This window comes from Equus przewalskii, chromosome 2, assembly GCF_037783145.1.
Source record: "Equus przewalskii isolate Varuska chromosome 2, EquPr2, whole genome shotgun sequence".
In the NCBI taxonomy this organism is placed as follows: Eukaryota; Metazoa; Chordata; class Mammalia; order Perissodactyla; family Equidae; genus Equus; species Equus przewalskii.
Genome location: NC_091832.1, coordinates 53008350 through 53152528, shown reverse-complemented (window position 1 = coordinate 53152528; position 144179 = coordinate 53008350). Strand labels below are relative to the sequence as shown.

General features: G+C 37.6%; 2 long non-coding RNA genes across 3 annotated transcripts; both read right to left on the bottom strand.

The window, feature by feature from the left end:
• Positions 1 to 30046: 30046 nt before the first annotated feature.
• LOC139082030 (uncharacterized) lies at positions 30047 to 33724 on the bottom strand. The gene is made up of 3 exons (XR_011537685.1): positions 33595 to 33724; positions 33005 to 33056; positions 30047 to 31356 (listed from the first exon to the last, which is right to left on the bottom strand). It is a non-coding gene; the product is annotated as an uncharacterized lncRNA (long non-coding RNA).
• Positions 33725 to 52995: 19271 nt separating this feature from the next.
• LOC139082029 (uncharacterized) lies at positions 52996 to 128029 on the bottom strand. 2 transcript variants are annotated; one of them, XR_011537684.1, is made up of 3 exons: positions 127824 to 128023; positions 71395 to 71522; positions 52996 to 53063 (listed from the first exon to the last, which is right to left on the bottom strand). It is a non-coding gene; the product is annotated as an uncharacterized lncRNA (long non-coding RNA). The 2 variants fall into 2 exon arrangements; XR_011537683.1 differs by lacking the exon at positions 52996 to 53063 and having other exon boundaries at positions 70810 to 71522; positions 127824 to 128029.
• Between the last annotated feature and the right edge of the window lie 16150 nt (positions 128030 to 144179).

Sequence of the window (144179 nt, the reverse complement as noted above, 5' to 3'; positions counted from 1 at the left end):
GTGCCAGATGCAGTAACTTATTCTTCACCTTAGAAGGAGGATATCTCAACATGCCCCACACCAATGGACCCCTAGAAATTACACTAAAGTAAAAGGTCCATGAATTTTAGTCCAATTTATTTCCTATTCTTTGACAAGCAAATATCTTACCAATAAGTCTCAGGTAGTTGCTACTTCTTGCTCAGTAGGTCCAATCAGCACGATGTCATCAATGTTTTGGACCGTAGAAGGGAAAGGTGATCAAGACCCATGCAAACTGAATTCTGACGTAGATCTGGAGACTTGATATATTCCTGAGGTAGAACAATGAAGGTGTATTGCTGGTATTTCCACATGAAATAAAACTGCTTCTGGGGTGGGGGGGCTTATGGACAGGTATGGAGAAAAAGACATTTGCCAGATAAATAGCTGCATACTAGATACCAGAGGATGTGTTAACTTGCTGAAGAAATAAAAACACATCTGGTACAGCATCTGCAATTGGAGTCACCACCTGGTGAAGCTCACGATAATCCACTTTTATTCTCCAAGATACATCTGTCTTCCACACAGGCCAAATAGGAGAGTTGAACGGGGATGTGGTGGAAATCATTTCCCTTGCATCTTTCAAGTCCTTGATGGTGGCACTAATCTCTGCAGTCCTTCCAGGGATGCAGAATTGCTTTTGATTTACTATTTTCCTAGATGGTATAGACTACTACACTCCTAGGCTAAAAGGTACTAATCTCACTGGACCACCATCGTATATGCGGTCCATCATTGACCAAAACCTCATTAGGCAGTGCATGACTGTATACATAAAATTTACTCTATTGGTGTACATATATATTTACACACACATACAGTGGACCCTTCATATTTATGGGTTTTGCATCCACAGATTCAACCAACTGTAGATGAAAATTTCGAATCTTCAGTTAGTTGAATCCACAGATACAAAACCCATGGATACAGAGGGCTTACTATATTCATTGTTCTACGCCATTTTATATAAGGGTGATAAACAAGTGGAAAGCAATAGGATATATTAGCCATTGAGCATGCATTGTATATCTACTTTAAGTATTCACTGTGTCCCAAAGATAAGAACAAATAGCCTCAAGATAAAGATGCAACTTTCCCCGCACTGGCATTTCCTTAAGGATAAACATCTCTACCTAAGAAGGAATTGATTGCTGCGCCCAACCTGCTGTGTCCACCAAGACAGCAGACCTACTCCCTGCTGTGTGAATAGCTGTGCTGTGCCAGCTGGCAATCTCATGACTATTGTAAAAACGGACATTCCTATCACATGTGATGTGTGCTCTTTGTTCCAAGACGGTGTATAACCACTCTGTATATCCCACTTCTTTGGTGCCCTTCCTTCCATAGGGAAGGAAGGCCCCGGGCGAGGCTAGCCCTCAGATCTGGCTCATAATAAACTCATCCCAATTTTGATGTATAGGTTGGTTATGGATTATTTGTGTTGAGAAGCAACTTGGGCATCTGTGGATTTTGGTATTCTCAAGTGTTCCTGGAACCAATCCCCTGTAGATACTGAAGGATGACATATGTATATGCATATATATATGTATTTTACAGGAATTGACTCACACAATTATAAAAGCCAAGAAGTCCCACAATCTGACATCTGCAAGCTGGAGAACCAGAAAAGCCAGTGGTGTGATTCAGTCTAAATTCAAAGGCTTGAGAATCATGGGAGTCTATGGTGTAAGTTTCAGTGGGTGTTCAAAGGCCTGAGAACTAGGAGTGTTGATCTCTGAGGCCAGAGAGATGGATGTTTAGGCTCCATCAAGCAGAGAAAGCAAATTCTCCCTTTCTTGGCCTTTTTGTTCTATTCAGGCTCTCAACAGATTGGATGACACCCTCCACATTGGTGAGGGTGATTTTTACTCGGACTACTGATTCAGATGCTAATCTTGTCCAGAAACACCCTCAAAGACAAACCCAGAGATAATGTTTTATCAGCTAACTGGGCATCCCTTAGCCCAGTCAAGTTGATACGTAAAATTAAATATCACGGGGGTAAACAATTTTGAAGAAAAGTGATCATTTCAACCAAGACTTTGTGACAATGGAAGAAAAAATTCTAAAGAGAATGAAAAAAGGAGATATTAAAGAAAACAATGAGGTGGTATGGCGACATCAATAGAAAGCTGAGATTTTCAAAAGGACACAGGAGAGAGATGAAAGACATGCTGAAGATATTTTTCTGTCTACCTTAATCTGGAGAAGGAGTTGAGGACCCCCTGCCACTAGAAGGGCAGAAGGGGAGTGAGGCCACTCTTTCAGGATTCTTTAGTGCAAGAAAGAACCAAGATGATGAATACTGCCCTAGAAAACGTCGAAACCATCAAAACCACCCCATGACATCAGATGAAAGAGACCAAGTTCAGGGACAGCTCTCAACCATTAATATGCTGCCAGTGATAAGGAAAATATTCCCCCTAATTGGCGTCTATAATGCTGGCCAACAGGATAAAGGAGAAACTTGAGAATCTATAATCAGAGGAGCTTAATTTTGAAGCTGCAAAGTGTGAAACACAATTAAGAGAAAATCCAGTCTCTAGACAACAGAAACAAATTGCGGCTCACTCGGAACAGCAGATTTCACTAACACCGGGTCACGCTAGGTTAAGGTTAGTGCCAGAAAGCAACAGGTTACAGTTCAGGTGGGGGAGGGCAAGATATCCAAGGAAACCTCTGATAACAACTGCTTAAAATGCTGTACATAATCAGTTTCCCTTTCTTAATCGCCAGTAGAATTATGAATGCATGTTTCTAAAAGGTATTTTGTATTTAGATGCAATATAAAGAGAATTTGACTAAGCAGTCTTAGGATTCCAAATTTACAACGTGTAAGTGAATAATTGATATTTTAAGTTTCAAAATATTATGAAATTAATATACAATTATAAGTTCAGAGATCTTTAGAGAAAAATTAATTTATTAGATTATAAAATCTACTTAAGAATTTGGGAAGGTTTGTCAGAAAATCAAAGTACTTGAAATATATTAAAATCATAAATGTACGTCCACATAGTTTTTAAAACTTTAATGAACTAAGTTTATATGAGTTGCCAAATATTAATCAAATGCTTCTTAAATAATGATTTTCTAAACTCCTAAACAGCAAAAGAAGGGGTGAGGTCAGCTAGATAGTGGTACAGAGAGCCCCAGATCCTCCTTCCCCAGTGGAGACACCAATTGAACAACAGTACATGGACTAACTCCTTTGTGAGAAATTCAAAAACCAGTTAAGAGGCAATTGCACCCTAGGTGAGTGTGAAACCAGTCACATCAAAGCTGGTAGGAAAATTCATGGAATTCACTCACCACAGTCCCTCCCACCAGCACAGTGCAGTGGAGTTGAGAGGAAACTCCCAGCTCCCAGCTTCTTCCTGAGGAGGAAACAAGAACAGTGGACTGTACATCCAATGTTCAGACATTTTGAGGGGCTGCGGGAGGAACTGACTTCTGCCTTCCCTGAATCTCAGTGATGAACAGAAAGGGTTCCAAGCTGGGGGCCAGTGAGAATGAAAGTGACATTCTGCACTAGCATGAACTTACTCGCCATAGTCCCTCCTCTTGGCTCAACCTGGAACAAGCGGGAGAAAACCCCTAACTCCCAGCTTCTCCCTGTGGTGGGAAAGAGTTGGAGCATGTGTCCAACATTCTGGCTCTTCAGCACGCTGCCTGAGGGACCAGTCTCTTTCTCAGAAGTCTGAAGCATTGCTGGGACCTGGCATAGTCTAGAAACCTGGGGATCACTGAGAACAAGAGAGAGGTGGGAGACTTGCGGCAGCTCCAGACAACCTGCAGTACCATAGACCGACATGAGGGGGAGCAAGAGATTACAAGTTCCTGAAAGAAGGAATCAGCAAACGCCTCAAATTGGGAATTTACACACATAAGTTCAGAGAACACACATCCGCAGAAAAGGCTCACGACGCCCCTATAATCTCTAGGCAAGCTGATTGGTGAAGGTCTTTCCTGGTATTGAAACCAGTCCATACAGATTGTGAGAGGTGGCTTTTTTTTCAAATACGCAGATCCCGAAACAAAGTTATAATGCACATGAACACATAAGAAAATATGTCCCTTTAAAGGAACAAAATAAACCTCCAAAAACTAACTCTAAAGAAATGAGGGTATATGAATTATCTGACAAGTAATTCAAAATAACCTTCATAAAAATGCTCAAAAAGCTCAGGAAAACAATGCATGAACAAAAATGAGAATGTAAACAAAGAGAGAGAAAATATAAACAAGAGCCAACCAGAAATTTGGAGCTGAAGAGCATAATAACTGAACTTAGAAATTCACTAGAGAGGTTTAATATCAGACTTGGTCAAACAGAAGAAAGAATCAGTGGACTTGAAGCCAGATTACTGGAAATTATCCAGTTGTAGAAGCAAAAGGAATGACAAAGAGTGAAGAAAGCCTAATGGACTTAAGAGACACCATTAAATAGAACAATACAGTATCCCCCTGTATCCGTGGTTTCACTTCCTGTGGTTTCAGTTACCCATAGTCAACTGTGATCTGAAAATATTAAATGGAAAATTCCAGAAATAAACAATTCATAAGTTTTAAGTTGCACACCATTCTGAGTAGCATGATAAAATCTTCTGCCATCCGCTTTGTCCTGCCCAGGACATAAATCATCCCTTTGTCCAGCATCTCCATGATGCATATGTTACCCACCTGTTAGTCACTTAGTAGTCATCTCAGTTATCAGATTGACTGTGTGGTTGCAGTGCTTGTGTTCAAGTAACCCTTATTTTACTTAATAATGGCCCCAAAGTGCCATTAATCTTTTACTATGTCTAATTTATAAATTAAACTTTATCATAGGTATGTATGTATAGGAAAAGAACATGGTATATACAGGGTTCAGTACTATCCATGGTTTCAGGTGTCCACTGGGAGTCTTGGAATATATCCTCTGTGGATAACGGGGGACTATTATATATATATTATGGGCGTCCAGAAGAAGAAGAGAGAGAAAAAGAGGCAGAAAGCATATTTAAAGAAATAGTGGCCAAAAACATCCTTAAAGTTAAGGAAGGAAATGTACATCCAGTTTCAAGATGTCCAGTGGATTCCAAGGATGAACCAGGAGTCCACATCCAGACACATTATAATCAAATTGTCAAAGACAAAGAGATAATTTTGAAAGCAGCAAAAAGAAAGCCACTTGACAAATACCAGGGAGTCTCCATAAGATTATCAAAGGGTTTCTCAACAGGAGCCTTGCAGGCCAGAAGGGAGTAGGATGATATATTCAAAGTGCTGGAAGAAAAAAACTGCCAACCAAGAATAAAATACCTGGCAAAACTATCCTTCAAAAATGAAGGAGAAATAAAGACTTTTACAGATAAACAAAAGCTGAGGAAGTGCATCACCACTACACCTGCCTTAAAATAAATGCTAAAGAGGGGCCTTCAAGATAAAATAAGAGGATGGTAGATAGCAACATGAAAGCATATGGAGCTATAAAGCTTCCTGGTAAAGGTAAACATATAAACAAATACAGAATACAGTATTATAGCAATGGTGGGGCATAAATCACTTTTAATTCTGGTACAGGTTAAAACTACTAAAAAATAACTATAATGATAAAAGTATATTAATAGATATACAATATAAAAAGATAGAAATTGTGGGGCCAGCCCAGTGGCATAGTCATTAAGTTCACACACTCTACTTCAGTAGCCTGGGGTTCACAGGTTCGGATCCTGGGCGTGGACCTAGCACTGTTCATCAAGCCATGCTGTGGCAGCATCCCACATAAAACAGAGAAAGATTGTCACAGATGTTAGCTCAGCAAAAATCTTCCTCAAGCGAAAAGAGGAGGATTGGCAACAGATGTTAGCTCAGGGCCAATCTTCCTCACACACACATAAATATACATATGTATATAAATTGTGATATCAATTAAATAAAGTGTGGTGGGAGGAGGGAAAGTAAAAGAGTAGTTTTTGTATGTAATTAAGCTGTTATCAGCTTAAAATAAATTGTTATAACTATAAGATATTTCATATAAGCACAATGGTAACCATGAAGAAAATATTTATAGAAGATATAAAAAGAAAAGAAAAAGGAATCAAAAAATATCACTACAAAGAAATCAACACAAACACAAAGAAGACAGCTAGAGAGGAAAAGAGGGACAAAAAAGCTACAAAAACAGACATAAAACAGTTAAGAAAATGGCAATAGTAAGTCCTTCTCTATCAGTAATTACCCTAAAGGGAAATAGATTAAACCCTTCAATCAAAAGACATAAAGTGGCTGAAAGGATTTAAAAAAAATGAGATACAACTATATACTGTCTACACGAGACTCACTTAAGATTAAAGGACACACACAGGCTGAGAGTGAAAAGATGGAAAAGGATATTTCATGTGGATGGTAACAAAAGAGAGCAGGAGTGGCCATACTTATATCAGACAAAATAGACTTTAAGTCAAAAACTGTCAGAAGAGACCAAGAAAGACACTTTATAATATAATTCACCAAGAAAATAAAATAATTATAAATATATAGGCACCTAACATCAGGGCACCCAAAAATATAAAGCAAACATTGACAGAACTGAAGTGAGAAATTCACAGTAATATTACTAGGAGATTTCAATAACCCACTTTTAGCAGTGGGGAGAACATCCAGACAGAAAGAAAATCAATGAGGAAACTGAAGACTTGAATACCACCACAGACCACCTGGACCTAACAGACATTACAGAACATTCTATCCAGCAGCAGCAGAATGTAAGTTCTTCTTTAGCACACACAGAATACTCGTAATGATAAATCACATGCTAGCTCATAAAACAAGTCTTAACAAACTTAGGAAGATTGAAATCTTACCAAATATCTTTTCTGACCACAATAGAATGAAATTGAAAATCAATAGCAGAAGATAAACTGGAAAATTCACAAATATATATGGAAATTGAACAACACACACCTGAACAACCAAAGAGTCAAAGAAGAAATCAAAGGGGAAATTAGAAAATATCTTGAGACAAATGAAAACGAAAACACAACATACCAAAACTTATGGGATGCAGCAAAAGCAGCACTAAGAGGGACGTTTATAGTGGTAAAAACCTTCATTAAAAAGGGAGAGAGATCTCAACAACATAACTTCAAGGAGCTAGAAAATAAAAAAGAACAAACTAAGTCCAAAGTTAACAGAAGGAAGGAAATAATAAAGATTAGATATAAACAAAATAGAGAATAGGAAAACAATTTAAAAAATCAATGGAACTAAGAGTTGAGTTTTTAAAAGAGAAATACAATTCACAGATCTTTAACTAGGCTAATAAAGGAAAAATAGAAAAAGAATAAATAATAAGGAAATGCAAAAGGAGACACTGAATGTTTGTGTCCCCCCAGAATTCATTATGTTAAATTGAAATGCTCAACGTGATGGTATTTAGAAGTGGGGCCTCTGGGAGGTGATTAGGTCATGAGGGCTCCACCCTCAAAATGAGATTTGTGCCCTTATAAAAGAAACCTCAGTGAGCTCCCTGATCCCTTACACCATGTGACGACACAGCAAAAAAACAGCCTTCCAAGAACCAGGAAGTAGGCTCTCACCAGACGTCATATCTGCTGGCACCTCAATCTTGGGCTTCCCAGACTCCAGAACTGTGAAAAATAAATTTCTGTCATTTATAAGCCACCCAGTCTCTGGTATTTTTGTTATAGCAGCCATGACAGACTAAGACACATTACAACTGATGCCACAGAAATAAAAAGGATCATAAGAGATTACTATGGACAATTATATGCCAACAAATTGGATACTCCAAAAATAATGGATTAAATCTTAGAAATAAACAACCTACCAAGACTAAGCTAAGGAGAGAGAGAAAATGTAAACAAACCTATAACCAGTAAGGGTATTAAATCAGTATGCAAAAACTTCCCAACAAAGAAAGTCCAGGACCAAATGACTTCACTGGAGAATTCTACTAAGCATTTAATGAATAATTAATACCAGGTCTTCTCAAACCTATCTAAAAACATGAAGAGGAGGGGACACTTCCTAATTCATTTTATGAGGCCAGCATTACCTTGATGCCATAGCCAGACAAAGACACTACAAGAAAAGAAAACTACAAGCCAATATTACTGATAAGTATAGATGCAAAAATTCTCAACAAAATGCTAACAATCAGGATTCAACAGTACATTAAGCGATCATACACTATTACCAAGTGGGATACATCCCTAGGCTACAAAGATGATTCAACATACGAAAAAAAAAATAACAGAAAAAAGGATTAAAATCTCATAATCATCTCATAGATACAGAAAAACCATTTGACAACATTCAACACACTTTCATGATAAAAATTTCAATGAACTAAGAATAGAAGAAAATTACCTCAATATAATAAATCTGTATTTAAAAAGCACAGAGCTATCATTATACTCAGCAGGGAAAAGCTGAAAGCTTTTCCTCTAAGATCGAGAACAAGGCAAAAATGTCCACCCTCACCACTTCTATTCAACGTAGTACTGGAAGTCCTAGCCAGAGCAATTAAGCAAGAAAAAGAGAAGTAAAAAGTATCCAAATTGGAAAGGAAGAAGTAAAATTATGTCTGTTTCCAGATTACATATCTTATATGTAGAAAACTCTAAAGACCCCCAAAATAACTGTTAAACTTACAAATGAATTCAATAAAGTCGTGAGATACAGAATCAGCATACAAAAATCAGTTGCATTTCTAAACACTAACAATATAATATCTGGAAATAAAATTAAGAAAAAAATTTACAATAGCATTAAAAAAAAATAACAGAGAGTAAAAACTTAACTAAGCAAGTAAAAGATTTGTACACTGAAAACTGCAAAACACTAATGAAAGAAATTAAAGATGATACAAACAAATGGAAAGACATCCATGTTCATGGGTTGGAAGATTTGATATTGTCAAAATGCCCATAGTATCCAAAACAGTATAAAGACTTAATGCAATTCCTATCAAAATCCCAATAGCATTTTTGAAGACTAGAAAAAACAATCCTAAAATTCATATGGATCCATAAAGGAAAAATGACCCCAAACAGTCAAAACAATCTTGAGAAAGAAGAACAAACCTAGAGGCATCACACTTCCTGACTTCAAAACATGGTACAAGTCTACAGTAATCAAAACAGTATGACACTGGCATAAAGACAGTCATATAGACCCATGGAACAGAATAGAGAGCCCAGAAATAAACCATACATATATGGTCAAATCATCTTCTACAAAGATGCCAAGTCTACACGAAGAGAAAGGGATAATCTCTTCCAAAAATGGTGTTGGAGAAACTGGATAGGTTAGGCTATTTTCTACAACATCCTTTCTCACTTTACACAGGCTCTTGGAGAATACCATCCTTGTCCATGGGGAAATCTCACCTTTGACCATGGTTTTATCATATATATGAAATTGCCTTTCAAATATATAGCTCCCAATTTACTGTTTTTCTGAATTCCAGACCTTTCAGTTCCCGCTGGTTTTCTTCATTCTCATTCATGTTCTACAATAAAGCTTAAACTTCAAATATCCCAAACTCAACTCATTGTACTCTCAGAAACATGATCCTCTTTCCTAGCTAATATAACAATATCAACATCTCCACATATGCTCAAAGGAGAAACTTGAAAACCAACCATGGCTACATCTTTTCCTTGCTCACAAAACCCACCCTATCACCAAATCTCTGGTTACTTTCTAAATTTTTCTTTAATTTCTCTATTTGCTCTTTCCTCAACTTTTTTACTACAAAATTAATTATTTTGGATTCAGATGTTCTATAAATCTCCTGAAATTCTACATAAAATATGTTTAAATCTGTATGCTTTCTCTCTTTTTATTTTATTCTGTTGTATTTCAAACATATAAAAATGTGCGATATGTGCAATATTTGGCAAAGGATCCAGAGATGCTACCAGATTGTAAAATGGCTCAATGATCTCAAAAAGGTAAGAGCCACCTACTTAGGGCAATCCAATGTCCAAACTTTATTTTCACACAACTCTCAATAAAATAATTTGAGTATACACACAAATATATATTTATTCATAAAGTATGCATAAAGTTCATCTCATCTGTACATTCAATATTACAAAAGCTTAAGTTCTTAATTTAAAAATAAAACATTAATAAAAACATCAGTTCTAATATGTTCTTTTCTTATGCTAGGAGACCAGGGTTAGTATCTTGGAGATCCCGACCTAGATAAAACATTCAAATCTAACTATCCCACTTTTTTCAGAGTTATCTTTTTACTCCCTTCAATGTTTGCTTAAATTGTTAATGTCTACAAGACAAATTAATACTCCTTATTGTCGCATATAAAACTGCCCTGAGATCTCTAAACCAGCTTCCTAGCTTTATCCCTTTCCCATTTTCCCTTTGCACTTTCTCTTTTACTCACCTGTGCTCTAAATACACTGAGAATTCTCACCCAGCTGTGATTTTGTACATGCTACTCTGGCTGCTTAAAAATATCCCTCTTGGGGACAGCCCATGGCTGAGTGGTTAAAGTTCCACGTGTTCCACTTTGGTGGCCCAGGGTTTGCAGGTTCAAATCCTGGGTGTGGACATACTCCACTTATCAGCCATGCTGTGGAGGTGTCCCATATATAAAATAGAGGAAGACTGGCACAGATGTTAGATTAGGGATAATCTTCCTCAAGCAAAAAAAGAAGAATGTTGGCAACAGATGTTCACTCAAGGCAAATCTTCCTCACCAAAAAAAAAAAAAAAAAATTAAAAAATTTTACTCTTGCCCTCAAAGGGTGCCGTATATTAAAGTGTTCAAGCACACAGGCTCTGGGAACAGACCACAGAAATTCCAACTCAGCTTTACCAGTTGCTAGCTAGTGATGGGCTAGTTTCTAACCTCTCATTGCCTCATCTATAAAATGGGGATAGAAACAGTACTTTAGTTAGTAGAATTAATTAGAACTGTGCTTGGAATAGAGTCATTAGAATACTAGAATATTCTAACACTAGAATTTGTACACTATAACTATGTACATTAGTTAGCAGTCCTTCTCTTTAAGGCCCAGTTAAATGTGCTTTCTTCTGTGAAGACTTTCTTGACTGTTCTAGCTGAATTAGCATCCCTCAGGCTCCCTAACCTTTCATGGGACTGTTTTCACCTATGCCTTCTCTTAGGCTACGCTCAACTTAGTGGTTATTTTGTTTATTTCCTTCACTAATATGTAAGTTTCTTGAGGGCAGAAACCATGTGTTGCTTATTATTTTTGTGTTTTGGCTCCTTCGCAGTGGACAGCAGAGAATGTTTATCACCTGCGTGTCCTCACCAGCTGAGACTGCCGTCCTGAGGGACATAATGGACACATCCCTCACCAACCCCATCACTCTACCTGTGGTTATGTGCATTTTCTGAGATGTGATATGACAACTCAAGGAGACATATCAGAATTCTCCTGAGTGAAAGTGATGTTATTTAAAGACAACCCTGAAGTCATTTCAACCGATCAGAAGATATTAATGCTTCATCAACTGTCCAAGGAAGGAAGGAAGGGAGGGAGGGAAGGGAGTGGGAGGGAGGAAAGGAGGGAGTAGAGAGAAAGAGAAAAGCAGGAAGGCAGAAAGAGAGAGAGAGAAAGGAAAAGAGAGAGGGAGGAAGGGAGGAGGGAGAGAGGAAAAAGGAAAGGAGAGGAGAGAGAAGGAGAAGCAGGAAGGCAGGAAGGAAGGAAAGAAAAAAAGAAAAAAGAGAAAGAAATAAAGCAAGAAAAGACAAAAAAGCAAGAAAGAGAGAGAGAGAAAGAAAAAAGAAAGAAAAAGAAAGAAAGAAAGAAAAAGTTATTTGCATTAGAAGAAACTGAGATTCAAAAAAATGATTTGTTCAAGTTTATGGAGAGCTAGAAAAAAGTAGTCTGGATTCAAACAAAGATCTGACTCCTAAGCTAGTGTTCTTGCCACACCACTCTGCCTCAGAAGTAAAGACCTCTAGTGATGTATCTTAGGGCCTGTTGCCTTTCAATAAGTTCTTGCCTAAAAAAGGAAAAAAAATATCATTCATGTTTCAGTCATTTGTATACGTACCTCAAATCCTCACAACAATGTTATAAATGAGATGATCTTCATTTAAGAAAAGAGGAGGCTGTGGCTTGCAGCAGTCAAGCTGGTCTAAAGTTATACACTGGAAAGTGCAAGGCCGGGTTTGGGGTCTTCTGAGTCTGGTCCTCACTCCCCTGCACTCCTGAGGCCTCTGGCCCTTCCTATTTAGTTGTTTGGCCTGTTTGACAGTGTTGCCTGCTGTCTTAGTCTACTCTGTCTGCCATAATAAAATACCATAGACTGAGCAGCTTAAACAACACACACTGATTTCTCACAGTTCTGGAGCCTGGGAAGACCAAGATCAAGGTGCTGACAGATTCGGGGGGGGGGAGGGCACGGGGTGGGGGCCTGCTTCCTAGCTTGTGGATAGCTGCCTTCTTGCCATATGCTCACATGGCCTTTCCTCAGCCTGCGAGTGGAGAGAGGGAGGTTTGTTGTCTCTTCCTCTTCTCATAAGGGCACTAATCCCATCATGAAGGTCCCACTCCCATGACCTCATCTAAACCTAATTCCCTCCCAAAGGCCCCACCTCCAAATACCATCACACTGAGGGTTAGGGCTTCAATGTATGAATTGAGGGGGAGGGGACACAAACCTTCAGTCCCTAACACCTGCTCTCTATATCAACTTGTCAGATCTTGGTCAAAGATTCTAACCATCTCCAAGTTCCCAGCTTCTCCTCAAAGCTAGAAAGCAGGAGTGGTGCTGATCATCAGCCCATACAAACTCTCTATCCATCTCATGCCCCTTTGACTAAACCAAGTGTAATGATGATTTTATAGATTTCTTTCCATTTCTATGTGCTAGTACATTTTATTAATACACATATCCAATAGATTCTTAGACTGTTAGTGCTGGAGGTGAGCTTAAAGAACGGAGAAATCAACACCTTCATTTTTACAATGAGGAGACTGGAGCTCAGGGAGATCCAAGAACTTACTTGACTAGTTTATTTAGTTGGTTTATTTCTCCCATAGCATGTATTATCAAATGAAATCATATCATTTCTGCATGTTTTCTATTACTTATCAAGCTCATAAAATAGCCTCAATGAAGGCAAAATTTTTCCTCTCTTGTCTTCTCTCCTGAGAAGATTATCTCCATGAGAACACGGACTTTTGTCACTGTTATGCCCTCCAAACTGACATCAAATATTTGTTTTTATTTTTTCAAATGTACCCTCAACTTAAATAACAAGGTTTTTTGGAGAGAAGAAAAACTGTATTAAGTATAGACATATATTTGAGACCAGCAATAGCAAACATGCGTTCATATAAATAAATATAAACTGCTTTTTCTCATGTCCAAAAGCTTGTGTCTAAATGTTTTTCACATTCAGAGATTAAAGTCTCTTGAATATTTTTGCCTTTCAGTGGGCATGTGGATCATCAGACCTATAATCATGACTTTGATCTCTTAATTACTCTTGATCAACAATGTAATTTCATGATGTACAAAGAATTCTGGAATTTTCCCCTATTTTCTATTTGGTTATTTTTTTTCTTTTGTATCTCCCAAAATTCATTCAGAAACACCTGACAGAAAGCTTGTTGCTATTTTGAATCTCATATCATCACCTCCTTGTTTTGTTTGTTTGCATTTTTTGCGTATTCCATGGGTCTAATCTAAGAGACTTCGCGGTTTCTACATGACTTTTCTGTATTCATAATAACTTGCTTTAAGATACTGCCACATAAGTCTATCTTTTCATAAATATTTCTTTAGCGGGTGAATAAAGGCAAGAAGAATTGAACTGTAATTCCTAATTCAACTTCTATCCCCACCAGATAATGCTGAAGTGCATCTGAGAGCATAAGCTCATATAGCAGTGATGGGTCTTATTAAATTGCTTTGTGTTCTGTGCTTTATATGTCATAATACCTCAGATAAGATTATAATAAAGATTTTATTAATATTAATAAAGAAACCTAAGGGGTAAGCTTGTTGCTAAAGCCCTAAGGAATCTTAATGCCAATCAATGACAAGATGGGAAACTCACAAACTCCCAACAAGTTTATTTATCTTAATTCTTTCATTCTGAGGACTCATACTAAAGTAATGGCATATCTCAGATTCTACTGACCATTGGTAACCTCCCCAGCCAAAAAACATTGTGGAATCAATAAATGTTTAAGGAAAGAAAGAAGAGGTAAAGAAAGGAAGTTGGGAAAGCAAATTTCAGCAAAGAAATGTGTTTATTAAACATTCATGTTTATTTTATTGAAATTTATCATTGCCTATAATTGATTACTTTTAAGGTTTCTAGCATTTGTACCATATCCAAATCATAAGCTTAACCCAAAACCCACACATTCCAGTATAGTATGAATAAAGAATATAAGCACAGTGGGAGGCAGAGACAGACACGTGAGAGGGCAGGAAACCAGGAAAATGTGATGATGGACACATGTGTCACACCAGTACCCACGCCATCTCTCAAAAAGTTTGGCTTAAATCAAGTTGTTTTAGGAAAGCATTCCTTAGAGATATTTGTCTTCAGTTATTAATTGCCTCACATGGGCACTGTCAGGCCATCAGTAACTCCCAAATCTAATTTCAGATGAGTAGGCAAAGGGAAAGTATTTCAATGTCATCCAATTTCGAAATGAAAGGTGGTTTCCTGGGTCTTGACTACAAACACAAGTGTGCCTTTTGTGAACTGCTATCACACAAGGGACATCAAAAGATTCAAGATGCTGCAAAACATAGATTTTATGAGCAGAGACTTTGACTTCTTGTAAGTGCACATTATTAAAGCTCTGTTTCACTTTCTGAGAGGATTTAAAGTGCCATGGTATACTTCTTCCCTTTACATCATTTTGGGGAAAAAATCACCTCTGTCCAGGTAACCAGCTAGTTTGCTGAAGGATGGAAGTAAACAATACCTAACATTCAAAAGTAAAAATATATTGACTATTGTCAGTTAAGTGGAGAGAAGCTATTAGAAAGGAACTGAGGGGGCTGCAGCCAGGCTGTGACAGAGGAAGGCAAATACACCAGCCTGTCATTTTGACATCAATTGACTAATTTGCTCCAGGTTTTCTTGAGGTTTCTTTTAGTGTATTTATAACCACAAAAGCATTTATTTTGGTCCCAAGATAAAAAGCCTTTTATGCAATGCCGCATATTTCTAAGGTAACAATGTTTCCATTGTCAAAACTGCCATCAGAAGGGGGGCAGGCAGGGAATACTGCCTACCTCATTTATTTTGTTGGCATCAGCTTTACCAAAGCACTGGTTTGGAACTTAACCTAATTTTTACTGCACAGTTTCTAGTTGAAAGAGGGGAAAAATGCTTTTCAAGTGATTTCATCTTTTCTGATATCATGAAGAAGGAAAATATCTTAGACACCAATGTCCTAGGACATTCTATTCTCTAACCTGGTACCCAGAACTTGTGCATGCTGGATTAGACACAAGGGAAGAGGCAGATGTCCAAAAGATAAATGAATCCAGATGTTTTTCCTGCTCTTTATTAATGCTGTGCTCCAGCTGTTCCATCTTTACACTGGTAAAGTCTCAATCAGCACAAAGGTGAAATAGCCGAAGGTAGAGGTGTTCTGGAACACTACAGGGCCAAAATAATATTTTCTACAAAATTTAAGATATATCAAAACTGGGGCCAGAAATGTCTACATACTGACAGTTTTCAAAAGAAGCAGTTGCTGAGACTTAGCCTCCCATTGGAAAACAACACAACAGTCTCATGACTCTACTGGCCAATGGGCAAATCCCCAATTGTCCTCAATTAAGACTGTCCCTAAGAAAATACCAGAAGAGAGATAGAGTGCAAATATGTGGGGTTTTTTTAAGCCTTTCTCTCTCACACACAAATGAAGTAGACCACAAGAATGAACAAAGTTTAACAATAGCAAAACAAATTAAAAGTAGTACCAGCCTTCAGTTTGCTGGAAGCTACATGCAGCTCAATGATGACAAGTAAGATGTTCATTCTTAGTCTAAAAAATGTTTTCCTGGGAAGCTGGAGGGCATGGCTCAGTGGTCTGAACATCTGGTTTGATGTACCTAGACTCCTTGGAGCCATGGGCTGGCGTCCTGGTGGGATTTACTTACTTAACTCTTTATCTTTAGCAGAACCAAACAGAATTCCCAACTCTTTAATGTGTGGTTCTCAGGAAGTTTTGGGAAAGATGTACCCACCCTGCCTCAGCTTGAAGACAAAGGAATTCAAAGGATTAAACTTGACACTTCAGCCCCAAGTTACTTTCTTTCTCTTGTTTACTGCCACTGGAATACCATATTTTTTGTTTATGTAGGGTCTTTCATTTAAAGATTTCAAAGTACTCACTGACATGGTCTGATGGCAGAAAAGAGTAATGTTCATGTTTTAAGGATGAGAAAAATGAGACTCCAGTATCCCACAGTAAGTCAAAGAAAAGGCAATAATGAAATCTGTTCCTTACATTGGAATGGACAGTCATTTTATATGAGAGAGTTTTCTGGGCAGAGGGCAAAGGTCAGATCAATGTGCATCTTAGATCATAAATAAAGAATTCAGTACAAGTGATATCCCCTGTAAGGACACTGATCAATCTGAAACGAAAGAAATTTAATAGCTTCTTTGAGCCTTAGTTATTTAATCTTCAAACTGACAGAAATAATGCCCACCTATCCAGGTCCATGTAAGAATAAAATGAGATAACATCTGAGAATGTGCTTAACACCTGATGGGTGATGCAGATATGTCACTCTCTCTTTCATTCTGACCCACAAGGATGGCATTATAAAGAAAGCCTTTAACAACTTTCTATCCCCACAAGAGGTATGGAAGAGAGTACTCTTTAAAAGTCTTAATGTCTGAACCAAATAATCTGGAAATGGCAAGCCAGCAGAACTTCCTTCGCTGGTGTTGTTCTCTTTAATGCAGTATCCCACCCATTCACTTCCCCACTCCTTTACACATTCACTGTACATTGAGGTGCTTGTTATGTGGTAGGCACTGGGGACACCAAAAGCAATGAGTCAGACCCACACAAGTTGTCTAAGAGTCTAGTGGAGAAAGACAGACGTGTACACAAATAGTTAAGATGCAGAAAGATGAATGACACAACAAACCATCTCAACAACTATTTAAAGACAGCCAGTGTGTGATATAATTCCTTTTATTTCCCAGGATATTCTGCAAATATCAACTGTTCAGGAATATTTTTTTCTGTACTCAGGTATCACTAATACTGACTATTAGCATATAATCTCCCCTACCTGCTACACAATTGTTATCCTCATCCATCGCAGAGTGTTGCTGAAAGAATTGTTATTTTATATAAACCACTCAGCACAGTGCCTGAACATCTAAAGCACTCACTAATGCTCTTATTATTATTATTATAATTATCATAGTAATATCATAGTCAGATCATTACTAGAATGCCATCATCAAGGATAGGAAAATGGCATCTCCCAACAATCCTAAAAATGGGGCAAGGTCACTGGTGATGAGGATGCAGGCAAAGTTCAGTCTCATGTATACGATCAAAAGGAGTCCTCAGATAACCCATAGATGCTTGATTTACTCAATCTCCCTTCCAGCCCCAAGGAACAAGAGTCTGAAATAGAGCTGTAGTAAAAGGTAAATTAAATAAACAGTCACCTTAAAAGCATTTCAAAGGACCTCCTAACAAATACCTCCTATTATACCTATTACAGGTTCTTGAAATTCCTTTAGCAGGAAACTCAGCTTGCCTATCCTTGGAGAAATCATACATTTCTCTAAAGCACTGGTCTTCAACCAGAAGGATATTTTCTCCTTCCCCCTCAGGAGGTATTTGCAGTATCTGGAGACATCTTTGATTGTCACAACAGGGTAAGAAGGAGTGGCGAGAATAGGAGTGCTGCTGGTATCTAACAGGTAAAGGCTAGAGCTGCTTCTAAACATCCTACTATGCACAGGATAAACCCCACAACAGAATTATCTGGTCCAAAATATCAGTAGTGCCAAAGTTGAGAAATCTTGACGTCAAGGAACGTATTGTTATTTAGACTGCCTTAGCAAGGCATCCCATTCATTATCCTTTTCACCTCATTTCAAACTATGATGTAAATGATTGAGCTACACCTTCCTTAAACAAAGCGATGATGGCTGAAGAAAGAGTAATGAGAAACGAGGCATTTACTCTGTAAGGAAGAGGAAGAAAAGAATCTAACAGATGTAAGATTTTCCTATTCTATATTTTATTCAAGGGCAGTCTCAATGCCTTTCCTTGCTACAAACATTTTTTTAAAAAACGATGTGGAAGATACTCATATGAGGTGCTCCATAAATTGCCGATGTATGATTAATTTCAATTGTAAATCTGGCTTGCATTCTCTCATGACCCTGAGGAAGATCAAACCAGACTTTTGAAGATTCAAGAGTTTAGCAAACGATTTAACAAAATATTTTGAGCACCTGTTATATGTCAGACAACGTTCTGGATACTTGAAATACATCAGTGAATGGAACAAAGATACCCATCCTTGAGGGGCTCACATTTAACCAAATTTTGAGTAACGTTCAAGAAATACTTCAACTGGAATGTGTCTACATGTGGCAATATATTTTTCCTACCTATTTATCTCTCTCAATTAAAAAAGAAAAATTAGTTTTAAGAGAGCTTTTATCTACATTAGAAATGAATAGATTTCCAAGGCAACAAAGCAAAATAGATTGTAGTAGCAAGCCAGTCTTTAGCAGATTGTTGTTTAAGAAATTAAGGCTTATCGTGTGTAAGAAACCAATACAAGGAAGACATCCAAGCCTGGATACGTTTCTCTGGTCCAGGTGAAAATGGAGATGGAAGACTGAAAGATCAGTTCTATGACTTGCCCTGTTTAGGAGGAAGGCTTCCGCAAGAAGACACTGATCGCTTTTGGAATACCCGCCATGATTGTGTTCATAACCAGGTGTTTAGGCATTTAGTTTGGGTCTGCATTACACTTCGAAGCACAGGGCTGTTTACCCTGAATTCTCCCTGATAAGCTTTAGTGATAGCACTTAATCACTCCTCCACTAGTCCCAGTCTTAGAAGACTAATGACAGCTTGAATTTGTCCTATTTCTGCACTCTTAAAGCCTAGAAAATATGCAGACAGATAAACGTTACCAGCTCGACAGCTCTGCTAAAGGTCTGTCCCCTCAGAGGTAGCAACAGCTCTGGGAGGTTTTGCTGGGTCCTCCTTCCCCTGTATTTTTCTTACAGGTTTTTGTTCATCCAAATATTGCTACTTTGAATAACAGAGTTATTTTCATGTCTCCCAGCCTCCCCATGACTTGTAGGAAGAGACTGTGTTCAAAACATCTTTCCTAGGCAGCACCTAGAATAATATCAGGTTTCCAAAAGTGTTAGGCGAGTAAAGTGAATGGATGGATTCATGAGTACTTGGATGGAGTGTGGGGATGGCAGTTCAGGAACTCTCACAAACCCTAGGAAAGTAGAAACAAAGTATTACAGAGCTTTTTGAACATTTACTTCAGGCGGAAATCTAAAGAAAGCACCTCTCGCCTCACACCCCTCACCTTCCTTATCCTGTTAAACATTAACTGGAATTAAGACCCTTTTCTTTCTTCTGCTTCTAAAAGCTAGATCCTTAATATATTTACAAATAAATATTTATTTGTTGAACTCATAAGGTGCGTGGAATTCCATGAGGAGAAGCAAAAAGGATTTGTATTAGAACCTGAAAATAAGACCCTCACCACTGAGGCATATGGCACCTCTGCTTCTGTTTGATGACTTCCCACAGAGATGTCACAGATCAGTAGCCCCAGGGACACCTGGAGCCACCAGCGACAACAAGCCTTTAAATTCCTTTTGGTTCTGGAACTTGGTCTGGGAGGCAAGTTCAGCAAAGCATGCCACATGTGTATACTAACATTTATGCAGGCCGATTTCTGCCTTACAGTTCACCTTTGTATTTAATTATTATATTCACTTTGCAAACTAAAGAAACAGAATGATGAGGCCAATGTTAAAGGCTGCTTATAAATCGTTAAAAAAAAAAAGAAAAGAGATGAGGTGACATCTTGGACCTTCTGCCTCACAATAAGCTTCATGGTACAATTTGTGAATTCTAAGGCTAATACCCAGGAGCTCTAGATACCTCTGTGACTATGTAAAATAGCTTCAAGAGGCCATCACTCAAGCCATGGAAGTTGCTGGCTTCTGTCCCATTTTGCAGCGTTCCTACCCATGCAGAACATCCATCAGGCATCTTCAAGTTTGAATTCCACAATATCTTCAAGCAAGGATTCAGAGTGTGCTATGCACTTTAAGACCCCGACATGAGGAATCCATGAAGTTAAAACAAACCAAATGCTCTACATTTTATTATGATTTAATATTTGGCTCTGAGAGGTCAAGTCCAAATTGTAGCCTTTCTTTAGGGGAGTCCAGGATTTAACTTCTACCAAATATACCCATGATGGTGAAAGTCTTCAGTGAACAGAATAGGCTGAAGGAAAATTGGATTGAGCAGTTAGATCTTGAAATTAGGAGTATCAGTGAGAGGTCAGAGAAAGTCGGAGAAATAATTTAAAGTATTGAGTGAAGGCAGTGGTTAAACATTCTTTTTTTTCACTTTTGTGGTTTGGGTAGTGGTTTTTGGATGGCAGATCACTATATAAGTGATCATGAATCAATTCAGTGGTGCACCAGCATTTCTCTAATGAAACAGACAACTTTGAAAAATGGTTCGCATGTGTGTGGTTATGGGTCACAATATAAAATGCATTTCTAGGGCCAGCCCTGGTGGTCTAGTGGTTGAGTTCGATGAGCTCCGCTTTGGCAGCCTGAATTTGGTTCCTGGGTGTGGACCTACACTACTCTGTTAGTGGCCATGCTGTGCTGGTCCACATACTAAAAGAATAAATAGAGGAAGATTGGCACAGATGTTAGCTCAGGGTGAATCTGCCTCAGGTAAAAAAAAAAGTGTTTCTATAAAATGTTTGAAGCCCAATGACCTAGAGGAATGCTTACTGTGTCATTATAAGGTGGCAGAGGCTTTTTAAACTTTGCTTGAATTTTTTTCAAACGAGCAAACATTATCATCACCTGGTCTAGATTAGTTCAGCACCTCCCTCCAAAGGAGTCAACTAGTTCAATGACTAGGTCTCTATTCTGCAGGACTGGGCAGTTGCCATATGAGTGTTTGCCATATGCCAAAGAGTGTTGCCATATGGCGTTAGCAAGTATCTTAAACTTCCTGAGCCTCAGTTTCCTCATCTATAAAATTGGGAATACTATTACCCACTTCACGGAGTGCTAAAGTAATAACTAATGACAAATAAAAGCATTTGATACAGTTCCTGATATGGAGTAAGACATAAATGTTTCCTTTCCTTCCAGCTTTCATTCAGGGAAAAAGACACCTTCTTTCACTCCCTGTTCTCCTGTAAAGAGACGGGGTCACCTCTCACACGCTGCCCAGAGTTGGGACGCTGTGACATTGTCAAGAGATTTTCTGCTGTCAAGTTAATGAAGGATTACGCCCGCCCCCTCTCCCTGGTCAGCACAGCTTGCTTGGAAAAATCAGAAAATTTCTAAGAGCACTAAGCGAGAATCAGCTCTGTATAAAAGCAATTTTCTTCAGTTTTATGAGTGAGGGCAGCTGTAAATCACTCAACCCATTTGCATTTATACTGCTTTAAAAAGGGGGTGGTAATGGGGAGACGGGAGAGGTATTTACCCAATAAGAAATGTTACCTTGAAAAACAAGAGACGATGTTTCCAAAATCACCCCCCTGTTTGGCCAATGATGGGCTGTTTGTGCCAGGAGAGTAGGAGTGAGGGGTAAGAAGAGGTTACATCAAACTCTGTTTCATGGAGTAAACCTCAAAATTGGAATACCTGTTCTTAGAATTAATATCTAATCATTAGCTTTACTTGATTTTTCTTTGCAAACGGAGAAAAAAAAGTTTATTTACGATAGCTTAATTGTTTTGTAATGCCTGACACATAAAACCAAATGGAACACTCACAGTGTTACTGATGGACCTCTTGGCTTTTACCATCTCAATGACATTTACTTTATCCCTGAGCAATTTTAGATAAGCTAAGCCAGCAGCTGGGGAGACCCCAGCTGTAACTAAGCCTGATGTCCTTGCTTCATCTAAGAGAAAGCCCAAGGGGCCGCATGCAAGCATCCAAATAGAAAGAAAATATTTTCTGCTACCAAGGACAGATAATCTGAGCTATGTTAAACCCAGTCTCTGTGGAATTCCTGCTTGAACATTCCTTGCTTGGAGGTAAACCGAGGTCGCTCGGAGAATGTCACAGGAAATTGATTGAGAAGAGTCTTCCATTTTCAGCAATTATTTTACCCCAGAAATAAATGCATGCAGTCAGTAAAGAGAGCGCAAGAGGCCTAGGAGGGCAGGCTTGGCCTGTGCCGGTGGTCGGTGCTGTGATATGACCACAATTGGTGCCCCATCAGGATTGCTTCTCCAATAGTAGAATGTTTCCTCTTCTTCGGAAACGTGGGGAATCATCAGATACATCAAAAATGAAAACATATTTTAAGTTTAGGTGAAGGGAGGGAACGATTGTTTGGAAAAGTAGATAGAGTCCAACACCAGACCTCCTTATCTTTCCAGACTCATCTTCTGTACATTGAGGGAACACGACAATCACAGCCATTTCACCACTTGTGTATGAATGTTAATTTTCAACTATAAGTTTAGACTTCTCTTTGCTTTAAAACAAGTTCCTCAAATAAACATTTTATAGTTTTAATATTCACTGTCTTTTTTGAGCCACCCATTAATTCTTGCTAGTCAAATTCAGTTCTACCTATCCACCTCTCCACCTCTCCACCTATCTATCTATCTGTCTGTCTGTCTGTCTATCTATTCATCTATCTGTCTGTTTATCTATCATCTATCATCTTTATAAGTCTGAATCTTTCCCACTCTCTCTTTGATCTCTTGAACTCCCTTTTGCACTTCTCTTTGATCTTGGCTTCTTATTTATATAATATTAACTTGTTACTGCATGATCTTACCACTTCTACCACGTTATTCAACTGTAAAATGATGTCATAAAACATTACACTTCTGGTTTTTCTTCTACTCCCCAAACCATTCCATTTGTTTTCTTCCTTAACTACCTCCTTGTTTTCAGTATATCCCTTTTCTTCATCCTTCATATCCAAAGCTAAATCTAATGAAAATTAATGTCCTAAAATTTTTCCAAATGCCATTCCTTCTGTCTGGAATGTCCCCTTCTTCCTCTAAAGACTTGGAGACTAGAATTCAAACTTGTTCCTTAAGATTCAGTTCAAGGATTGTGACATTTAAAAACTATAAACAGTTAAATTTGATTCTTTTGTCATGTGAGGGGTAAAATAATGATATTTTTAGGTATATACTACCTAAATACATTTCTGGGGAAAATCCTTGAATACGTGTCCCAAAGAAGCAAAACTGAATCTGATCCACACTTCAGGAAGGGCAAGGATGTGCTATGGCAGCAACAACAGGAAGTTGCAAAGGGGTAAAATTGAGCGTAAATCTAAACAATTGCTGACGATGGCTGTGAAATTAACTGCTATTATTAGAAAAAAGTTATTCAAATAGAAGTGGGAAGTATAAAACACGGGTAATAACAACAATAGCAACCTGAAGCTAAAATTTCAGATTATTTCTGCAAAAACATATATATTTTGAGAAAAGAAGGGGAGAAAAGCAAAGGAAATTAAAAGAGACTAAAATCTTATGTTCGAAAAGGGAAGGCTATTAATACTATAATTCTTCATTTTGATAGATAATTCAAATAGGTCTGTCAAAATTTGAAGTGTAACTATTACTAGAATATACATGAGATGTATAGTTTCCAAACAACTTAAGGAACAGAGAAGAAACAAAATGTATTTAACTTACTAGTAAGGAAAGGGGGAGTGGGAGAGGACATTAAATTTTAGAAGCACAACATACAAAGTAAAACGAAATAATATCCCCTGAAAAGAACCAAGCAGATCAGAAGTTATAATGAATGTGACTAAGTACAACTTACCTACTAAAAATCAAGAACATTCTATTAGGTAAAAAAAATAGCTTGTCATTATTTCCCAAGAAAATATATAAAACAGAATGACATAGAAAGGTTAAAAATGAAATCTGGAAAAAGCGTATCAGTAATATGAAATAAAAAGAAATTAAAAAATGGTAATATTAACACTAGCTCAATATCCAGCTCAAAGAACACTTCAATCCACATATAAAAAAACACAAATGGCCAAGAAATTTGAAAATATTCTCAACCTCCCATGTTTTAAGAAATTCAAAAGAAAGTGGTGAAGACATGCAACTTTTCATATATCAGATTGGTGAAGGTGTGTTTGAGAATGTTCAGTGTTTGCCAATAAGGAAACAGGCCCACTCAAACATTGTTTTAGTGACTATAAACTGAAACAGAGTTTGCAATTTGGCAGTAGCTTCAACATTTTTTACAGGTATACTTGGACCCAGCAGTTGTGCTTCTAGGAATTCACCTTACAGATAAAATTACACAACAGTGCAAAGGTCTATTTGCAAGGATATCCTCTGCCACATTTTTATAGGAGCAAAAACCTAGAAAGAATGTATATGTTCATCAAGAGGGGGCGAAATAGGCACATTTTTGTATCTCCCTACAATAAAATCTTAGAAAACACTTTAAAAGAGTGGATTATATCTGTATGTACTGATATACAAAAAGTTAAAGATATATATGGGGTGAGAACAGTTAAATTTTGTAACAATTTATAATGAAATTCCATTTGCAATTTTAAGGGGAAAATACAGATTTTTATCTATTGTGACTATCTTTCTTGATTAGGGAAACATATATAGTCATATCTGATTTATTTTTTCAATCATCAAACCTCAAATGTCCTACAAGGTGAAAATCCAGTATCTTCCTGAAAGTCTTTTCACTTTCCTAACTTTAAATTCTATAACAAAATCTGGGAAGTCTTTCTCAAGCCCACTTCAAATACCAGGCTGAGTAAGGGGACTGGAAAGTCTGAACGACTGATCAGCGCCATGACTTTTGTCCCTGCCAAAGGGTCTTGCTCTTAAACATCGACCTCTACCCAGTCTGATGATTGTTTTTCCACTGCTGCATTTGTGCCCTGGCTGGTTCAGATGTCTCCAAGTATAGAGTGGCAGCTGCCTTGTCTTTCAAGGTTGCCTGCCAGTTTGTGTGCACTCACATGATCAGCTCTTACCTCCAAATCAGAACACTTCCCCTGCACAGTGTTTCAAGAGGGTTCCAGACTCAGCCACAGGTGGTATGAGAAAGCGCTCCCCATCCCTTCTGTCAATCCAGGCTGTGCTGTGGAGTGCTGGTCACCAATCCAGAGGACCCCACACGCTGGCCACCTCCTTGCCAGTGAGCAGCCTCGAAAGTTCTTGGTGTCCTGTGATTCCAACAAATCTGAGTGGGACCATCTCAAGTTATCTGAGACGTTATAACAACATTGGGCTACAAAAAGGAAGGGGTTAGAAGTCTGGCCTTTCCTTCCATATATTAATTTAACAATATTCCGACCAGCACCTTTGCACACCCTTCCACCAGGGCAATGGGTCACTTACATTTATGTAACTAATGTAGCCCACCTGAGTGATATTTCCTGTAAATAAAAAAAAAGGTCTCCCAAGTGTCACATTGTCCTTATCACCACATATAGAAGAGGCTAGCACACATACACACATACACGTGCACCTTTATCATAAATGTGAGTCTATTTCTTGACTCTCTTTAGTTCTGTCACAGTTTATTACTGTGATGATTCCACATTGCTTTAATTATTACAGCTTTATGATATGCTGACATAAGGTACATTCATTCATATTTTGATGTTGTTTTCACATACACTTGCCTTCTTTGTCCATTTTATCTTTTTTGTAGAACTTTAAAAACCTGCTTATTGAGCTTAATGAAATATCCTCCTAGGGACTTTAACTTCATGTTGCATTGAGTTTTTAAAATAATTTTGCAAGAATTGGCATCTTTACAATATTGAGTCATTCTGTCCAAGAACTTGGTGCCTCTCTCAGTCTTTACGTTGCCCTGCAGTACAGTTTTACTGTAGTCTTCGTATACAGCTTGTACATTTCCTGTTCAGGATTTTGTAGTTCTGTTACTATTATGAATGGGACTGTTTATGCCATTATTTTTTCTACTTGATTGTAAATATTGATTAGGAAAGCTGTTGATCTTTGTACATAGATATTCTAACCAGCTACTTTACTATTCTCTTTTACTCTAATAGTAGTTAAATTTGACTTTCTTGAATTTTCTAGGCAGACATGTTGCCTGTTTATGATGAAAATTTGTCTTATTGCCGTTGCCTATAGTTTTTATTTGATTGCTCTCATCTTGCTACATTGGCTATGAGCTCCAATACACTAAACAATATTGGATATAGTGGTCATTCTTGTCTTATTTTTGACTGTTTCAGTTACAAATGTGTTCAGCCAAGAATAATTCAACTAAAGTTTCCCTCCCCATGAATAGTTAGGAGTTCACAGGCTGCTGGTATGGTACACCTTCTCAAGAAACGTGCCACAGTGAGGGACGCTCTTTATCTTTCCTGCATCTTCCTTAGCCTGTTGGGTTTTCCTTAGCCTCACTATTTATGGGTCGCAAATTGGTTCCTTCCCATGAGCAAGGCAAAATGAGGAGGGGCGATTAGGCACAGTCTGGTACCTCCTTCTATAAAGAAAGCAAAAGAAGCTTTCTCAGATTGCACAGAGGGCTTCCACATACCCCTGAGTGGACTGAACTCTGCTGTACGACCACCTCCATAAGCAAGAGAGGCTTAGAAAATGAATATTTAACTGGGCATGTGGGTCCCCAGAAAAGGCACCCATGTTTTGTCAGCAAGGAAGAAGGGAGGAATGGATAATGGGGAGAAAACCAACAGTGTCTGCCATACTCACTTTCTAAAGGATGTGTCTGACGTTTCAGAAATTATTAGGATGTGTGTTGTAATTTTCTGATAGAGAGTTTTATCAGCCTCAGGAAGCTGTTTTCTACTCTTAGCTTGATGAGGTCTTTTAAAATCAGGAAAGAATGTTAAATGTTATCAAAACTCTTGTGGCATCTGTTGAAAAGATAATATAATGTGTTTGTTTTTTCAATTAATATGTTAATTTAGAGTAATAGACTCCAATTGTTGAATCATTCTTGCAATCCTGAGATAAACAACGCTTGAAATGTGGTTATTCTGTTAAAACAATACTGTATTTAATTTGAAAATACCATACACATATTTTTTGCATTAATGCTTACAAGTGAAATTGATCTATAGTTGTCTTTATGCTATCCTTGTCCACTTATTTTCTTGAGGATTCTGTAACTGCATACAAGGAGTTAGAGAACTTCTTGTCTTTTTCAGTTTGAAGAGTTCAAATAGAATTAGTCATCCCTTCAAGACTGGGTAGGATTCTTTTCAACAATATAGGCTTGTCGCTTTATTAAGGCAACATCTATAATTATGTATTCTGTTTTCCCTTGACTATTAATATCTTCAGGTTTTCTGTTCTTATTGAAACAGTGGTTAATTTTCTAGCTTGTTGAGTGATACATGCTATCTTCAATATTTTGTTAAAACTTGTTATTTTGTTATATTTTGTTATGTATATTTTGGTAAACATGTATATTTTGTTAAAAATATACAGTTTAAAATATACAGTTAAAAACTTGACTGTCAGTATTACTTTAGCAGTTTCGATGTTTTGCTCACATTTTCATTCCTTCACAAACAGATTGTCATTTCAACATTGATTTCTTCTTTAATTTGAGTTATTTAAAAGAATTTTTTAGAAAATATTCATGTGAATAGTAGGGGACATTTTTAATTTATTTTTGTTGTTGTTCTTGTTATCCCAATAGTGGATGCTTGCTGCTTTGTGCTACCCAGCATTCAGCCACCCCTCTAATGTTGAGGTAAACCTGTGTTGGCTGAGTCTCCGTGGAGACTCCAGAGAGGAGAGTGGCAGCAAGATTCCGGTGTCAGATGATACAAGGGCACGAGATGACAGGGGACTGGACCTTTGCTGTGATTTCTGATGTTGGGCCTGGCCTTCCTGCATCTTGCTTGGTTCTCCTGTCTACAGTCAATTCTGTAGGCTCCCTACAACCCTTTCAATACCTTTTGTTGTTGCTTAAAAGAGCCATAGTTAGTTCTGTTGCTTGCAACCAAGAAGAACTGTTACTGGTAATTTATGCTTTCTTACTTTAGAGCTAAAAAATGTTGTGCATAAAAGTTCTGTTTTATGGAAATTTATGGATATTTTTTCTTTGATACCTAATACACAAATTTTGCTAATAGTCCATTTTTGCTAATTCCCAGTTTATTAGATACAACATTTTATGTATCAAAGTTGTTTCTTACATAATTCAAGTCTTTTTTTTTTTTTTTTATTTGGTTCATTAGCTTCTGAGATAAGTGGGTTTAAGTTTTAAATTGTTGTTATAAATCTGGTCAGGTCACAACCATTTTATTGGTAGACTCCCAAATGTTGGTATCTGTAGGTGTTTCTCTTGGGTCAGATTCTCCAGAGAAGACTTTTCCAATCCTTTGCCAAGAGAGAGATAAGCCCGGCTGCCAACATACTAGCTGAAGAGTATCAAAAGATGGCCAAGAACATCCCCACCAAATGTGTATTTTCTCTTGAAGTACACTCTTCTCAACTGCTTTGTATACAATGCTTAACCTCTGGCCTAAGACACGGTGTTCCAACCTCTCCATAGAAACAAGCCTCTGTCTTCTGAATTGTTGCGGAAGGTGGGCAAGTAGTTGTTCGGGGCAGTGGGAGGGGTGCTAGGGTTTAACTAATCCTTACACAGACTTCCAACACCCAGATTTCAGTTAAGTCCCTTGCTCCTTCCTGCCCAGGTAACCTATTACCTTTCTAGGGTTCTGTGATTCCTGACTTTGCTTCTCATTTGCATTTCTTCTATAAGCCCTTAGCTTTCAGCTTTCAAAAATATGCTAAACAGGTCCCACTCATCCAGCCGCTTTTCTTTGTTCCAAATTTGCTGATATCTCTGGTCCACAGTCTCCTTCTCAGCTCTCTTTTTCCATGTAGAGATTATATAGATATTCATAATATATTTATATTCTTGTGTATCTATATATAATTGATTTTTTAAAGTAAGTTTTTATTAGAGAATAAAGATATTCCTTTGATTTCTTTCCCTCTCCTTTTTATCTTATTTTGTAGTGATAGAGGTAGTATTATTTTCTCTTTCTATCTTTTTCTCTTTTCTAATTTATATAGCTTTTTCCCTGAAGGTCAGGCAGGTCTGGGAATGAGATGAGGAAGCGAGGTGCCCCTGGCACAAAATATAAGGAGGTACTTGCTTCCAAGTACCGACCCTGCATTTTCATGACCCAGGTAGTGAATGCCTTCTCTAATACTGTATCCCAGATGCCTCACTTTCCTTACCCTAGTGCTGACTCTGCTGAAGGCATTCCCTTGTTTGCACTGCATTCAAAGATAGAACTCAAACAGAAAGTCACAGCATTCTTGGCCTCAGGAGTCAACAGATAGAATTTGGGGATGCCAGATGGCTGGAAATTAATAGAGGAAGTTCCAGAATGAAAGGAGTCACAGAAGGGGACTTAGGAAATTTGTGTATAAACTTCTCTCTAGTTATTTGCTGATCCCTGAACTCCAGTGCATGAGACTCCAAGGAGCCTAGTACAAGTCTCAGCATCCATCAGAGGGTGATAACAGAATCCAAATTCTCTAGAAGTGTTCTACAATATGGAATCTAACATAGTCTATAATCTTTAGGTAAAGTATTTTTAGATTCACAAAGAAACTTTAAAACATGACCTATGATGAAGAAAAAAATAGTTATTAAGAACGAAAGTACAAATGTCCCAGATACCCCAGATTGAGTTAACAAATAAGGACTTTAAAGTAACAATGACAAATATATTAAAGAATATTATCCAAAAAAAAGGATTTAATGGCAAAAAGGTGGAGAATTTCAAAAGAGATACAGAAAGAATTTCATATATTGAAACTATATTTCTTATATTGAAACTATCAGTAAAAACCAATGAATATCCTAAAACCAAAAAATACAATAACTGAAATGAAACATTTGTTGGCTGATGATGGTAACATCAAACTGGACACAACAGGAGAGAAGACCAGTGAACTGGAAAATAAGTCAATAGGAAATTTACAAATTAAAGCACGGTAAAAATTTTTTTTTGAAAAAGAATGAAGAGTATTTCAATGACAAGTGGACAGAGTTAAGTTGTCTAATACAGTCGAGCATCACTTAACAACAAGGAGACATTCTGAGAAATGCATTGTTAGGAGATGTCACCATTGTGTGAACAGTGTAGAGTATATATATACAAACCTAGACGGTATAGCCTACTACACACCTAGGCTACATGGTACTGATCTTATGGAGCCGCCATTGTATATGCAGTCCATTGTTGACCAAAACATTGTTATGCGGTGCATGACTGTACACGTGTAATAGTAATCTCAGACGGAGAGGGGAAAGGTAATGGGGAATAAGAAATACTTGAAGAAATAAATGTTGGTTGAAATTTTTCCAAAATTCATCAAAAACAGAATCTTACAGATACAAGAAGTTCAAGCAGGATAATCACATCTACACAAAAACCCATACTTAGGTATGCTGTACTTGAACTACTAAAAACCAACAATAAAGGGAAAATCTTAAAAGAGTCTGAGGAACGAAGCACATTACATTTAGAAAAACAATGATGGCAAAAGCCGGCTTCTCGGAAATGATGGAGGCCAAAAGACAATGAAAAAATATTTTTAAAGTCCGGAAAGAAGAGAACTGTCAACCTAGGATTCTATATCCAAGAGAAAAATACCTCAAAAATGAAGGCAAAATAAAGTTATTTTCAGATAAACAAAGCTTAGAGAATTTGTCTTTCACAGCTCTACACTACAATGTGCTAAAGCGAGTTTTTCAGACAAAGGTGAAATGATGGGGCCGTCTGGTGGCGCAGCAGTTAAGTGCACACATTCCCCTTCTTGGCAGCCTGGGGTTCGCCGGTTCAGATCCCGGGTGCGGACATGGCACCACTTGGCACGCCATGCTGTGGTAGGTGTCCCACATATAAAGTAGAGGAAGATGGGCACGGATGTGAGCTCAGGGCCGGGCTTCCTCAGCAAAAAGAGGAGGACTGGTGGTAGTTAGCTCAGGGCTAATCTTCCTCAGAAAAAAAAAAAGGTGAAATGATAGCAGATGGAAGTTTAAATCTATAGGAAGAAATAAAGAGCAGTTAAAATGGTAAATATGTGAAAAAACATAAAAGACTCACTTTCTTTCCTTTCTTAAATTCTTTAAAAGTCAATTGACTTTTTGAAGCAAAAAATAATGGCAACATATTATAGGGTTTATAACAGATAGCAGTAAAATGTATGACAATAATAGCGCAAAAGATGGGAGGGGTATAAATGGAAACACACTCTTGTAAAACTCTTACATTATAAGTGAAATAATGCTGTATTGATTCAAGGTAGACAGTGGTAAATTAGGATGCATTTTATAATCTCTAGAGTAAATACCAAAAAACACAAAATTTACATAGAGGTCCTAGGGAAATCAGAAAATCACCCTGGAACCCAAGGTGTCAGCCAGCAATGCTCTTAACAGCAGTGTTGTCCTCCCAAGCCACTAGCCCAGGACTCTCCCATCCAAATAATAGGCACTGACCTAAGCTTTTCTCCCATGTTAGAGAGGCTACAGAAAAAAGCATGTATAAGTAAAGAGGTAGAGATATATGAAGCACGTAACCATCTTATTTCAGTCATTCTGTGAATGATATCTAGCTCATGTTCTGATGGCCCTCTGTGATCTGCATAATTGTGTTACCCTGTGGTGGGTATGTAATTTCTGGAGGCAACTGGGAGAATCAAAGAAGTTTTGGACACTGCTGCAGTGGTGTATGTGGACCATTCAGGTCTACCCAGAGTAAGTTTGCTCTGCTGGGCCAGCTTGCATGTCTTGGTGATTAACCAGTTATATTCAACCTCATACAAGGCAGTAGTATCTAGGCACCTTCTGCACATATGCTTTGTGCAGCAATACATAGAAGGTATCACGGTAAACTTCTAATGTGCCTTAACCAACTGGCTCCCAGATAGAAAGGACCAGGGAAGCTAGTGAACACAGTTTTTAGTTTAGGGATTCTTATGCACCCAGAGAGAGGTTACAATGAAAGCTATGGTCTAGAAAAGAGTGCTCTTTGTTGTAGAATGGAGTGGCACTGAAATTAGTTACAGCTACCTTAAGTTAACCTTAGGAACCATTACAGATGCATGGTCTGTCAAAGATCAATGAATTAAGGAGTCTAACTATTGCAGGTTCTATATAGGTCCATAATTAAGATTGTATGTGTGAATTTTAACATATGTGGATTAAAACATGAAAATATGGGTCAAGGAGGGGAAAGAAATGAACATTTTATCTATTTCAAATTATACCCATGGTGACTAAAGCCAGAAAAGGAAAGTGAAATTCTCTTTTCCTCCTCTCTCCCTCCCACCTAGAAAGCATTGTCTGACCCCTACTCCCAAGACAAAGCACTCCTGCTTGCCCATTATGGAACAGAGTAAATATTCGGATGCTGGTCATTTGTAGCTGTCATTGGCAGTTATCAACCGTAAAAAATAAATCAGTTCCCAAACTGCATTCCCTAACTGGGGGCTTTTGATTTTGGCCTTCTCAGGAATAGTAACCAGAACCCTAACCTGAATTTATATGTCATCTTCCTTGAGAAAAATTTTATAAAACTTCCTTTTATATGTGATATTGGAGTCAGCAGTATATCTTAGAAAGAGCACTAAAGGAAATGAAAAACAAAGTCTGAAAATATGGATTACAGCTCCATACCTCTGCCTTTACCTGTGTGAGTTTGGGCTATTCCCTCCATTTTCCTGAACATCCATTTTCTTATCTGTAAAATGAGAGATTTTCATTTAAGCAGAGACTGTTAAGTCCTTTTATTACATATATTCCTTGGAAACTTTCATAAAATTGATAGATTAACCTCCTCAACAGAATAATGCACAAAGCTGAACAAACGTTTCTCCTCTCACATTTTTCCATTTTCCATTTTGGCACCTTCCAGGACCCAGCTAACAATAAGATTTTTTTTTTTTTTTATAATTTAATCCCCCGGCTGATAAGGAAACTTGTGTCTGATTGTTTTGAGATACTTCATCCGGAGACCAGGCCTCCTATGTCTTTCCTTTCATACTCCTCTACACACAGGACCTGAAGATCCCCCTGTCCTCTCCAGCAGGTGAAATCCCAAAGCACACAAGGAGGCAAGACCTTTGAAGAAAGGGAAGAGGTCAAAAGACCAAGTGACTGTGTGGAAGGAGAAATAGGAAGCAAGTAAGGAGATCACTATTGAAGAGATACGTCCATACGGGGTGCCCCAGATATCTGAAGAGAGAGCCCTTCCCTTTGTGGATAAGGAACAGACTCACCAATTTCTGCCCACTCTTTGGACTCCATATGAGTTGAACTACATCATTTGAACATGAATGAAAGACTTAGTCTGACATGAATCTGCTCTTCTGCTCTCCAGGAGATCCCTAGATTCCTGTGAGGAAGATGGAGATTCAAAGAGAGTTCCTCATGAGACAAGCCACCTCCTCGCCCCACATGGCATACATTGGCAAAATTTATATTTAATTTCAGAGGTTCACAAACCCCTAATATCCATCCACAGCTCCTGGGATAAGAACGTTTAAATTAGATAAGAACTAAGTTCCTTCCTTTGCTGATATCTGGAGTCTATACCTATCTTTGCATATACCTTTTTGAAGTAGAGAAGTTATGTTTTATATTGGAGAAAATAAAAACACAGAGACAAGGGGCCTGGCCTCATGGCATAGTGGTTAAGTTTGGTGTACTCTGCTTTGGTGGCCCGAGTTCACAGGTTCAGATCCCAGACATGGGCCTACACCATGCTGCGTGTGGCCACGCTGTGGTGGTGACCCACATACAAAATAAAGGAAGATTGGCACAGATGTTAGCTCAGGGCTAATCTTCCTCAGCAAAAAAAAACAAAAAACAAAAAAACCCACAGAGACAAAATAACTCTGCTTAATTGCACAGATTATCAGTGAAGAACCATTCCTAGTGGTAGGTCTCTCTCGTCCTCACTCCTGGAAATAAGTCTGACACTTCTGGAAGAGAATGAAGAAAATAAATGGGGATTCATATTGGACAGAATTTACCCAACTAGAATTCAACCAAAGAAGCAATGAATTGATTATTCAGTAAAAGTTCCAGATGATAGTCAAGGTTTTTTCCAAGTAGATCAACAACTCCAGGCACCAGAAACTTCACTAAGGTGCCTAACCTCTCTCCCTGCATGACCCTGCACATTTTATCAATGCCCATGTGTTCCAAGGTCAATATTCTCCTCATGAATTAACTAAATTTCATGCTGAAGGATTTCAAATGCAACAAAAGTTGATCCGCTGAAAAGATGAAAGAGTTGCTTAACAGCTGTGATAAAGGAAATTAAAACAATTGAATACTCTCTCTGTTGGGAATTAAACTATTTTCACTAAGACCCACACATACCAGTGCACTGGAAGAGCTGACAACAAACAAATTGAAATGAATGATGACAAAGCAAAACCACTCTTACATTTGGAACTTATAAAAATGGCAAAATACCTTCAGAAAGAAGCTAATTTTCATTTTTAAAAGTCTTACTTCTCTCTTGAAGCAAATCTATCACTCTAAAAATACCTATAAAACTCCTCAGCAGACTTTTTGGCATAGAAACACAATAATTTTGTAATGTCAATAGTATTAATTTGTATAGGTTTACTGGAAACTTTTCATAAAATATAGTCAAAAGTCAAAATAAAACTTGTGGAATAACTGATTAGTCATCATGGCTCATTGGATTGGACATATGTATCAGGCAGGGTCCTAGTTCACCAAAAATGCTAATTGAGGAGAGTTTAAAAAAGGAGTTATTTACAACGTAAATTAGTAGTGTTCTCCAGAGAAATAGAATCAATCAGGTGTGTACAGAGAGAGAGAGAAGGAGAGAGATTCATTATAAGGAATTGGCTCATGCAATTCTGGAGGCTGAGAAGTCTCAAGATCTGTAGTCAGCAAACTGGAGACCCAGTATAACCAACATGTAGTTCCAGTCCTAGTCCAAAGTCCTGAGAACCAGGAGGGCCAATGGTATAACTTCCAATCTGAAAGCCAGAAGGAATCTAAGAGGTGATGTTTCAGTATAAGTCTGAAGACTGCAAAGGACTGATGTCCTAGCTCAAGCTATCAGGCAGGAGGAGTCTTATTCAGCCTTTTTGCTCTATTCAGGTCTTCAATTGATTGGATAAGGCCCCCCACATTAGGGAGGGCACTCTGCTTTACTCAGTCTACTGGCTCAAATGTTAATCTCATCCAGAAACATCCTCACAGACATACCCAGTATAATGTTTGACCAAGTGTCTGGGAACTCCATAGTCCAGTCAAGTTGACTCATAAAATTAACCATTAAGAAAGATATTGACTGAGTTTAAGAAAACGATGTCCCTAAGGCTAGAAACAGTATCCCTATCCTGGGCTGGCAAGAGCCAAGAGCCACTACAACCTTTACGCCTGGAAGAGAGAGTCCTTAGCACATCCCGGAGAGTGTAGAGGTTGCCCAAAGATGGAAACCATTGGTAGGAGGAAGTAGTGGAATAAATAGCCTAGAGATCAGCTTCCCCCATTATAGAACAGAACAGAAAAGAGTGGATACTGAACATGGATGAGCAAAAGAAAAACATCCAGGATAATATTATCTTTAAAATCAGGGAAAACAATGAAAAGTATAAAATCATGGCCTACAGCTATAGTCATGCATGCATGCTAGAATCCACTTGGTAGCTTGTGTGGTCTGTGAATTGTATCAATATAGCTGCCATCAAACAAAATACAAATACTGAGGTGCCACCTACACCTATCAAATAAGAACCTCTAAGGCTTGCTCTCAGGCGTGAATATATTTTTAAGTTTCTCCAAGTAATTCTTTCCCATACAACCAACTTAAGATACTTCCTTGAAGGATGTTTGTTTACATCTTTCATCTAGTTATTTTGAAATCATATTCCTGTTTCCAAAATAACCTGTAAGAATTATTTTTTTCAAAGATAAAGTGTTTATAAGATGCTTAAAACTCATCTGACTTTTATTTTCACTGAGGTGGCTACACTGATGATTGATGATCCTGTATGTACAGACAGTCCTAGTTATACCAGCCTAAAATACATGATGGTAGATATAGTGCATCTACATACTTTCTCCATTGTAACGATACTTCCAGTACAGCAGGAAAGAACTTCCCTAGAGTAGGAAACCAGATCAGAAATCAGTGGTCACATTCAGGGAAAGTTTCTCAATCCCATCATTTACCTTAGAGTCTTTTACCCTAAAATGACATCTCCTGTTAATTCCTTCCTGGATCTTGTCTTTTTTATTAAATCTTTTTGGAGGCTGCAATTTCATCTTAGAGCTTCTAAGAAGTGAGACATTTTGAGAATGTGCTCTGCGCACACGTGACGATAAGAGTTATAATGAGAGGATAAACAGAAGAGTACATTTAATATACAGAGAGATGGGTGCTTTATATGTACTATCCCATTAAATCCTTACAACTATCCTATATTATAGGCATCATTATGTTACTTTTAAGATGATAGATTTGTGAGATTAAGTGACTTGCCAGGGATCACATAGTTATTAATTGGCCAAAACCAGGTTTTAATTATTCCAGAGACTGTAGTCTTTTGGCTACCTTATACCTCTGTCCATTAAGTCAGAAGCTGCAGAGAAGGCTGCATCAGCCACTGACACAATCTTTAGGATCTGGGAACCATTTTTCAACATCTCCACACCGATTAGACTTGTTTACAAAATCTGTAAGGAGTGACAGGCAGGAAAGTTTTGTGTTTGGGGCACAATTGATTTTAAAATGGGTTTCATGAATTACTCACACTGGGGAACACGGCATCAAGGCACAGAAAACTCCATCTACTGGGGTTATGGCTCGGCACATATCCCCCAGCTGAAAAGGTCGAGGAGATCTTAAGTGTCAGGAGGAATGGCAAATCCATGCAACATGGTGGGGTCAACAGGTGACAAGAAAAACAATGAAAGGGGAAATTAGCATAAAGTGCATCATCTCAGTGCAGGTAAGTAAACATTTACAGAATACTAATAATCCTTTCAAGTGCATGGTCATTTGACATTTTTATCATTATTGAGAAGTGACCATTTTGAAGAACACATTGATCATTGCCTCTTTGAAATCCTGCAGCACATGCAGTTATAATACAAATATAAGTTTGTAATATTTATCTTGAGGAATAGTCAATGATACAAGAAAGATAAGGACTCTAAAAATAGATAAATTTGCTCTGAGTCATGGGGCTTCCATGTCTTTGCTGTGTGACCTTCAAAAAATTACTTGATCTTTCTAAGTTTTTTCATCTGAAAGATAGTTATAGTTAAAAAACAACACTTACATACTGTGTATTATGTGCCAGGAGCTCTTTTAGGTGCTTTGCATGGATTAATTCATGCAATGTTCATAATAACCTTATAAGGTAGATCCCATTATTACTCTTACAAGTAACAGAGTCAGGGTTGAAATATAGGCAATCTCCTCCAAAGCCCAGCTCTTCACTGCTCTCCGACACTGGCTACCTAAATGCCTATACTATTTGGTTTGTGTAATTGTTAAGTAAGATAATATGCTTTAAATGACTAATGATGATCCACAATGATCAACAAAGGTGAGTTCCTTTGGCAAAAGTTTGGTTGTTTTCCCTGCCCCATGCCCACCTCATCCCACACGGAAAGAGAAGTAGTGTTGCTGTGGATTAATTAATTTCAAGGACAATCATTGGAGTTTATTTTCTAAAATAAGACCACTGTGGAGGGTATATAAGTAAGTCCATTTTAGGGGGAAATCATACTTTTTCTTGCTGGTTGACATAGTATGGGGTAGCCTTTTTTTATCGTTGAAGAAGTTGACCGAATAAAATAGCTTTGAGTCTGCCTGTCTCTACATTGTACTATGTTTCATAGCACATCAAACGACCAAAACAAAACCGAAAGAATCTGCCAACTTCTAGTTCAAAATGGCATCTCTTTAGTAAGCCCTGGTAAGACTTCTAATTCTTCACACTAATAGCAGAAAGATAAAAATAGATTAAAAATCACTGCAACAACAAAAGAGAAAGCTGATAATGCTCACTGGAGGCAGTAAAAAAGCAGATTTAATGCTGTAGAAAAATTGAAGCAATGATGTGGAGTCAAATTTATGAAATTCTGAAAGGAAATTGAGAGATCAAAAGGTAAAAGAAAGTGAGGGAAATGGTAGAAAAAAAGACATATTCAGTGGTCGAAAATATCAGTGCTGCTGGATGATATGCAGTCAGTTCTCCTTATTTGTGGTAGCTGTTTTCTATAAAGTCGCTCCAAACACTGAACTAGTGAATATTGAACTATTGCTCCCAGGAGAAACACAGGGTTATGCTCCTGTGAGCCTCTGTCACAACATTTCATCAACCAATCAACACATAACCTTTTTTTATGTGTATTTCTGTTTAAAGACACCCTTTTAATATATATATATACATATATATATATATAGTTGATTAATTAACCTTGAACTGAAAGCCAACAGCACTATAATTCACAACTGAAGGAAGCTTACCTAATACACATTTTCTCTACAAGGCACATCACAGTCTTCTTGCATTTAGGAACGCTAAGCAGCACTTTCAGCACTGTGCTTGGGAGCCATTTTAAACATGGAAGTCACCAACAAAAAGAACAAAAATGTAAAAACACGTGGCACTAAATGCAGTGTGAAAAGGACATTCCTTTACAGTATGAGAGTAGACAAGAAGGCAGAGTTCTCAGCTGAGAACTTACATGTCATGGGGAACTGAAATTTTTTCATGCTTTGTGCATGTGGATGTCCGTAAATGACTGCAGGGGTGTCACGAGTATTGACTTCCGGGTTAAAAATAAGTGTTAGCAAGTAGGCAAATGCCCAAATACAGAATCTGTGAATCATGAGGACTGACTCTATAAGAATGTGTGGATCTTAAGTAACAATGAAAGACATAATAGAGTGAAACTTACTCAAGCAAAGCATTACTGTGTGAAATTGAGAAAACTTACTACATTCCACATGAAATCAAAGAAGACACTGTGCAACACATTCTGGCAAAATATATGAGCTATAGTCATGTAAGAAGCATCCAAAACAGAAATAAAGATAGATTGGCATGAATACACAAAATGCTAAGAAAAAGTACCCCCAACAAGATAATGGGCAGATTGCATCAATAGTGTTCACAAGAAGAAAAATAGGTCATCAAGAAGCACAAGGTGATTCAAACTCAATAGTAATCAGGGAAGGCAAATTTGGTGCTCACAAAATTATCAGTTTCGAATTAATATCAAACGTCAGCAAGGCTCTGGAGAAATAAGCATTCCAATAATTTTTTGGTTGGAGGGTCAATAAGAACAATAGTTTTGGTGGGTAATTTAAGGATATGAATTAAAAAACACAAAACCTTTTGAGCTAACAACATTTTTTACAGATTCCTACCATGAATGAGCATATATCTACAAAGATATTCATCAAATTGTTGTTTACAATGAAAAAGTAGAAATTGTGTAAATGCCCAACATTGAATTAGAATACCAAATAGAATTAGAAATAGAATCATAAGATAAAATGTTACATAACCATGGAAATGATATTGTACAGCATTCATATATAAATATATCCTAAATGAAAATATACTGAAATTACACCCAGCAAAACTGTGAACATATGTATGTGCACTGCATACTGATCTATAGGTATACCAATATAAACCAGAATACCAGTATAAACAAATATGCACAAAAACATTGCTTCCTAGAGTGGATACATACCGTGAATACACATATCAAAATGTTAACAGTGATTATTTCTCAAATGTGGGTAACAAATGATTATTTTCTTCTTAATGTAATTTCTGTATTTTCCAAATGTCCTGAAGTAAATGTGTGCTACTTTTTAAATCAAGAGGAGATGTGTTTTAAAAGAGGGTCAGTCATACAGAAAAATCATTCGGATTTTTCAAGAAAAAATTGGACTGAGGTGATGCGGCTCAAACTTCAGCCTCCTGTGTAAAATTATCACTTTTGTTTTTAGGTCTTCCTTCAACTTCCCTGTGTGCTGTTAAGAACAGCACCAAGCCAAACTCTCCCAAGACAAAGTTCAAATGTTGAACCATTCTCAAATCAGTCAGATCTGCCCATGTGCCACAGAAAATGGTGCTACCAGAGCTACAAATGTGCTCATACCTTCTCAGGTCTCCTGCCATTCTTAGCTGATTTTAAGACTCCAAACACATTGTTTGTTGGGATGTTGTAATTGATGTGGAACAAGGCACAGCCTGTAGCATCTACAAATACTGTCAAATCCAAATTGAGCAGCTTATGTTCAAGTCTTTGTGGGGCTAGGGGCCCGAAGGTGTATCTTTGGGAGTAAATGGGAGGAGTTGCATTAGGGAAAGGAAGAGGGTGTGCAAAGTTATCCTTGGTAGGAAGATTAGATTCATGCTCATCAGATTTACATGCACATGTATACAGGCACATTGTTATATGTGACAGATCAAGAAAATGGAAGCTTTGAGTAACAGGTAATTATCGCTTCAAAGAAAGTTGCTCAAAAAACCGAAAAAATTGAATTTGAATGTCGATCTGCAACCTTAGGCAACAAGGACTTAAAAGTGTGCATGTGTGTGTATTAAACCTTAATTTTCCTAGAGTGGAGCAATATAGACTCTGAGAAACGGCTGGGCACTTGTTTCTAGGAAGTCACAAAGAGGCGAAGAGCAGTCCTGTTTCTGCTGGAACAGTAAAGAAGGAAGGGGCTAATAGCCAGGGAAATAGGCCAGACTGTGGATATCAAACCCAAAAAAAGCACAAACACATGTCACCCTGAAAATAGTACTGGCTGGACAAATAGTGGACTGGACCAGCCTGTTGAGAAAGAAATTGCTGACAACATTTTAATCCTCTTCAACTATGTGACTTCTGCCATGATTGTAAAACCCACAACAAAGGGAAAGAGGCTTACTCCCCGTGGGAGAGAGGCTGTGCAAAGAAGTTCACCCCGGAGAAATTTGTGCTACTGGACGGACATTATCATCTATTATTCTTCTATAGGCCTAAGAAGTTACCCCTCCCATCTAACTAGAATTCAAGATTTTCATAATAGAAAGGCCCCTTGGATTGTTCAGTTGTGAACAGAAATAGATGCCCCTGTCTGGTCCAAGGAGCCTGATGACTAGTCCCACTTTTAACTCTGTGCCCGTTTAATTCGGCACGATGCTATCACCCTTCCCCAGAGGAGGTAAGCTACTCTACTGCAGGCTAATTACTTGTGACTCAGAAAACTTGAAATCCACAGGCTCTGCTAGAAAAGGGAAGACAAGGTGAGCCCCAAACCCTATAGAGGGATGTCCTTGGCCAGATGATTCCTGACAAGTGTTTATCAATAATCTCTAACGTAAGGAGGAAGGAGATGCACATTTTACAGCAGCTTTGTATTAAAGTGCTTATCGAGAAGACATGAAGCTTTTAATTCAAAGTGGATGAAAACTCATCTCTACAACAATAGAGAATGAGAGATTAATAAAATGCAAACTTCCTGGATCACCCTAAGCTTTTGGCCTATTCTTTTCATTCAGACATTCCTATAGCAACTTCTCCACCAAATCGCATTTTCACTTGGGCAGAAGTAGAATAGATAGGGAAGTGTTCCTATTTAGGAGGGAAAATTCATTTTAAGTAATCATATAGCATTACAAAGATGAGTAACGCATTCATCAGAAGGAGATAAGCCCATCACAGGGAACAAAGTAGAACTAGCCATCTACTTGGGATTATTCAGAGCATCTGTCATGCCTGTGTGACCCAGAGCGTGGGGTGCCACCTGAATGCATGTTATATCCATTATGGAACCCGGCAGGGAGGTTTCCTTTCTTTCTTCTATTCACTCTTCTAGCAGTCATGATAGTAGGCTGCAATTTAGCCTTCTGCGACTCTTTATTACATTTACAGGTATTATGTACTCACAAGGGAAGTTGGATTAGGTAGTTGACGTTCAAATCGATAAAAAGCCACTTTTGCATTTTTTATGGACGCAACATATACAAGAAAAGAGTTTGGCATTCTCAACACTGCTTCCAATTGCCAGGTTAATTGTTTTTCAATGTCATGGCTGCTATACTGTCCCAAATTTTTAAAAATCATCATGTATTACATACTTTTCAGAATATTGATTTTTCCAACCAACTTTGAGGAAAATATATGTCTTCAGATTCTTGCCTTATCCTTACCCGTATATGCCCTTATTGGGGTAGTTTTCAGTCTCAAGATTAACTCACAGCAACAGATCTCTCTCTGGTTTCAGTCTTTCTCTTTCCCAGCCAGAATTATCCTGACTGCCCTGAAGAGAGGCACCGTGACAAAAGCATGGGTACACGGCTGTGTTGGAGGGCAGCGTAAATCTTTCCACGGGTTTCCATGGCTGATTCACGGATAGCCACGATTCACTGGTTAACATGCTCCCCAAAATTACAATTTTGAAATATGTAGGGAACTAGGGATTGAGAAGGGAGCATTGGAAAGTGGGAAAAGACTGTATACTTTCTTTCTCTTATATTATCATTGAGCTCACTTGATAATTTCTTTATAACAATTTTATTCATGTGGATTTCTAAACAACAGCCTATGGTATTTCTAACATTAAATCCAAACCCTTAAAAGTTAGCCTCAGAACCTACTAACTCCCACCGCTTTTTAATTTGTTTTGAAAATATAACTATAATGTAGCAGGGGAAAAGCAGTTTTTGGCCATCATTCACAATCTGATCTTCTCAACTAAATTATTTTACTTTTTCATATTTTCTTCCAGACTCACACCAACTTATGCCATATATATACATACACATATACATGCACACACACATACACACACATAGAATATTCTAACAATAAATCAAATGATTCATATGCTTTTATATAACTGCATAATTCATATGAAAATATTATATGTACATTATGGACATCCACATATGTAATTTATATTTCTTCATTATTACAAATATGAACATTACCCATGTGTTCATTTAGTGTTTGATACATGGCTATTTATCTATCAATTATTTCTCTCATTACTATGATCACAATTGCCACTCATTTTGGCTTAATCACCCAAACTTTCTAAACCTCAATTTCTTCCCCGAGAAAAAAAATCTGAATAATAACCTGCTTCACTGGAATATCAGGAACCCTTTAGAGACTCAATGTGAAAATGCACTGTGAAGAGATAAACCCTTTGAAATGCAAGGTGCTGTGGTCATGGCCATTATGTCTGTCTTGTACCACTCCTCCTCAGTGAGACCTTTCCTCTCCAGGTGAGGTATTTCTGCCATGTCCTCACCGTCCATCAAGCTGTATTTCTTACCTCAAGACCCAGCTGACAATTCAGACTCCACCAGAGGCTTTTGAAATGCATTCTACTCCACACTGTCTAAAATTTCAGACTATATCTTCTGAATGCCTGTGTGTTTGCGGGAAAAATTTGATGAAAAAGGGCTAAATTCTCATCTTTTCTAGTGAAAAGCCAAAATACAATGCCTAAAACTAAAAAACAAAAATAAAAATCCTTAATTAACATTATAAACATCTTATTCAAGACATATACATTGGTACAAAGTGAAAAAGCTAAAAGAATTGAAAGCAGTTGCCTATGAGGAGTGGGAGGTGGAAGGAGGTAGGGCAGAGGAAACCTTTGCTTTTGTAATCTTTGTAGAACTATTTGACTCCTTAACCCATATGCATATGTAATTTTTATAAAAATGCAAACTTTAAAAAAAAGGTTACGTTGGAAAAAGGTTTATAAAATATCTTGCAGAATGCCTGCTACATGGCTCATGCTTAATCAAAATTTTATCATGTTTCATACGAGAGACAGAGCTGTATTTAAAGAAGAAACCAAAACTAAAAACAGGAGCATTTGCTCTGACTCCTAATTGCTCTCCTTGCTTAATGATCGATTTGCCCTTCTTGATCATGGCCTGTGTCCCAGTAACCTGACCCCGTCAACTAATCCTAACACATTAGCTCAGAAGGAAGTGCCTGTTCAAACTTCTTTTAGCGACAATGCTCTGGAATCCCATCATTCCATGGCTTTCAAGCCTATCCATACTCTGATGAATGGCCTAATTTATAACTCCAACCTCGAACCCTGCTCAAAGCCCCAGATGTATGTAACCTGCACTCTAGGGCTCCACTTGGAGGTCTTGGAAGCTCAAATTCAATGTTATTCAGGCTGAGCTATGGTTCAAACACACCTGCTTCAGTGTAACTGAGTTGGTAAATGGCTTCACCACAAACCCAGCTGCTGTTCAAGCTGGAAAGCTGAGACTCAACCTTGACTACTCCCTCTCCATCATTTCTCACACCCAATTCAGAACCCAAGCCATGTGGATCCTGACTTCAAATATATCTCAAAACTGTACACTGCTCTCCATCACTCTGTCACCAAATTAGTCTACCTCAGTTACAGGAGCTTTCTAGGTCTCCTTGCTTGGATAGTTTGCTCTTCTTGAACACATTTCCACACAGCAGGCAAAGTGATCTTTGTAAACATAATCTGATCAGTTTATTCCCTTGATTAAACTCTTCCATGGGTCCCCACTTTGCTTGGGTCCATGAGGGCTCCGTAACCAAGAACTGACTGCTTCTCTTCATCAGTACCATTCTCCCTCATATTCATTGTGTGCTGCCATACTGGCCTCATTTCAGCTTCTCAGATGCACCAAGTTGTTTCCCCACTTTAGGGACTTTGCACACGAGACTACCATTGACTAAAACACTCATCTATGTTCTACAGCTAGACAACTCCTACTTACTCTTTAGGTTCCAGTTCAAATGTCCTTCCTTAAAAAGTCTTCCTCCGATGCACTAATATAAACTAACATTTATCACACTTTTTACTTTCATATTGATCGTATATTTGTATAATATATATATATATAGTGTGAACATTTGTTGATTGACTCTTCTTCTAAACTATGTCTGGGAAGTCAGGGACCATGTCAATTTTGCCATTCACTTTACCCCAGGGCTGGCACATGGTAGGTGCCCAAGCACTATTTTAAAGCATCTTCTATAAAAGGTCAATTCATTAAAGAATTATAAAGTTAAATAGACTGCAAGGAACTAGCCCATGGACAATCTGTGGGGCTCTCACTGAAAAAAGCCCTTGGAAAGTGGTTCTTCCCACCCAACCTTCCAAACTCCACAGGTTGAGGGCACAGCAGGATTCTTGACAACTTATGCAAACTCAGCTCGGGAACGCCAGACCTGCTTCTTCCTTTGGCTCCACTCTCAAATAATATGAACATTTTCTTATTAAAAAGGAAAAGAGCATCTAAGGTATTTTATTCTGAATATTTGTTCAGTGAAGAGAAGTTTACACAGCTTGTGGAGAATTATTCAGCAGGAAATTAAACCTCCGTAATTCTGAATTTTCACTTTGCTTTCAATTGGCAAAGCTTCCTGGCAAACCACACTCCCCTTTAGAACATTCGTAATACCACATCCGCCACCAAAATGTGCTTTCTGGGGCAAATCACAAAACGGGTTAGACAGGACAACTCTCTGGAGGTCTGAGACATAGACAGGCTATGAGCACACAAGGGCATTCAGATGTGTCAGTAGTTAATACCTAAGTTTTGCATAGTAATTTGAAGTTTGCAAAGGACTTATATAAAATAATGGATTATCAGAGAAAGCTCTCTTGTGTTATCTATGTGAATATACTCTCTAATTTGAGCCTCCCAACAATTTTATGAGACTGATCTTATAACTCTATTTTACTGATCAGACAACTGAGCAGCTTGGAGAGGTTTAAACGACTTGCCTAAAGTCACACAACTAGTGCCCTAAATGCAGAACTCAAAATTAGAGCTTTCAACAAATATTTTTTATTATCCTGTGGTGCTTCTCTTCAGCAGGAATCTGATTACTTGGCTGTTTCATTTAGAGAAGAGAATTGACTTCACCTAAAAACACACAGCTGTAATAGAGAGTGGGTTTGTATGTTAAACAAACAAACAAACAAATAAATAACTTAATCCTTTCTATACTGAGGACAGCCAAATGGATATTTGTTTTTTTAATTTGCTCCACTTAACAAAGAAAAGGTAACTTTTTTTTTTTAATCTCGACTAGACTAGAAGATTTTAGAGGCTTTTGTATAGGGAATAATTGGATAATTATTTGCCTCATTTCATTATGTGTAAGACTCCATAGATTGTTTCACTCATCATTATTTTTATGCCCTTAGAAAGAAAAAAATACCATGCCGATTAAAGTAGGATACACCAACTGTAAAATGAACCCCAATTTCAAAAATGTTTTTAAAAATTCTAAATGTGCATTTAGAATCTATGAAATATATAAGATAATTTAGATCAGTATGGTAGGGAAATTATTGTCCCTTAGATATCTCTTTAGAAATTTATTTCTTTTTTGTTTCTTCTACTAAAATCTTAATTTAAGCCTTCATCATTGTAGGGGAGGAGGACATTTCCTCTACCTTCTCTGAGTTCTTCTGGCCAGGGAACGAATTAAATTCACATGAGACAGAACAGCAGGAGAAAATTAAACAAAGCTTTATAACATGTATACATGGGAGAGGCTCAGGCAAACTGAGCAACTCACCAAAATGGCTGAAGCCCCCACCTTAAATACCCTATTCAGCTAAAGACAAAGGAGGATGTTGGGGGTGGGGGGAGTCAGTTACAGGAGGTTACCAGACAAGCACAATAAACAAATGCAGATTTAAGTCCTTGCCTTCCCCATTGATTAAGAGTTTCTAGAGATAAAGTCATCCCCCCTTCTTCCTGGTACAGAGAGGGAGACAACTTTACAGATGGAGATTTCCTTTATAATGTAAATGTTTCCCAACAAAGGGCAAGCAAACTCTGCTCCTCAGAGTTGCTGTTATTAAAAGTAACCAGTCCCAAACAATCCTCATGCTGAAGAGACATATCTTGGGGTGGCCAATTCCAGGCCCCCACATCATCTTTTGCCTGGACTATTAATATGCAAAACCTATTGTTTTTACCACCCCACTTCTCCTCCTTCCAATCCATCCTCAGTAATGCTGTCAGAATAATTTTTTAAAAATACAGCTCTGGGGGGCTGGCCCCATGGCTGAGTGGTTAAGTTCGCGTGCTCTGCTGCAGGCGGCCCAGTGTTTCGTTGGTTCGAATCCTGGGCGCGGACATGGCACTGCTCATCAGACCACGCTGAGGCAGCGTCCCACATGCCACAACTAGAAGAACCCACAACGAAGAATACACAACCATGTACCGGGGGGCTTTGGGGAGAAAAAGGAAAAAATAAAATCTTTAAAAAAAAAGAAATACAGCTCTGGCAATGACTTCCACAAATTAAAGACTTTCACTGATTTCCTACATACAAGATTAAATCCAAACTCCTTGAATGAGCATAAGGTACTTTACAACTGGTCCCAAACTACCTCTGTAGCTTCATCTCTCTTCACATTTTAATATGTACTTTACCCACACACTTAGCTTCTCACCAGTCTCCATTCACACCAAATCTATAGAAGTGAACATTCTGTTTTCTCTCTCAGTAACACCATTAATCTCCTTCTTTGTTGGTAAACTATTGTGCCTACTTCAAGACTCAGATCAAGTGGAATATCCTTTATAAAGCATTCTCTACCCACTTTCAGGCAGCTAGAAGAGCTGTACCCAGGAACTGGTAATCATTTAGCCCAAGTCAGTCCTTTTACAGATGAGGAAAAAGAGGCTCAAGCAGGTAAAGTATTTTGCGCAGTATTATACAGCAAGTTAATGACAATATTAGCACAGGAATTCACGGTTTCTCACTCCCAGTTCACTTTTTCCTGTACTTACATGGACATAAATGAAAGAATAAAGGAAAGTAAAACCTAAGACCATGCTGGGTCAGCAGATCTCCATAGTTCCTCTCCTGCAAGCCTATCTGGAACTACCTACACCACCAGGAGGAAAAATGATGTTCTGAGAAGTCAATCGCAAGTAGATTCCAATCTCTGTGCCCTTCCTTGGGTTACTTTACCCCTCAGAATAATAATACCTACCTAACAAAACATTGAGAGGATTAAATGAAATTTGTGTATTTCAAAGGCCTATCACAGCACCTAGCACAATTAAGGCTCAATCAATGTTATCTCCTTTACCAATTTCCTACTAGATGAGGCCTAAAGATGGTTGTTTGTAGGTTAAATCCATTGTTAAACCACCAATGTAGTTAAGGAATATTTTATTTACTACATCTTAAAAAACACACAGCTTTGGTATAAATTCCCCAGTGAGGGTAACGCCACCCTGTTTATATAATACACACATGTGCCCACTTTAAGAATGGAGTGAGTGGCACTGCCACCAAATGTCAGAGCTTTTGGTTATTGACCCCCAGCTGAACATGGATCAATTGGGCAAATAAAAGGAACCAAACAAGTCGACAATTACAAATATCAACACACACACCCAGAAATAAAGAGAGAGATCAAAGGCAGACCATAGCTACCCAGGAGAGACACCAAGAAGATTCGCATTGGGGTAGCAAGATCAAGGCCCCCAGAAGACCTTTTCAGGACTTCCAGCCATATCTGGAGAGAAATCAAAGGCTGAATCCTTGGCTATTGCGTTTCAAAATAAATAAAGACTCCTCTACTTCCTTCGCAAAAGATCAGCCAAGCTAAATTTATGTTCTAGAATATTACCCTGGGAGCGGTCCCTGGACGAAATCATTTTAACCCTAATACTGCTCTTTGTTTTGCATCCAAGTATTCTGCCTTTGCCCACACAGCCATTAGCAGACAAATTAGAAAAGCATCCAATCAAAAGATATTTATAGAGCAAAATGATGCAAAGTGCTGTACTAGGGGAAGTGCCAGTCTCCAGAAATTATTGAAGCATCTCTCTTAAAGTATTCTAAACTTCCTCTAATATTAGTTCCTTCTTTAGGGTTAAGCACTACCTTCTTTCTTTTGAAGGTCTCCCTTTAAGTGTCAAAATTCTTGGTGTGAGGCTAAAATATTAGATTGACAAAATCTTTCCAGAGGGGAAGAATGACTGACATATGAGAGCATAAGACTGGGAAGAAGTCAGGAAACATTAAAACAGAAGAGGAAAGAAAGGTAGAAGGAGAACCAAGAAGTCTTCCTACTTCAGTGTAGTTATATATTGTGTGATATAGAGCCAATTAAAAATAGATTTTATCTGTATGCTAACTTCTTTTAATTCATAATGGCTCTTTGGAGCTCTGTGCTGAGGATTGTGAGCCCATTTCTGGACAAGGGAGGAGAGTAGGACTGGTGGTTCACGTAATGGGTATTTTCTACCCTTGAGCACAGCATTGGAGCTCAAGTATCTAGATCTGAATCCAGGCTCTGCCACTTACAAGTTCTGTGATCCTGTGCACATCACCGGCATTCAAGTTCTTTATCTATGAAACAAAAGTTGAAACAATAATTACCCTATAATTGACTAGGGTACAGTTGCAAAATATTTAGCCTGTGGCTAAATTAAGTAGAAATAATTTGTTATCAGGTATTAAATGGCTTACAAAATCATAGGAAATCTGGAAGAGCCAACTCTAGGATGGCTTCCTGGAATACTTCCCAGTGCCCAGCATCACACTGCCTCTGCCATGTTGGCAGAAGAGCTGTCACCAAGAGTGCAAGACGGTGCCACATTAGTAAACTGCTGACTGAAAAGCCACCATGCCTGTGCCACAGCCCAATCAAGCAAAATGAATGTCTACTCATTGCTCTTTCCTCTACTTAACTCAGTTCTGAATCAGTCTCCCAGGAGTACCTCTGATTGTGAGAATCAAAATCACATGCAGCTCTCTAGCTGCAAGGGAGTGTAAGACCCTGAGGTTTTGGGCTTCCAGCATGTCTAGTTTAGGAGGGCCCCTTCAGGACTCTGCCACCTTACACCAGCTGCTGAGATTACTGGTGGCTGGCATCTTTCTGCTAAGTCTTTCTCTGGGAATTGCCGTCAATTGAAGAGAGCTACCGCATGCAAGATCAGGCTCACTCCCAGGGGCACACTGCATGTAATTACTGATCCACTTGAGGGTATGAGGAACCAGACCCTTTGCCTCAAGGCAGGATATCTTTGAAGGTCATCCCAGCTCCAGAGATCTTCATGGAATTGATGGAGTCCTTTGTTGTGACTGCCTTAGAGTTCAACTCCTTTCTCCGCTCAATCCTATGCTGTTTATTTCCCACAGCTATTGGTCTGGTGGTCATTCCCTGATATAAACTTCCTACGTACAAGTATTCACCTCAGAATCTGTTTCCTGAGGAATCTGACCTGAGACAGACACATTAGAAGTAGGTGGAACATTGAGGTTGAGCAAGCCAACCCTCAATATTCACCACAGCTTTTATGAGTAATGAAACTATATAATTTATATGAAAAAAATCCCTAGGATCTCACACAGTGCCTGAGCCAGGGTGAGCCCATAGATGTCTGCTTAATGATCATATGATATAGCTAGCATTTATCGAGCACTTCCTACACTTCCAGATACTATTCTAAGTTCTTTGTATGAACTTATTTAATCCTCATAATAAGCTTGTGAAGTAGGTACTATCATTATTTATTTTACAAGTGAGGTAAATAAGATACAAAGAGGTTAATTTCAATGTTAAACAAATTGCACGTGGCAGAGGTAGGATCTTAACGCACATAGTCTAATTCTAGAGTTTTTAGTCTTGACCACTTTTCTGTCTCAATGTTAAATTTGCAGCCAATGAAATCTTTCACCCACACACAAAAGTCTCTGCTTTGATACTTCAAAAATGTGGTGGGATTAGGACAAGGGGACTAAGAGCTTTTTGCTGGGGCCTGTGGTAGGCTAAATAATACCCCCCTTAAAATGCTTATGTGTGAATCCCTAGAACCTGTGATTATGTTACATTACATGGCAAGGGGACTTTGCAGATGGGATCAAGTGGAGCATGTCGAGATGAGGAAGTTATCCCGGATTACCCAGGTGAGCCTTAAATGTAATCACACGTGTCCTTGAAGGGGAGAGGCAGAGGGAGATCCCCTACATAGGAGAAAGTAATGTAATGGGAGAAGCAGAGATTGGAAGGACACAGCCACAGGGCAAGGAAGGATGGCAGCGACCGGAAGCTGGAAGAAACAAAGAAAGGATTTTCTCCTGGAGCCTTGGGAAGGAAGCAACTTGCTGACATCTTGACTTTCACTCTGTAAGACTCACTTCAGACTCCTGGTCTCCAGAAATGTAAGAGAATAAACAGATTTGTTTTAAGCCAGTAGATTTGTGTTAATTTGTTTCAATAGCAGCAAGAAAATAGTACAGAGACATACAAAATTATATTGTATAGTACGGTATTTGGATAGTACGTATTTGCAGTATTATGTGGAAGCACCCACTGGAGGATCAGGAGTTCGATCTGCCTAGCCGGTATAGGTTCACAGGTAGAATCTAACGAACTCTGAAATACTGGCCTTGGACTTGGACTCTTCCACCATGTACTTCAACTACGTGGGACAGTCGCCAGGTGGGGAGTGAGATTCAGAGATATAATAAATGTGTACTTTGTCATCAGTATTAATAGGTAAAGCTTCTCTTCCCAAAATTTAATTTCTGGAAGTTATAAATTGCACAAAGACCAGGTCAACTAGTAAATAATACATAATAAGGCTCATACTTAATTTTCAGAGCAGCTTTTTGTGTGTTCCATTGACAAGTGGCCTTACACATAGTCAAAACGAGAAGCAGAGTTGAGACTCACGGACCCAAACATGAGAGAGACAAGACCAGCTCCCATCTGCTAATCATTTGTCAGAGGGTAAGAGAAGGGGAAGGAGGCCCCCCATCCAAAGGCCATTAGAACGTTTCTTTGAAAACAGAAAATGCATTCCAAATTTAGAGAGCCTTGCTTCATCTCAGCATTCTTAGCCCCTGAGCCAGCCTCCTTAAATCCTTTCTGGAACAAAGTGGATATGCAGAAATAAATATAAGAAATAGCTCCCTTAACCTCACTGTCTGGTTATAAACAGGCTTGGCAACAGCTATGGTGTGAGTCAGGAAGCTGCAAGACTGGTCAGTTTCTGAGTAATCCTAAATCACCATCTCAAGGAAAACTGTAAGAAGAGACGACTATGAACAAGGTGATCTCGGCAGTGCTTCTCAAACTGCCTGTGGTGAGAGAACAGGTTTTTAAAATTTCCAATCCATCATGGTCTAACCCCCTTGTAAAATATAATCAAAATGAATTACTAGAAAAGTGAAATGGAGAAAAGACACAAAATGCAAGCCAAATTTATTTTACTTATCACATACAAGAAACATAAAATTGCTTTTTCAAAATGTTATCAAAGTTTCTGAAAGATTACTCAGTTTCTGTACTTATTCTGTCACCAACCAGTAACAAACAGTTCTAGGCTGGGCATCGGTCCACAGAACACACTTTGAGAAGTGCTGGACTATACCACCACTCTCTAGGTTGAAAATTTAAGTTGAGTTATTGCTGGACTAAATGTGCAAGATGCCATTCTCTAGTGTCAGTTACACTTCCAGGGAACTTCAGTCAAGTGTGTCTGACTTGAACTTATTCTGCTAGTTCTCAGCAGTCTCGCATACAGCATTTTTCTTAATAATTGGAACATTTCCATACATTGTAAATAAAGACGTTTACTATTTCTAGAATTTTAAATTACCTTGCCTTCATTCTTGCATTCATTCTTAACTTCATCTTGAACTCCTGGAATATGGAAACTGTGGAAAACTGAAATAATAATGATTGAAACAATTTAGAATTGTAGGGTAATAAGGCAATTTTGTGAAAAGCAAGTGGAACTAACTTTCTCAAAGACCTTTGCACCAAGAAAATTCCATTCCCCAATTGTTCCACAAAAGATAGCATGAAGACTGAGATTCACCTGCAGGCTTGCTTGAAAGGCATATGCAGGGACACCACCACAACGCCGCTGATTCAGAAGCATTTTAGTGAAACCTAAGAATTCACATTTTAAATGAAGCAACCCATCTAATTTTTAATGATTAAGAACTAATACATTAGTTAACAAAAGTACATTTGCAGCACAAAATTATTCTCTTACTTCTAATAAAAGGCCATTAAAAATTCTCTTTTTTCATTTTTACATTCTTTTAGAGCATCATAACTACTTAGTTAAGTTATTAGATAACATCGTGTTATCTGTGTACTTAGTATGTACTTCAATCGGATGTCTTACATCTTGTCTTCTTTCAATTAAGGTAGCTTGAAATATTTTGAAAATAAACACTTTTTCATTTTTTTGTAATCTCTTTTACAGAAATTGGCAGGAAAAATGTGAGATACACATCAGGAGAAGAGGTGTAACGACTGGTTTAAGGAAAATGACACTTGTCCTAGAATAGCCAGAAATCACTTGGGATTCGTTTAGTTCTGGCTTAGTGGGAGAACTGATCAAATGAATCTAGAAACTGAGTTATCAGCACTGAGTTGGTTCTGAAAATTCAGTGTGATGGGAGCATTAAGTCACAGTACAATTTCATCCTACCTTGCTGAGATCCTGTGATCAAAAGGGCATGTCTTTATGTTGACATAGCAGACTCTGAATTCATTTGACTCTATTGGGAAATACTGAGGTTTGTTTTTGTTTTTGTTGTACCCTTTCCTTGCTTCAGAACAAAATGATTACATAAGAATTACATCTTTGAGATCAAGATGGCATGAACCAGGACCAAAAAAGAGAATACTTAAAGCCTCCATTTTTTGAATGACTGTTATGTATCAAATATTTTATGTACATTATTTTGTTTAATCTTCACAACTCTGCAAAGAGGGTGTTAGGATCTCCATTTTATAAACAGAGAAATGGAAGATCAATGAGGGTAAGGAGCAAATCTGAAATTCCACAGCAAGTCAGAGACAGAGTCAGAATTGAAACCAGCTCTACTTTACTCCAAAGTCTGTGCTGGGTCCATAACATAGTGAGGACTCCTAAGCGAGATGGGTTTTACTAGTATTCCTTTGCCTCAGCAGTGCTTACTCATACATAGATTTAGGAGCCTACTGATTATTACCTATGCTCTATCCAGAATTATACTGCCTAGATATAAAAGAGCTTAGATACAATCACAAGAGCTGGGGTACCAGGGAAATCAACATAGCGTATTTGTACAAGAGCTCAACCAACCATCTGTTTAGGCACCAGAGAGCCCAATAAACATATCTGACATTCAGCTACTTAGCCTGATTCCATAATGGCGGTTCCCTATAGTTCTCACTAATTGAAAGAGACCTGGTAGAAAGAAGGCTTTCTAAGTCAATGAGATTGTTTCTGGATTTTCACCAGTAGAATCATCTATTTCATGAGGCCAGAAAAATCCTGAGATATAGGTCAGTGGCACTATCTCAAAGCATAGAGCTGTGCAGTTGGGCAAAAAAGAATCATCTAATACTTCTTATTTTTTCCTTGACTAAATTCAAAGGCAAGCTTCAGGACACGAATTGAGTGAGTTCCTTGAGTATCAAATGCATTAATAAGACAGTGCTCACATATGCAAAACCTAAACTGCCCTTAAAACTTTATTCTGCCTTAGACTTTTGCATTGCCTACCCTACAAAGATATGCCTCTTGTCTCTCAGGGGTCAAGCAAGAGAAATGGAATGGACCGGCACAACTTGACTTCCTTTAGACAAGACTTGGCAATGAATACTTCTTTAGGCCACAGGTAATCCTAAACATTTTACTACCAAATATCTCTTTTCTTGTTTTCCCCCCAGAATGCGAAAGTCCATCAAACTGCATTTAATAAACCAGTTTTCAATTCCTTATGAATAAGATAGGACAGCCAATCAGAGTTTAGTCAGAGTAAAGAACTGTTGCCTTAGATAGCCCGCATGCAAGGAAATAAACATTTTTCCACTGGGCTCCTTGGAAAAGTGGAGTGGCTCTCTGTCCCCAACTCTCCCATCATCATCTATTACCTGCCTCAGCATGCAAGGGAAACAGCATCAGACGATAAGTCATTATGTTCCATATCATCTTTCCCTCTTTTTCTTGGCCAATAGAAAGCCCAGAAAAAGCCCATGTTGTGCTCAAATGCTATAGTTTTCCTCAATTAGGAGATTTTATGGTATTATTTTTCAATTAGTTTTGGAGGCTTTTCCTCTTTAGGAAAGCAATACATTAAATGCAATGTGATATTCTGGCTTAGATCCTGAGATAGAATATTAGTTAATAAACTGGTGAAATCCAAATAGAATCTGTAGCTTAGTTAATAGTAATGTATACGCATGTTAATATTTTAGTTTTAACAAATGTAGCACCGCTATATAATATGTTAATATTAAGAGAAACTAGGTGAAGGGTATATGGGAACTCTACTTTCTTTGCAAATTTTCTGTAATTCTAAAGTTATTCCAAACTAAAAAGTTTATTTAAAAAATGCATAATTACTTTAGAAAATACAGATAAGTAGAAACGTGAAGAAGTAATAGCTCAAAGATGACCTGCCAAAATTTTGGCACTTCCAGATATTTTTATATGAAGAGATATCTTTAATTCATGTTCCACATATTATCTTCAACTATGTTTTTTACTTAATAGTATGTGGTGAGTATACTTGCATGTCAAATATTAATGTAGAACATTTATCCTTTCAACGTTCAATCATATTAACTGCGTATTTCCTACAAAATATCTACATGGTGTTGCATTGCTCAGATCTATCTTAATTTTTTGGAACATTTGTAGAATTGAAATTTGAAACAATTGTAGAATTTTTATATCGTTATTTTTAATTACTTAAAAATATGCCATGGGAGGACAAATTTCTGTTTACAGTTATAATTTTATTATCTTAAAAATTCCCATGAAATTATGCTTTGGGTTAACAGGTATGCCCATTTTGCAAAGAAGTATGAGAACGCCAATTTTTCTATATCCTTTCCCACATCAAGTATAATTATTTTATATGAGATAATTTAAAAATATTTTTCAATTCAACAGGCAAAAAATGGTATATCATGCTTTTAACTCAGTTTTCTTGACAATATACTGAGGTTAGACATATGTTAGTATGTTTACTATCCATTTGTACATCTTCTTCTGAATTTGCTGGCTTAACTTTTTCCACTTGTATTACTGGGGTGTTTACCATTTTGATTATTGACTTGTAAGATGTATATGTATATATATATCATGTTAGCCCTTTGTCTAACACATATGTGACAAATATTTCCCACAAAATTTTATTTGCAAATTTATTTTCTCCTTTACGCTTTCTGCCCTTACCATGCGTAAAAAAAATCCTAACCCACATCAAAAATACATTTACACATATTCACGCAAAGGCACAATTTTTTTTTCTGATCGTATTTTGTGGGAATTTTTTACATATATGTCTTTAATTCTTCCATCTGGAACCTATCCAAATGAATAAGGAGCAGGGACATCCCAAAGGGATAAACCAGCATTAATTTGAAATGTCACCTTTGATAACATTAAATTCTTATATATACTTATGTGTGTTTCTTAACTTTCCATTGTGTCTCCACTGATACATTTGTTGCAATAATTATTGTAGGTGGATAGAAGGTTTTAATACCTTCTAGCAGTACTTTCTGTACTTCATTCTTTATCAAAGTGCAAGGCCCTATTTTCATAACTTTGAAGTCTCTAGATGAGGGTTAGAAGCGTTTTATCAAGTTTCAACAAATCTTATGGAATTCTGCTGAGAATTGACGAATGAATACATCAATAAGAACAGGCTGGACATCTTTACAATTTGAATCTTCCTGTCTAAGATGAGAATATGAATCTCACTCCATTTTTTCCCAAATCTCTATTAACGTCCTCAGTAAAGCTACATATTTTGCTTTATATGATTCCTAACCCATTTTAAAATCTTTTCTTATTGGTGTGAATTGGACCTTTATCCATTCTATTGACAACTATTTCTACTCTTGTCCTCATGCGGTCTTCTGTCACCACAGCAGCAGCAAGAGTGATCTTTCTGTAAAAGAAATTCAAATCATGTCGCTTGAAGCAGCTGTACTCAACCCTCACTGTACGTTAGAGCCACGAGGAGCATTTAAAAATCCGCATGCTCAGGCCTTACTCTGAACCAACTAAATCAGAATCTCTGGGTGTGGGAGTAAGACACCATTCTTTTAAAAGCCCCCCACATTCTACCAATGTGCAGCCAACCTTTGTCCCCCGAGTAAAAGCCAAAGTCTTATCTGGAACAGTGCTGTGTAAACTTTAATGTCTGAGAATTGTCTGGGGACCTTGTTAAAGTGCAGATTGTGATTCAATAGGTCAAGGTAAGACCTGAGATCGTGCATTTCTCACATGCGATCGTGGAGGCTGATGCTGCTGGTCCTCACATTGCACCTGAGTAGCACAAGGCCCCCTGTGTTCTGGTTCCCTGCTATTTGTCTAACTTCCCCTACTGCTCTACCACTTATGCACTCTACTTCCGCACTTCTTACCATTCCACATGCAAGCCAGCCACACACACACTCCTCTCCATTCTCAGCATTTGCACTGGTTGTTCTCCCCACCAAAAAATTCCCTTTCTCCAGGGCCAGCTGGGTGGTGGAGGGGCTAAGTTCACGTGCTGTGCTTCAGTGGCCTGGTTTCACTGGTTCAGATCCCAGGCACGGACCTACGCACTGCTCATCAAGCTATGCTGTGGCAGGCATCCCACATATAAAGTAGAGGAAGATGGGCACGGATGTTAGCTTAGGGCCAGTCTTCCTCAGCAAAAAGAGGAGGATTGACAGTGGACGTTAACTCAGGGCTAATCTTCCTCAAAAAAAAAAAATTCCTTTACTCCAGCTGCTGCTGGTTACCAAGCACCACTGAGGAGGTGAATGGATCCCAGGCCCTTTCCATCTCTTACCATCAGGAATCTGTGCACCAGTTAATTGTGGTGCTTACTATTCAAAATTGACTATATATTCATTAGTGAATTTCATCTGTCTTTCTCTTCGTCATTCTTACCTCTGCCAAAATAGTGTCTGTATTATAATGATTTGGTAAAATAAACAGATTAAGTACACGGACATTGTGTCTTCCTTAATGTTTTGAAAAAATTATAAAATTTTCTGGACTCAACACCATTCTGGAACAAATTAAATTTCTTCTATAAATTAAAGGTCTTTTCCTCATCTGCTGGTGTAATGGATGGCCCTCTCTCTCAGATCTAACAGTGGGAGTGTAGATTGACTGACCAAGTCGCTAAGCCCATCCTCAGTATCTAGCAAGCTTATACACTGTGCACTTCTGCTTCTTGATAAGCTTATATGTCACTTTAGTTTTCAAAAATTGGAGCTGGAATTTCTCACTACCCTGTCCTTTTACACATCTCACTCTCTACGACCTCTTCTCTCTGTTAAGACTTCCCTTAACATTTGTGTTTACCTAATATTTCGCGCCTACAATAGTTGGGGTGAAAAAAAGAAAATATTGGGGTTTCCTGAGGGTTCCGCACCCCGGTAAGGCATTGTCCTATTTAGTAGCATCTGCTTAATAGACTTGGCTAAAATGCATATCTCGAATGCCTATTAGGATTTAAACAATGGTGTTGGGAAAACAAAGAATCAACAGGGGTCAGTAAACTTGCTTTCCAGTTAAAAAGTACATTTTAGGTAAAATGACCAATGATCTCATCTGTGAATTTTAATCATAAGCATAAATGCCTGTGGTTGCTAAATACCCTTGAACATAGAGAAAACAATTAACTGTCACTTGAGCCTAATAAGGAAAGCTAAAATCACCAACAGGTTTCTGGAATGCTCAGCTCTGCTCGTCTCTCTAACGTGACTGAGAGGTCTGTGTCTCACGCGCCACACGTCGGGGCTGTGAGCAACAAAGCTTCAGAGACAGAATCCGTGTAAGTTTAAGCATAGCGATTCTCCCTAGAAGCTCATGGCATGAAAGAATTTAGAAATTCTCTTTTTCCTGTCCCAAGGTCCACACTGCCCCCAACCCTCTCCTCTGTGCCAACAGACCAGGCATATTCTTTCTCCACCAAAAGATTTGTAAACATTGAGTCATCTGTATGGATAACTTTCCTTACATGTCGTTTTATTTTTTTAACCAGAAAAAAGTAAAACCACAATTTAAACTAGTAGCAGCAGCCCAAAATTAATGAAAAACTGAAGAAGAAAAACTAGAATTTGAGAAAATCTGCGGTGACAAATCACCCCACACAGAGTGGAGATGAAGGGGAGAGGATGTTATGAGGAATTACAAACAGAGGTAAGAACTATTTTTAAGAGAACCTTATGAAACACCTTATAATTCATTTCAATTGCCTCTAATTTTAGATAAGAAGTCAATATGAGATCCATGGCACTTTGGTCAGAAAATTGTGTGGGAATTAGGTCCAGTGAATCTGGACATGTTCCGTCCTTAATTTAGGAAATAATTAAAGATGTGGACACCCACACACACACATTTGATCATATAACTGCCATCATAATAGAACATCATAGCCAAAATAATGAAAGCATTTATTCTGGTCTACTGGGTGTTTGGAGAATAAATATACACAATAGCTGTGCAGGGCCCTGTGGCTCAGGGGAAACAGAAAGTAGTAAAGAAAGCATTTCCGCCTACTGGCAGTAAGAGAGATCAGTGTCTGATTTGCAACCCACGTCCCCAACAACATCCTGAGATGGAGAATTACTCTACCCCTTTCCATTCCGCAAGGCCTTCTCAGAATGAATGCATTAGGTTGCATCCATTAAATTGTTTTCAATTTCACTAACAACAACAAAACTTTTCCATGAAGGGCAAGATAGCAAATAATTTAGGCTTTATGGGCCACATGGTCTCCATTGCGACTGCTCTGCTCTGGATTGTAACTGGACAGAAGCCAGGAAGAATGTGTAAATGAATGAGGATGGCTGTGTTCCAATAAACTTTATAGACACTGAATTTAAATTTCATATAATGTTTTGTGTCACAAAATATGCTTCTCCCTTTTTTTAACCATTTGAAAATGTAGGAGTTGTTCTTAGCTCATGTGTCCATACAAAAATAGGTGGCAGGCAGGATTTGGCTCATAGGACCATAATATGCTGACCCATTCTCTAGCAATACTCAAAATTTATCACATTAACAACTGCCAAGCCACTTAGCAAAATGCAATTCCTCCTTATCATTTTTCAGTGTCATTAAAGCAAAGAGGGGATGAGGGAAGAAGAAGAGAGAAAGAAAAAGAAGAGAGAGAGAGAAAGAAAGAGACATAAAAAGAAGGAAGGAAGAATAAGGGAGAGAAGAGAGGAAGAGAGAGGAAGGGAAGGGAAGGGAAGAGAAGAAAGAGCAGGAGAGAGGAAGGGGGAAAACTCCAGAGAGCAGGAAAGTTGCTCATATTTCTCCTCAGCCAAGAAACCTAAAGTCTTAATCTTGGTCATGGGAACGTGTCCTGGTTTTGATCACTGGTTGTACTTCTCTTATATGCTGGTAGATGAATGTAATCTACTCTTCTTTGTGGTCTTGGTATTAAAAAATTGCACTTATATTTGCCATTCCAATTGAAATGCTCACTGCCTCCTGAAAGCTACTGGCCTTCTGCAGAGTGAAATGATCTGAGATAACTGGCATGGCGTGACAACTTGGTTCATATGTCAGTTCTGCTGACTACTAGCTGGATTATCCTGAGTAAGGTAGTTAATCTCTAGATAGTTTTCTCATCTTTAAAATGAGATAGTGATGCTCAAAACAATCCATCTAGCCATACTGGGGTGGAGCTGCTGAATCGTGGCCCTGTTAATGCTCTAACTTAAAAAATTGTAGGAAAATTTAAATGAGAGTTACATAAGTAAAATTTCTAGAAGAGCAGAGTTGCTTAATAAATTAGGACCATCGTTATTGTCCTTTTAAAGGTACATGTAAAAATCTGACATTTTACAAGCAAGAGTACAATAGAAGTATGATTCCTGTAACCAGAAAGTTAGAGACTGAATACTGTTCAGATCAAGTGTTGCTAAGCTAATAGACAAGTAGGTGAAACTCCTATTTCTTAAAACAGTGTTAATGTTATTAATGGTGCTTCCAGAGATGGGGAAGTAAATTACATGGAGCCATATTGGTGGGTCATTTTCATGAGACATGCAGAGGAGGGAGGAAATATCAATGCCTGCCAATTGCTTTGGATTTATATCAAAATTGGCATGAAAGTCTTATTTGAAAAGAAAAAAGAAATAATATCAAATAAATTTGTGGTTTTAAGAGAGAATAAGAGCAAAGACAATCTTGTTCGTTTTCCTGGAAGCTTAATAACTAATTTGGCTCTTGGTTTGTATTAGAAAAAAAGCACTAGTTAAACACAAGGTAGTTCGTATCTGTGAGTCATAGGAAGTTCTGTAGTACAGGAAAATTATATCATGTAATTTTATGATCTACTGGGCAGTAATTCACTTAATAAAGACACAGATGTATACTTTGCCACATAGAAAAAAGTTTCAAGTGTTCCCATCATAACTTAGAAAGTTTTTAGATTTTAGTTCTTCTGGACTGTTTCTCCTTTATTCCTACAGCAAATTTAACTTTTATAGGATAAAAAAATAAACTTTATGGAAAAACCACTTTACTTAGTTACCAAAATCTGTAGCCACTTCCTAGAGCTATAATCCAAGCCAGAGAAGCATATCAAGAGGGGGATAAAGGTTTTTAACAACTTGGAAAACATCTTGGATATAAGTATTTCAGTTCAAATAAAGGTAACATCTAAGTGTACCATTTGGGAAGAAAAGTAGTGTCATTTTTTACTAAAAATCATAAACCAAACTAAAACATCTAGTAAAAAATATTAAAGATACTGTATGGTAACTCTAATTCCTTAGGATAGATAATATATTCCTCAGGGAATAAAAACACATTTACTCAGCATTACTTTGTAATATCAATAACGATAAAAATGTGGGCAATTAAACCTACATGGCCACAACTTGCATATTCACCTATGGCATGTAAAGAGCTTGGAAATTGTCACTCTCATCTTTACAACAATTAAAAGGTGAACAAACTGAAAATCAATGTTTTTTTTGGATGCACAAGACAACTTTTATGGCAAACTGCCACCATGAAATCTGACGAGACAGGCAACTGCAGACAACTACAGCGGGTATCTGCTTACGCTGAGCAGAAGTCTCCGGAGCCATGAACTGGTAGGAGCACTTAAATGACAACTTTGATGAATTCCTGGAAGCTAAATGTAGACTAGCACGAATGAAAGAAACTCCTGGAAGCCACAGTCTCATGGGAGTGCTGCACTTTCCTGGGCTTTTTTTTTCTTTCTTTCTTTCCAGAAAACACACAAGGCTGTCACTGTGAACATCCAAAGAAGATGGCTCTGTCAGGGGTCAGGAAAGAATAAACGTTGCAAAATACACCCAGGGCCTTCTCCATAACAAGGTCTACCCTCCAGAAGAAAAGACTTTACCAGAGCCTTATCCCATGTGAAGTAAGGCCATTTCTCTGACTCAAGCCCTCCGAAGCCCCCTGTCTAACCTAAAGAGGGGAAAGCTAAGACATTTTTGAAGGTCATTGCCCAAGGAGACAAGCCCATTAAAAGACTGAGTTTTAATCAAAAGACTGTGGAATGCTTGACCTCCTCCATATCTTACAGAATACCAACAGGTCTCTAATGTAATACAGTGGAGCACAGCTCAAAGAGCACTAAGAGATGGTCTGTAACTCAGAAAGAGTTCTTAGGGAGGCCCAAACAAAAGAAGGGAGATATAATCAAGGACACTACAGGAATTTGAAACCTCTGGCAGCTACAGCTATAGAAAATATCAAACACAATGCAGCCCCTACCCAGATTAACATACGAGAACACAATAGAGGCCTATTTACCTCAATTTCTATTACTCAATAAATTGTTGGTTTTCAACAAAAATTTAGAAGGCATGCTAAAAAGCAAGAAAAAAAACCAGTCTGAAGAGACAACCCATGCATCAAAATCAGATTCAGATAAGACTCAGATCTTGGAATTATAAGACAGGGAATTTAAGATACCTCTGATAAAAACAGACAGCCTGTGAGAATTGACAAATAACAGAGAAAGAAACTCTAAGAAGAATAAGAGGAAATACTAGATATCACAAAAACTCTACCTAAATGAAGAATGCCTTTGATGAGCTTATTGGTAGACTGGACACAGCAGAAGAAAGAATCAATGAGCTTAAAGATAGGTCAATAAAAGCTTCCCAAAAACAAATGTAAAGAGAAAAAAAATGAATAAAAAAAAGAAAAGAATATCCAAGATCTAAATAAATGGAGAAATATTCCATGTTCATAGACTAATAGACTCTATTATTAAGATGTCAATTTTTCTCAACTTGATCTATAGATTCCACACAATCTCAATCCTAGAAAACTATATTTTAGATATCAAAAAATTTATTTTAGGGGCCGGTCCCCTGGCCAAGTGGTTAAGTTCATGCACTCCGCTTTCAGCAGCCCAGGGTTTCGCTGGTTCGGATCCTGGGCGCAGACATGGCACTGCTCATCAGGCCACGTTGAGGTGGTGTCCCACATGCCACAACGAGAAGAACCCACAACTAAAAATACACAACTATGTGCTTCGGGGGATTGGGGGAGAAAAAAAAAAGCAAGGAAAATAAAAGAAGACTGGCAACAGTTGTTAGCTCAGGTGCCAATCTTTAAAAGAAAAATTTCATTTTAAAGTTTATATGAAAGGCAAAATGTGTAGAATAACCAACACAATTCTGAAAAAGAACAGAATTGAAGGATACACGCTATACTATTTCAATGGTTACTATAAAGCTACAATAATAAAGGCAGTGTGGTATTGGCAGAAGAAGAGACAGATAATCAAAGAAACAGAATAGAAAGAGAAGAAACAAGCCCACACAAATATAGTTAAGTAATCTTTGACAAAGCTGCAATGGCAATTCAACGGAGAAAAGATGACCTTTCAATGAAGGCTGCTGGAACAATTGAATATCCATATACAAAATTGTTTTAAAAAAGAAACATAGATAAGGACCTTACGCGTTTCACAGAAATTAACTCAAATGGATCATAGGCTAAATGCAAAACTCAAAACCATAAAACTTCTAGAAAAAAACTAAGTGGCCCTGAGTTTGGTGATTGTTAAGGTACAAAGCAAGAAGCATGATCCAAGAAAGAAGAAATTGATAGGTTGGACTTTATTAAAATTAGAACATCTGCTCTGTGAAATACAATGTTAAGAGAATAAAAATACAAACCACCAACTGGGACAAAAAATATTTTCAAAACACATATCTGATTAAATACTTGTAGCCAAAATATGCAAAGAACTGTTAAATTTAACAATAAGAAAATAAACAACCCAATTAAAAAATGGACAAAAGATCTGAACAGGCATCTTAACAAAGAAAATATACAGATGGCAAGTAAGTATGTTAAAGATGCTGAATGTCATTTTTCATTAGGAAGTGCAAATTAAAACAGCATATCTCTTAGAATGGTTAAATTTTAAAAATACCAATTTCCGGCAAAGTGTGGAGCACAGGGAATCTCATTCATTGCTGGTGGAAATGCAGAACGGTACAGCCAATTTGGAAGTCAGTTTAGTAGTTTCTTACAGAGGAAACCATAGTCTTATCAAATAACCCAGCAATTGCACTAAAATATATTTACCCAACTGATTTAAAAACTTATACTTACCTGAAAACCTCCACATGCATGTTTACAGCAGCTTTATTCATAATTGCCCCAAAGGAGAAGCAGCTAATCCATTCTTCAGTAAGTGGATAAATAAACAAACTGTAGTGAATCTATATAATGGAATATTATTCAGTAATCAAATGTAGGTTTTATTAGTATTCAAGTATGGCAAGGCCAACAGATTAGCAGATGACTGCCATCGGAAAGATAGCTTGTTATACAGATCTCAAGAGGAAGGGTCATGGCACACCACTCAGGGCCAGGTGGGGAAGCAGCAGGGTCAGTCAGGAGGCAGAGGAAGTGAGGGGCAAATGTGAGCAAGAGCCTTTATTGTGGTTTTTGAAGGAAGGATGAGCAAGCCAGGGTAAGTAGATTAAATAGTTGGAGGATAAGCTAATTTGAATATTTTCAGCAGGCTCTGGGGTGTAAGCCTGTCCCTTGTTGTCTGGGACCTGGTCCTGGTACCAGGTTAGGGCAAGGAGATAGTGGCCTGAATGTGAGAGCCCAACAAGGAAGGTGGTTGAGGGTATGGGTTCTGGATTGGTTAGTTTGCATATGAAATGCATGCTCATAGGCGATTTGTTTTCTATCTCTAGGAAATAGCTAACCCTTGGAGGGGCACTCCCGCCAGAATCAGCAAGCTTCCAAGATGCCAAAGTATCACATATGGAAACTAGGAAACATGGCTATTAAAATATGAAGCCATGCAAAATCATGGATGACTCTTAAATACACATCGCTAAGTCAAAGGAATCAGCCTGAGAAAGCTGTATGATTAAATGACACGACATTCTGGACAAGGCAAACTATAGAGATGGTTAACAGATAAGTGGTTATCAAAAGTCTCTGAATAAGTGAAACAAGGGATTTTTTCGTGACAGTGAAACTATTCTGTCTGATGCTGTAACTGTGGAGACATGACACTAGGCACCCAAATTTATTGAAATTTACAGCACAAAGAATAAACCTTAATGTATATAAAAATTTTAAAATTATTCAACATGTTGAGGAATCCTAGGGTGGAAAGCAGACTATGACAAAAGAATCTAAATTTTCACAATGTATGAAATAATTCCATCCTTCATTGAAGAGAGTAAGGAGGAAAAATGCTCACCTAAGTAATTGTAAGACTAAAGCAAAAGAAAGTGTACATAAGCACTGCACTAAAGTTGATAGCATTGTGTACCACAGAAATACGGGTTAGCAATCCTGAAACCACTATACATATGTTAGTTTACTCAAGCTTCCATAACAAAATCCTACAGACTGGGTGGCCTAAACAACAGAAAGTCATTCCTCGTGGTTTTGGAGGCTACAAGTCCAAGACCAAGGTGCTGTCAGGGTTGGTTTCTATTAAAGCCTCTCTTGGAGCCATCTCATTGTATCCTCATGTGGCTTCTTCTCTGTCTGTGTCATGGAGAAAGAGATCTCTGATGTCTCTCCCTCTTCTTATAAGGACCTATCCTATTAGATTAGGGCCCACCTGTATCACTTCTTTTAACCTGGATTATCTCCTTAAAGGCCCTATTCCCAAATACAGTCACATTGGGGGTTAGAGTTTCCACATGTGAGTTTTGGGGGGACAAAAACATTCAGTCCATAACCCATATATGGTGGAATAGAATAATTGGGTAAATGTATGACACATGGTGCAAGTAAGGTTTCTTTTATTTGGAGTGGGAGCTAGGGAAGAAAGCTAAAATGATCTATGTGGTAATGGTTTCAGAATTCATTAATATGAACTCATATGTGGGTTGATACAGATGTAGATGGTTACATATAGAAATATTTATGAATATGTGTATAGACACAGTTTAGTTAACACACACATATTTTCTTGCTCTGTCAGCTGGGAGGGCCTAGAGACAATGACACTACAGAACCATTGAGGACACCTAACACCCAGATCTTGACTTCTAATACCATTCTCCAATAAAAGGAACCAAAGCCTTGGAGAAATGCCTGATTCTAGGAGTAAGGCAGGAAACATGCAAGATGAGCCAAGAGCTCTCGCGGTGAGGAAGTACTCAAAAAACCCACAGTGATTGTCGTACGTCAAAGGAACCTAGAGGTCAACTGAAAGAGCTCCTAAGGGCCAAAGATGGAACAATTTGAACAACAAAATATAGTATTGTATTATAACCCAAAGTACAAAGTAAAGAATCATGAACACATAGTTATCCCAATGAAATACTGAAGGAATAAATAAACAAATGGGGAGAAGAGAGAAATCTCTCATGCAGACAGAATTCCAAATAATTATGTAGATCCTCCACCTTCAGGAGGGGAGCATAACTCCACACTCTGTGTGTGCTCTGCATAGTGACTTCCTTCCCAAGAGTGCAGTATGGAAAGAGGGTAAAAGAGTAACTTTACAGTGGAGAAACCTGACAAACACGACCTCAGCCAGATGATCAAGGTTAACGTTGACAGTGATAAGTCAAGCTGATGGATGTACTCTTGAGAAGATGTGATGAGGACGGCATTTTACCCCTATGGTCTTCCTCCCAAGAGCACATCGTCCCAACCTACTTATGAGAAAGATACCAGACAAATTCCAGTTGGAGGACATTTTACCAAATACCTGAGCAGCATACCTCAGAACTTTCAAGGTCATCAAAAACAAACTCTGAAATACTGTCACAGCCAACAGGAGCCTAGGAAACATGACAACTAAATGTAATGTGGTATCCTGGATGAGATCCTGGAATAGAAAAAGGATATTAGGTAGAAAACTAAGGAAACATAAAAAAAATGGACATTAGTTAAGAATAATGTATCAATGTTGGTTCACTAATTTTGACAAATGTACCATACTAATGGAAGATATTAATAATAGAGGAAACTATATGTGGGGTATACGAGAATTCTCTGTACTGTCTTTTCTGCAAATCTAAAACTATTCTAAAAATGAAGTTTATTTGAAATATATATAAATGGCTAGTCACACGCATTCTGTATAATGGATACAAATTACAATTTAAAGAAAAACTGAATAATTTCTTTGGGTACCTAAGGGTATCAGGGTTTATTTATATAAACTATGTTCTATATTTAATCCATATCTTCTACCTATTCATAAAATATGAGCATTTGTCTCATTTATTGGCTCATTCTTTGTTCAAGGATTAATTCAACAAATTTATCAGACTGACAACATGCCCAAGGTTTAGGAGGACTATACAGATTCAACTGCTCTCTTTGTTGTTAGTCTTCATCTTAAAAAATGCTCTAAGGTTTTTTAGTTGCTAGAAAATGCAAACATCATTGAAAATAATAAAAGAATAACTCTCAAAATGATCAGAAAAAGTAACATGAGTATGTCATGGGCAAGTTAAAAGCTGACTAGCTATTTTTCTTAAGGCTTCATAGGTATCCATAACCTGCTGAATTTTTAAAAATCCAGTTTTGTCCAGCAGCCTAAGCTCAGAAGATTTTTTATTTGCCGGCATGCTGAGTGGGGCACAGAATAAGAAAAGGCTGTACAGCATGCCCCGGCTGTCAAGCAAACTGCTCTGTCAGTCAGGCTGTATCATCCAGCAGATATGATGGTACTTGAAATGTCTGAGTAGATGGGCATGCTGCGAAGAGACTCTGACAGGAATCTCTAAGTGAATCATAGTGCAGATCTGTAGGATTTGGGAGTAACGATATGCAATCCTCTATTAATAATTTTTTTTTTGAGAAACAGTTTCTGGCTTACTACTGGACCCTGGTAGAGACTGAATGCTTAATCATGGGCCATTAAGTTACCACATGCCTTGAGCTCCCCATCGTTTATTGGGGCTGTCTGGCCTACGAAGCCAAAAAGTTAACTCTGAACAGTAGCATTCTATAATCAGATGAAAGTGATGTAAAAGAAGAAATTTAAGCATATCTTGAAAGCGTAAGGAGAGATGGCCAGAGATACCTGATTTACAGTTTAGCTGGATAATCAGGAACTTTGAGAGAACAAGATTGGAAAATCGGCCATAGGATATCTTGGGAACAGGTGTGTGGAGAGAATATCCCAAGTGGGCAGAGTATAGAGACATTTGTTTTCCATATGAAGGGTCACCAAAGAATGCCCTCAACAGAGGAGGACCTTAATAAGCAGGTGGATAAAACTATCCTCTTTTATGGACATTGATCCAACCACTACTTTCCTTGCCTAGTAGGCTGATAAACAAAGTGGTTATGGCAGCATCATGTAGATTATTCATGTACTTAGCAAAGTGGATTTCCACTCACTGTGAGGGTTAATTTTATGTGTCAACTTGACTATCACAGGGTGCTCAGACATTTGGCTGAATGTTATTTCTGGGTGTGTCTGTGAAGACACATCTGGATGAAATTAGCATTTGAATTGGTGAACTGAGTAAAGCAGATAGCTCTCCCTAGTATGAGTGTGCATCATTCAATTCATTCAGGGCATAAATAGAACAAAAAGGTGGAAGAAGGAAGAATTTGGCCCCTCCTACCTGATTGTACTACTTGGGACATCAACCTTCTCCTGTCCTCTTTGCTCCTGGTTCTCAGGCCATTAGACTCAGACAATTACACTATGTATTGCCCTGGATCCCTGGCTTGCAGACAGCAGATAGTAAGACTTCTCAGTCTCCGCAATTGCATGACAAATTCCTTATAATAAATCCCTTAGTATACAGATATCCTATTAGTTCTGTTTCTCTGGAGAATTCTAACTAATACACTCACCAAGGCTCATCTAGGGACAGTGCCCAATTTGCCAACAGCAGAGACCAACAATATCCTCCAATATTGCATTCCCAGAGAGGATTAGCTGGCTACTTGGGAGCCAGCTACCAGGCTGATTACATTGGACCAATTCCATCACAGAAGAGCAGCGCTTTGTTCTCACTAGAAGGTAGACACTTACTCTGAACATAGATTTGCCTTCCTTCCTGCAGCACTTTTGCCAAAACTACCATCCATGAACTTATAAAACACCGTATTCACTTATAAACACTATACTCTTGATAGCATAGCTACTGAGCAAAGAGATAATTTTATAATAAGTGAAGTGTGGCAATGGACCCATACACGTGACATTCACTGGACTTACAATGTTTCCATCACTCTGAAAGTCTGATAGAAGAGTAGAATAGCCTTTTGAAGACTCAGTTCACAGTGCCAGCTGGGTGACAACATCTTATAGGAATGGGATAATGCCACTAAAATGTGATCTATGCTCTAAATCACTGGCCAATTCGTGGTGCTATTTTGGTGCTATTTCTCCTATTGCCAAGATCCATGGATATGGGAATCAACAGGTGGAAAGGAGAAACTACTACTTCAAAGATCTACCCATGAACAAAATATATGCTTCCCATTCTAATGATTTTGAGTTTTTCTAGATGAGAGGTCTTCATTACCAAAGAAGGAGTGATTCCATCAGGAGACACAGCAACAGTTCTGTTAAACAGAAAGTTGAAACTAGCACCTGGACACTTTGGACTCTTCATTCCAGCGAGTAAACAGGCAAAGAAGGAGGTTACTATCCTGGTCGAAGTCATTGATTTTAACTCAAGGGGAAGTTGAGTGCTACAACATAACAGGAATACTGAGGAGTATCTTCTGTAAAACATCCCCTTGATAGTACTTCCATATGCTATGATTAAAATCAATGGAAACTATAGCAATCCAATAGAGGCAAGACTGATGGCCCTGACACTTCAGCAATAAAGACTAAAGTCCCCCACCAGTAAGGAACTACAGCCAACTGAGTTTCTTGCTGAGGGCAAAATGGTTAGCGGAAAAAGAAAGTTATAAATACCAGTTATAACTACATGATCCATTACAGAAATGAGAACTGCAATAATTGTGATATTTCTTTTTTATTTTAATGTGAATATAGTTGTGTATATATTAACCAATTCTTTTTTCTTCCTCTCCTCTATTTTCTCAACATCTAATATATGTAAATAGTAGTTAGTTTAAACATAAGAAATAAAACTATTTGATATCAAATAAAGGAATAGAATTCAGAAAAGAGATGAACATAAAGGTGGATAAAAGAATTTTGCATCCTTTCTTGGGGACAAGGTTAGTGTGTTTTCAGTTATATAGGAGATAGTTGCATCATGTTACATGAAAGCATAATTTTTCTGTTGTCTTTATTTTACAGTTAAATATGGTTAAAATAAGTGTGTATGGGTACCAATTTGACAAATGGTAGCTTTGTAATGTATCAAATTAGCTTAACTAGACCTGTATTTCTCAGAATTCCATCCGTATATGGCTCTGGGTAAGGAGTGGCCAATATTTACACAGGATTTGGAAAGTAGAAGTGAAGCCACAGTCATTTTGTTACACTCTGAAGGTTGGCCGTGAGAGGTCTGATGCTGCTACAGCTCATATACACTGTCAGTGATAGACATTGTCATGGATCGCCTTATTGGTATGGGGCAGCACCTGAATCCACAGCTACTCTTGATCCTGATAGATCTTCTGTTGCTCCAAGTCCTGCAACAAGAACATGCACAGCCCAAGGCAACAGGTGCCAGCTTCTTCTGTAGGTCATCCATGAGAACAGCACCAAGCTATGAGAGACAGACACAGGTTTCAGTTTGTTCTTATGGTCCTCTCTGGTTCCAGTTTTCCTTGCTCTTCTGCATGTACAGCTCTTCTTCCCACCTCTCAGTCTGGTTGACCCACAGTGGTTCCAAGACCAACCCAGACTCAGAGATGCCAGCATTGCATAGACTCCTCCACCAGCTCTCACCATTGCATAAGGTCTAAACCTTATAATAAGTCTCTTACCCTTTATCACTCATAGTTCTACTTCTCTGAATAAACCCTAACATTACATCTTACTCTTCAGTCTGAAAAGAGGAAGGTAATAATCAAATACCAAAAAAAATTTTAAAAATATATGTATAGAATGAATGTGAATTTAACTATTATAAAATGACATGTTCATCCTCCCTTTTTCATAGCTTAGAAATAAAATTTTAATCACTTTTTTCTTAATACGGCTCTTGTTAAAACCACATGACATGCTGGACACTTCCAGCCAAAAGGAGAGAGCAAGCTGGAACTAGTTTTAGGTGAAACTAGGACACTTTACTAGGAAAGAAGGATTGTCCCCATCCAGGAAAAGATCATCAGTCCAAATTAACCAAACATGAATCTTATCTGGAATAAGCATCTGTTGGGCTCATTGAAGGGATTGGTCCATGATTGGGCAACAAAGGTTGCTGGTAATCTGGCAACATCAATAACACATCAGCAGATGCTTTAATTGTAAATTAAGGAGGCCCATCTTGTCTAGATATGGAGAAGAATCAACCTCTTTTGTGCCTATTAGTTGCAAGACTTCAAAAATGGCCATATCTTATTTATCTTTGTATTCTAGAGCCTAGTTCTGTGCCAACAATGTAGTAGGTACTTAGTTATATTGTTGAATGAAAACAGTAAATGAATGGTCTCCACCAGCCAGGATAGGGAAGGCAGGAATTGACAATGTTAAAGGTTATTGGTATAAATACCTGCTATCAAGCAGGGTGACTTAAAATGTTTCTTTTTTCTTTTTGGTGAGGAAGATTGGCCCTGAGCTACATGTGTTGCCAATCTTCCTCTTTTTGCTTGAGGAATATTATCCCTGAGCTAACATCCATGCCAGTCTTCCTCTATTTTGTATGTGGGACTCCACCACAGCATGGCTTGATGAGCAATGTGTATGTCCATGCCCAGGATCTGAACCTGCAAACCCGGGGCCACCATAGCAGAGTGAGTGAACTTAATCACTAGGCCACCAGGCTGGCTGCAAAATGTGTTTCTTAGATAATGTAAGTGATATCATTCTCTCTCAATATATATTTTTCCATAATATAGATATTTGCATATAAATATATGGATAACTTTTATATTTATGAAACTTTTATGCTTATGAAACTTAAAGATGTCAGTAAGATCTCTTCTAGCTCTAGATATCTAGATATCTAGCTTTCTCTCCCTCTCTCTTTCTTTATACACACACATACACATTCATGTCTATCTCTATCTCTCTTTATGTATATATACATACATATAGATAGTATGACTATCTCTCTATATATATATTTATGTGGACATAGATGTATATATATAGAAAGAGAGAAAGAGAAGATCTCAGAGAATAGGTGTTTAAAGCTACATAAGATCTTATTAATATTTATTAATTCAACCCTTCTATAAGATAGATGAAAGTCTTAACTTTTCACAGGAAATTGTTACCATCAAAACACAATTTAAGCCAAAAATACAAAATATAAAGATATAAAAGGAATAAAGACAATAATTATGAGGAAAATTAGATATTCAGGTAGCACTCTCTTTTTTCTTTTGGCGTGAGCACTCAGAGTCAACTTCTGGCTGCCTCACCTCCTCATCTGCAGGCCTGGTTCTGGTTAGTTTCTAAGCCAACCTCAAACTGGAAAGAGACTGCATCAGCAATAGCCACTGAAAGTGGTCTCACTCTCATAAAATGGTATCTAACATGCCTGGGGAGTTTTGTTCATATACTCGCATTCTTCCCTTCCCTCAGTCCCATTGTATCTACATGACTAGCCTTTCCCTAACCATAGCCCCATGGAGCTAGTCCAATCTTGTATATTTTGCTTTAGGCTTCCTGACTCCAGCTTACTCACTCTTGACACCCTTCCTCCCCATACCTCCAGTTGCTGACCATCTGACTTCAGATGTCCCAGGGGAGATATGGACTCCAGTGCTAGTCCCACCCTGCCAGATTAAGCCATCTCAAATATCAAGGCCTGCTGATACTGTGCAGTTTGCCTGTCCGCTTAGCATTGGTTTTCCTAATTGCACCTGTAGTGCCAGCAGCATGGCTTGGTCTGTTTCTTCTCTCTTCAATCTGATGATACACTCCCCAGCATGCATCCCATCTGAGTGTGATGTGAGGAATGACATCTACCGGATACATTTCAGGAGGTTATTAAGGAAGAAAAGTCAAAATGGATGAATGCTAAATCTGATTCACAATAGTGATTTACGTGTTTTTTTGATGGAAAGACTCCATCTCTCAAAGTGGACTTTAATTCAGATGTTGCTGCCCCACAGCCCCCAGCAACCAGTCTGGAAGAACTTGGCTTATCCTTGTACCCCTAAATTTATACTGCGCCAGAGTTTCAAAGACATATGCGAACTTAAACATCTTGATGTGTTCTCCATGAGAAACTATTCTCAAATGTCCTAATATCCTCATATAAATTCTGTCATAAGCCTAATGCAATTGGCTTTCTCATTACTATGCCTCAGGAGGAGGCAGGCTAACTTAATCTAATGTGCCCAAAAGAAGAAAAATAAGTAAGGGGGGAAAGCGGGAAAAGGGAGCACAGTAGTTCATAATCTGACAACAGAAAAAATTATCTGAAACCAGTCCTGCAATTATTGGGCGATCCCTTCCTACTAAGTCAACATCTGCCTGTTTTAGATGACTAGTAATTAAATAAGAACAAATCTCTCGCATGCCACGAGGGCACTAAAAATGATAATTAGTCCTCTCGGGGTAAGTATAATTGAAAATATTTTTTCCAAAGACCCAAAAAGTAGAATATTAAAATTTATATTTAAAAAGTGCTACTTCCAAAACACATTTAGATGAGTCAAGTAAAGTAAAATAATGATTTGCTCCATAATATCAAGAAAGGAAGAAGAAAATTGGTAGCTAAGGAAGAAAATAGCATCATGTCCTTTTCTGTCAGTAAATTGCAAATAATGAGTAATCAGTCAAAATAGAAATATCCTGGTACATTGTGTGACAAAGGCTTCCAGTATTAGAACTAATGTATTCACTAGGAAGTCATTACAGGGCTTGCTAATTGCTCTATTTGGCTCCTGAACATTTCACCTATATCCCTGATACCAGAGATAATAAGTACAGTTAATTATTTACATGTCTGTATTCCCAACCAGAAATTAACACTGACAAAGACAGAAGACACGTAATAATCATCCCCGTATGCTCAGTACTTAGTGCAGTGTCTACCAAGTAACAAGCACTCAATACATGTTGATTGACTCAGTAAAGTGCTTAGCTGATACAACGGCTGAAATGTCTCAGAATATGTAACCCCAGAAGGTTTTGAACTTGCTCAGAATCGCTGGTTCTATATTCTCCTTGAGGTGTGGACACTCCCCATCCACTTCCTTCCAAGTCATGTCTAGGCTGAAAAAACAAAGGGATGCAAAAATGAGGGCCAAGAGAATCAGAACTATAAATAACAGAAGAGGGTAATCCACATTTACAAGTATCAAAAAATCTTACCACATATAGTACAAATGGGATCAAACTGAAAGCAAGAGCCCCATCACAGCTTTGTTCTGTCATCCAGCTAAGGACATCCTGCTCTTTGTCTGCCCAGACCGTCTAACTTCCTGCATCCCTGTGTGTGCAACCCCATATTGCAATGTCAACCCGACTTGTCTTCTTGTCTCTCTCTTAGTTTTCTTCCCCTTGCCACTCTTTTATTTTAATTTGGAAATATTATAAGTTCTGAGCTGTGCCAAAACCCTCTCAGCCTCTCTCTTCAGCCTAAAATTAGGATCTGACAAGAAAATACTCCTTTAGAAAATCAGGGAGAATATAATGAGATACGTTTCTTAATCAAAATTCTTTAATATGACTAGAAAATGTAAGCATCAAGAGTACTTTCAGCAGAATAAGTTTCAAGATGGGCTTGTGGGAAAAGGTGAGAGGTGAAAGCAAAGCAGACAACTTTCCACTTAACGTTTAGAAGTTTTTATAAGCTCAGAGGAAATATTGTTAAAGATTTATAAACTTTAAAAGTATAAACTTTAGTTTAACTTTAGTTTAACAAATGCCATAGTGAATAATGACTTCCAAAGTCTCGACTTGTAAGTAAAATATACATGAAGGAACTCAGATGAGTAAAATCTATTTTTTAAAGGTTAGAATCCATTCCCTTGTCATCCTGGTAGACAGAGAATATGGATATCATTGAGACTTTGTAATTAAAAAGTACTTAAGGAAGTGACTTCTGTTCCCAGGTATGATGGAGTAACAGGGACCAGATTCATAGACCAGCCTTTAAAAACAGACAAAATTTAGGACATAGCAGTTTACAGATATTGGACAACAGGTGAAATCATGACAATGATTCCCTAAGAGTCCAACTGCTAAACCAAACTAAAAGGGTCGTTTGATAACCGCATCTTACTGCCTGGAGAGAGTCTGCAGCACCATGTGGATGAACCCAAGCAGCCGCCTAAGTTGAAGAAGCAGAAGTCAGGTTTCAAGGATGCTCTTCTCAAATTCATGAGGCAGGCTAGTAGAGAGGAGAGAGTGAGCATCAGAGATCATCAGAGGGTTTCCCTCGAGACGTTTTTACTGAGTACTGATCTTTCAGGCATGTAAAATAACTACTAGGGCTTGGGAAGAAAGCAATAGAATGGAGCAGGGAGAATGATCTGTAGAATTCCCAAAAGGATGGGAGTAGTTCATGTTCCCAACAGCCATAATGGAAAGATCTCCTGACACATAGTATTGTGTAGAACAGGAGCCAGCAAAATGAAGCCATGGGCCAAATGTGGCCTGCTACCTGTTTTTTTGTAAATCAAATGTTATTAGAACACAGCCATGCTAACTTATTTACATATTGTCTATGGCTGCCTTTGTGTTACAATGGTAGAATTAAATAGTTGAAACATACACCATTTGGTCCACAAAGTATAAAATATTTACCCTCTGGCCCTTGAGAAAAAAATATTTGCCAACTTTTGGAGTAGAGTCCTCAGAAGTGTATTGCCTCAGTAGTCAGGCCGAGTAAGATCTAAACTAAAAGCTATTCTTGATCAGCATAACAAAGCTTAAAAACAAACATCTAAGTCCCAGAACCATGTCCCAGAACATAGATCAAAAATATCCAAAGAAATAAAAGAAAATTTAGAATCCAAAGACTTAAAATTCACAATCCCTGGAATACAATTACACTTTACCAACCATGAAAACCAGCAGAAAAATACGGCGAATAACAAGGAAAAAAGTCAATCAGTGGGGACAGATCCAGAAAGAACACAAACAATAGAATTAGAGGATGTCAAAATAGCTGTTTTAAATATAACTCAATATGTTCAAGAAGGTGTAGGAAAGCATGAGCATGATAAAAAGATTAATGGAAGATTTAAAAAGACACAAATTGAACTTCTACAAATGAAAATATAAAGTCTGACATGCAAAGCACTCAAATAATAAATTAGAAATTGCAGAAGAAAAAAATTATGAACTTAGAGACAGCAAGAGAAGCTATCTAAAATGAAACACAGAGATAAAAAGACTGAAAAATAAAGAGAGAACTGTGAGCTATGGGCAATATCAAGCAGTGTAACAAATATGTAATTGGCATCCTAGAAGAAAAGGATAGAAAAAATTTTTTGAAGAAATAATTGCTGAAATTTTCCAAATTTGAAGGCAACTATAACCCCACAGAACCAAGAAGCTCAAAAAAACCCCAACCTGGGGCCAACTCAGTGGCATAGTGGTTAAGTTCACATGCTCCGCTTCAGTGGCCTGGGGTTTGCTGGTTCAGATCCCAGGCATGAACCTACACACTGCATATCAAGCCATGTGGTGGCAGGCATCCTATATATAAAGTAGAGGAAGATGGGTACCCATGTTAGCTCAGGACAGACCTTCCTCAGCAAAAAGAGGAGGATTTGTGGTAGATGTTAGCTCAGGGCTAATCTTCCTCAAAAAACAAAACCCCAAACAGAAAAAAACATGAAGAAACCACAAGAACGCACATCATAACCCAGTTGTTGCCAAACAATGATAGAGAGAAAAATCTCAAAAGCAGTGATGGAAAAAAGGCATTATATGTAAAACAACCAGGGTAAGAATGCTGGCAGACTCCTAAGCAGAAACAACACAAGCCAGAAGACAGTGAAGCAACGTGGCTAAGGTGCTAGAAAACAAATTCAACCTAGAATGCTTTATCCAGAAAAGTATTTTACTATCTTATAATATGCATGGAGAGGTATACCATTATTAAAATAAGACCATTGTAAGTTAAAGATTATATGTATTTGTAAACCCTAGACGAAAAAAAAGCAATAAGGGGAAAAAAAATAAAGTCCTGAAAAAATATTCAATTGATGCAAAAGAAAGCAGAAAAGGAAAATGAAAAAGGACTAAAGAACAGATGGGACAAATACAAATAGCAAGATGGTAGATTTAAAGCCAGCATATAAACAATCCCATTAAATGCAAATGATGTAAACATACCAATAAAAATGCAGAGTTAGACAAAGTAGATGAAAAAGGATGACAAAACTATATTCTATCTATAAGAAACTGACATTAAATATAAAGACACATACAAGTTGAAATATAAAAATGTATATCATGCATATACACACACGTGCACACACACACACGTACACACAAACAGGAGTAGCTACATTAATATCTGGAAAAGAATGTTCAGAGCAAAAAAAAAAAAAAAATTACCAAGGACAAATATATTGTTGTGTAATGATAAAGGGACCATTCAGTTAATCAAGAAAAGATAAGTATCCTAAAAATTTTTCACTTACTGACATGGCTTCAAAATACATCAACAAAACCTGAAAGTACTAAAAGAAAGAAGTATTGTTTTAATCCACAACTACTGCTGGGGATTTCAAATTCCCTCTGTCAATAATTGATAGAAAGAAATATGGGAAAGGTCAGGAAATTTATAGAAAGCTTGAACAGTACTATGAAGCAACTTGGCTTAATTGATGTTTACGGAACATTCCGCCTTCCAAAGCCAGAAGAACGCACATTCTTTAAAAGAGCACCTGGAATATTTTCCAAGATAGACCATATTCTGGGTCATAAAGCAAGTCTTGATAAATGCAAAATTTTGTTATTATAATTTTACAAATATAATTGAACATCATAGAATTAAATTAGAATCCACAACAAAAAGAAATCTGAAAAATATTCATATATTTGGAAACTTAATGCTCTACTTCTAAATAAAACATGGGTCAAAGAAATTACCACAAGGGAAATTAGAAAATATTGTAAACTGAACAAAAAGAAACACACAACATCAAAATCTGTCAGATCAACATAAAGCAACGTTTAGAGAGAAATTTGTAAACATTAAATACTTATGTTAGAAAACTTGAATAGATTAAAACCAATGACCTAGGTTTTCATGTAATAAATTGGAATAAGAATAGCAAATTAACCCAATGCAAACAGAAGGAAGAAAATAATAAAGATTAAGCAGAAATCAATAAAATTGCAAAGGTAAAACAACAGAGAAAACTCATGAAACTAAAAGCTGAGTTTTTTCAAAGATCCAAAAAATATCAACCTCTAGTCAGATTGACCAAAAAAAAAAAGGCATGAATTACTAATATCAGAAATAAAAAAGTAACTCACTACTGATCTCACAGACGTTATAAGGATAATAAGGGCATTCTACACACAACTTTATGACCATAAACTCTCCAACTTAAACGAAATGGACCAATTCCTTGAAAGAAAAACTACCAAATCTCCTTCTAGAAGAAATAATTAAATTAAATAGTCCATAAATCTATTAAGTTAGTCTATAAACCTATTAAAACCATTGAATGCGTAGTTTACAACATTCCACAAAAGAAAACTACAGAGTCAAATATCTTCACTGACAAACTCTACCTAATCATTAAAAGAGCTATAATGCCAATTCTATACTTACATTTCTATGCCCTTTTATCTTTAGGTAAAGTAAGGACAACTTAAGTAATATATTAAGGGAGTTATTACAAATGACCAAGAGATTGCAGACATCAGCAAGATGGCAAAATAGGTGGTTCCCGACTGCAGTCCCCCACACAGGAGGAGCAACTAGCAATTAACCATAGACACAATGCCTTTGTGAGGATCCTAAAACCCAGAGGTGAGGCAGAAGAATGCCCTGGAATGCAAAACCAAGAAAACAAAATAAGAAGGGTAAGAGAAACAGTTTCACTTTGACTGCATCACCCCTCCCCCCAGGCAAGTATAGCACCACACCAACTGGGTCTCATTGGGCCTACAATTTCTCTAGTGAGAAAAGGAAAACAAAGGTGAACATCTAGCTTCTCCAGAATTCTGAGATGTTTCCCAGGAGGCCCCATTAGATATTGCATCCTGGGAGTCAGTGGGGGAATCAGCTAAAGGTGGAAAGGGCAAGGGGCTCACAGCAACCAGCACATAGACCTCTGCAGATTGTGTTCCTGCTAGCAGTAGTGCCTGAGTCGAGATCTCAACCAGCAGCTTTGCTCATCTGCAGAGCTGAGTCAGTGGACCCATCTGGCTGAAGAGCTTGATTGACAGTACAGCTTGATTTGGGTCTCCAGATGGCAGGACATCCTCACCATGGAGCCTATTCTAGAACCCCACCTGGACAGGGAAGCAAATCACTGCTTCCACCCAATGCTAAGCATATCCTCCAGCCTGCCAAATCAAGAAGCCTAGCTATGGACATCAGCAAGCTGCAGAGCACATCCTACCACCTACCAGCAAAGGGAAGCAAGTCAGCAGCCCCACACAACTGCTGAGAAAGGTTGAAAGAAAAAACCACTTCCTCAAGTGAGCAGGTACTAACAATACAAGGATCACAAAGAATTGGGTAAATGTGACACCACCAAAGGAAGCTAATAAAAGTCCAATAACAAACCCTAAAGAAATGGAGATCTATGAACTATCTAACAAAGAATTCAGAATAATCCTCTTAAAGAAATTCAGTGAACTACATTAGACACAGATTGACAATGAAACAAAATTAGGAAAACAATGCATGAAAAATGTGAGCTCAACAAAGAAATGCAAGCCATTAAAAAAACAACAACAACAAAACAGAAATCCCAGAGCTAAAGAACACAATTACAGAGCTAAAGAAGTCAATAGAAAGCTTCAACATCAGACTCAACCAAACAGAAGAAAGAATCGGTGAATTCAAAGATAAGTCATTTACAATTATCCAGTCAGAGGAGAACAAAGAAAAAGGAATGAAAAAGAGTAAAGAAAGCCCCTATAAATTATGAATACATTAAAAGAAACAATCATACATTATTGGAGTCCCAGAAGGAAAAGAGAGGGAGTAATGGAAAAAAATGCATTTAGGTATACAATGGCTGAGAACTTCCCCAAACTGGGAAAGGGTCTGGATATCCAAGATCATGACTCTCAGATGCCCAAAAAGTTTCAACCTTGAAAGATCTTCTCCACGTCACCTTATAATAAAACTGTCTAAAATCAAAGACAGAGAGAGAATTTTGAAAGCAGTAAGAGAAAAAAAGTTATCCCATTAAAATAGACTATTATAACTATAACATGTTTTATGTAGGTCTCATGACATCTCAAAGCAAAAATCCATAGTAGATTCATGAATGTAAAGAGAAAAACCTCAAACCATACCATTGGGAAAAATGATCAATTTACTAAGGAAGACAACAAGAGAGGAAGAAAGGAAGACAGAAACTACAAAACAGTCAGAAAACAATCAATAACATGGCATTATTAAGTCCTGTCGGGGGTTGGAATTGGCCACCCCAAAATGTGTCTCTTTGGCAAAAGGATTATTTTGGGCTGGTTACTTTTAAAAACTGCAGACATGAGAGAAGCCCTGAAAAGTAGAATTTAATCCTTTGTAAGAGATACTTACATTTGTAAGGGAAATCTCCATCTGTAAAGGTATCTCCCTTTCTGTACCAGGAAGAAGGGGGGATGACCTTATCTCTAGAAACTCTTATCAGTTTGGAAGACAAGGACTTAAATCTACATAATAACCCTACTCTTATTTACTGTGCTTTTCTGCTAATCTCCCGTAAATGACTTCCCCCACCTCAACATCCTCCTTTGTTTGTAGCTGAAGATGGTGTTTAAGGTGAAAGCCTCCACCATTTTGATGAGTTGTTGCTCAGTTTGCCTGAGTCTCTTCCATGTATACATGTTGTAAAGCTTTGTTTGATTTTCTCCTGTTATTCTGTCTCGTCAAGTTAATTCACAGTTCAACCAGAAGGACCTAGAGTGGGTAGAGTGAATGTCTTCCTCCTCTACAGTCCTTACCTATCAATAATTACTTTAAATATGAATGGATTAAGTTTTCCAATCAAAAGATATAGAGTGGCTGAATGGATTTTTTAAAAAAAGACATAACTGTATGCTGCCCACAAGAGACTCACTTTGGCTTTAGGACACACATAGTCTGCATGTGTGCAAAGTGAAGGGATGGGAAAAGATATTTCATGAAAATGGAACAAAAAAAGAGAGAAGGGGTAACTATACTTATATTAAACAAATGAGATTTTAAGTCAAAAGGTCATTATGTAATGATAAAGTGGTCAATTCATGATGAAGATGTAACAAATGTAAATATATAAATATTTAGCATCAGAGCCACTAAATATATTAAGCAAATACTAACAGATTTGAAGGAAGAAATACACAACAATACAATAATAGTAGGGGACTTCAAAAGCCCCCTTTTAACAATGGATAGATTATCCAGAACATCAATGTGAAAATGTAGGACTTGACTTTAGACCAAATGGACCTAACAGACATATACAGAACATTCCATTCAATGGCAGAATACACACTCTTCTCAGGAAAGCACAGAACATTCTCCAGGACAGATCATATGTTAGGTCATGAAACAAGTCTTAATAAATTTAGGAAGACTGAAATTACACCAAGTATCTTTTTCAACCACAATGGTATGAAAGTAGAAATCAATAACAGGAGGAAAGTTGGAAAATTCACAAATATGTGGAAATTAACCATCATACTCCTGAACAACCAATGAGTCAAAAAAAAAAAAATCAAAGGGAAAAATTTAAAATATCATGAAACAAACTAAAATGATACACTATTTACCAAAATGTAAGTAGTTGGATGCAGGAAAAGCACTTCTAAGAGGGATGTTGATAGCGATAAATGCCTACATTAATAAAAAAGAAAAATATCAAATAAACAACCTAATATTATACCTCAAGAAACTGGAAAAAGAAGCAAAAATTGAGCGCAAAGATAGCAGAAGGAAGGAAATAACAAAGATCAGAGCAGAAATTAATGAATTAGAGACCAGAAAAACAACAGAAAAGATGGAAAAAATTAAGAGCCAGCTTTTTAGAAAAAAAGTACACCAATGTTTCGCTGGACCAACTAAAGGAAATAATGAGAGAGGAGTTAAATAAAATCATAAATGAAAAAGGAGACATCTTAACTGATACCACTGAAAGACAAAAGTTCATAGAAGACTGCTATGAACAATTTTATGCCAACAAATTGGATGATCCAGAAGGAATGGATAAACTTCTAGAAACATACAACCCACCAACACTAAATCAGGAAGAAATAGAATATTTGAACAGACCAATAATTAGTAAGGATATTGAATCAGTAATTAAAAATCTCCCAACAAAGAAAAGCCCAGGATCAGATGGTTTCCTTGGTGAATTCTAGCAAACATTTAAAGAATTAACTCCAATTCGTCTCAAATTTTCCGAAAAATTGAAGACGAAAGAACATTCACAAACTCATTTTATGAGTCCATCATTACCCTGATACCAAAGCCAGATAAGGACACTATAAGGAAAGAAAACTACAGGCCAATATCTCTGATGAATATACATACAAAAATTCTCAACAAAATAGTAGCAAACTGAATTCAACAGTACATTGAAAGGATTATACACTGTGATCAAACCAGATTTATCATGGAACACAACGATGATTCAACATACACAAATCAAAAATCTGGCACATCATATTAACAGAATAAAAGATAAAAATCATATGATCATCTCAATAGATATCCAAAATAATTTGACAAAATACAACATCCTTTCAAGATAAAAACTCTCAACAAATTGAGAATAGAAGGAATGTACCTCAACATAATGAAGGCCATATATGACACACCTCAGCTAACATCATACTCGATGGTGAAAGGTTGAAAGCTTTTCCTCTAAGATCAAGAACAAGATAAGAGTGCCCACTCTCACCACTCCTATTCAAAAATAGTACTGGAATTCCTAGCCAGAGCAATTAGTCAAGAAAAAGAATAAAAAGGCATCCAAATCAAAAAGGAAGAAGTAAAACTGTCTTTGTGTGCAAATAATATGATTGTATATAGAAAAAATCCTAAAAACTCTACGAAAAAACTAAAAATTGTTAGAATTACAACAAATTTAATAAAGTGGCAGTATTCAAAATCTGCATGCAAAATTAGAAATAAGCTCCATTTCTATACACTAAAAATGAACTATCTGAAAAAGAGATAAAGAAAACAATCCCATTAAAATTAACATTGAAAACAATAAAATACTTAGGAATAAATTTAACCAAGGAGATGAAAGATGTGTACCTGGAAACTGTAAGACTTTGATGAAAGAAATTGAAGAAGACACAAATAAATGAAAAGGTATCTCATGCTCAGGAATGGATCAGGAAAATTAACATGTTTTAAATGTCCGTGCCACCTAAAGCCATTTATAGATTCAATGCAATCCTTATCAAAGTTCCAATGGTATTTTTCACAGAAATAGAGAAACAATCCTAAAATTTGTATAGAACCACGAAAGATCCTGAATAGCCAAAGCAATTCTAAGAAAGAAGAACAAAGCCAGAGGCATCATACTTCCTGATTTCAAACTATACTACAAAGCTATAGTGATCAAAACAGTATTATACTGGCATAAAAAAAAGAAACTTAGACAAAGTAACATAATCAAGAGCCCAGAAATAAACCCTCATGTATACAGCAAACTAATATTTGATAAAAGAGCCAAGAACACTCAATGTTGAAATGATAATCTCTTCAACAGATGGTTTTGGGAAAACTGGATAATCAAATGCAGAAAAAAGAAATTGAACCCTTATCTTACACCACTCACAAAATTAACTCAAAACGGATTGAAAACTTAAACACAAGACCTAAAACTGCTAAACTCATAGAAGAAAACATAGGGAAGAAGCTCCTTGACACTGGTCTTGGCAATGATTTTTGGATGCAACACCAAAAGCACAGTCAACAAAAGCAAAAATATAGTAGGATTACATCAAATAAAAAGCTTCTGTACAGCATAGAAAAAATCAACAAAATGAAAAGGCAACTGACAGAATGAGAGAAAATATTTGGAAACCATATATCAGATTATCCAGAATACATAAGGAAGTCATACAACTCAACAGCAAAAAAACACAAAATTCAATTAAAAAATAAACAGAGGACAAGAATAGATATTTTTCCAAAGAAGATATGCAGATGACCAATAGATACATGAAAAGGTGCTCAACAACTCTGGTCATCAGGGAAAAGCAAATCAAAACCACAAGGAGATAGCACCTCACACTCATTAGAATAGCTATTATCAAAAAGACAAGACGTAACAAGTGCTGCTGTGGATGTGGAGAAAACGGGACCCTTGTGCACTGTTGGTGGGAATGCAAACTGATGCAGCTACTGTGGAAAACAATATGAAGGTTCCCCAAAAATTAAAAATAGAACTACCATATGATCCAGAAATCCCACTTCTGGGTATATATTCGAAGGAAATGAAATCCCCATCTCAAAGAGATCTGCATCACTATATTCACTGCAGCATTAGTCACAATAGCCAAGAAACAGAAACAACTTAAGTGTCCATTGATGGGTGAATGGGTGAATGGATAAAGATAATGTGAGATAATGTATACATGTGCATATGTATATTTATGTGTGTGTATGTGTATATACACACAATGGAATACACAATGGAATATTACTCAGCCTTGAGAAAGAAGGAAATCCTGCCTTTTGCAACAACATGGATGAATAGAGGACATTACGCTAAATGAAATAAATCAGAGAAATATATGTATATATATAGTGTGATCTCACTTATACGTAGAATCTAAAAAACTCAAACTCATAACACAGAGTAGACTAGTGGTTGCCAGGGGCTGGGGGGTGGCAAAAAAGGGAAGATGTTGGTCAAAGGATACAAACTTCCAGCTATAAGATGAATAAATTCTAGGGATCTAATGTACAGCATGCAATATAGTTAACAATATTGTTTTGTATACTTGAAAGTTGCTAAGAGAGTAGCTCTGAAGTATTCGCAACATAAAAATGAAATGGTAATTATGGGAGGCGATGGACGTGTTCACTAACTTAATTGTCATAATCATTTCACAGTATATACATGTATCAAATCATCACAGTGTACACCTTAAACTTTCACAATGTTATATGTCCATCGTATCTAAATAAAGCCAAAGAAAGAAGAATGGCCAAAAGTGGAATGCATAAAATAAAATTAAAGTTTTAAGAGAGTTTACTGAAAAATCTAAATCTCTATTCTATGCTGTCTGGATGACACAAAAATCTCCACTGGGCATGTGCACAGGCAGATATATGAAACTCCTGCCTAAAGAGCTCCACATCACGGCTATCATTCAATTCTTCCTTCCTTTAGAAAGTGGGAATAGAAGGTGGTGGGAGACAGTGGTATGGAACCTCCAAGAAGAAAGTTTGAAAAACACTCTTTTTAAGTCCTAAAACCTTTCACAAACAAGCCTCCTCTCAGGTCCAGGAGTATTTTAGAAACTTCAGCCTCAGCTACAAGAGAAATCTAAGACTTTGTCATGCTCCTAATATACGGAATAGCTGCCATAGTCAGTGGAAGATTTTTCTTCACTAGATTTCCACTTTAGAGTCCCTACCTGTCACTGAAGATCCCTGTTGGGCCTTGAGATCTGTCTTCATTTCCAGCTGGGTTGAATATTGCTTAGACTCCCTACCAAGCTGTCTTATCAGTGCCTTTCTCCAGAAGCTGTTTTTAACTTCTCCCTGATGCTGCTCCCAGCATTCTAAGTACCTGGAAACAAATGCTGCCATCTATGCAATTAAAAGTATTGCTAATACCATAAGTGTCTCATTGTCATATATCCCACGTTAGATATAAAAGCAAGAATAAAAAAAAAAAAATTCGTCATGATTTGTTGTTGACTCTCTTGGACAAAGAGACATAACATTTGAAGGCCAGTCTTATATCTTTATAAATGTTTCTACCCCTTCTCTACCTAATCATTCTTTTCTTCTCCTCCCATTGACCAATATTAAGCTTCTATAATAGTTTAAGGTTAAGATTATTTATATGTGGAGTGCTCTGTTGACCTCTCCTTTCTCTGATCCCAGATAGTCACCAACTGCCTTCTGACCTGATTATAGTTTTACAAGTATGATTGTGGTGGAGAAAATGTTTCTCTGACTATAAAGTAGTCATTTAGCTTCCTGGTCTAAAATAAATCCATCCAGAAGGGTCTGGATAACATAACATGTTGAACATAATGGTTCTAGAGTTTAGAAATCATAAAACCAAGTCTTGCAGTACAGAGACCATTTCTAAAGAGCTAGCCTACGCTGTGACCTTTTACATTACCAGTTCTGGCTCATTATGCTAATCTTGAAGGGACCATTTTCCTAAGCAGAGGAAAATGCAGTCCAAGGATAAAGGCACATTAGCGTACCGATCAAATTCCTTTGCTGCTCACTATGAGATACCCCAAATTACTGCCCGGAGGCAAAAGATTTCTGATAGAGCTTGAGAACAGAGCCACTAGTGTTGAAATTTTCCATTGAGTTCTTCCCTTATTATATGGGTAACTTTACACATTGCACTACAGTTTGTTGCACAGAAGTGTGTATTGTAATCTAGGGACTTTTATTTGTCAACACAATGCTAGGCATCCTGCCAAAAATGATTCTCTGCTCAAAGAAAGCCTCCTGGCTGATCACTAACAGGGAGAAAAAAATCTATGCAGAAAAATAAGTATTTTGATATTTGTGACACTCAGTCCCGTGATAATATGATGTGACTATATGAAGAAGTAGGTAAATGGATGGGCTAACCTCAAGATTGCCATTATCTCTCTGTCCTCCAAATGTTGTGATTTTGCTACGCGAGTTTTGACAATTCAATAAGGGATAAGACTACATAGATATTGGCCGAGAATAACCAATAACTCTGCTCACTACTTAATTTTATTCTAAGGACAACCCAGATTCATCTCTCAATAGTTAATTTTCAGGGTGGGCATAGAATATAAAGGAGAGCTCTGAATTCTAGACCTCTTCCCCAGCCCATGTTAACCTTAACCATGGTCAGTCAGAGGACCCTGTCATTGACTTCAAATGCTAGCTTTCACTAAACCAAACATTTGAGGAGATGGGCACTGTCCCAGGGCCAACACATGTAAAGTGTTTGATCCTGGGACTAAGGCTAGCATAACAACAGCTCACAGAGCAAAAATGTTCTCTGGCATAATGTTAAGGAAAAACTACTTCCAGGCATCAGATAGTGGCTAGAATGGATTTTGCTGTTGTTGTTGTCCTAAGAATTCTGGCTACTTAAGAAATCTCAAAAAGATGGTGACAGTGTTCATATCTAAAGTGATCACAGTAAAAAGCAAAAGCATTGTTTCACCATATTTTCTCATATTACTGTAACATAGCACATTCTGGCTGAAACGAAGAATAATGTTGCAAATTGTGCTTTTCTCATCTGAAAAATGGGAGCAATAACATCACCTATGGTTGTTCTGAGGATCCTGTGAAGAAAATATGCATAAACGCAGCTGCCACTCCATCTAGCATCTACTATAAGCTCTTTTTCCTTTCAAATTAGGAGAGACACAGTTCATTTCAATGAATGTTGTATTTTTGCCTTATTTCACTCTCTGCTGTTACCCTAGTTTCTCAAGCTCCGTTTTCTGACCTTCCACCAGAAAGCTTAGCCTCTCCCAAGTTCCCAGAGCATCCTCATGTCCCCTCAGGTACGCCATCACTGCAGGCTCCAGTTCATTGAATTAGGGTTTAGTCTTAGCCTCCATGGCAAGTTCCTATTCTAAGCTACTGGAATATAATAAATAATAATGTCTATTCATTCCTTTCCTATTTGAGAACCACAGTCCTTTCTGGTTCCTATCAGCATCTGCCCCTATCACCTTGTGTACTCGAGTTCTCCCTCACTCTCAATACCAGCTTGGTGTCTAAGCCCCAGCTATCCAAGGGCTTATACCTTCTCCTTCTGTCCATTTTAAATTGTTTTCATAAAAGTCAAAGAGGAGAAAAGAGACACCTTAAAGAGTTTTGATACTTGATCCTGGCCCCAGACCAAGGAGGATAACTTTTCTTCATACCCTTATTCAGCCTCATTGATCTGAAGTCCACACCAGATAACTGAGGCGTGAGGCCAAGGAGAAAAGAGGCTGGATTTAGGACTTGGTGGGGATGGTGAAAGAGGGGAGCACATGGCTGAAGAGACTGGGGTCCATGGAGGAAGGGAATTCCACAGATGAGAGGCTTCGTCTCTGGAGAGAAGGTGACCTGTTGATGAGGAGTAGATGGGATAGAACACAGCAATTCCCCACCCAAAGTGTACTCTGTATGGATTGCCAAAGGCAAATTGAGCCAGGAAAAAAGAATGGTTTGCATTACCCTTCTGGATAGCATGTAGAGATGGATTTACCTTGAAGCTGATGAAAATAAGCTCCACTTACACCGTCCTTTCTAAGCCTTGCTTTCTTTTATTCCATGGAGATGGGGAGGAAGTAGCAGTCACAGCTTGTCACCAGAGGCAGCTGGGTCACCCTCTGTGCCCTGATAGTGTTCCTGGCCACCAGTACCAGCTCCACGTCCTCTCTACTTCCACCAACAAGCTGTCTCTGATGGACTTCAGCAAGTGACCAGACCTTATATTTTACCCCTCAGAGGAATTGCTGGACAGAGTTGCTGCTCTGTTCCCTGCCAGGAAACACTAAATTGCAGCTTCACACCATCTTGACCCACAGAACAGACTCTGAGCAGGTGGGGGAGAGGGAAAAGGATTAGAGTGGAAACTGACCAGTGTGAACCAGCTTCTGTGGCAAGAATCATGCTCAGGGATGTAAACAGGCTGAAGTGCTCCCAGGGTTTGTCTCTGAGTAAGAAACTTGGATGAAAGTTGCAGAGGTTGTTTGGCCAATAATAAACTATAAAGCTGAAATAAACTTTTCTAACCTATCAATTAGAAAAAATGAATTCTGACCAATCACGCTAGAGAAAACACTAAATTATCTTTCTATCTTCCTGTAGAAAAGATACATTACAAAACCCATTTTCTAATGGTCAATGGTATTCACAGATATGGCTACAAAGGCATATAGTTGAGTACAATAGTGCTGAAGAAATAACTCTACAGTCCCTGTAGGAATTAACAAATTCTAAACCAGTGTCATTTTACAGTTCTTGTAGTTTTTCTTAAAAAGTACCAAAAGAGTAAAGAGGGAGACAAAGACAGAGACAGAGAGAGATGGAGACAGAGACAGAGAGAAGGAAACATCATTGGCATGGATTGAAGGTTAATAATCTAAGTCCTAGTTTCCCTACAAGCTATGTGAACTACAGCAAGTCTTTCGACCCCTCTGAGCCTCCATTTTAACAATTTCGAAATCAGATAACAATCATCTTACCTATAACTTGTCATCCAAATACAGCCATTATCATTCTTTGAAACAGCCCATGTGAAACTATAACAAAACAATCTTTTTCCCGTTTTGCTAGCTCACATGACGTGTGTACAAGGCCAGCTGTGTCTAAAAAGGGAAGCTTAGACATGGATTTTGTACCTGGCATGCTGCTCCCCCCAACAAAACTCTGAGCGTTATTAGTAAAGATAAAGGGAGGATTGATGTCAGGTTAGGACCTAGCAGCCTCTGTCTCATGTACACACTGAGGGAAATAAAAGATAAATAAATCAGGGGCCGGCCCGGTGGCACAGCAGTTAAGTGTGCACGTTCCTCATCAGTGGCCCGGGGTTCACCAGTTCGGATACCGGCTGCAGACATGGCACTGCTTGACAAGCCATGCTGTGGCAGGCATCCCACATATAAAATAGAGGAAGATGGGTGTGGATGTTAGCTCAGGGCCAGTATTCCTCAGCAAAAAGAGGAGGATTGGCAGTAGTTAGCTCAGGGCTAATCTTCCTCAAAAAAAAAAAAAAAGATAAATCAGTTTTGTTGTTTTATTGAAGCGAAAAGGAAAATGTTCATGAAGCTAGTGTTTCTCATTCTAGTTCTTATGTCCATTAAACTGTATGTAAGCAAATTTACATAAGCAGACAAGTAAGTAACATAATATAGTGGAAACAATAAGTTTGTCCAGGAAAGGGAATATCCAGAATATTTGTCAATTGCTGTGTGATTTTGGACAAGTCAGCTAACTTCTGACCTACAGTTTTCTTAACTGTAAGATATGAGTAGAACCATCAATCATACTAATTTTACAAAGCTATTATTACATGAAATTAGGTATGTGAAAGTGATTTATAAACTGTGCAGTTTGATAGACATGTTAAAGAACGTCACAGGCATTCAGTATAAGGAGATATTGCTGTTAGCTAGAACCACCAGGAAGAGCAGAGGGTTGTAGAGTTGAGCTTAGAAATGACGGCATTGAGGAAAGCTGTATTACACAGTGCTTAAGAGCAGTTTTAGGGATCTCCGAGACCTGAGTTTCAATTCCAGCTTTGCCATTTATTGGCTGTGTAATAGTGAGCAAGCTGCTTAATCAATCTAATTTGCCATTTCTTTATCTATACATTACATAAAACATAGACTATCTCATATTATTGTCTAAATTGAGTGAATTAAGATGGATAAAACTCTTAGCAAGAGACTGGCATATTGCAGGGCTCAGAAAATGAGAGCCGCCGTGATGATGATAATGATGACGATGACGATGATGATGATGATGATGATGGTGAGGCACATACATGTAAATTCATGCAGAAAAGAAAAGGAGCACATTTTCCATCCTCCAACTCCAAGAGAAATAAGTTCTCAAGGGCAAAATATTAATATTGAGTGCCATGGACAGAAGTATATATGATTTTACTCTGCTCAACCAAAAATCTTGGTCATTCTACTCTATATAGGAAAGGACAGGTAAATTGTTAGAATATCGATTTGCTCCTAGTATCTTCGCTCTTAGTTAGAAAGTAGAACGCATATCTTTGTGCTGCTCTAGGCTTTCTTCCATATGTTGTCCACATATATACATATACACACACACATTTATTCCACAAGTATTTTTAGAGCAACCTCTATGAGCCAAGCACTACGCTAGGGATACAGAATTCAACAAGACAGACACTGTTTCTGTTCCCACAGGGCTTGTAGTCTAACTGGAAAGTCATAAAATTAAACAACTAAATACAATAAAATGCACTGGGGCTGTCCTTGTGGCTGAGTGGTTAAAGTTCCATGCGCTACTCTTCTGTGGCCCGGGTTCGCAGGTTCTGATCCTGGGCATGAACCTACTCCGCTCATCAGCCATGCTGTGGTGGCATCCCACATACAAAATAGAGAAAGACTGGCACAGATGTTAGCTCAGGGCTAATCTTCCTCAAGCAAAAAAAGAGGAAGATTGGCAATGGATATTCATTCAGGGCTAATCTTCCTCCTCAAAAAAAAAAAAATGCAGTAAGCATCAGAACAGAAGAAGTTCATGGTACTATGGGGACATACAGCAGAGGTATTTTATTGTTTTACAGAGGGGCAAAAAGATCTCCTTGAAGTAATAAAGTCTATGCATATTCTTGAAGTTAGGTAGAAAGACAGAGGAAGCATTTTCTTGGAAGAGAAAATAGCATATATGAAGGTGTCTCAAGTGAGAGAGCATGGTATGTTGGAATAGTGAAGGGAGTATGGAGAAACAAAAAAGAGAAAGAACACGAGATCTTCTCAGGAATGTTAAGGTTTCATTTTTTCCTAAAGACAATAGAAACCATGGAAGCTTTTTTTTGGTTTTTGAGGAAGATTAGCCCTAAGTTAACATGTGCTGCCAATCCTCCTCTTTTTGCTGAGGAAGACTGGCCCTGAGCTAACATCCATGTTGATCTTCCTCTACTTCATATGTGGGACGCCTACCACAGCATGGCGTGCGAAGCGGTGCCATGTCCGCAGCTGGGATCCGAAACAGCGAACCCTGCGCAGCCGAAGCAGAATGTGTGAACTTAACCACTGTGCCACTGGGCCGGCCCCCATGGAAGCATTTTTCAAGAGGAGGAATGACATTATCAGAGCTACAATTATGATCACTCCTATTGATGCCTCTTCCACTTTGTAAATATCAAAAGGTTTACAGATTGTAGTTCCCAACTTGTGACACTCTCCTAATCAAAATCCTTCAGGAGCTCCCTACCTCCCCACCATGCACTGAAGAAAATCCACCTCCTTGCTTATATTCAAGGCCTTTCACTATCCGGAATACCTTTCAAGAGCTATCTCCCTCTACTCCTTTTCATGCATTCTATAATGCAACCTATCCTTTCCAAAAGTCAGCCTGGGCTTTCCTATGTTATCTTTGATCTTATTATTCACCCAGACTAGGAGATTCTTCCACCTTGTTTTCATTTGCCTGTGTCATTCAGAGTCCCATTCAAATATCTTCTTCCCTCTGAAGTCTTCAAAGATTCCCTGAGGTGGTATTACTCTCTTTCCACAGAACTTCTTCAATACTGCTTTAGTCTTTTCTCTCTTCCTACTAAATATTTAAATTATATATGTTTATGTCATATATATTTTAATTTCAAATATAAAGCATTTGATAGAAAAGATAAACTTTATTATTTTTTACGTCTTCTGCAGGTTTAAGGCCTGTTCCTGGACTACTATGGAAGCACCATTAATTAGTGAATGGGTGGGTGAATGCCAGCTTTACCACTAGAACAAGGGAAGGTGTCCATTTCAGAGCTATAAATGGCTTTGCAATTTAGGATTTCACTTTCCCAGAACCTTGTAATCAAGTTTCTGTATTGCGAAATGTCACAAAATTCTTGAATTTATGTCTATTCTTAGAATATTTACAAGTTAATAAGATAATAAAGGAAGAATAAGCCTCAGAGGTTGGATTATTGCGAGAAGCAACTGAGAAAGTTGAAGCACTTTGAAAAGCACTAAGTGCTATATAACTATGAAAATTTGGTATACATTTAAAGAATATTTTAACATCATTTCTTACATTGAGTATTGGATACCTGGTAAGGGTACCTGTAAACAGATTTATGCAATAGGTCTGTTTCAGATAAATCACTTGTACATCTTTCTGTTCCTATTAATTATACTACTTACAAATTGAGCCTTAGTATAATGAAAAGAACAGGAGACTTTGAGTCAGTAAAATTGATGTGAATAACGAATTTATGAATTACTTCTTACTTATACAATGTTGGGCAAGTTATTAAACTCTCTGGGCCTCAATTTTCCCATAATGAGGATGATAAACCCACCACTTCATATTGTAATAAGAACTAAGTGAGATGATGACTATAACGGTGCTTTTGTAAATGGCAGCATATTTGCAAATGTTAAGTTTATTATTTCTATTGATCTATTGAAGGTCACAATATAAATAAATGATATTACAAATATTTTATCAAAAGTAGAAAATATCTCCCCTAATCTGTCTATTGTGTAAAACAAAGTCTTCATCTTCTTTGAAGATGAAAATCACTTTTGGCATGCCTGGAATGGATTTAAGATCAGGATGGGCAAAACTTAAGGTAAATAGTAGGCTGAAATGTTTCTTAATAAGAAAAGTAGAAAGTATATTTACACCAGGGACACCAAATCAATCTCTCTCTGGTAGATTTCAATCTAACCATAAAATTTCCATGAATATTACATTCTAGTCAAAGCTCTATTGCATATTCCAACTTCTGCTCAATATTCCGATTTTAGAGAGCCAACATAAACAAATTAGTTGTGATATATTTATTTATTCTATAGATATTTATTGAAAACCAGCATGGGCCCCCTCAAGTATAGAGGCTTGAGAAACAATGATAAGGTGTGATTCTTCCTCTTAAGAATCTTGCAAATACAAAAATATATAATACAATTTTCCAAGTGTCAAAATAAAGGCCTGTATGGAGTGTTATAAGAGTATGAAGATGTAATGACATCAGCAACATGATAGAGTGAGCTGTTCCCTTTGTTTCTCCCCTTATGAATTACAACTAAATGGACATTCCTTGACCACTGGAGGATACCCAAACAGCACAACAGGATGCTGGAGAGAACTACACAGCTATAGATCTTAAGGCAGATGAACAAGATCCCCAGGAAGCAGTGGAGATAGGTGAGTGCAACCCTCTCCATCCTCAGCAGCAGGGAGCCAGATCAGAGAGCTTACACAGTAGCTGGCACAACTCTAAGAGGAGGCAGGGACAACAGACACTTAATTAAAACATAAAAGATAAAGGGGAAATAAGCATAAAAAATAATAATAAACATTTCAATTTAGTCACAAACTCACAATACAAAACGGAATAATTTGTGACAACAATAACTCAGAAGGGGAAGAGGAATGGGGTGGAACCTGTTTAGGTCAATGGAGGTAAGAAGCTATCAGAAAAAGGACTATCTTATCTACAAGATCTTTTATACAAATCTCATGGTAACCACTAAAAAAAAAATTAGAGCAGAACCAAAATTCATAAATAAAGAGAAAACTGAGAAAACCATCACAGAAAACCACCAAACTGAAATGGCAGTCAGAAATACGAGGGAAGAGAAACAATGGAAATATAGAACAACTGGAAAACAAGAAATAAAATGGCAGTAGTAACCCTTCACATATCAATAATCACTCTAAATGTAAATGGATTGAATTCTCCAATCAAAAGAGACAGAGTAGCTGGATGGATTAAAAAACAAGACCCAACAATATGCTGCCTCCAGGAAACACATTTCTGCTTTAAAGACAAACATAGGCTCAGAGTGAAGGAATGGAAGACAATACTTCAAGCAAATGGCAAACAAAAGAAAGCAGTTGTTGCCATACTTACATTAGACAAAGCAGACTTCAAGATAAAAAGGACAATGAGAGACAAAGAGGGGTAGTATATAATGTCAAAAGGGACATTCCACCAAAAGGACATAACACTTAAGAATATATATGCACCTAACACAGGACAGCCAAAGTATATACAGCAGCTATTAAAAGTCTTAAACGGAGACATTAACAACAACACAATAATAATAGGGTACCTCAACACCCACTTACACCAATGGATAGATCATCCAGAGAGAAAGTCAATAAGGAAATAGTGGATTCAAATGAAACAACAGATCAGATCAGATTGACTTAATAGAAATATACAGAACATTCCACCCAAAAACAACAGAATACACATTCTTCTCAAGTGCACATGGAACATTCTCAAAGATAGACTATATGTTGGGAAACAAGGCAAGCATCAATAAATTTAAGAAGATTGAAATCATATCAAGCATCTTTTCCAACCACAGTGCTATGAAACTAGAAATCAACTACAAGAAAGAAGCTAGGAAAGTCACAAATACGTGGCGACTAAACAACATGCTACTGAGCAACCCAGGATCAATGAAGAAATCAAAGGAGAAATAAAAAAACACCAGGAGACAAATGAAAATGAAAATACATCATGCCAACTCATATGGGACACAGCAAAAGTGGTTCTAAGAGGGAAATTTATAGCAATACAGCTCAATAAACAAGAAAAATCTCAAATAAGCAATCTTAAACTACACCAAATAGAACTAGAAAAAAAAGAACAAAGCCCAAAGTCAGCATAAGGATGGAAATTATAAAAATTAGAGCAGAAATAAATGAAATAGAGGCTAAAAAAACAGTAGAAAGGATCAATAAAACTAACAGTGGCTTCACTGAGAAGATAAACAAAATTGACCAACCCATATGGCAACAAACTGGACAACCTAGAAGAAATGAATAAATTCTCAGACTCATACAACCTCCCAAAACTGAACCAAGAAGAAATAGAGAATCTGAATAGAGCAATCGCAAGTAAAAAGATTGAAATAATAGTCAAAAACCTCCCAAAAAACAAGAGTCCAAGGCCAGATGACTTCTCTAGAAAATTCTACCAAACATTCAAAGAAGATTTAATACCTATGCTTCTCAAACTACTCCAAAAAATTGAAGAAGATGGAACACTTCCTCGCTCATTCTATGAGGCCAACATTACCCTGATACCAAAACCAGACAAGGACAACACGAAGAAGGAAAATTACAGACCAATATTGCTGATGAACACAGATGCAAAAATCCTCAACAAGATAATGGCATATCAAATACAGCAATGCATTTAAAGGATCATGCACCAGGACAAAGTGGGATTTTTACCAAGGATGCAGGGATGGTTCAACAACTGCAAACCAATAAATGTGATACACCACATTAACAAAATGGGTATAAAAATCACATGGTCATCTCAATAGATGCAGAGAAAGCATTTGGCAAGATATAACATCCATTTATGATAAAAAACTTTCAATAAGATAGGTATAGAAGGAAAGTACCTCAACATAATGAAGACCATATATGACAAACCCACAGCCAACATCACGCTCAATCAGGAAAAACTGAAAGCCATCCCTCTGAGAACAGGAACAAGACAAGAGTGCCCACTCTCACCACTCTTATTTAACATAGTACTAGAGGTTTTGGCCAAAGCAGTTAGGCAAGAAAAAGAAATTAAAGGTATCCAAATAGAAAAGGAAGAAGTGAACCTCCTGCTGTTTGTTGACGACATGACTCTATATATAGAAAACCCTAAAGAATCCACTAGAAAATTACTAGAAGTAATCAATAACTACAGCAAAGTTGCAGGGTACAAAATCAACTTACAAAAGTCAGTTGCATTTCTGTACTCTAATAATGAAGTGGCAGAAAGAGAAGTCAAGAATACAAGCCCATTTAAAATCTCAACAAAAATAATAAAATATCTAGCAATAAATTTAACCAAGAAGGTGAAAGACCTATATGCTTAAAACTGTAGGACACTATTGAAAGAATCAAAGAAAACATAAAAAAATAAAAAGATATTCCAGCTCATGGACTGGAAGAATAAACATAGTTAAAATGTCGATATTACCCAAAGCAAACTACATATTCAATGCAATCCCAATCAGAATCCCAATGACATACTTCATGGAAATAGAACAAAGAATCCTAAAATTTATATGGAACAATAAAAGACCCTGATCAGCCAAAGCAATCCTTAGAAAAAAGAATAAAGCTGGAGGCATTATAATACCTGACTTCAAAATATACTACAAAGCAATAGGAATCAAAGCAGCATGTTACCAGCACACACACAAAAAAAAAAACCAGCACACAGATTGATGGAACAGAATTGAAAGCCCAGAAATAAACCTACACATCTATGGACAGCTAATCTTCAACAAAGGAGCCAAGAACATACAATGGAGAAAGGAAAGTCTCTTCAATAAATGGTGTTAGGAAAACTTGACAGCCACATGCAAAAGAATGAAAGTAGACCACTATCTTACATCATAGACAAAAATTAACTCAAAATGGATTAAAGACTTGAAAGTAAGACATGAAATCATAACACTCCTTGAAGAAAATATAGGCAATACACTCTTTGACATCAGTCTTAGCAGCATCTTTTCAAATGCTACATTTACTCAGGCAAGGGAAACAAAAGAAAAAATAAACAAATGGGACTACATCAGACTAAAAGCCTTCTGCAAGGCAAAGGAAATCATGAACAAAATGAAAATACAAACCACCAACTTGGAGAAAATATTTTCAAATCATATATCCGATAAGGGGTTAATCTCCAAAACATAGAAAGAACTCATAAAAATGAACAGCAGAAAAACAGACAACTCAATCTAAAAATGGGCACAGGATACGAACGGACATTTTTCCAAAGAAGATAAACAGATGGCCAACAAGCACATGAAAATATGTTCAAAATCACTAATTATTAGGGAAATGTAAATCAAAACTATTATAAGATATCACCTGTCAGAATGGCTATAATTACCAAGACAAAAAATAATAAATGTTAGAGAGGCTTTGGAGAAAAGGGAAGCCTCATACACTGCTGTTAGGAACACAAACTGGTGCAGTCACTGTGGAAAACAGTATGGAGATTTCTCAAAAAATTAAAAATAGAAATACCATATGAGCCAGCTATCCCACTGCTGGGTATTTATCCAAAGAACATGAAACCAACAATTCAAAGAGATTTATGCACTCCTATATTCACTGCAGCATGATTCACCATAGCCAAGATGTGGAAGCAACCCAAGGGCCCATCAACTTATGAATGGATAAGAAGATGTGGTATATATATGCAATGGAATACTACTCAGCCATAAAAAGGCAAAATTATCTCATTCGCAACAACATGGATGGACCTTGACGGTATAATGTTAAGCAAAATTAGCCAGACAGAGAAAGACAAACACCATATGATTTCACTCATATGTGGAAGATAAACAAACACATGGATAAAGAGAACAGATTAGTGGTTACCAGAGAGGTGAAAGGAGTAAAGGGACACACATGTATGGTGAGGGATACAAAATAGAGTGTTGGTGGTGAGCACGATGTAGTCTATACAGAAACTGATAAATAATAATGAACACCAGAAACTACACAATGTTATAAACCATTATGAACTCAAAAAAATAATTTTAAAAAATAAAGAGTATGAAGAAAGATGAACTCTGGAGAGAAATTGGGAAAATCTTCAACATATGATAAAATATTTGCTATGTCTTAAAGAATAAACAGGAATTTTCTAAGCAAATGAGCAAAAAGGTAGATGGAAGGAGATTCCAGGCCAAAGAAATAACATGTGGAACCAAATCCTAACATATCTAAGAAAATGGAAATCTTTTCTTGCTATCTCTTTCTCTAATAGGAGTCAGAAGCTACCAAATGATGATTATGGTGTAGATAGACATAGTTCTCTTTCATCCTTCATTTTATTTATCGTCCAAGTCTTAAATCTTCCCACCATCCTTAAAAGGGAGAATGACTAAGTATGACAGAACTGATGATGACACATATTCTTTGCTTTGATAACTTAATTACTACAACGACTTATTAATTAACTATATTATATGTAAATTTCACATGTACAACAGGATATTAAATGGGATGTTTTCCCATCATATTAGTCTTGGCTGATGCCCCAAGCCTAAAGCCAAAGGTAATGAGTACCCTAAATTCTAGAAAGAGATACCAGACCATCTTACAGGTGGTCCAGCAAACAGGTTTAGCAAACATTGGGCCACCTAGAAGACACAACCAGGGATGCTTGACCACTGAGGAAGAAGTGCTGTATATTAAGCATTTCTCTAGCAAGAACATTTCAAGATGCATTTTCCCTTTCCCACCCCTCATCCAAATAAACCGGGTTTCAGAAATCTTGACATGTATCCTCTAAAGCTGGGGAGGGAAGCATTGGGCCTGGTACCTGACTTATAATCCCCCCACAGAGAAACTTCTAAAGGCAAAAAGCTGTTTAGAGCAGCTTGGCATGACAGAGAAGAGATGGGGTCACATTAAGAACACCTCACACTTTGAGAATTTCTAGAGCTTCAAGACAAGAAGAAAGGTAGGCACTGGAAAGAGGAGCCAGACATGAGCTCACTTGAAAGGAACTCTGTCCAAAAGGTAGTCTTGGATGGATAAGGCACCTCCAAGGAAGTTGTTTGGAGTAGACAGAAGTGGGCAGAGGGAGCCCCAAAGCAGCCAGCTGTGAAGACTCAGGGAAGAGCAGAGGGGAGGGGCCCAGAAAAAAGATCCTCTGAGAAAGCACCCAAGGAAGAAACGGCCAATATTTTTCTCTGCCGCATCAGAAACGCACCAGTACCAGCTGCAAACTATGCTAGCAAGAAGATCTTTTCTGTCTTTTGCTGTCTTCCCTTCCCCAGGCTCCACCCTGCAAGAGCAGAAGGGAAGCAATGAACGAGGGGAGGAGAGAGAGCAAAAGGGCGAGTGAGACAACACTGCACAAGTTCACCCACACCTCTTCCCTAGCATGGTTTTTCTAACCTGAGGCAACCACAAGCTGGGCACAAGAAAAAGCTCAGAATTAAATGAGAAACAAAAGTTCTGAAATTAAAATGGACTGGACTTTTTAATACCTGAAAAATGAGACTATACATTAACCTTTAAGAATAATCAGAAAACCTATGGTTATCTGCTAGAGATTTCATCCAGGGAAAAGGAAAGAGTCAACAGGATGACTTTAAAGGAACAATGGAAAGAAAATCACATGTAGATTATCTCATGTAATTGTCATGAAATCCTATGAGTTACGTGTTATCATTCTGATTTTATAGATGATGAAACTAAGTCTTGTGTAGTAAGGTAAATTGTTGAGAATCACCGCCTGTAAGGGTAGATTTGAACACAGATTTGCCTAAACCCAAATCTGGCACTTAGAGTCTCAGCTATTTTGCCCTGTCATTATACACATTATAAACTCAAGTTCCCAAAGCCATTAAACAGATCTTTCTGTGAAGGTCCTTAATATTTTACTTAAAACCCACACTCCAGAAAAGAATGTGATAGAAGTGTAGGAAGAAAGGACTAAGAATAGCTAAGGGGAAAATAAAATCTTTGTCATAATTGAGCCAGCAGTAGTTTCACGAACCCTTCCTGTTTCTTCTTTAAGACACAGATCAGGTGCATTAATTTAACAACTATTTATTGAATTCCTCCTATATGCCAGGTACTATGTTTGGCAATAAAAACACAGAAATGAACATGGTTTCCACTTACATGGGAATGCAGGAAGAGTGAAATTACAATCAATAGCAGCCCAATTTATGATGTTTGCTATGTTTTATAATGTAACTGTGCACACACACAGAAGGGGACCTGCCCCTGACTTGGTGGTCAAAGAAAGCTTCCTGGGAGAAGTGACTTGTGAGCTGAGACTTGAAGGATGAGTAGGCAAGGCAAAGCAGAGGATGTAGAAGTGTTTTCCCAGCAGAGGGAAGAGAACATGTGTGGGCCTAGATGCAGGAGAAGATATGGCAGGTTCAAAGAACTGAAAGAAGCTGAGAAGTGCCAAGTCACAGAGGGCAAGGGGAAGATGGTGAGAGATGTGCAGGCAGGGGAGGTGAGACCGAATGGGCCACGTTAAACAGATTTGGACTTTATTCTAAAAGAAGTGCGATGAGAAGGAGGCTGCAGCAAACAGCTCATGGGTTTACACAAATTCCTGAGATTATATAAACAATTCAACTTCTGAAAAACCTCTCCCTCTGAACTTAACCCAAACCACAGCTCTGATCCAAAAAAGAGAAAATGGGAGGAATGAAATGAATCGAATTTAATTGCCAGTTTTATAAAAGCTTTCGTCTTTCTCTGGTCTACACCTTATGCTGGAGCGTTCTCAGGGAGAGTTTCAGCTCCATTGAAAGGACAACCGATGCCTGCGTTAGGCATCTGGAGAGATATAGAACTGCCATAACAAAAACCAAAAAAATCTGGTCATTGAAATTTCTAAAATTATTGCAATTAAAATTGAGATGCCCTTTGTATTTTGAATCGTGGAAATAACTTATCACGTTGACTACAAGGCAAACTTATTGTTTATCATTATTGAATATTTCTGCCATGCTACAAAGCTTTCTGTGTGTTTGTGTTTGTAGTTTGTTTTGTTTTGCTTTGTTTTGTGTAGAAACAGAAAATTGCTGAATAAAGACACAAGTCCAGGATTCTGCACTTTATCATCAGTCTAAAGATAGAACAGCTAGTTCCTTATGATACCTAACCTGCTTCCCTTCACTTCCTTCTTTCAGATACTTTTGTGGGCACTAAAGAAAAAGAAATGGACTAAAGGAACTTGTGTTTATTAGTAAACAATGATAAAAACAATAAAAGCTGCCATTTATTGGGCTGCCACTTGGTAAGAGGCACAATATTGGGAGGTTTGCACACATTATCCCATTTAATCCTCTCAAAAATCATCTGATATGGGTAATACTGTCTTCGCTTGACAGATGAGGAGCCCAGGCAGGCTCAGGAGGCTGTGCCCGAGGTCTCCCTGGCTGCGGGAGTCACACGCTCTCAGTTACTCTAGTGTAGCAGGAAATCATCTTCACAGTTTTACTCAGGGCCAGTCTTGGAGAGGCTGGAGAGGAATAAAATAAGGGTACTCTTCTTCAAGACGTGGAATGGGTTAAGTTCAGAGAACATCTGTAACATTCAAGAAAAATATGCAAAATTACACCTTTATTCTCTATCCATCTTCTTAATTAGGGAGAAAATAAAAATTTTCTTTCACTTCACAAATCTATTTTTCATTAAAAGCAGACATTCCCTCAAGTAATATTAAACATTGGGCAGCCAACCAAAATATATTGCCAAATTCCTTCTTAATTTGGTCGTGTGAAGCTATTTCTAATTTTCTCTGACAGCAAGTTTTCCAGGCTGACAATTACTCAGCAAAATTGCATTGTAATACATTCTCCAACCTTAAGAGCTTTTGCAATAGCAAAATTTGAAATTTTAGAGCTTTATCTTATGAACGATTTCACCTAAAGTGAGATACATGCAAAGAACTATTATAAACTTTAGCACATAGTGAACACTCCATAACACTTGCATTTCTAGTGATAATTATCAAATATTTAGGTTTTGCTTAGACATTGTCTCAGGGTATATAATAGTCTCAGAACACAGAACTTTTTGCAAGATACATGTCAGTTTGTAAGTAAGAAGACAGGTAGATGTACATAAACTGAAATCTATTGCTTTGTGGACTATAATCTCTAACATTGATGAGGCTGCTTAATTAGTCTCTGAAATTTTTAAATAAATTTAAAGTATAGTATTCATCAAGTAATCTGAAAATCCTCAAACATGGGATTTAGCCTAGAAACTAGAGATAAAAGAGAGAAGATTTAAAGATCAAGATGGAAATCTCAGAACACTGGATTAAAAACCATCCTCCTCTGTGCCCACTTACAAAGTTTTCTAGAGTAGACAAGTGGAAATAAAGGGAAATCTATATGATTACAGAAAATCAGAGAACTATAGACCAAATAAAAGCCGAGAGATGGAGAGTTGACCAATCTCAGATTAATCATAGGTGAAGATTAAACATTCACTGGGAAAATAGATAAAATAAACCACCAGCATAACATCTTTGCTACCTTAAATTTAGAGTGATAATTTTATGGGGTATCTGTTTGGGGAAATATTAGTGTTTCTAAGGTCTTAAAGAAGTATCAGAGAAACTAGAGTTTTAACAAAGCAAAATTCCTACTCCAGGGGTTACTTCTAGTTTATCCCAGGCAAGCATGGCTGTTTGCTAAATATGATAGAGGGTTGACATGGCTATCTCTTAACAAGAGCAGTCCTGGTACTTAAAGAAGGTTGCCGTCACAAACACGTTAAAGAAATACTTTGTCCCAAAGACAAAAATTTGTATTTAGATACTGCTAATTATAGCTGGCTCCTTGCTTCATAACCATAGCTGAATCCATATTCCAGCAAAATAAGACAAAGTTTATCTGCACAGATTCCAATAATGAATCACAAAGCCTCTGACGGAACTCTCTCAACAAGCAATTAGACCAGCTTAGACCCTCTTTGTCAGGATGAGTCAAGAATAAGAAAAAATGTTGCATTTTCAGCTAAAGGACCACTCTGAAAAATCAGAACTAGAATTTCTTTTATTAAATAATTACGGTAAAATAGAACATGTAGAACCTCTTTAATCTTTATTTTTAATGAAATTCACGAAAGCATTAAAATTCTCAAGCAGATGGAGACAATGATTTAAATGAAAAATTATGAGATCAAGAAGTACATTTTTTGGAAATTTAACAAAAATTAAGAACACAATCTTGAAAGTATAATTGGGACAATTAAAAGCTAATTAATTATTACAGAAATTATATTTATGAATTAAAACAAAAACTTGAGAACATCTCTTAGAGATAATAAAAAAAAGTAAAGATGAAGACCATGAGTTACTCAGGAAAGAAAAACTCCTCATCCCCCTCTTCAGCTTGTGCTAAGCAGTAGAAACCTTGGCTCACGATAAGTGTCAGTGGTTCAACTTCAGCAAATAAAGACCTTAGAAGTCATCACTCCCATCTTTACAATAACAACATGTTGGACAAAATAAAAATCAATGACTTTTCTAAAACCCATTAGAGAAGTGAGGTTTCAGGGAAAATCACCACCTCAAAATTCTGAAAAAGAAGTGCATTCAGTGAGTCACAGCTGAGATTTGCTAACCTGCAGCAGAAGATGCTGGAGCCATAAACTGGTAGGAATCCTTAAATGGTAATTTTGATGAATTGCTGATGTCTGGATGTAGGCTAGTGTGATAGTAGGAAAACTACGGAAGAATGCATTATTAGGGGACCCTCCACAATTTCATGGGCTTTACTGCTAGGAGCACAACCAGAAAGACCTCCATGTGGTTCTATCAGGGGGAAGGAAAGAGTATTCACTGTAAAAAAAAAAATGCCCAGATTCTTCTCCATAACACAGTCCTACTCTCTAGGTGAAAAGACTTTTCCAGAGCTTGATCCCTAATAGATGATTGTGGGGCATTCCTTCTGTTCTAGCCCCGTCTAGCCTTCCAGTGTCACATAAGTGGAAAATCCATTGTTAACATACATCAGGGCTTCAAGGAAATAGACTGGGAATACTGTACCCAGGAAAGGAAAGTAATAATGGCTAAGAATTTCCCAAAATTGATGACATACATCAAACCACAGATACAGGAAGCTCAGGGCACATTAAGCAGGATAAAGACCAAAAATATCTACACTTCGGCGTATTATATTCAAAGTGCAAAAAAACACTAAAGACAAAATCTTTATAGAAGACAGAGTGGGGGAAAAGCAACTCTCCTATAGAGGAACCGGGACAAGAATTACAGTGAGCTTCTCCTCAGAAATCAAGCAAGCAAGAAGAGAATGAAATAAAATAACTGAATTTTTCCTAAAAAATATAAACTTCTATGTCCAGCAAAATTTCCCATCAAAAGTGAAGGAAAAATAAAAACTTTTTCAGAAAAATTCTGAAGTAGCATATCTGCCCTGCAAGAAATGTTAAAAACAAGTTTGGGGGGACAGAAGGAAAATGAAATAGGTCAAATATTGGGTCTACATAAAGAAGGGAAGAGTATGGAGAAAGAATTTTAAAAAGTAACATAAAATTTTTATTTTTCTCCATGTTACTTGATCTAAAAGATAACTATTATAAGAATTAGGTTCACAGTGACATTAGCATCACAGAGGCGTAAGATGTCCCTCCTTTCCCCCCCCCCCCATTTTAACAACTAATTAAGCATCCGTCCATGAACAAAAAAGCATCTCTGGGGGTTGTGGGGCCAAGCACCACACACCAAGGAGCCGAGAAGGAGCCTCACCCACCTGCGAGTCTGATAGTAGGCAGACCTCAGTACAAACTGCAGAACCAGCAGGAGCCAATAAACCTGCCCCCATCCCTCTTGGCCATGGTCAGGGGAAGCCTGGAGAGTGCCGAACTGGGCAGACACTCACTGGCAAGAAAGACGTTGTAGAAGTCTAACCTTCCTGAGGGAAGATTCCAGAATGTCTTTGAAGTAAAAAGAAAAAAATACGAGTTTGAATGCATTGGAAAGGGTTAGAGGATCTTTGCTAACACTACCCCTCCACCAAGGTGACGTTTCACAGGGCTACGCTAGCCAGGGGCAGCCTCTCCCACGGGGGAAGAGGAGAGTGGTGAGTGAGTGCCAGCTACCCCAGTTTTCACCAGCAGCACCCAAAGTACTGAGGTGGGACTTCCATGACTGGGAGAAGGGAGGAGATTGGGAAAGAGGAAGATAAGAAGATCAAAGGGCATTAAAGGGATGCGGCTCCAGCTGACTGCGTTCAGGACTCCAGTAGGAAGCCCACTCATGAGCCTCTAGGAGAATCTCAACCACGGATCTCCCCACTGGGCCTACAAATACCCTCCAACACCCTAAGTGCTAAAACCCCCATCACCCCTCACTCTGCAGCTGACTCCTTTTGCACACTTTTGAGTGCCACAGTGAACTCAAGGACCGGTAAACAAAGCACTCTCAGAAAAACAGAACAGGATCTGTGGGCGAGGGAGAAATCACAGACTTCAGCTGTCGTTCACTTTCTGGAAAACAAAAGAGAGGTTTCCAGCAGCCAGCCTGGTGATTAATTAGAACCAAAGAAGACATAAAAGCTTAAAAATTCTGCCACAAGAGGGAGCAAGAAGTGTGGAACAGGTGTATCCACACAAGGTTGGAGAAAACGCCAGATATAATAGAACAAACCAACAATATATCCCACCTGAAGGCAACTAGTAAAGATTTGGGAAGGAATCTGCTACTTCAAATGTGAAAGTAGCAATGCAAAACTACAAGAAACATGAAGAATCAAGGAAACATGTCATCAGCGAAAGATAACAATAACTGAAATCAAAGACAGAATTTTGTGATTTAAGTGATAAAAAAAATTTTTATTTTTTAAGCTGTTTTAAGGAAACTCAGGGAACTACTAGAAAACACAGAAAGACAATTCAACAAAATCAGGAAAACAAGACATAAACAAAAGGAGAAATTTAACAAAAAGAGAAATCATAAAAAAGAAGCAAACATAAATTCTGGAGTTGAAGAATTCAATGACTGAAGTGAAACAATGCAATCGAGAGCATCTACAGCAGAGCAGACCAAATGGAAGATGAAATAAGTGATCTAGAGGATAGGAAGTTTCTGGTAAGAGCTAATGAGAGCAGAACGAAAAGAAAAAGGAGAAAGAAAAAGAGTGAAGAAAGCCTACATAATCTATGGGACTACAGCAAGTGGACAAATATTAGAATAATTGGAGTTCCAGAAGAACAGAGGGAAAAGGGAACAGAGAGTTTATTCAAAAAAATAATAGCTTGGACATGTAAGTTCACAAAGCTGATAGATCACCCTATTATCTCAATGGAAAAAGACCTTCTCCAAGACACATCAAAATGAAACTGCAAAAACCAAAGATAGAGAGAGAATCCTAAAAGCAGCCAGAGTAAACAAAGATTGTAACTTACAAAGGAACCATTAGATTATCAGCAAATTTCTCAGCAGAAACCCTACAGTAGACCAGAGAGTAGAATGACACATTCAAAGTGTTGAAAGAAAAAAACTGCCAGCCAAGAATACTTTATCTGGCAAAAGTATCCTCTGGAATATGAAGGAGAAATAAAGACTTTCCCAGAAAAAACAAAAGCTGAAGGAATCCATTACTACTAGACCTGCCCTGCAAAAAATCCAGAATGGAGTTCAAACAAAAATGAAAAGATACTAATTAGTGATGTGAAAACCCATGAAAATATACAACGCATTAGCAAAGGTAAATATAGAGTCAGATTTAGAAAACTTAATTCTGTAGTAGTGTGTTAATCACTTAACTAGAGTATAAAAGTTAAAGAAAAGGAGTATTAAAAATAACTACAGCTACTATAATTTGTTAATGAATATACATACATAAAGAGGTAAATTGTGACATCAAAAATATAAAGGGAGGAACAAAAGTGTAGGGCTTTTGCATACAATTGAAGTTAAGTTGATATCAGCTTAAGATGGACTGTTTTATCTATAAGATGTTTTATGTAAGCCTCATAGTAACCGTAAAGCAAAAACCTGAAGTAGATTCACAAAATAGAAAGAAAAGAGAAACAGAGCATACCACCATGGAAAGGCACTCATTTACAAACATAGGCAGAAACAGGAAAAAGAAACAATGGAATACAAAACAGCCAGAAAGCAATTAAGAAGATGGCATTAGTAAGTCTTTATATATCAATAATGATTCCAAATGTTAGTGGATTAAATTCACCAATCAAAAGTCAAAGAGTGGCTAGATGGATAAAACAAGATCCAAGTACATGCTGCCTACAACAGACTCACTTTAGATTAACGGACCTTCTTAGGCTGAAAGTGAAGGGATGAGAAAAGACATTCCATGCAATTGGTAACCAAAAATAAAGTGGAGATAGCTACACTTATGTCAGAAAAAAAAGATTTTAAGCCAAAAATGGTAACATGAGACAAAGAAGATCATTCTATCATAATAAAGGGGTCAATGGTAAAGCAGTCAATTCATAGAAGAAATTACCATGTAAATATATACAGACCCAACATCAGAGCACCTAAATATATTAAGCAAGTACTAATAGATCTGAAGGTAAAAATAGATGACAATACAATAACAGTAGGGCACTTCAGTATCCCACTTTCAGTAACGGATAGATCATCCAGACAGAAAATCAACAAGAAAACATTGGACATAAACTGTATATTGGATCAAATGCATCTAAAGACATTTACAGAACATTCTATCCAACAGCAGCAAAATACACATTCTTCTCAAGTACACGTGGAACATTCTCCAGGATAGATGATATGATAGGCCACAAAACAAGTCTTAAAATTTAAGAAGACTGAAATCATACCAAGTACTTTTCTAACCACAGTGATATGAAACTAAAAATCAACAACAAGAAGAAAGCTGGAACTTTCACGAGCATGCAGAAACGATTAATACACTCCTGAACAACCAATGGGTCAAAGACAAAATCAAAAGGAAAATAAAAAGTATGAAACAAGTGAAAATCTAAACACAACACACCAAACCTATGGGATGCCATAAAAGTAGTTCTAAGATGAACGATTATAGCAATAAATGCATATCTTAAGAAAATAGAAAGATCTCAAACAAACAATTTAACTTTACGCCTCAAGAAACTAGAAAAAAAAGAATAAACTAAGCCCAAAGTTAGCAGAAGGAAGGGATCAACAAAAATTAGATCAGAAATAAATGAAATAGAGACCAGAAAAACAATTGAAAAGATCAGAAAAACTAAGAGCTGATTTTTTGAAAAGACAAACAAAATTCACAAACCTTTAGGGAGACTAAGAAAAAATAGAGATGATTCAAATAAATAAAATCAGAAATCAAAGACAAGACATTACAACTGATACCATAGAAATACAAAGAATCATCAAGACTACTATGAATAATTATAAGCAAACAAACTGGATAACCTGGAAGAAACGGTTAAATTCCTAGAAACATACAATCTACCAAGACTGAATCAGGAAGAAATAGAAAATCAAACAGACCAATAATAAGTAAAGAGATAAATCAGTAACCAAAAATCTCCCAACACGGAACATCCGAGGATCTGACGGCTTTACTGGTGAGTTCTACTAAGCTTTTAAAGAAGAATAAATGCTAGTTAGAAAGTGCAGAAATAGATCTGTGTATATATAACTACTTTATTTATGTCAAAAAAGCCAATTCAACATGGAAAGAAAAGTATTTTTAACAAATGGTGCTGGAACAACTGAATATGCAAATTTTTTAAAAATGCATGAAAAGTTTTGACCCTTTCCTTACTCCATATCTAGAAATTAGCCTGAAATGATCATAGAATTAGATGTAAATGTTAAAATTACAAAACTTCTAGGAGAAACATAGATGAAAATATTTGCAACATTGGAAGTAGGCAAAGATCTTCAGATAGGATACAAACAGCCCACAATATAAAAGAAAAAAATTATTAAATAGACTCATCAGAATTTAAAATGTCTGCATTTCCAACAAAATTGTTAAGAAAATAAAAGCAAGTCAGAGACTGGTATAAAAATTTGGCAATATATAAATCTGACAAAGAACTTTATCCAGAAAATATAAAGAACTCTTACAACTCAATAAAAAGAAGAAAAAAACCCAATTTTTAAAATGGGTGAAGATGTGAGCCAATACTTCACAAAAGAAGACATAAAAATTGCCAATAACCAACCACATGAAAATCATTAGACATCAGGGAAATTCAAATTAAAACTATAGTGTGATATAAGGCATCCATTAGAATAGCTAATTTTTTTTTTCAAATAACAATACCAGGTGTTGGTGAATACGAAGCAACTAAAACTCTCATTCATTGCTGATAGGACTGTAAAATAGGATAATCACTCTGGGAAACGGTTTGGCAGTTTCTCATAAAGTTAAACATACACTTTCCATACGACCCAGCATGTTTACTCCTAGGTAATTATCCAAGAGTAATGAAAATATATGTCCACACAAAGACTTATACATGGATGGCCATAGCAGCTTTATGTAAAATAGCTCAAAACTGGAACAACACAAATGTTCATGGATAGATCAATGGACAATAAATGTTGATGTACCTATACAATGTAATCTTACTAAGCAATGAAATGTAAATCAAACCAGACACAAAAAGTAGTATTATATGGTTCCATTTATATTAATCTCTTGGAACAACTAATCAGATCAATATTGGTAGAAAGCAGATCATTGGTTGCCTGGGGCCGGAGATGATAAGAAATTTTCTGGGAATAGACACAAGGGATCCTTTTGGCATGAAGAAGATGCTCTATGTTTTGATGGTGGTGACTATCTGTGTCAAACTTTATAAAGAATGTCCCATTTAATAGCATGTAAATTAGACATCAGTAAAATTTATTCAAAATCCAACAAGTATAAAAGGCACTAGTCTCATGAATTTAGTAGAATATATTGCCTAAATTTCAAGGAAAGTTAAGCCTTGTGGCATATAAGCACTTGTATATGGCAACCATATACGAGCCTTGAAAGCAAGCTGCAGAAAAAGGTTGAATGGATTCAAATAACTCTAAGTTTAGTAGCAATCTCAAATTCAAAACGGAATGAAATGTATACAAAAAGAAAGAAAGAAAACTAAAGTCAGAGGCCGATAACAGTGGATCACAAACGGATTCCTGCCAGCAACCATGTTTTCTGCCTGCAGAGGATTTGTAGGCATGTTCAAATCATTAGCTGTTTGTTTGTTTTAATTTGAATTTACTATCAACTTATAAAATTTAGAAAATTTTACATAAAACTCTGGATTTCTAACTTATCATGAAAAATGATATTATCTGATAATTTGAGAACCACACAGCAGTGGTGAGCTGACATGAGTCAACGTTTCCCCTGCTGAGTTAGGAGTCCCCGCCATTACTTCCTTTATTTATTTATAACTATCTTGTCACTAAGGGCATGAAAATTGTTACTGGTATTAAATATAAATAAAATATCACTTAGATGCAAACAAAATACTAGCGAATAGAATCCAATTTTGAATTAAAATTGCTCATGTGTTAAAACCAAGTTAGTCTTAAAAGCAGAATATAAAGATGACTTTACATTAGGAAATACATAAATGTAATTTGTCAAATTAAGAAAATAAAGGGGAAAAGATGTTTATCCCAATAAATCTCATAAATTGTTAAAGAATAACTGTATTCCTTAAAAAATTCTTAATAAACTAGATAGATATATTTTCCATATAATAAAGTGCTTCCCTTGTAATGAAACAATGAATATCCTTTCATTTGGTAAAGCATTAGAAACATTTCCGCTATCACAATTTCTTTGCAGCATTGATTGAAAGTCTAACCAATATAATAAGGCAAGAAAAGTAAATAATAAGTGTATGTAATTGAGAGAAATGACCAATCTTTTACAATTTAATATAACACTTTTTTTACCAAGAAAATCCAAGAGTATTAATTGAAAAACAACTGAGAGTTCTATAAATTGCCAGACTTAAGGTTGACATATCAAATTAACAGAATTATTATATAACAAAAATAAAAAGGATTTCATATACGATGATTTCCAAAATGATAAACTACCTAGATATATATCCAATAAGAAATGGATAAAATCTATGTGAAGAAAACTATACACGCTACTAAAGGACATAAAATGAAACAGAGAAATATTTCATGTTGCTAAAGAAAAATTTTCAATATTATAAAGATGCCAGTTCTTCCTTAATATATAAATTCAATATTATCTCAATTAAAATCGCAATATTTTTTATGAAAATAGAGAAGTGGAAGTTCACATAGAAAAACAAATGTGCCAGAATGTCTAAGGACATTTCTGAAAAAGAACAGTAAGAGGAGACTTGCTCCGTCAGCTTTCAAGCTACTCTCTGACGTTCTATAAGTAGTCTGGTATCAGTACATGAACAGGTGAGTTGATAAGTGTATTCCAGAAATACATGTAAACTCAGTGAATGGTAAAAGTAGTATCTCAAATCAGTTGGAAAGCAATTAAATATATGATATGACCTATTAAGTATATGATACTATGAAAATCGGCTATAAATCTTAGGGAAAAAAATTATTTCCTAACACACATGATACATACAAATAGACTTCAAAGGGATTAAAGACATAAATATAAATACTAAATTATTTTTAAAAATAAAATTAAAAAGCATATTTTATGGGGAAACATATCATTTGGGTCTTTCGCATGATGAATCACCCCAACATTTAGGGGCTTAAAACAATCATTTATGATTGCTTATGATTCTATGGGTCTGGTGGGCAGTTCTGCTGGTACGAGTCAGGCTTGGCTGTCCTCAGCTGGACTTGCGTACATCTTCAATCAGCTATCTGGTCTAAGGTGGCCTCACTCATGTTTGACAGCTAGCCCGCAGTTACTTAAAGCAACAGAGGTGTATGGGTCATGAGTCTTCATTGTCCAGGGGTCTAGCCCAGGCTTACTTGTATGGTGGAGCCGGTCTCCAAAACGGTGAACAGCAGGATGCCACACCTAAGGCTTAGGAACTGGAAAAGTGCCAGTCCCCTGCATTCTCTCAGTCACAGCAGGTCACAAGGCCAGCATAAACTCAAAAGGTGGGGAAATGGGCTTCATCTCTTGAAGGGAGTATCTGCAAAATTACATGGCAAAGAGGCATGGATATAGTGAAGATAATTGTGCCCATTTGCAAACACTCCACCACAGAAAGTCTTTTCCAAATTTAGTAGCTGTGTATATTGTTATCCATCTTTCATTTCTAGCCTGTTTTCTCCATTTCTTCATCTATTATAGAGACTGTAAAAATGAAAACTCCATTTGCTGCCTTTCTGTTTATATGAGACACAATTGCAGCCAATGAGATGGACACAGAAATCTGCTGGTCCTACCTCTTGCAATTCCTTTTTTTTTTGTTTTTGCCTGAAGTATGAACCTAAGATAGAAAACTACAGCAGCCGCCTGGCAATCATATACAAGCCTAAAAACAAGAGCCCACATTAAAGATGACAGAACAGAAGAAGTGAAAAGGGATTGGAGTTCCTGACAAAACGAAGTCCCACCACCAGCCCCAGACTGCCTACCCGCAAACACCCTGTGATGCGACGGAACTGGGGTCTATTTGTTTAAGTCAGTGTTTTTCAGGTTTTCTCTTCTCACTGAAAACCCTTCTAAGTGATACACTAAGTCTGGCAAAACGGAGAAGGTAAAAAGTCAGAAAGGGATGGACTGCACTTCAAAAGTTTAAGTTAAAAGATACATGCTGTGCCAGCCCCGGTGGCTAGTGGTTATGTTCAGGGTGCTCTGCTTTGGCGGCCTAGGTTCATTTCCTGGGCACAGACCTACACCACTCGTCTGTCAGTGGCCATCCTGTGGTGGCAGCTCATGTACAAAATAGAGGAAGACTGGTACAGATGATAGCTTAGGGTGAATCTTCCTCAGCAAAAAAAAAAAAAAAAAAGTACATGAAAGTCTGAGAGAAAATAATCTGCTCAAACAACACAAGCTTAAGAACCAAAATATATATAAGCGCTCATGCAAATTGATTAAAAAAATGCAAACAGACAAATAAAAATTAGGAAAAGAATATGAGCAAGCAAACTCACAGAAGAAATGTAGGTGGCCAAGATATATTTGTCTGTTTTGTTTACTGCTGTATTCCTGGTGTTAGTACAGTACAGGTAACTAACAATGGTTGAAAAATGAGAAATAAATAGAAGTATTTGAGAAGATGGTCAACAATATTGGTAAGCCGGGGAAAAAAAGCAAATTTTAAAAATGAGTTTTCTCCCATCCAATTAGCTTTTTTACAATATTTACAAAATAAATGTGAGATGTATCATAGACACAAAGTTTAAATATAAAACAATATAGTTTCTAGAAGAAAACCTTATAGAATACCTTTATGAACTTGGGATGGGCAAAGATAAAGTACTAATCATGTAAGAATAATTGATAACTTGAAATTCATTAAAGTTAAGAACACTTATTCATCTAAAGGCATGATTAAGTGAGAAAAATAGGTAAGCCACAAACTGGGAGGAGATATTTGCCATACATATTCTAACACAGTGCTTACATCCAGCATATAAAAGCACCCCCACAAATCAATGAGGAAAAGACAAAGAACTCAACTTAAAAATGTACAGAAGACAGGCACAAAAGAGAATTTCTAACTGGTCAATGAGCGTATGAAAATGCGCTCACCATCAGTATTCATCAGGAAACTGCAAACTTAAGCCGCAGTGAGATACCTCTAAAAATAGAATGCCTAAAATTTAAAGACTGGCAACAGCATAAGATGAGGAGAAGGTAGAGTAATTAGCACTCTCATATATGATTGGCAGGAATATAAACTGGTTCAAACACTTTGGAAATTTGTTTGACGGTATCCACTAAAGCTAAACGTATGTCTACCCCACAACCAGCAATTCTGCTCATTGGTATATACAAGAGAAATTAGTGTATATTCCACCAGAAATCATGTTCATAAAAGTTTTATTTATCTATTTTTGCGTGTGTGCAGAAGATTGGCCCTGAGTTAACGTCTGTTGCCCGTCTTCCTCTTTTTGCTTGAGGAAGATTGTCCCTGGCCTAACATCCATGCCCATCTTCCTCTATTTTGTATGTGGGATGCCACCACAGCATGGCTTGATGAGCGGTGCGTAGGTCCATGCCTGGGATCTGAACCCAAGAACCCCGGGGTTCCAAAGTGGAGCACACGAATTTAACAACTACCCCACCAGGTTGGCCCCATGGAAGTTTTATTCACAATAGCCAAAAACTTGAAATAACTGAAAGATCCATCAATAGTAGCAAGTGTTTAAAAATTATAATATATTCATACTATAGAGTATAATGAAATACTATATAGTAATAAAAAAGGAAAGAACTATGAATTTGAACAAACACATGGAGGAATCTCACAGCTACAATGCTAGCCAAAGAAATCCAGGCACAAATTGCAATATGCAGTAAGATTCAATTTATACAAAGTTCAAGAACATGCAAAACTAACTTAAGGTGTTAAAAGTCAGAATAACGGCTACCTTTGTGAGGGTCAATGTGAGAGAAGGGAAGGAGACATCAACTCAAAAAGTGTGTGACGGAGCTTTCCGGACTGTGGAAGTATTCTGAACTTTAATTTGAATGATAGCTACAGGATATATTAAAATTTCATCAATCTGCACACTTAAGATTTGTGCACTTTATACACTGTATTGTATATATTTTAGACTCTCATAAAAGGAAAAATCAATAACAAAATTTCTTATTTTCACTTTAAAATGTATACAATGTAACACTTTTAGAATCAGAATAAATACTTTTTAGAAAAATAAACTGCACATATAGCTCTAGGAAGCAGTGGATGTTATAGAAAGATGAGCATTTGTGGTCCAAAGATCCAGAGCCTAGGGCTAGTTTGTAGTAGCCAAGTGACTTGAGAAAGCCACTCCTCTTTGCCTCACCTTCTGTATCTATGCAATGAGGTAACAATCCTACACTGACGGGTGCAAATCAGACAGGATAATGGGTGTGACAGTTTTATATATTCTAAAACCTTATTAACATATATTTTGTTGTTGCTTATGTTTCTCAGAAGTTCATCACTGAACAAGCAAGCAGAACTGTAAAATAGATTCTCATTTTAATCAAGAAAGATTATCTTAATCTTTCTTTAAAGGAATTATAACAGGTGATTTCTAATACTTCCCTGTAATTAAACGTTATAAAGTAGAAGAAGGTCCCATAAAAAGTTATACATTATTATTAGCATAAGTTCTGTCTTTATTCCACATATTAAAGTATGAGCTGTTTGAGAAAAGGAACCATATCTTATTAATATAATATTCCCACACAGAACCTAACGCAGTGCCTGGAATTCAGTCAGGTCTTAATAATTGTTTGATGATGAATAAAAGAATGAAAAAAGTGAATGAACCATTTCAATCTGCCTTTGACTTTCTTATTTAATCTACTTGTTCTCAGACATCTTTCTAACTCTACCTTTTTTAAAAAAGATTACTTTTTACCTTCTTTTTTTTTTTAAGTCACTCCTGCCCTTTCCATTTTCACAATTAATTTAAACCAAGTAGGACCATTTAGGATGCTTATCTGTTTGATTTATCTTAAGACTGCCCAGTGACATCACTAAGAACTCAAGAGCTTTTTTCTAAATATCTCCAAGAAAATGCGGAGTCAGACATTTAACATCAATTTAAAAGAAACTTATCCTTTTGCCATAAAATTATACTTCACCTAGGTAATGACGTCAAACACGGAGCTTATGAACAGTGGAGTTTGGTCAAGCCAAGTTTGGATGGGGGACTACGGCCTGGTGTTTTGAGTTCACCAAAGTGCACACGAGGTTTACTTGCATATCTCTTGAAGTAAACACCTATTGAACTAAAACACTTCTTAATGATGAGCAGGTTTCCTTCCAAGTAACCTTGTCCGATTCTGGGTTCCAAGAAAAGTAGGTTTATATCTTGGATTTCTCTTTCATTCTACTCCCCACACTTGTGCGCACACACACACACACTCTCTAGCCCTCTATCTGTACATATGACAGTGGGCACAAGGTGGGTGAGCGCTTCTTGAACTTTCTGCTGCCTGCTCATTGAATTCCATAGAACTCAACTCAACTTTTCGTTACTTACAGAGCATCATCCTTATTTTACAATTCCTATGGCTCTATTGCACATGCTTATTTTGGTAAAACACCCTGTGAGATGAAAATCTTTGTGGATCCTATTGAGGTTAAGAAGGAGGTGGATATTTTCAAAGTCAAAATTTTAGGTGTGCTGGTCCTATCTGTATGATTTAAGCTTGGAATTTTGTGGACACCTATTCATAAATGTGTTTGGAAATGGCTCCAGAAACAGGCTGCATATAGACATCACCACGCGTTAAATGAAAGGCTTAGATTACATGATCTCTAAGCAAAAATCTACTTCAACAAGGTAGCAATCCAGATAGCATAGCTCTGAACTGATGACCTCTTTTATTCTGGGAGAGGAGAGGATGGAAGGGAAGAAAATGTTTATTGATGCAAGTAGATCTTTTTACAAGCCAGGGCAAGGGAAGGACGAAAGATCGTCCATGTTAGATGTTGTATATAAAAAATTGTATATAAAAATGTACATAAAAAATTCAACTTTCATTGGTGTAAAAAGGAGACTTACTTTATACTAATAGAAAATGCCTTTGAAGTTATATTCTTTACTTTTTTGGTTAAAAATTAGAAGTTAATTTAATAAGAAAGTTAAAAATAATCTTTCCAATATTTCATGATTTAGCTGATTTATTCATTTAAGTAACTCAAGACTCACTGTGTTAGAAATGAGTAAAAGAAAATGTGTCAAATATTCTCTAGGAACTTTTTTTTAAGAAAGGTGAAGAGTTACGCAAGTTTTGAAAAAGCATATCAATAATTTCCAAAATGACTACATCTACGGTTATTTTATTCCATTAATAGTAAGCATCGACTGCACAATAAATCAAAAGATGATTTTCAGCATTGTAAATCTGCTCTAAAGCATATTACCAATGAAAGGGATTAAACTTGAAAACTGCAATAAACTTCGTGAAGATTAATGGAAAATTAACAGTCACTTCATCTTCTTGCTTGTGCGCTCGGCAAAACAAAACTCACAGGAGAGTCTAGGATCCCTTTAAAGTCCAGCTAATTCTTTTCTAGGAAGGGATACGGAAGCTTGAACCCCTCCTCCCCACCCCGCACGCCCCAGCCTTTGCTGTGTTCCCTGCGATAAAGGTTTAGAAGTCTTCAGGCTGCTTGAAGCCACCCCTCCCCCAAGCATCCGACTTGTTTGTGCCTTTCTTTCCCTGCGCTGTCTCTGTGTGTTCAGCCAGCCCGGAGCAGCAGTTTCCTTAGCAACAGGCTTGCCCTTTAGAGCTCCAACTACGCCAGCAGTCCGCGGCACGCGCTCTCCCAGGCCTCCTTGCGCGTCGCTCCTCTGCCTCCCTCGTGAATGCTCAAAGGTCAAAAAGGAAAGTTCGTGTTGTTTCACTCTTTTCAAACAAAGGGCAGGAGGCTATAATAGGTTGGGAAAGCACATTTTAACTGGAATATCTCATGTACAAGTCATAACCTAAAGTTTATATGAAAAGAACAATTTTCTCTGAACACAAAGAAGGAGAAGTGGAATCAGAAATTACAAAGTAGAGAATCTACGTGGGAAAACACAGAGTGGAAGCTCAGGATGAGTTTGTAGGGCAGCAACGTGATCTGCTTTCCCTTTCAGTAGATCTTGGAGCCGCAGAGTTAAAAGGATGTTGGGGACTGTGCAAGACCTGGTATGAGAATCTGCCCTGCAATTTAGGGTTCTGTACCTCAGGCTCTGAAACTTTTAATTTAAAAATCACGTTTTGGATGTGAATTTTAGGCATTTTAAAACTATAATACAAGAGACATTCAATAGGCATTTACTGAATTTTAATAAGATTAAAAGCCTGGAGACCGTTCTGTGCTGATAGATTAACACTAAGTGTCTTTGTCTAGAATTTGTAATTCATTCATTTAGTCATCAGTATTCTTTAAGGGACTACTATATGCCAGGTAGTCTTGGGTCAATCACTGGATAAAACATGTTGTTTTTTAATTTTCTTTCCTTAATATATTTTAATTTAAATTTTTGTTAATGTGCCACAGATTAAAAAGATTGCAGCTCTTCACTTGTCTTAAAAATTCACAGGTGAAATTGTTCAGGTAGGACTACTACTAACCAATCTGTGCTTCATAACCAGGGAAATAGCAGCAAGGCTTAGTCCCATTTGCTCAGTAGTCATCCTTCCCACTAGAGTGGACATAATCAGATGTGCAATAACAAATATCTCAACTATTTCCATGATGACATTTTTCATTTATATCCTGCTGATTCCCAAATCTCCGTTTCAATCCTTGAGTTCCAGGTCCATGCACCCTTTACTGGGTTGATCTACTCGGATGTCCCACAGGCATCTTGGATTTAACCCGCTCAAAACTGAACACGGCAACTTCTTGCCCAAATCTTTTCTTTCTCCTGTGTTCACCACATCAGTAAACTGCACTGTATTCACTCGTCACAATACTGAGACCTAAAGTCATGCTAAATTCTTCCCTCTTCCCCTTCTCCAATATGTCAGCATGTCCTGTAGCTTCTACCTCTTTAAGCTCTCTTGAAGCTGTCCACTTCCCTTCATTGGGCCAGGCCGCAACCCTAATAAAGTGCCTCTCCACTGGTTATCCTGCTCCCCTTCTTACCTTTCCTCTCCAATCCATTCTTCAGTTGAAGCTAGATGAGGCTTACAAAAAGCAAATTTGATTGTGTCCTCCCCTCTGGTTATAACCCTTCAGTGGCTCCCTACTGCCTTCAGAACAAATATTTTAATTTGACTTACAGCATTTCATGGTCATCTTCCTCTCTCTTCAAGCATACTCGCTTCTTCAAGTTGTCTTAATACCCCAGGGCTTTTACATGATTCTATGTATATGCTGTTTCTTTGTCTTGGAACATACCTTCCCCACCCGCCCCCCCTGCATCATTACCGTGTCCTTCAGACTTCTAGGTGAGCTTCTTCTAAGACATGTTCCCTGACCTACCAAAACTAGATAAAATGTGCTTACCGTGTGTATTAAATAATAACCATTAATTACGCACATCATATTGATAAAGCATCATTTCTCCCACCAGACTGGAAATTACTTGGAGGCAGGGACCATGTATATCTTGTTCACCCTTGAATCTCTAGCTCCTGATATTTTTAGCATAAATTTTGTTGATTGATTTGTTGATTGAATGAATTAATGCTTTCTACAGCTCATGGGTTATTCTCATATGAGCTTAATTAATGAGCTCATGGATTATTCCCATATGAGCTTCTTAGCACTGAATTCTTTTTATTGTTTTTCATTGTTAGAGCAAGCCTAAAGAAACTTCTGCTTGCTTATATTTGCAAAAATTATCTCACTCTAAGCTTTCATACCATGCCTTATGGTGAAACTGGTATCTTAAAGAAATTAATTACTGTTATTATTTGTGTCTCCCAAACTTATTCATTTGGCGGAAGTTCGAAGATCAATCATAACAACTAAGAGTAAGCTAAACCAAGTCTTCCTTAAGGAAACAGAAGGAATAGTGTTTTTTAGGCTCCAAAAGGGAAAGGCTTAAATATTTAGATGTCAGATAATATAGAGCTAAATATGTTCACTTTTTGGCTAAATAGTATGTTATACTACATAGTTTTTATATCCTGAGAAGAGAATTCATTACAATAAATCTGCGGAAAATATAATAAGTAAACATTTTAATTAAATTCAAGAAAATATTTATCCCCTGAATATCTTGGTATCTGCTAATATGATTTATGTAAATATCTTCAGTTCATTGTTCAAAAGGTATGGAAAACATTCAACAAAGTATTTTCATGCTGACCTTCAATAGATGTCAAGGTCACAAAAATATACTACAATGCAAACCTTAAGGAACTTAGATAAAGAAATATGATTCAAATGCACAGTAGTAGAACAAGAATAGAGTGACAATAAATAATTCTAGTTGACTCTTTGGAGGGAAAAAAGGCAGATTAGCTCTCTAGCTCACCCAGTAAAATGAAATGTATTCTAGATGTATAAAAGATTAAACTATGAAAGAGAGAAAAAAAGAATTGAAAAAATATGTGAATATATACTCTCAGTGTTTTTTTGATTTGATTACGTAAAATAACAGGCTTATGTACAATTTTAAAAGTTTTTAAAATTCAGGACATCAAAAATAGCAAAGAATGAAAAGTCAACATCTTGAAAAAATATTTGCAACATATATAATAAACAAAAGATCGATATCAGAATATCAATATATAAAGAACTCTAGCACATCAATGAGAAAACTTTGAAAAACTGGAAATGAAACTAGGCAAACCGTAGAATTCTTCTTCATCTTGAATCCAGTCTAATAAGGCTTTTGCTGCCAAATCAACGTTGAAACAAAGTAACAATTCATGGCTTTGAATTTTACCATAGTCCAAGAAAGAAACTAGAAACCACTCTAAGTGTTTCAATCTGACAGCATTTAATACAGGATATTGGTTGCATAGTGATGGAAGAGCTAAAAATCTAACCGAAGGATAGTGAAACAACACAGAAATTTAACCACAGCCAGAAGTTATGACCACCTCTAGGACCGCATGCCCAGTAGTTTTGCCATAAACACCTTTGCTGCAAGAATTTTCACCACATAACTAATTGGCTGTAAGGCAATTTTGCCATAAAAGATAAAACAACAAAAAATAAAAAATGGACATTAAAGTTAATAACAACATTAAAAGACTTTATTATGATAATACAAAAAATATTTGAATGCATTTAAAATGAGTGTAGATTCACAACAATACTGGGCAAAGAACTGATTTTATTTTGCGGATCATACCTAAGCACTTGTTTTCAAAGTCTTTCATGAATTAGTAGCCGCCTCTTTTATTTTGCCATAGCTTGGTTAAACTTTTGATTTTGACAGGTGGGAGGGATGACTGTGCTCACCAAAGGATTTGCAAACTGATATGTTATCATTATATAGTGTAATAGAAAATCTGGCTTCACACTCTCTTACTTCACACTTACAATAAGTTTTATCATTTTATTTTCTATCAAGTTGATATATATACGTCGTTATCATCCACTATTTTAAGACCATTGTGTCTACTCATCACTGTATAGACCATTATGAAGGCTAAGATTTATATACTATAAAAATGAGAGTACTGTGGGAACTTTGTCAATGGAGAAGAAATGAAACCAAACTCTCAACCAGTTATTTTATCTTTCAATGCAAAATTGCCTGATAGCCAATTAGTCATATGGCGGGAGTTTGCTGAGAAAATACTGCTGCTAACATGCTTGTTGCTAACATGCTTGTTTAACATGTTTACAGTGAAAGTACCTAGAACGCCCTAGGACTGGAGAACACAGGGCAGACCTAGTATTACCAGAAGTCATAAACCAGGGCTGTGTGGGAAGGTGGTACCCACGAGTGGATGGCCTTGGAGGTGCTCAGACTACAGAGATGGAGAGGACCATTCTCCCTCTCATGCTACAATTATTTCAAGTCCTCAGACATGCTATGATCTCTCTTCTCTGGAATACTTTCTCTTCCTGAAACTCATCTACCCTCTGATTAATTCTGGTTAACTCCTAATCAATCTTCAGGAGTCTGCTCAAAGTTCTAGGACACCTTCCTTGATTCTCCAGCCTAAATATAATCTCTCTATAAATGCTCTGTGTTAATCCTCTATTTTTACACTCCCTCAATTTTGTTGTAATTATAATGGAATTGTCTTCCTTCCTGGACACATTGTAAGCTTCATAAGAACACAAACTTAGGAATTTTGATTTGCCTTGTTCCCTGCCATATGCTTAGGGCATAAAACGTTCTGGCACACAGCAGGAGGATCAATAAACAATGGTTTATTGGATGAATTTCCAATAATAGAGATTTGATACATCCTCAGTTTTCTTTTAGAAACCCACCCCTCCCCAAAGTCCATACGGATCAGGTGGGTCTGACTCCACCACTTCCTACTCTCCCCCACTGAAGGAGTAGGTACATTTTTTAGGTATGACCAATCAGGTCCATCTCCCTGACTAACATAGGAATGGTCAAATAACTACATTGGTCGAATGGACTCTGTCTTGGGACTTTCTGAGTTAATACTTAAGAGACGTTCTTCCTCTGCTAAGATTGCCGAGCTGAACGATATAAGCGTGGAGCTGCTGGTAACCATTTTGCCAACAGGAGGATAGAATCTGCTGGTAGCCATTTTGCCACCAAGAAGGTAGAATCTGCACCAAATAGGAAATTGAGCTTTGATCTGGAGTGAGGAAAGTGAATGACTGAGTTCTAATGATGACATCATTTGAGACTCCGAATCCATTCACACACTTGATTTTTTAGCTACATGATCCAAAAAATTCTTCTCTGGTTTAAGCCTGTTTGGTTTCTGTCACTTGGAACTGAAGATCCCTGACTGATTCCTTTATCAAACACCACTAATATCTCTGACCCTCCTCTCATGAATCCTGATCTTATTTCTCCACCACTACTTAGACCTAGGCTCCATCTCATCTTCTGAATGACTTAGTACTATGACTATAAGGAACTTATTTATTCAATATGTATTAGCATCTACAGGTTCCATAATAGACTCTGGTGATGCACAGGCCCGAGATATGTACAGACCCTAGCATACCAGATGTTTCTGACTAGGGCAGAGGTTCTCCAACTTGCAGGGCATACGCAGCGTCTGGAGAGCTAACAAAAACGCTATTTCATCTCCCCTTCTCCAAGAGATTCCAATACAGTACTTCCGGAAGGAGGGGCTCAAGAATGTGAATTGTTATTTTAATAAAAATCTCAAAAGATCTTGATCCAGGCTGTCTTCAGACTATACCTAATGAAACACCAGAAGGAAAAACATACACTAAAGTACTGATGACAAAGGAAATGCTAGTGTTATGGGAGGCCACCACAGGAGGGGGGCTCATGCTATTCTGGAGAATCACAAACCCCTCCCTGAGGCCTGAACTGTGCCTGGAAAGAGAGCTTGGCAGCAAGATGGGGGAGAGTGAATGAGACAGAGGGGTCTGCATGTGTCAAGCCACCAAGCAAGAATGAGGAGGGCACATCTGAGTTGCTGATAGATAGCCAGAACAGCTGGAGGATGGAGAGTAGGGGAGAGTGGCTGGTCATTAGGCAGAAGTGGCCCACCTCCTGGAGGGCCTTTTAGGCTGTATGAGGGTGTTGGATTTTATCCTAAGAGTAAGGAAAGCCAGCAAAGGGCACTAGGCAGAGAATGATTTGTGATTTATAAATTGTTCTGGAATAACATTAGATGCTTTCATTTTGGTTTGCTCATTATATGCCTGTGCTCTTATGCTGCATGGAGCTGTTTCCTGCCTGGCCTTTAACCTTTCATTACACTTTCAGTTCATTCATTCATTTAATCAACAACCTTCTGCATAACAGCCATTGTTCTACATATTAGGGAAAGAATGGTGAAAAAGCCAGAACAATCCCTCGCTCACCCACAGAGCTTACATTCCACTTCCATGGGTGAGGCTTGATACAGGCAGGCAAACAATAGCACACTAGGCAAGGGAGGGGATTTCAAGCTGGGGTAAGTGCTATCAAGAAAATCAAGCAAAACATCAGTACAGATAGAGAAGTAATAGAGAAGTTTGGGAGGTGAGTCATTTACTTGACCTCTCTAAGGAACATACGGTTAGCTGAAATCTCAAAAATAAAAAGTAAAGATCTGGGCAAAGAGCTTTTAAGCAAAGAGAATAGAAAATGCAAAGGCCCAAAGAATTACAGATTAAGGAGGGTGAAGAGCTCTAGAAGAAAGGATGCCACATTAAAGAGGCCTCATTCGGATGACTAGTAAAATGATGCATTTGAAAAATGTTAAGACTATGATAATGGAATATGACATAATAAAAAGAAAAAAATTTTGTAGGTTTTATAGATCTAAATCTAAAAAAGAAATAAAATTACAGCAAAACAGTTGTCTCTGCATTGAATATTTACATGGTTAATGGTATTGCTTTACCCAAAGATGAAGATCAAATGCAGGTGAAGATCGGTTCCATAGCCTGGAATGTTCTCCCACAGTGACCTAATCTAACATGATCAATGATTAAAAATAAAAAAGCAGTCACCAATAATCCTGACCTCATTTTATGCATGTTTTGTTACTATACAGTTTTAAAAAAAATGAGAAGAGGCAAGGGATTGTAAAAACTTCTTTCTTTTTGCCTGACCTTTGTAATTATAGCCTCAATAAAAGGTGGGAAAGTGGCAAAGCAACATATTTGACCTCAAATTGTCTCAACACACTATATGGAGATTGTTAATGACACAGGAGTATCATTTAGCTCAGGATATAACTGACTTTTGGCCATGAGAAAATGGTGGAATAGCAAAGGTATGGGTCAAATTACATCACAGACTTGGAATTCAAACTCCCATGCCCAATTCAGTAGTCTTCTGCTTTGTCCTAATCTGCTTTGTGGTTTCGGGAATAAGTGATTATGGCTTTAGGGTGAAGTTTGGCTGAAGCCAAGTTAAACATGGTCTAGTACTAGCCTGGGCCTATTCAAGGTTAAAAAAAAAGAATTGGCCTCATAAAAAGCTACTTTCAGGGCTGGCCCAGTAGCCTAGCGGTTAATTTCCCCCCCCTCCGCTTTGGTTGCCCAGGGTTCGCAAGTTCAGATGCCGGCCTCAGACTTACACACTGCTCACCAAGCCATGCTGTGGCAGCGTCCAAGCTATTTGTAGAAGAAGATGGGCACGGATGTTAGCTCAGGGCCAGTCTTCCTCAAAAAAACTCTACTTTCAGGGCCTAAAAACCTCCATTTAATTCCAAACACAATATTCATTTACCTTGTTCTCACTAAATATACTAATATTAATAATAATTATTAGTAATACTTTAGTGAGAGCAAAAAGGTGTCTAGTGCCATTAATAAATTAAGCATATTTAACTTTTCATTTCGTCTTTATCTCATATTTCATCTAATCTGTATTTTGAATATATTTTTGAAAGAACCTAACTATGAACACAGTTGTACACGTATCTTATTTATGAGCGATGCTGAGCAGCTGAGTCACTGCTCTGGATCATCTCAGTCATCACAAGAATGAACACTGCTCCTCTTCTCTGCCCAGGAGCTAGTCTAGCTTTACCCTGGTGGGAGTTTTCCTTCCACAAAAATCCAGAAATTGACCAAGTGAGCCCAGAAATGGTATGATGATTAATTTAATGTGTCAACTTGACTGGGCTAAGGGATGCCCAAATAGCTGGTCAAACATTATTTCTGGATGTCTCTGCGAGGGTGTTTCCATAAGAGATTACTGTTTGAATCGGTAGACTGAGTAAAGATTGTTGTCGCCAATGCAAGTTGGCATCATCCAATCTGTTGAAGACTCGACTAGAACAGAAAGGGGGAGGAAGGGAGAATTTCCTCGCCTTGCTTGAGCTGAAACATCTGTCTTCTCCTGCCTTTGGACGTGGACATTGGCACCCTTTGTTCTCAGGCCTTGGACTCTGACCAGGACCGACACAATTGGCCCCCCATTCTCAGACTGAAGTACACCATTGGCTCTCCTGGTTCTCCAGCTTGCAGAAGGCAGATCACGGGACATCTCGGCCTTCAAAACTGCATGAGTCAATTCCTAAAATAAATCTCCCATGTATATATCTATGTATATCCCATAGGTGCTGTTTCTCTCTGTTAGAGAACCATGACTAATACAAATGGTTCATGCTCTGACTATACAAAGGAAAAACCCACCCTTTCAACATCCACAAGTCCAGGGGAGACTAAAACCCTGAGCATCTGGCAGAGTAAAGGAGAAGCTTCTAACTTAGTGCAGGTGGCAGTGGTGGGGAGGTGGCAGTGCTGAATTATCAATGCAAGATTCCTCAGAGGTGGGACAGAGGTTTAAAATATACCATGTCACTTGAGTGATTAAAAACAAATTTAGAAATTAGCAAAGCAAGTCAGAAAAAGTCTTAACCTGCCCCATGTAATGAGATTCCCTGACATACCAGGACTCCTTCAGAGTGGAGGACCAAACCTCAAAAGGGCCTTCAGCTTCAGCAACCCTCCCCATCAGCAGGGCAAGTCTGCTGCCCCGCGATGCCGATCTGCTCTCTCACGTGGCCCTGCTAAGGTTCCTTCAGGACTCTCTCCCTCTTCAAACTTTCTAGAAGCCTCCCCTGCATAATATACACTCATTCTTAGGTGATGACCTCACTTTTTCCTCCAGTGTGAAAAAAGGCAATGAAGGAAAACTGCCTCATATTCTTTTGACCAAAAATATAAACCTACCTGTACACATCCCCCTCGTCTTCGTCTTCTGTTATTACATTGGAAGAAATATCCTTCTCTGATTGAAGGCAATTTCTTCCACCTGAGACCTGGAAACGATCACCTCTTGCTTTCTCAAAGATTCAGCTTCTTCATTTACCCCTTCTTTGCATCCTGTGTTACATCTCACTCTCTCTTGGGCCCTTACAAACATACTTGACTAGCTCTCACTAACAAACAAAGCAAAAGCAAGAACCCTCAGCCCTCACATGTCCTGCCAGTGGCTGCTTGATTTCTTTGATCACTTCACAGCAAAACCACAGTTGTCTCTACTAGCTCTCACCACTTCACCTCTCCCATTTGCACTTCACCCTACTGTTTTCTGCCTTCTATTGTCTAGCGACCTCATATTTCCAAATCCAGTGGACACTTCTCTGTTCTCATTTTGTTTGCTTCTTCAGCAGTGTATGACCTAGTTCACGGTACCCACTTCTTGAAACATTCTTCTGATTTCTGCTTCTGCAGAGATGTCTGTTGAATTTCTTTCAGTGCAAAGATCCGCTCTCCCTCCTGGTAACAACATCCTGGTTTTGCACCCTTCTCCTTCCACTGGTCCTATCATTTCAGATAAGGATGACCCCTCCTCCAGCCCTCAACAGTCAAATAATAATAACACATAGTGGTGACTATATGCAAGGCATTATTTTAAACAATTTAGGAATATTAACTCCCCTAATATTCGTAATAATTTTTTGAGGTAGGTACTCTTGCTAGGAACATTTGAGCAATAACAAAACTGAACCACAGAATGGTTGACCCGTCAGCTAATAAATGATGGGGCTGAGCTGAATTGCATACTCCTAATCTCTGTTTCTCACATTCTCTGACTACAGTCATTAATCCAGGGGTGGGATCAGGAACAGAAACTCTCTTGCCGTTGGAATTTGTAAGTCTGAAGAACGTAATGTGACCATGCATAAAAAGCCTACCTGAGAATAAAGTGGAAAAAGAGGAAAACAGAGACAAAAAATAACAAACATCATTTAAGCACTTAGTTCTAACCACGACTGAAGCTGAATAATCTCTGATTTTTCAGTTGCACAGTTCAATAAATTCTTCGTTTGCTTAATTTAGCTAAGATTGTTTTCTTAAGTCATTGCTTGCTTCCAAAATGCATTGATCAATACAGTCTCACGACAGCACACTCCCTGGTTTTTCCTACCTCGCAGGCCCTTCTTTCTCAGTCTCCATTGCTGATTCCTCCTCTTGAACTGACCATCAAATGCTTGTGTTCCTCAAGTTTTAGTGCTCAAACCTCTTTTCTTTTCTATCTCTACTTTTTCCTGAGCTAATCTACCCCCATAATTCTAACGGTCAGCGATATATTGGTGACTCCTAAATTCGTGTGTCAAATTCAGTTGTCTCTTGAATTCTAGACTCATCACCAAATGCCTACTTAACTCCTCCAGTTGGATGTCTAAAAGGCATTACAAACAAACCTAATTTTTGCCCAAGCTGTTCCTCCCTGGTCTTCACTGTCTCAGGAAATGGCACCACGGTCTGCATGGTTGCTCAAACCAAACATCTAAATCATCCCTTTGCCTTCCATTTCTTTCACCCTCTTATCAACTCATGACCCCTGGGTTCTACTTCTAGATACAGTTTTTTCAAGTATCAAACTCATTCCTTTATTTCCGTCCTCATTGCCACCATTCTTGTCTACTCTTGCCCCTTTCTAATTCATTCAGCCCATGGAAGCCAGAGTGACTTTTTTTAAAATGTTATTCCCGGGGCCGGCTCCGTGGCTGAGTGGTTAAGTTCACACGCTCCGCTGCGGCGGCCCAGGGTTTGGATTCTGGACGCGGACATGGCACCACTCATCAGGCCACGTTGAGGCAGCGTCCCACATCCCACAACTAGAAGGACCTGCAACTAAGATATACAACTGTGTACGGGGGGGTTTGGGGAGATAAAGCAGGAAAAAAAAAAAAAGATTGGCAACAGTTGTTAGCCCAGGTGCCAATCTTAAGAAGAAAAAAGAAAATGTTATTCCCTTGCCTAAAATTCTTTAATTGGTCCCCTTTGCTCTTGGGATAACTGCTAAACCCTATTTCTCTTTGCTTTGAGGACCCTCCTGATCTGAATCCTCCTATTTCATCACATACAACTTTCCCCTAACTCTCAGTACATGGCCACACTGGCCTATCTTTCAGTCTCAAATGTATCAGTCCTTTCCTGCCTCTTGAACTTTTCCCTTGCAGTTTCCTCTGCTAGGAATGCACCGCTTCTAGCTCTTCATGTGGTGGCATTATTCTCATCCTTCAAATATCTACTCAAATGTCATCTTCTAGAAGCTGTGGCAGCTTCATCGTTCCCACCGTATCCCCTCACTCTTGTTGTGCAGACCTGGCTTCCAGCTGCTTGCACATGCATTGGTTTAGCTGAGGGTTTTCTCCACATGTGCCACAGAGAGGGAACGCCAAGGAATGGGCTCCTTGAGCCCTCTATCCCCGGCAACTATCAATCAATAACTGACTGTAGTTATTTTATAAATACTCCAGCTCCTGCTCCCCTGAGGTAGGATAACTCAGAGGCCCATGTTTAACGCCATTCCAACAGTTCTGCAGGGGGATTCACTGCAGTTGCCCAAGTGATAACACTGTTGATAAGGCACCATTGATTGGCTCCTTCCCTCCTTGTCTCTCTTACCCACAATCCTTCTAGTGATTCCCCGGATTACTCCCCAAATAAAATGCTTCTGCTCAAATTCTTATCTCAGAGTCTGTTTCTGGAGTAACCCAAACTAAGAGACAGGACTTTCATGACCACTGTCTCTACAGAGACCACCCTCAGTTACTCAAATTCATTACCTACTTGATGTCCTTCATAAAACATATCACCATCCCTGAAAGTCTTGTTTATTGTTTATTTGTTTCCTATTGTTTTCCGGGGACTTCATCTATCTTCTCAACTATTGTGTCCCACTTACCTAGTCCAATGCCTGGCAGATAACAGACATGCAATAAATATTTGTTAAATAAACAAATGAGTGAACCAGAGTTACAGCTTCTTCCCTGTCACGCCAGATTGTGCAGGAATCATATTTTTATTAAAAGACAGGGTAGATTATCTTAAGAATTTTTATGCTACTTCCAGCCACATAAGGAAATCAGAACACTGAAATATTCTGAAGTGTTATGATAGTATTAAGGGAACAAGTGACAGAGAGGGACTGCAATGAGGTTTTCTAAATCCAAGTCTAGTGGGATTTCTACTGCACTTCACTATTACTAATTTGTAGGACGTATGTCCAAGTTTTCTTTTCATGCTTTGAAATGACTCTTCATCAAAACATTCACAGCTCTTGCCTGAGTGACTTTCCTTGTATCAAATCTTATGCAATTGTTAAATGATTGCCCAAGAGGGGAGTGCAGCGGTGGCCAAAAAACAAAGCCTTCATTATTTGAAACTAACTGGCCTGGATGGCAACTGAGCACACTGACCCTGGCCCTATCTTCCAGATGAGCTGCAATCAGAATCTGCAATCCCTCTTTTTAGTTCCTCCTTCTGTTTTGCTTTAACACACTTTGTGTTTCTAGCCTGAAAAGCCCTTCACAGAATATTTTGTCCCCCTTATAGTCGTGAAGTTTATTTCCTCTCACAGTCAAATTCATATACTCATTGTCCCTAATACTCACGATCCATCACAATCTGTCTATTTCTCTTCTCTTTAATTTCTAAATTGAAGTATCTTTCCACATTAAATTGCCTGCCTACCCCTGTTTTCCTGAGATTTTTTTCTTTGACATTGCCAAGGTGAGCATGTGGTAGGAGCTCAATGAGTATCTGTGGTCTGGCTATGATAACACTCCTGCCTCTGAGGCTATATCTCTGTCTTCCTCACTATGTCCCCATCCTTGTGGAAACGTTTCCCAAAATTGTGTCCTTGGTCAGAGCTTTAAAGCTCAAGACATGACCGAAGAATCACCCACAGGCAGTGTGGCTATCATGTGTGCTATATGAAGAGCGTTAGAGGAGACGTGGATGAAACGGCTGAGGAGCTAATAGAGAGCCCGAAATACTAGGACATCAAATGTGATCTTGATTGTACCAACAAGAGGTGCCACTGATGGTTCTCCATGTATATGGCACTCTACTGAATGCTGTAGGGCTTTAAATATATATATAAACCTACATTTCACCCCCCAAGCATGCATGCACACACCCTCACAAGCATCTATCTAGTTGGAGAATCTTTATTATACAGCATTTTTAACTTCTTAAAATTTTTCAATCAAATTCTATCAATGTGGAAAAGAATGTGGAACAAAGAACCTAAATCATATAGGTGGAGGAAATTAACATCTATATTCTTTTTTAAAGTAGACGATTTATAACTGTATCAATTTTCCTTTACTCATTAGCTTACCATGTGCTAGCTATCAAAGGCTATTTCTAAAGCACTGAGTGTTTTGCAATTCCAGATGAAGTGGCTATCTCAGTTAGGCAAGATCTTTTTGCCTGATAAAGATCATAAGAACACAAATTCCGATGTTAGAGAGATTTAGCTTCTGTCCTGAATCTGCCACATTCGACATATATGACACTGGATAAGCCATTTAATTTCACAGAGGTTCACTATACATATGAAAAGAGGTGTCTGTAGGAATTCGGATTCTAGGTCTTTTTTTTAAAGCTTTATTGAGATATTTTGCCCACTTAAAGTGTACAGTCAAGTAGCTTTTACTATATTAACAGAGTTATGCAACCATAACCACATTCTAATTTTAGAACATTTCAACAGTCCAAAAAGAAACCTCATATACATTAGCAGTCCTATCCTATCCCTGCTCCCCAACACTGCTCCAGTCAGAGGCAGCCATGAATCTACTTTCTGTCCCTATATATTTGCCTATTCTAGACATTTCACATTAACGGAATCATACAATAAGTGATCTTTTATGACTAGCTTCTTTCACTTAGCAAGATGCTTTCGAGGTTCGTCGATGTTGTTACACGTGTCAATATTTTATTCATTTTTATTGCTGACAAAACCCCACCATATGAATACACCAATTTTGCTTATCCATTATTATCAGTGGATGCATAGTTAGGTACCTGTTTCCACTCTTTGGCTGTCATGAGTAAATCTGCTATGAAAATTCATGTACAAGTTTTTATGGACATGTATTTTCATTCCTTTTTCATATATACCTAGGAGTGGAATTGCTAGATCATATAAAAACTCTATGTTTAGCATTTAATGAACCGTCAAACGGTTTTCCAAAGTGACTTTATCATTTTACATTCCCACCAGCAGTGTATGAATGTTCCAGTTTCTCCACATTCTTGCCAGCACATTATTTTCCATCTTTTTTATTTGGCACTCATCATGGGTATGAAATGGTTTGCCACTGTGATTTGATTTGCATTTCCCAATGACGACGGTGCAAGTATCTTTTGGAAATTTACACATCTTCTTTGGAGAAGTGTTTATACAAATCTTTCGCCTATTTTTAAATTTGGTGATGCTGTTTTTATTGTTGAGTTATGAGTTCTTTTTATATTCTGGATACAAATTTCTTATCTGATATACGATTTGTAAATATTTTCTCCCATTTTGTGTATCATATTTTCACTTCCTTGATGGTGTCTGAAGCCCAAAAGTTTAAATTCTTATAAAGTCAAATTTATCAATTTTTTTCTTTTGTCACTTACACTTAACACTTTCATATCTATGAAACCATTATCTAACTGAAGGTCACAAAGATTTACGCCTATGTTTTCTTCTAAGAATTTTACAGTTTTAGTTCTTACATTTAGGTCTGTAATACATTTTGAATTATATCTGTGTGTATAGTGTGAGGTAGGGAGCCAAATTTATTCTTTTGCGTGTGAATATTCAGTTGTTCAAGCAGCACGTGTTGAAAAGATCATCCTGTCCCCCATTCAATTTCTAGGCACCCTTGTCAAAAATCAATTGACAGCAAATGACAGGGTTTATTTCTGAGCTCTCAATACTATTCCATTGATAAATACGTCTATCCTTGTGCCAGTACCACACTGTCTTGATTATTATAGTCTTGCAGTAGGTTTTGAAATAGCAAAGCATGAGTTCTTCAACTTTGTTCTTTTTTTTTCAAGATTGCCTTGAGTATTCTGGGTCCCTTGCATTTCCATACGAATTTTAGGATCAGCTTGTCAATTTCTGCAAAAAACAACAACAAAACAAAATGGGAAAAACTGGGATTTTGATAGAGTTGTGTTGAGTCTGTAGATCAGTTTGGGGAGGATTGCCATCTTAGCAATGTTAAGTCTTCAAATTCATGAACACAGATGTCTTTCCATTTATTTAGATCTTTCTTAATTATTTCAAACAATTTTTGTAGTTTTCAGCATACAAGTCTTACACTTCTTTTGTAAATTTATTCCTAAATATTATCCTCTTTTTGTTGCTATTGTAAATGGAAGTGGGTTTTTTTCTATTTTTAAATTGGCCCTGACCTAACATCTGTTGCCAATCGTTTTCTTCCTCTTCTTCTTCTTCTTCCCAAAGCCCCCCAATGCATAATTGTATTCTAGTTGTAGGTCCTTCTAGTTCTGCTATGTGGGATTCTGCCTCATCATGGCTTGATGAGCAGTGCTAGGTCTGCTCCCAGGATCCAAACCAGCAAACACTGGGCCACTGAAGCAGAACATGTGAACTTAACCACTTAGCCACAAGGCTGGCCCCTGGAATTGTTTTTATTTTTTTTATCTTTTTTGGAATTGTTTTTAAATTTCATTTTTGAGTTATTCCTTGTCAGTGTATAGAAACACGACTGATTTTTCTATATTGATCCTATATCCTGCTACATTGTTGAACTTGTTTATTAGTCCAAATATTTTTTAGTGGATTCCTTATGAATTTCTGTATATGAAATTATACATAAAATCATTTGCAAAGAGAAATTGTTGTACTTTTTCCTTCCAAATTGGATGCCTTTTCTTTCTTTTTTTCTTTTTTTCAAGGAAGATTATCCCTGAGCTAACATCTGCCAATTCTCTTTTTTTCTGAGGAAGACTGGCCCTGAGCTCACATCCGTGCCCATCTTCCTCTACTTTATATGTGGGATGCCCACCACAGCATGGCTTGCCACACGGCGCCATGTCCACACCTGGGATCCGAACCAGCGAACCCTGGGCCACCGAAGCAGAACGTGCGCACTTAACCGCTGAGTCACCCCGCCAGCCCCGATGCCTTTTATTTCTTTTTCTTGCCTGATTGCCCTGTCTATAACTTTGAGTACAAGGTTTAACAGAAATGGCAAGAGCAGCGTCTTTGTTTTGTTCTTGATCTTAGGAGAAATGTATTTTATCTTTCATCATTAAGTGTGACCTTAGCTGTGGGTCTTTTGTAGATGCCCCTTATCAGGCTGAAGACGTTCTCTGTCTATTCCCAGTTTGCAGAGTGTTTTTATCATGGAAGGACTCTGGATTTTATCATACGCTTTTTCTGCATTTAGATGATGTGTTTTTTTGCCCTTTAGTCTACTAATTTAGTTCATTACATTAATTGATTTTCAAATGTTGAACTGCTCCTGCATTTCTAGGATAAATACCAGTTGGTCATGGTGTATAATCCTTTTTATATGTTACCAGATTTGATTTGCTAGTATTTTGTTGAGAGTTTTTGCATTGACATTCATAGTGGATATTAGTATATAGTTTATCATGATGTCTTTGCCTGGTTTTGGGAAAAGGGTAATACTGGCCTTAAAGAATGAGTGGGGAAGGGTCACTTCCTCTTATTATTGTTTTCTAAAGTGTTTGTAAAGGATTGGTACTAATTCTTCTTTAAATGTTTGGTAGAATTCACAGGGGAAGCCATTTGGGCCCAGTCTTTTCTTTGTTGGAAGTGTAGTTAGGGGCTGGCCCTGTGGCAGAGTGGTTAAGTGTGCGCACTCCACTTCAGTGGCCTGAGGTTTCGCCAGTTCAGATCCTGGGCCAGTTCGGATCCTGGACATGGACATGGCACTGCTTGTCAAGCCACACTGAGGCAGCATCCACATAGCACAACCAGATGCACTCACACCTAGGATATACAACTATGTACCGGGGCCTTTGGGGAGAAGAAGAAGGTAAAAAAAAAAAGAACATTGACAACATATGTTGGCTCAGGTGCCAATCTTTAAAAACAAAAAGAAATGTTAATTACTAATTCACCTTTGCTTATTATAAATCTATTCAGATTTTTATTTATTCTTGAGTCAGTATCAGTAGTTTCTATCATTTTAGGAATTTATCCATTTCATTTCAATTATTTAATTTGTTGGTCTACAGTTATTTACAGTATTCTCTTAGAACCTTTTTGATTTTTGAAGAATCAGTAATAATGTTCTCTGTTTCATTCCGGATTTAAGTCAGTCTTTTCTCTTTTTTTCTTGTTCAATCTATTTAAAGGTTTGTCAATCTAGTTGACCTTTACAAAGAATCACCTTTTGATTTCATTGATTTTCCCTATTGTTTTTCTATTCTCTTCCATTTATTTCTGCTCTGTTTATTATTTCTTTCTTTCCACTTCCTTACTTGCTTTGACTTAGTCATTTTGTTTTGTTTTTTTTAGTTTCTTAAGATGAATGGTTCAGTTATTGTTTTGAGATTTTTCTTCTTTCTTAATGTGCTTCTTAGCAACTATAAACATTGCTTTAGCTGCCCTCCATATGCTTTGGTATGTTGTATTTTTGTTTTCATTTCTCTCAAAGTATTTTTTAATTTCCATTGCAATTTCTTCTTGACCCATTAGTTATTTAGAAGTTATTTAATTTCCACATATTTTTTAATTTCCCAAATACTTTTCTGTTATTAACTTCTAATTTAATTCTATTTTGGTTGGAAAACATATTTTGTATGATTTCAAATCTTTTTAAATATATTGAGGCTTGTTTTATGGACTAGAATGGATCTATCCTGGAGAATGTTCCATGTACACTTGAGAAAAATGTGTATTCTGCCATTGTAGGGTGACATTTTCTATAGGTGTCTGTTAGGTCTAGTTGTTCAAATCTTTGGTTTCCATTTTGACCTTCTGCCTGGTTGTTGTAACCATTATTGAAAGTGGAATATTAAAGCATTTAAATATTATTAAATTTTCTATGTCTCCTTTCAGTTCTGTCAGTGTTTGCTTCCTGTATTTGGAGGCTTTTTTTTTTCAGGTGCATCAGTTTATAATCATTACATCTTCCTGAAGGAATGACACTTTTTTTGTATTAAGGTAATACTGGTTTATAACATTATACAAATTTCAGGTGTATCTCATTATATTTTGATTTCTGCATAGAACTACATTGTGCTCACCACCAAAGTTCTAGTTGGCATCCATCGCCATAAAAATGTGCCCTTTTACCTCTTTCACCCTCCCCCCACCCCCATTCCCCTCTGTACCACCAATCTAGTCTCTGTATCTGTGTTTGTTTGTTGTTGGTATTTATCTTCCATATATTAGTGAAATCATATAGTATTTGGCTTTCTGTATCAGACTTATTTTGCTTAACGTAATACCCTCAAGGTCCATCCATGTTGTCACAAATGGCAAGACTATATCTTTTTTGTGGCTGAGTAGTATTCCATTGTGTCTGTATATGTGTGTGTGTATATATATATATATATATATATATATATGCACCACATCTTTATCCATTCATCCATTGATGTGCACTTGGGTGGCTTCCACATCTTGGCTATTGTGAATAATGCTGCCATAAGTATAGAGGTGTATATATCTTTTCAAAGTAGTGTTTTTGTGTTTTTTGGATAAATACCCAGAAGTGGAATAGCTGGATCATATGGTATTTCTATTTTCAATTTTTTGAGAAATCTCCATACTGTTTTACATATTGGCTGTACCAGTTTACATTCCCACAGGCAGTATATGAGAGTTTCCTTTTCTCCACATCCTCTCCAACACTTGTTATTTCATCTTTTTAATAACAGCCGTTCTGATGGGCAAGAAGTGATATCTCATTGTGGTTTTGATTTGCATTTCCTTGATAATTAGTGATGTCAAAAACCTTTTCATGTGCCTGTTTGCCATCTGTATATCTTCTCTAGAAAAACTAATCTGCTCAGATCTTCTGCCTATTTTTTAATTGGGTTGTTTGTTTTCTTGTTGCTGAGTTGTATCAGTTCTTTATATATTTTGGATATTAACGCCTTATCAGATATATGATTTGCAAATATCTTCTCCGAATTAGTAGGTTGTCTTTTCATTTTGTTGATGTTTCTTTTGCTGTGCAGAAGCTTTTTAGTTTGATGTAGTCTCATTTGTTTATTTATTTATTTTGTTTCCTTACTTGAAGAGACATATTCAAAAATATGCTGCTAAGACCAATGTCAAAAGCATACTGTCTATGTTTTCTTCTAGGAGTTTTATGGTTTCAGGTCTCACATTCAAGTCTTTAATTCACTCTGAGTTAATTTATATATGCTGAAGATAGTGGTCTACTTTTATTCTTTTGCACGTGGCTGTCGATTTTCCCAACACCATTTATTGAAGAGACTTTCATTTCTCTATTGTACATTCTTGGAAATTTGTCAAAACTTAGCTGTCCATAAAGTGTGGGTTTATTTCTGGGCCCTCACTTCTGTTCCATTGATCTGTGTGTCTGTTTTTCTTCCAGTACCATTCTGTTTTAATTACTACAGCTTTGTAATAGACTTTGAAATCAGCTTTGCTCTTTTTTCTCAGGATTGCTTTGGCTGTTCAGGATCTATTGTTGGTTTATATAAATTTTAGGATTCTTTGTTCTATTTCTGTGAAAAATGGCACTGGGACTTTGATAGGGAGTGCACTGACTCTGTAGCTAACATCATTCTGAGCAGTCAAAAACTGAAAGCTATCCCTCCAAAAACAGGAACAAGACAAGGATGTCCACTTTTGCCACATTTATGTAGCATAGTATTGGAAGTTCCAGCCAGAGCAATTGGATAAGACAAAGAAATAAAAGGAATCCAAATAGGAAAGGAAGAAGTAAGACTGTCACTATTCGCAGATGACATGATTTTACATACAGAAAAACCTAAAGAATCCACCAAAAAAAACTATTGGAAAGAACAGACACAATAAAGTTGCAGGGTACAAAATCAGCATACAAAAATCAGTTGCATTTCTTTAAACTAACAATGAAATAGCAGAAAGAGAAGTCAAGAATACAATCCCATTTACAATCGCAAAAAAAGAATAAAATACCTAGGAATAAATTTAACCAAGGAGGTGAAATATCTGCACACTAAAAACCATAAAACATTGTCGAAAGAAAACAAAGAAGACACAAAGAAATGGAAAGATATCCTGTGCTCATGGATTGGAAGAATTAACACAGTTAAAATGCCCATATCATGTAAAACAATGATACTTTTATCATGAAATGTTCTTTTTTGTCTCTAACAACACTTTTTGTCTTAAACTCTATTTTGAATGGAATTAGTATAGCCACTCCAGCTCTTTTTTGGGTCTTGTTTGCATGGTATGTCTTATTCCATCCTTTTACTTACAACCTATTTATGTCTTTGAATCTAAAGTGTATTGCTTGTAGATAGCATATAGTGGAACATATTTTCTTTCTTAAATTCATCCTGCCAATCTCTACCTTTTAATTAGTATACATAATCCATTCACATTTACTATAATTGCTGATAAAGTACAATTTGCCAGCCATTTTGCTTTTTTTTTTGTATGTCATGTCTTTTTCCTCAATTTCTGTCTTCTTTTGTGTTAAATAGATATTTTCTAACATACTATTCTAATTTCCTTGTCAATTCTTTTACTACACACTTTTAAAAATTACCTTCTTAGTGGTGCCCTGAGCATTACCATTTATATCTTGTTTTTTTTGTTTTGTTTTGTTTTGTTTTTTGGTTTTTTTTAGGAAGATTAGCCCTGAGCTAACTACTGACAGTCCTCCTCTTTTTTGCTGAGGAAGCCTGGCCCTGAGCTAACATCGTGCCCATCTTCCTCTACTTTATATGTGGGATGCCTACCACAGCATAGCGTGCCAAGCAGTGCCACGTCCGCACCCAGGATCCAAACCAGCGAACCCTGGGCCATCGAGAAGCGGAATGTGTGAACTTAACCACTGCACCACCAGGCCGGCCCCCCACTTATATCTTAACTTAAAACTACTTACTCAAATAAATACCAACAAAATTTGATTAGTATACAAAAACTTTGCTCTTCTAGTTCCATCCCCTCCTTTGTGCTAATGTTGTCATACAAACTACATATTTGTGCATTAGTGGGCTTATAACAAATACTTTTATAGTTATTGCTCTATACAATTACCTTTTAAACATATTTAAGAAGTAGTAGTTATAAACAAAAATATCTTTATACTGTCTTTCGTAACAGCTGTCACTTACTTTGCTGGTGCTCTTTATTTCTTCATATGGAGTTAAGTTACTAACTAGTGTACTTTCCTTTAGTGTCTCTTATAGGCAGATGTGTAAGCAATAAATTCTCTACTTTTGTTTGTCTGAAAATATCTTAGTTTTTCTTCATTTTTAAAGAAGAGCTTATAAAGATTCAGGATTCTCGGTCGACAGTCTTTTTCTTTCAACACTTTTAAGATGTTATCCCACTGTCTTCTGGCCTTCACGGTTTCTGGTCAGAAGTTAGCTGTTAATCTCATTAAGGATGCTTAATACACGATATGTCAATTTTTCTTGCTGCTTTCAATATTTTCTCTTTGTCTTTGACTTTCATCAATTTGACCATGACATGTTGATGTGTAGATATCTTTGAGTTTATTGAGCTTTTTGAATGTGTAGATTAATATTTTTCAGCAAGCTTAAGAAATGTTTCATCATTATTTCTTCAAATATTTTTTCTGCCATTTCTCTTTCTCCTATCCTTTCAGGATTCCAATCATGTGTGTGCTTCTGGTTTCCCACCGATCTCTGAAACTCTGTTCATTTGTCTTTAATCTTTTTTCTTTCCAGTCCTCAGCCTGGGACCTTTATTAAAGTCCACTGCTTCGTTCTTTTGCCAGCTCAAATCTCCTATTGCTCCTATAGTAAATTTTTCTTTTCTGGTATTTATTTTTCAGCTCCAGGATTTGTACTTGGCTTTTTTTGGTAATGTCTAACTCTTTAATAGTATTCTCTATTTAATGAGACATTATTATCATCCTTTCCTTTAATTCTTTAGACATAGTTTCCTTTGGTTCTTTAAGCATATTTAAAATAGCTGATCTTTTTTCCTGAGGAAGATTTGCCCTGAGCTAACATCTGCTGCCAATCTTCCTCTTTTTTTTATGTGAGCCACCACCACAGCATGGCCACTGACAGACAAGTGATGTCGTTCCACACCCTGAAACTGAACCCAGGCCACTGAAGCAGAGCCCACTGAACTTTAACCATTAGGCCATCAGGGCAGGCCAAAAATAGCTGATTTAAAATATCTAGTAAGTATGTCTGGTTTTTCTCAGGGACTTACTAGACAAAGGCTTAATTTTTTGTTCAAAATTGGACTTTTTAAATGCTACATCATAACAACTGTGGTATCAGTTTCCTTCACCCAGCTACCCCTAAGTTTTCTTGTTACTCCTGTTTTTCTTGTTGCTTATTTGTTTAGCAACTTTCCTAGATTCTATATGCCCTGGAGAGTGAGACCTCTGAGTTCTCTGCTAGTTGTTTTGGTTTTTTAATTCTTATTTTTATTTCTAAGTCCTACTTCCTAGGAGCACACCTGGTACAGTATAATTTAGTGGTTAGCAAATAGCTGATCAGAATATTTCCTTAAACGGCTTGCCTTAAAATATCCACCCTTTACCAAGGAGATCTGTGTGAAAAGGCAAGCCTTAAAAGTTCAGGCAGATTACAAGACAAGATTAGCTTTCATCTCCTACTTGCTCAGGGCCTCAGGATCAGCCAGATGTGAGTGACTGGTGTCTTCTCCCTTCCCAGATATTTTCTGAGTTTGCACATGTGCAGTCTTTTAGATACCCAGGAATATGTCTGAGCTTTTCCGAGTTCACTATGCTTGTCCAGTTCTCCAGGATTTCCTTTTAAATCCTTCAGCCAGGCTCTTGTTTGGCCAACTAAAATCACAGCCTTAGGAAACTGACATTTTGCCAGCACTTTACCATTGTATTTTTTGTTTGTTTTTTCTTCTTCTTCTCCCCAAAGCCCCCTAGTACATAGTTGTATATTATAGTTGTAGGTCCTTCTGGCTCTGCTATGTGGGATGCCACTTCAGCATGGCTTCATGAGCAGTGCCAGGTCCATGCCCAGGAACCAAACTGGCAAAACCCCAGGCTGCTGAAGCAGAGCATGTGAACTTAACCACTCGGCCACGGGCCCGGCCCCTGTCATTTTTTTCTGTAATGTCCTGGGGTAGGCTTCCCCCTACACACACACACAGACACACACACACACACACACACTGAGCTGAGCTCTTGTCAATTCAAATGGCTACTACATTCTGAGAATAGAGGTTTTCCACAGTGTTTCATGTTTGGACAAAATACTGACTGTGCTCTGGGGAGGTGCTTTTAACAAATCTCAGAAAGCAGTCAGATCTGTCCATTATCTGCAATGCTGCTGACTTTTGGATACTACACTACTGAACTGGGGAGGCAGAGGAAAAGGAAATAGCTCCAAGTTAAAATATCACAGACCCTACTGTCTTACGGAGCTTCAACAGTTTCTCTGGGATAAAAGATTTCAGTTTGTTCTTTGACTTTAATTATTGCCATATTTCTGCATTTGATTTTAGCTTATGGATTTTAGTTGTTTTGCCATGTTTGTGTTGTTTCCGGGGAGAGGGAGTTCACCAAGGTCTCTACTTTGCCATTCCAGAAGTTCACTGGCTAGTTGGTTTTTCTTTCAACTGTTAGAAACTTCTGTCTTGTTATATTGGTTGACCAACTAAAACAGATATTCTCTTCGGGATGTTTCTTTCACTCAAACTGCAGGCCTTGCACATGCCACACATTGAAAAGGGCCAATGCAGAAGTGGGTGTAGAAAGGTCTAGAGAATTGTGCCAAGTATGTATATAAATATGTACTTATATATGTAGGTAGATAAGTAGGTAAGTCTGCTTTCCCTCCATGAGGGCTTTAGGTGACAAAATTGGCTAGGATAATTTGCCAGTTGATAGCAAACTTGGACCAAAAATTAAATGATTTTTCAAAGACAGAGGGCTTATGAAGATAATCATAAAGTAACTTTATTTTTATTTCCCACTGTCCTATTAATGGTATCCAGTTATGCTAGGCCTTCTTTTCTTTTTTCTTTTTAAAGATTTTATTTTTTTCCTTTTTCTCCCCAAAATGCCCAGATACATAGTTGTATATTCTTCGTTGTGGGTCCTTCTAGTTGTGGCATGTGGGACGCCACCTCAGTGTGGCTTGATGAGCAGTGCCATGTCCGCGCCCAGGATTCGAACCAACGAAACACTGGGCCGCCTGCAGCGGAGCGCGTGAACTTAACCACTCGGCCATGGGGCCAGCCCCTAGGGCTTCTTTTCTGACATTGGAAGAAAATTCAGTTAGTTTTTCAAGATTCTTTATGGTAATAAAAAGGCTTATGATCAGTTTGAGTCACAACACTCTCTCAATTCAGCGATTAAAATTATCCAGCCTAATTACCTACGTTGACTGGAAGTGAGGCTTATCCCCGCACCCTTTCCAAGATAAGCTTGATCGAAGACAGGGCAACTGCCTTTAGCAAAGGGATTGCAGTAACTTTTCTCTTTCTTCCTCATTTTTATCTCGCACACCGGCTGCCAATTCTGACCCCCTCTTCTGAGGTTGGAGGAAAGGAAGAGAAAAGAAGTGAGCAGAAGCAATATGACTTGACCAGCACCATCATGCGCTGCCCTCAGCCAGCAGATCATTGAATCTGAGCCATTCCTGTGAGGCTTCCACGTTTGTTTGGGGCTTTTTGTGATACACTCACTTCATTGCTGATATTCAATTGCCAGCTGCTCCGAGGACTGTTTCTAAAGACTCCAGCTTTGAAAGAAAACCCCCTGAGAGCCCACTTACACTTCTACAGCTGCACCAGCCCAAACGTCCCCATTTGCCTAACTCTGCAAGCCAGCTGTTATGGATAACCAGCTTATATTACTGCCCTTCATTACTATTTAGCTATTTGGGCATCATTCCTTGTCACTTGAATCAGATCATAAGCTTCTCACAGTCAGAAATGATGTCACATGCTCTTTACAACCTTGAATCATCTTTACTGTTATCAACATTTGAGTAAATATGAAATGCTACTCGCTGTAAAGACAACTAATAGTAGCCAATGCTTACTGGCACTTACTATTGCCCAAGCATGCATTTATTTACTTCACATATATTGATAATTTTACATATACTATCATATGTTATCAC